Below are 141,162 nucleotides of genomic sequence, written 5' to 3'. Positions count from 1 at the left end.
TGGCGCCGAGAAGCCTGGAGGAGACCTAGACATTTTGGGGTAACCGGGAGGCCCGAGGGTGTGGTAAATCCCAGGGACAGAGAAAAGAGCGCCCGTCTGGGAGTGCAAGGGTGAAAAATTGACAAGCTAAGCAGAATCCCAGTTTGGGGTGAGAACTAGAATATTATTTCTGCAGTAGATCTTTTGTTTCTGCCTGCCCAGCACCTCCTGTCTCCACTTCTGGCCACAGAAATTGGTTATTTATTTGGAGAACTGTATTAATTACATCTTTTTATTATGCAGATCTGATGCTGTGACGTTTGGAGAGACTCTAACCTTCACAGGAAATCAGTCCTGAATATTCATTGGAAGCACTGAAGCTGAAGCTGAAACTCCAATACTTTGGCCACCTGATGCGAAGAGCCGACTCATTGGGAAAGACCCTGATGCTGGGAAAATTTGAAGCCAGGAGAAGGGGGCAACAGAGGATGAGATGGTTAGATGGCATCACTGACTCAATGGCATGAGTTTGAGCGGGCTCTGGGAGATGGTGAAAGACAGGGAGGACTGGCATGCCGCAGTCCATGGGGTCGTGAAGAGTCGGACACAACTGAGTGACTGAGCAACAACAACCTTCCCGGGTGGAGCTAGTGGTAAAGAATCCGCCTGCCAATGCAGGAGATGGAAGAGACTCAGGTTCTATCCCTGGGTAGGGAAGATGCCCTGGAGGAGGAAATGGCAACCCACTCTAGTAGTCTTGCCTGGAGAATCCATGGACAAAGGAACCTGGTGGGCTATGGTCCATGGGGTGGTAGAGAGTTGGACCCTCTTGAAATGACTTAGCACAAACACTCCTCTCACAGTCAGTCAGTTCCTAAAGATGATGGTAAATTTCTTGCCTGGATCTTGCTTTTTATATGCAAACCAAGCAATTCAGAGCCACAGCCTCATCACCTCCTCTGTTGGTTTGGTACTCACAGTCCAGCTGCCCCAATCACTCCAGACCCAGGGGCCAAGCAACTAGGGGAGCCCCTCTGCCCCAGAGCCCACTGAAAGTATTCAAACTAGCCAGTCTTGAGGCTACTTACCCTGTTCCCTTGTTCCCACTCATGGAAACCACAAGGAAGTCTGCTGTCTCCCTCACTCTGACCAACCCTAGTGCTTCCCCTTGTAGCTGCCCCATGGTACACCCCTACCTCGTAGAATCTGCGGGTATAAAGCCATCTTTTCTTTTTTAAAAATAGTTATTTATTTTGCTGGGCTGAGTCTTAGTTGCCACATGCAGGATCTTAAGTTGAGGCATGTGGGATCGAGTTCCCTGACCAGGGATCGAACCCCAGGCCCCCTGCACTGGGATCTCATAGTCATAGCCACCGAACCACCAGCCAAGTCTCTAAAACCATCTTTTCAATGGCAGCCGTCTCCTGAGCTCTTAGCCTCACCCTTCCTGAGTATATAGACAAACCCTGCATTTTTTAAACAAAAACAACCTCTCCCCGAAGCGCAGTCCATGGGACTGGATGCAGCTTACCCTACCGCTAGCCCCATTTCAGGGGTGGGTATGTGACCCAGATCTGGCCAATCAGAGTATCCTATCCCTGCTTGCCATCGTTAAATGTCCAATGAGAGTCCGTCTTGAGATTTTAGCTAGACCAATCGGGAAAGAGTGGCTGAGAGGCTAGCTCATCTCTACTTTGCTCCTCTGGCTCAGTTTTCAAGCAGGCTCTCCCCAGTGGGAAACCCAAGGACCCATTGGACTGAACAGCAACACTTGTCACCATGGTAGTGTTTTCTCCTGCTACGTTGAGCTGCAGTGCAGGAGTAGACCAGAAGGCTGGATTCAACGACGGCTGGGATTTTTCCAATAGAATATGTAACACAGCATAGGGGCAAGAGTGTGGAGTATGTTAGAAAGTGATAGCAGCAATGGACAACAGAATCTAAAATGGTTTGGAGGGGAATTAAAATACGGGAGGGAGGAGCCAGGGAGTGAAAAGAGAAGGTTGCAGGATCATGGATTTATAAACCTTGGCGGGCCAAGGCATTGCTGGAATTGAGGCACTAGAGGAAATGAGTTGAAAGGCGAGGAACAGAGTGGAGCCAGGCTTCGGGGCCCTGATGCTTATTAGGGAATCTCTTAAGTGTGATATGAGAAATAGTCCCCCCTGCAATATGTTACATTATAGTCAAAAAGGATTTTTGTGGTTGTAAATAATATACCTAATCATTTGAGATCATCAAAAGGAAGATTATCTTTGGTGAGCCTCACCTAATCAGGGGAGCTCTTTCAAAGGTATCTAGATGTCTGAAACAAAAGCCAGAGGAATGTGTTCCTCCTGGCCTGGAGAAAAGCAAGTAGCCAGGTCCTGAACTGCTTCTGGGGGCCACATGGCAGGGAACTACGGGGCAGCTTCTAGAAGCAGATTGGAAGATTCTGCTGACAGCAGGGAGAAGACAGGGGCCTCAGTCCTAGAGCAGAATACAAAATGAGGGCAGATGAATTCACACCCTAATTGCTTGGATTTGACAACTCATAAGGGCCAGTGGATTTGACCTCACCCTTTCTTTCCTTTCAACTTCAATCTATTTGCACCTTCAGCTTCAAGGAATCTTTGGACGTTAATTTGTCCCAGAGACTATTGTAAAGACTTTCTATTTGAATGCAAGGCAATATACTGTTGGCTTGTATTATGGGAATATATATATATATGTATATATGCAATCTATATGCACCTCTGATAAGCTATATTGTATAACAATGTTGTGGTTTAGATGCTAAGTCATGTCCAACTCTTTTGCAACCCCGTGGACTGTAGCCCGCCAGGCTCCTCTGTCCATGGGATTTCCCAGGCAAGAATACTGGAGTGGGTTGCCATTTCCTTCTCTGGGGGATCTTCCCAAGCCAGGGATTGAACCCCACATCTTGCGTCTTGGACATCAGCAGGCAGATTCTTTACCACTGAGCCACTTGGGAAGCCCATTGGATTACAAAGTCAGACATAATTTGAGATGGGAAAAGAACAGAGTTCATTTTGAGTGGAGAGTACTGGGTAGGCTTGTGTTGATTCAAAGAAAGAGTTTTTCCCAACCCCCTCCTGAGTCATTGTTCTACGCGGATCCACAAGGAGCACTGGCTGAAATTGGGGTTCAAGAAGGCAGGCCCAGGACTGGATTGAAAGATTGCAATCCCGCCATGGGGACAGCCCACCCCCGGTTGCCCACAGGCTTCACTGTTAGGTTTTAGAGTCAGAAGAACCAAAGGTGGGAGGACGTGGGAGCAGGATGCCTGTTCCCCATTCCCCCCGTTTCCCTGTGTCAGTGGGTCTCAACCCTGGCTGCCGGTGGGAATCAGCTGGGCTCACAGGCTTGCCAGGTCCCACAGATAAAAACCCAAGACGTCTCAGTTCACTTTGTATTTCAGATCAGCCCATTAGGTGCTCAGTAGCTCAGCCATATCCAGCGTTTTGCGGCTCCACGGACTGAAGCCTGCCAAGCTGCTCTGTCCATGGAATTCTCCAGGCGGGGATAGTGGAGTAGCGCTTCCCTGGTGGCTCAGTGGTAAAGAATCCACCTGCCGATGTAGGAGATACTGGTTCGTTCCCTGGTCCGGGAAGATCCCCTCATGCCACCAAGCATCTAAGCCGGGGCACCACAACTGCTGAGCCTGTGCTCTAGAGCCCAGGAGTCGCAACTACTGAGCACACGCGCTGCAACTGCAGAAGCCCGCACGCCCTCGAGCCCGTGGGAAGGAGAAGCCAGCACAGTGAGACGCTTGTGCACGCACCTGGAGAGCCGCGCCCGCTCCCCACAACTAGAGAAAAGCCTGTGCAGCAGCAGGGACCAAGCACAGCCAGGAAAACTAATTAATTAATTAAAAAAAAAAAAGAATACTGGAGTGAGTTGCCATTTATTTCCTTCTCCAGGGGACCTTTCCAACCCAGGGATCAAACCTGAGTGTCTTGCATCCCCTCCATTGGCAGGTAGGTTCTTTACCACTAGCACCACCTGGGAAGCCCCTCAGATAACAAATACATTTGTTATGTATTAATCAGTGTGTCCATGGAATCTTTGAGACGTCACTTGAATTGAAAAGTTATATTTGTCATTTAGCTGAAATACAAGGTTAATTAGGCTTCCTGTAGTTTATCAGATGACGCTGGGAGGTGGAGTTTAAAAAAATACGGAGGCCTGACCCCATCAACCCCGTCAACCCTGGCTTCCCTCACCCTCACCCACCCTCAGCCTCAGGGAGGATGAATGATTGCTACAGCTGATGAACTGGGGGAAGAGAAGTGGGCATATATGCTTTGTCCCCTCCTGGCCCTTTTCTGAGACTGGCAGGTGTGGGAGGGGTACTCTGAGCAGCAGGGCACCTTTGTCCCTTGCGCAGAGCCTACCCACCGGCACCCTAAGTGCATGCTGGGGGTTGGGGAGGAGGCGGGGACGGTGTATTAGCAAGGCTGGCTGAACCTAAGCACAGGCTCCAAGTAGCTCTTCTGTTATCAAGGTAGAATTTTCACTTTCATCTCCCTAAATCCCAGGGCTCTTTCTCACTTGGTTGTGAACCTTCCTAGGGAGGAAAAGGATGTCAAGAATTGACACACACACCCCCAAAACTCTGACATCTGCCCCCTCCTCTCCTCCTTCAGGGCTTGGCTAATTCATACAGTCTTCACCTATTAGCTAAAAAGAAGCTTTGCTCCAAGAAGCCTTCCCCAGACCAAGGCAGATCCCCTGGCTGTGTGATTTCACAAACCCCTCTGAATTTTCTTTCTCTTGGAAGTGAAGTGAAAGTCACTCAGTCGTGTCCGACTCTTTGTGACCCCATGGACTTTACAATCCATGGAATTCTCCAGGCCAGAATACTGGAGTGGGTAGCCTTTCCCTTCTCCAGGGCATCTTCTAAACCCAGGGACCAAACCCAGGTCTCCCGCATTGCCGGTGGATTCTTTACCAGCTGAACCACAAGGGAAGCCCAAGAATACTGGAGTGGGTAGCCTATCCCTTTTCCAGTGGATCTTCCCGACCTGGAATTGAACTGGGGTCTCCTGCATTGCAGCCTTCTCTCTGGCGCATATCAAAATTGTCATTGACTGAAGTGGGATTTCTTGACCTCGACACAACTGAAATTTAGGGTCACAGAAATCTTTGTTGTGTCTCTCCTGTGGATCTTAGGATGTTTAACAACATCCTTGCCCTGCACTCACTAGAAGCTGGTGACCTACTTCCCTGCCCATCCCCAGGGGGACAACAAAATGTCTCCAGACATTGCCAAATATCCCACATGTGCTTTAATGTTCTGCTGTTTCCATCATAATATTCTTCATAGCGTCATAATATTCTTAATAGCGTCTAAACAAGGGGCCCTGCAAATTGTGTGGCTGGGTTCTGTTTGTGTACCTCATTTTAGGATTTTTTTTTTAATGTGGACCATTTTTAAAGTCTTTATTGAATTTGTTACAATTTTGCTTCTGTTTTGTGTTTTGGTTTCTGGAACACAATGTATATGGGATCCTAGCTTCCCAACCATGGATCAAACTTGCCCTCCTTGCAGTGGAAGCTTTAACCACTGGACCACCAGGGAAGTCCTTACCTATTTTTTTTTAAAATGCTTCTCTCAACACTGAGCAACTAACACTTTCACAAGACTGGCTTTGGGAGCAAAGAATGCGTCTACCTTATTTACTGCGGCACCCTCTGTGCCAGCACAGAGAAAGTGCTTGAAAAATATATGCAAATAAGGATCAAGGAAGAAGCTGAATCCAGGCCCTGGGGCTGCCATCCCCACCCCCGCCCTCCACCTCTCCCCCTGCTGAGGAACAGAAGGAAATATAACCTCAGCCGACCTGCCTAAGTCGCTCTATTCAATAGCCTGCTTTCCCCAGTCTGCCAGAACATTCTTCCAAACTCCTCAAGCGTGTCAAGCGGCAAATGTACCCTGTGTGGTCTGTGGGCCTTTCTCGAAGGCTCCATATGCCGTGTCAGCTGGACAGAGTGGTAATCCCCAGATGTAAGCAGATAAGGGCTGGGGGAGAGCCTTCTCACTGAATTTCCGAGCTCCACCCATTCAGGGCAGGCCTTCGTTTTGCATTAATTCTGGCCAATTTAGCTTGCGCTCGCTTCCACGAAACGGAGTCCAGTCGACCCGCTGGGAAATCTTAAAGCCAGCTGAGCTGAGGACAGCAGGCCCTGGGAGGCCAATATAACCCGCTCTAAAATAGGCAAGTCTACTTAAAATGGGGACCCAGGTTTCAGAACACAACAGTGAAGGGGAGATTTCTCAGAGTTAATAGTATCACTGGAGCTTTATCTTGAAAAATGAAAGTAAAATTGATTTAAAAATTAGCCTATATTTGCAGCAGCTTTCTTCATAATAGCCCCAGACTGGAAATCATTCTGATCAATGATTAAATACCATGCCATGCAATCCACACCAGGACATTACTCAGCAACAGAAAAGAACTACTGAAACACTCAGGCAACAATTTGGATAGACCTGTATCAGATTCCTAGGATGGCTGTAACCTTGAATTGACTGGCTTAGAAACGCAGAAGTTTGGAAGACTTCCCTGGTGGTCCACTGTTTGAAGACTCTGTGCTCCCAATGCCGCGGTCCTGGGTTGGATCCCTCATCAGAGAACTAGATGCCCTATGCTGCACCTAAAGACCTCGTATGACTCGACAAAGATCAAAGATCCCCCAGGCAACAACTAGGACCTGACGCAGCCAAATAAAAGAATAAATGTTTTTAAAAAATTCAACCAAGGAAAAACAGTTCGCGTGAAATGCTTACTTCCAGATCAGGAAACTCAAGTGTGAAACTGTATCCTAAATATGTACAGAGAATCTTAAATGAAGCAATTTTGAAAAAGGAATTCATAGGGCCTGGACTCCATCTTAGGCCTGTTCATGCTGATCACACTCGGCCGCCTCTCTATTGGACTCTGAACTCTGTGCTTAGTGCCTGTGGAAACGACAATAGAAGGATAAGACCCCCTCCCGGCGGGGGAACCTTGAAGATCGTATCCAGGTTACTCATCGCCTAAGAGAAAACAGACACTAATCACCCCTGTCTCTGGACAGGCTGTAAATTTTTCTGTACCTATCAGAGTGTAACCTCAAGCTTATTGATTATTGGCCAGTAGTTTAACTGTTTGAACACATAACACCTAAATGATGAGATTATTATGATTGTATTTACCCTTCCTTTGTTTATGTAAGTCTCAAGGAATTTGGGGTGGTGAGTTTGGACACGTACACATGGGGTATAAAAGATTTTCACAAATGCTGGTCGGGGTCCTTGTCTAAGAGGAGACTCTGCCTTGGGCCCGCTGGTGTAATAAACTGCACTCCATTACCTGCGTTGTCCTTCTGAGTGAGTTTGTTTCCCAAAACGCGTGGCTATAACGTTTGGTGCATTGGCCGGGAAACTCCTCACTTTGAGGAGACAAGTCCCATTTGGGACTACTCCGAGGCTTTGCGGCTTGAATCTTCTAGAGAGGGGAAGGTGCCTCGGCCTTCTAGAAGGATTCTGCTTCTCAACGCCCAGACTTTTCACGTTAGCAGGTAGTGGACGGCAGCAGGGGAACTGAGCGCTCAGGTGAGGAGGAACCCACCTGGCAGGGTGGAAGAGGGGTCCTGATCACCCCCCTGGGAGGGATTAGAAGGAGCAAGGACCCACGGGAGCCTGAAATAGACGGCGACTGCTTGGTACACAGGTTGACGAGCGTGTTAGGGCTTAAGAAGGGAATTTGTGATGGTCATTTAGGAGGTGTGTCCATGCCGTCTCAGGGGAAATTATTACCAAGCGATCGCTGGGGGATTTTTAGGATAAAAAAACTGGTCCTTGTATGCTCTTATTTTGCCCTCCCCCAGGAGGTGTCCTGTCTGCTGTGAAATTCTTGACCCCCTCGGAATTGTCAGGCTAGAAGGAGGGGGATACATAAGTAAACATGAATTGGCTTTTCCAGAGATGGCCTGGGACATGGGATATTTAACCCATCTGTGTTTTCATCTGCACCTGATCAAGCCCACCAAGGCTACTCTCTATACGAAATTGTGTATGGGAGGCCCCCCTCCCATAATAAAACAAGTGTCAACAAATTTGCCTCAGGTAAGGGGAGATGGGATTTCACAGCAGATGGAACTAGGTAAGGTAATAAATCAAGTAACTAAATTTGTACAAAAAAGGGTGCCTTTCCCCCTTGGGGAACAAATTCATAAGTTTATGCTTGGTAACCAAGTATGGGTCAAAGATTGGAAACATGATTTACTAGCCCCTTGGTAGAAGGGCCCTTATATTATTCTAACTATCCCTACTGCAGTTAAAGTTACAGGTATTGCCCCTTGGATCCATCACACCAGAGCAAAAAAGGCATACCACGCTGACCCGGAAGACACCGAGTGGACCACCCAAAAGGACCCCACTGACCCACGGGAAACCAAGATCATTCTGAAGAGGAAGAAGAAAACGAGGTCCCAGACGAGCCCTCTCTAGGATGGAGCTGGATAAACGACTCCTGCTACTCGGCCTCACCAACGCGGTTCTGAACCTGACCACTGTTCCTGCACAGGACAGCGTCTTCATCTCATGGGCACATTCCTATGCGGACTTCCACAACTCCTCCGACTGTTGGGTACGTGGGGCTATGCCCCTGTTAGTTATGGACGGACTCCCCTGGTGGGTGTTGCCACTTCGTTATGGAGACTTTATACCACTGTGCTCCTTCTTGGAACAACAAAAGGGAACTTTCCTTTCTCTCACCAATCATAACCTTTCTTTGCTCTCCTGGTGTAAGAAAAAGCCATCAATGGGCCAGGGACATGGGGTTACATTTAATATGAACACTAGTCTTACGGAGGTAACAAGAGCTTATACCTCATATATAAAAAATAAAAAAAGAAAAGGGCTCCCTTACAAAAGGGGGACAGTCCTCCCGGTACCTTGAGCAATACTACCAGGTCTGGGATGAATATTTCTGGATGACTCCTAAGAAAGGACAGTTGATTGCTCCCGCTACTATTTGCTGGGAACAAAAAAACCCACAAAGTTGGATTTGGAGACCACCACCTAGACCCAAAAGAATTAAAATATATGGGTTATTTGTCTCCTGAACAATGTAAACAAATCATAGAAGTTACCTATCACCCCAATCAGTCGGTTCAGTGGCCCGGTTCCGACTGGAAATATAATCCTGGAATCTGTTGGGTAGCCCCCAACGGGACCCAGTGGCTCTGTGGGCTTAACTTATGGCTGTGGTTACCAATTGGCTGGGTAGTGCGTTGCACACTGGGATTTGCTTTCGCCCATGGCAATATTAAGCCTAGCCTACACCAACCTCCAGTAAACCTGCCCTATCTGCTCGCAAGATGGACAAGATCTGTGTTCCAATGGTATGACTATCTTGCTGCCTTGTTTGTACCCTCTGTAGGGACAACGGATATCATGATTAAGGTGGAGGCCTTAACTAATTTCACTAAGCAGGCCCTCTTAGACAGTACAAAAGCCATTCAAGCCTTGATCAAAGAACAAATTCAGATGAAGAAGGCAGTAATTCAAAATAAGATGGCATTAGACATACTCACAGCAGCCCAGGGAGGGACTTGCGCCATAATTAAACTCGAATGTTGTGTATACATCCCTGACCTGTCTAAAAATGTATCTACTGCCTTGGAAGATATGCAAAATCAAGTGAAAGCCATGTCTGATGAAAATATTCCCCTTTGGACTTCGGTCCTGTCCTGGGTAAAGGGAGATTGGTGGAAAACTATTGTTACTGTTGTCATAATAGTTCTAATCATACTGCTCTGTGGGCCCTGCTTCTTACAATGTCTTGTGAACTTTGTAACCCAGAGGTTGATAGCGTTCTCTCATGTGGGTGGCCAGAGGGCTAAAGTACAATATATCTCAATGAATGATGCTCGTTACGAAAACTAGGAGCATCAAGAGGGGGGAATGAAAAAGGAATTCATGGGGCCTGGACTCCATCTCAGGCCTGTTCGTGCTGATCACGCTTGGCCACCTCTCTAATGGACTCTGAACTCTGTGCTTAGTGCCTGTGAAAACGACAATAGAAGGATAAGACCCCCTCCCGACAGGGGAACCTTGAAGATCAAACATACACTAATCACCCCTGTCTCTGGACAGGCCGTAAATTTTTTTGTACCTATCGGAGTGTAACCTCGGGCTTATTGATTATTGGCCAATAGTTTAACTGTTTGAACACATAACACCTAAATGATGAGATTATTGTGATTGTATTTACCCTTCCTTTGTTTATGTAAGTCTCAAGGAATTTGGGGTGGTGAGTTCGGACACGTACACATGGGGTATAAAAGATTTTCACAAATGCTGGTCGGGGTCCTTGTCTAAGAGGAGACTCTGCCTTGGGCCCGCCGGTGTAATAAACTGCACTCCATTACCTGCGTTGTCCTTCTGAGTGAGTTTGTTTCCCAAAACGCATGGCTATAACAACTCCAGACATATAGTCTGAAAAGAAGACCAAAGTCTGTGCCGAAGTGAGTCTGACCAACAGTGGACAAACAGGAGACAGGCTTCCCAGCGGCCATTCGTCACACTCACCACGTCCCACTACGGCTCCAAGTTTGATGATGATGAAGACACGTGAAATACTTGGGAAGAGCTGAAAAATTCATCCAGTCTCCAAGAGAAACTTTGCTAAAAGGCTACACAGGGACAAGAGAGCCTGATCTCGTTAGTGACAGGATTCCACTTTGAGAACCCGGCTCCCTGCCAACTATGTTATTTCAGGGTAATCTGTTCACCTCAATGGACATGAGTTTGAGCAAACTCCGGGAGACAGTGAAGGACAGGGAAGCCTGGTGCGCTGCCGTCCATGGGGTCAAAAGAGTCGAACCCAACTAAGCGAGTGAACAACGACAATCTATTGTTGGTAAAAACATACAAGCGAGTCTATGATCTCCGAGTTGTTGAAGGATTAAATGAAACACTGTAGGTGGGGAAGTGCTCTGTAAGCCAATTACACGTATGTAGTGGACACATGAATGCCTGGAAGGCAAGTCCCACATCCTCACTATCTAGTATCCCCAGAGCCTGGCCAATGCCTGGTACACAGTAGACTTTCAGTAAGTGTCTGTAGAAGGAATAAATTCAAAACTCTTGCTAACAAATACAGATTTTTTTCCCCTAAGCAGTCTTTCTTTTTCTTCTTCTTCTGGTTTTTTTTGTGTGTGTGTGTGGCCACGAGGCATATGGGATCTTAGTTCTGCAATCAGGGATCAAACTAATGCCTCTTGCACTGGAAGTGCAGAGTCTTAACTACTGGATCACCAGGGAAGTCCCCCTAAATGGTCTTTTCTTAACTGTATACATCAATAAGAACACAGCTTTCTTTTGAAAAAAATAAGGGAAGAATAAACAGAATTTTTTTGTTAGAGAAGACTTTAAAACACATGAAAAACTGCTCAAACTTATTAATAATAAAAAATCTAAAATAACACAATAAGATTTTTAAAAGCTATTAGATTGACAAAGACCTAAATGTTCAAAAAGACTACACTGGCAAGGATGCTGGGAAACAGCCTTTCCTAAACATACTGGTATGTGTTAATGCAGCCCCTTGGAAAGGGAATTTGGTGCTGCCTACCTAGCATTAGAACTAGGTATACTTTTTGCCACAATTCTATTTTGAGGGTGGAGCACAGGTTTGATTCCTGGCCAGAGAACTAAGATCCCTCATGCCATGCGGTATGGCCAAGAAATTTAATAAATAAAACGTTGAAGCTGATCCTTGTGAAGTGAGAGGAACTGAAACAGTGGACAACATACACTACTTTAAAAAAATGAAGTAAATGAATGGTGTAAATATAATTTATCTTAAAAAGATATATCTACAAAAAGCACTTCTCTGAGGCTGGCAACACAGACTGTCCTTAGGGAGGGAACTGAAAGGATGGGAGTTAGTAGTGGGGAGGAAGACTCGCACTTTCTTTACACACTGCTTTCTGTTTTGCTTTTACAGAATTTTAAAGTGCAGCGTTAGTAAACCGAGTTCCTGTGTACTGTTCACCCAGTCTCTCCTAAAGTTAATATCATGCGTGTCCCTGATGCATGTGTCAAAACTAAGAAATTAACTATTGATTTTACTAAAATTTCTCCAGTCTTTCCACGGACACCCTTTTTCTGCTCCAGGATTCAATCCAGGATCCCATACTACATTTAGTATGTATCCCTTTAAGCCGGTCAAATTTTACCATGACCATGAATTACTTTACAAAAACCAAGCATTTTTTAAAATGAAATATATGATCATAACAGTCATGTGATATTGATGCGTTGATGGCATAGTGTGTCTTTAAATTACAAACAAATGTTTTCAAGGATAATAAAACCTCTTTTTCAGATAATCATTGTGAATCATTTCTCTCAGTAATGTTTTTAAACAAAAACTCTTTCTTGCTATTGTTAGAAGTTCATTCATGGGTCTCATTCAGTCCCAAACATTACAGGTGCAGTTTCTAAGTATTAAGGGCAAACTCTCATTTCCATCACTCTTCCACTCTTCACACTCTTCCACCTTCACTCTGACTGTTTGTCGTTATTCAGTCGCTCAGTCGTGTCTGACTCTTTGTGACCCCATGGACTGCAGCACGCCAGGCTTCCCTGTCCTGCACTATCTCCTGGAGTTTGCTCAAACTCATGTCCACTGAGTCGATGATGCCATCCAACTATCTCATCCTCTGGCATCCCCTTTATGCAGCTATATTTTTCTAAATAATTACACTCAATCACCAATTCACCAAAATAGCAGGAAAAACAAAAGATATTGACTACTAGTGCGTGCAGCTCCCCAATTCCAATTTTTCAGCCTTTGGAAAAACGTCACACTCAACTTACTTTACATATTAATTTACATGACATTAAAATGAGTGAAAACTGTACTTCCCTTCAAAACTTTAACCATCTAAGATGATTAGCTTCTAAATACGAAAACAATGTAAAAGGTAAAATACAGATGTCAACAAATTATTAAAACTGCTTTAGGCTTCTCCCATCACTCAGTAACCTCCATGGCCACCAAATTAAATAAGATAAATCATGTGTTTCTGGGGTTTTTGTTTGTCGGTTCATTTGGTTTTTCCTATTTAAGCCTAAAGGCTCTATCCAGCCTCCTATGGGTATATTTCAACGGCAAAAGAGTTTTGGAATTTTAAAATTTGTTTTCAACATTTTAAATTAGCAGATTTCACAGAAAACTCCAAATGTTTAGGTTTTCTTTAAAAACAATTTTTTTTTGTAAATTTGTGGTCACACTGGGTCTTTGCTGTTGCGCAGGCTTTCCTCTGGTTACCGAGAGCAGTGGATACTCTTCCTGGCTGTGCTGGGGTCTGATGTCTCGGTGGCTTCTTTTGGCGCTGAGCACAGGCTCTAGGCTCGGCTCAGGGGTTCACTAGTCGCGGCACAGGGGCTTGTAGGTTGTGGCTCATGGGCCCTAGAGCTCCTGTTGTTGTGGCGGTTGTTGTGGCTGGCGGGCTTAGTTGTTCCATGGCATGTGAAATCTCCCTGGATCAGGGATCGAACCCGTGTCCCCTGCATTGGCAGGCAGATTCTTATCCACTGGGCCACCAGGGAAGCCCTCAGATTTTGTTAAAACACTGAAGACTCACCCACACTGTACCCACATTCCTGCCTGGCAGGGTGAGCTAGCTGTGTGGTGGCTTTCAAGCAGCTGTTGCTACTTCACCAGGGAACCTGGCTGACCACCTTTGCTCATTTCTTTACTTGCCTAGCCCCTGGCATTATTGAGTTGGCAAATCCCTTTGAGCTCCGTGCTAAATAGATAAGGCTTCTTCATTATGTCATTAAGAGAAAGGTGATCTAAAAGTCCTGTTTTAGTATATTAATGCACATATATGGAATTTAGAAAGATGGTAATGACGACCCTATATGCAAGACAGCAAAAGAGACACAGATGTAAAGAACAGATTTTTGGACTAGGTGGGAGGTGAGGGTGGGATGATTTGAGAGAATACCACTGAAACATGTATATTTCCATAGGTAAAACAGATGACCAGTCCAAGTTCAATGCATGAAGCAGGGCATCCAAAGCCAATGCTCTGGGACAACCCAGAGGGGTGGTGGGGAGGGGGGTGGGAAGGGGTTCAGGATGGGGGGCCACATGTGCATCCATGGCTGATTCATGTCGATGCATGGCAAAAGCCTCCACAATATTGTTAAGTAATTAGCCTCCAATTAAAATAAATAAATTTTTTTAAAGTCCTGTTTTCCTTCACAGGTCTCCAGACCACCAGGAGGACATTCATAAGGCTGATAGCCTCTGCTGTCCACAGGCACCTCTTCTGTTATCTTAAGATCTAAGATCAAGACTTGGTTCTTGATACTCCATGACTGATAGTGTGTGTTCCTAAAAAGTGATACATTTGATGGAAAGAGGCTCGATTGGGGTGGCAGCACTGAAGACAGAAAACTGTATTTGATGGAAAAAATTGTTTAGAAGTGCAGGTTCTTCCAAAATCACAGGGGAGGCTGGGAAAGGAGCCTGACATTTTCAGCACTGCCAGCAAGAAAGATGGTGGGAGTGGGGAGGCTTTTGGGTAGACAACTGAGTTTACCCCAGACGACTAAGTCGAGATTGTAAAAGCGCTGCTTCCCTTGGCTCTTACTAAATAAGCAAGGCTTGCTTGGGAGATTTCTTCTACTTGAGAGTCAACTGTTTCAACTCACCTGAACTTTGGTCTGTTAAATTCCAATTGGTTTCAGGGCTCCCTAATCAGGAACCACTGAGTAAGGAAAATACTGCTAATTAAAAAAAACGCCCCAAACATCTTCCATCAATGTCACCCTACTCTGGCACCTTCTTAATCAAGGTGCCACCAAGAAGGGAAATTTTAAGATATAAGCCTTTTCTTTATTTATCTTCAGCAAGCTATCCAACAATTGGCATTAAGTGTCAGGAACAAAACACCTGAATAAGTCAATTTTTTTTTTCAATTCTGAATAATTAGACTAAAAATTAGAAACAAGAATCAGTGTCAATATGTAGGACCTCACAGTTGGCAGTGGTGGTGTTGTTCAGTCACTAAGTTGTGCCTGACTCTCTGCGACCCCATGGACTGCAGCACGCCAGGCTCCCCTGTCCTTCACTATCTCCCAGAATTTGCTCAAATTCATGTCCATTAGTCGGTGATGTTATCTAACCATCTCATCTTCTGCCGCCCCATTCTTTTGCCTTCAATCTTTTCCAGGATCGGGGTCTTTTCCAATGAGTTGGTTTCATAGTAAATTACAGTAAACTGTATACATACTACTTATCACCCAAATTCTGGGATGATTTAATTAGCTTTCTCCCACATCCTGAGTGCTCTGGAAACTATACTTCATCAAAGGTATGATTAACCCCCTTTACCATTTTTATTTGCAAATTACTTTCCCACTCCTGCACCATGGTAGTTTTCCTAATAGTCCCAACTGACTCCAAAATTATCTGAACCTCAAGGCAGGTGCATAATTTCAAGTGATGAGATTTTACTCTTACCTGGACAGGGTTACCTCATGTTATATATGGAACCCTTGGAAAATACAACCTGTGAAAGTAAAGAAATTTTCTCCTGACCAAACTGGGCCACATACCTGACCCCAGGCTCTGAGGGGACCCTACTGCGGGAGGGAGCAGCTAATTAAAATCAAACAAGCTTAAAAAACAAAACACCTCCTCTTCCGTGGGAACACTCTCAGGGGACTTACTGCCCTGTTTTGACCCCTCTCTTTGGAAACCGTTTCATTTACCGGCTGTGACTTCTACTTTGAGACTGTATTTCTCTCTCCCCGACCGAAGTGGCTCCTTCATACCAAAGGATGCAATGCAATTGTGGCCACTGTGTAGGTGACACATCAATATCAGAGGCTCCCAGGGATCTTGCTCTGTAGTTCCTTCCCCAGAGAGGTCTGCAGACCAAGGGCAGCAGAGTACAATCCTGCTGCATCTGAAACATAAGCTCTTTTCCTTCCCTGATGATCAGGGCATAGACTGCTTTTCAAAACTGAAAACATACGCAATTACACGGCAGAGCACAGCATACTGCTTAGGGCACAGGCTCTCTGCTCACACCATCTGGGTTCAAATCCCAAGTTGCCAGTAAGTGCTCACCAAATGTTAGTTGTTATTTTACTTTGAATAAAAACCTCCTATTATGGTCCACAACCTACAGATGTTCCCTATCTCCCTAAACTTCTCCCCAGCTGTTCACAACCCAACCTGCTTCTTCAGTTCCTCCAGCATTATAAGTATATTTGTCTCAGGGTCTTCCCACTTGTTTTTCTTATAGTATGAGCTATTGTACCAGGTCTAATCAGCTTCTTCTCACCACTCAGCTTTTGGGTTTCATATCAACCCCTCTCTCTATCTATTCAAAATAGCTCCTTCTTCCCCAACCTAAAACATCACTGTTTCATTTCTTTTATGACACTTATCACTGACCTGGACAGGGTTACCTCATGTTACTTTCTGACTAGTCTCTCCCCGCCCCCATTTAAATATAAGCTCCATAGCAATAGGAAATCTCTTGGTCTTTGTTTTTTAGATCTTTGTTCTCCAACCAGGGATTGAACCCAGGCCCTAGCAGTAAAAGCTCTGAGTCCTAACCATGGACCGCTAGGCAATTTGCTCTTGTTCATCCTTACCCCAGAGCTCAGGGATTCACTGAGCTGGTTCACTTGATGTTAAATGAAAAGGGAAAAAGTTATCTAGTTCAAATCCCATCTGACTGTAAAAACCTAGCTACAAGAGAAAAGTGAATTTCGAAGAATAAAAAGATCTGAGTCCTGTAATGGCATGGGTGGACACCTGTCATATTCTCAACAGCCTATCTACTGAAAAACCTTTCCTTAATTTGAAAAAAAACCCAGGTTAAGAGTTCTGCCTCCCTGCTGTAGACGCCAGAATTCAAAATCCCAGTGGCTCTTGCAACTAGGATAAAGGCATGTGAGCAGGCTTTGCTCACCAGATACACCCTCATAAGACTGACTCAGAAAAGAGCCAGTGCCAGAACCAAGTCACTTCCGTCGTGTCTCTTTGCAACCCTATGGACTGTAGATCACTTCTGTCCATGGGATTCTCCAGGCAGAATACTGGAATGGATTGCCATGCCCTCCTCCAGAAGGTCTTCCTACCCAGGGATCGAATCTACACCTCTTCAGTTCAGTTCAGTCGCTTAGTCGTGTCCGACTCTGCGACCCTATGGACTGCAGCACGCCAGGCCTCCCTGTCCATCATCAACTCCCAGAGTTTACGCAAACTCATGTCCATTGAGTCGGTGATGCCATCCAACCATCTCATCCTGTCGTCCTGAGGACGAGATGTCGTCCTCATCTCGTCCATCTCGTCTTATGTCTCCTGAATTGGCGGGCAGGTTCTTTATCACTAGCACCACCTGGGAAGAGTGATGTAAAGCAACTTTGTTTTCTGGCCCCTGAGCTGTGGCTGAGAAAAACATCTTACTTCTGCTTTATTGACTACGCCAAAGCCTTTGACTGTGTGGATCACAACAAACAGTGGAAAATTCTTAAAGAGATGGGAATACCAGATCATCTTCCCTGCCTCCTGAGAAATCGGTATGCAGGTCAAGAAGCAAGTTAGAACCAGACATGGGAACAACAGACTGGTTCCAAGTTGGGAAAGAGGTATGTCAAGGTTGTATATTGTCACACTGCTTATTTAACTTATATGCAGAGTATATCATGAGAAATGCCAGGCTGGATGAAACACAAGCTGGAATTCAGATTGCCCAGAGAAATATCAATATCCTCAGATATGCAGAAACCACCACCCTCATGGCTGAAAGTGAAGAGGAACTAAAGAGCCTCTTGATGGAAGTGAAAGAGGAGAGTGAAAAATTGGCTTAAAACTCAACATTCAGAAAACTAACATCATGGCATCTGGTCCCATCTCTTCATGGCAGATAGACGCGGAAATAATGGTAACAGCGAAAGACTTGATTTTCTTGGGCTCCAAAATCACTGCAGATGGTGACTGCAGCCATTAAACCAAGATGCTTGCTCCTTGGAAGAAAAGCTATGACAAATCTAGACAGCGTATTAAAAAGCAGACATTACTTTGCCAACAAAGATCTGTCTAATCAAAGCTATGGTTTTTCCAGTAGTCATGTATGGATGTCGCGAGTTGGACCATAAAGCAAGCTGAGCGCCAAAGAATTGATGCTTTTGAACTGTGATGTTGGAAGAGACTCTTGAGAGTCCTTTGGACTGCAATATCTTTTTTACAATTAATAAGTGATTTTTGGCTGTGCTGGAGCGCCTCATCCTGGTGGCTTCTCTTGTTGTGGAGCATGTGCTCTAGGGAGCACAGGCTCTGTAGATGTGATGCCTAAGCTTATCTGCCCCCAGGCACATGGAATCTTCCCAGACCAGGGATCGAACTTGTGTCCCCTGAATTGGCAGGCAGATTTTTAACCACCAGACCACCAGGGAAGTCCTGGCCCACAATGCTTTGAAACTTTAAAACTCAGAGATGCAAACATTTTACATTTGTATGTGTGATTTCTGACAATTATAAGCTTGCATAAAACAATCAGCTGGAGAAGAGAGGCTCCCTTCGGATATTTGGATTGTCTCTAATATATACTCAAATGCCACATGTTCGCTTTTAATTTCGTTGTATATGTTGGAAGTTGGACTACCTGCCATTTCATGAAAATGCTGTCACCTAAGAAAACAAACAAAATGCTGGACTAGATTTAAAAATAGAAAAGGTAAATTAAAGGGGAGTGATGGGGAGATGCTCTGTAGGCGTCAAGTCTCAGTCATGCAGGATGGGGGCTTCTGGAATCTGGTGCCAGCACGTGTATGTAGCTGACAATACTGTTCTGTACACACGGAGACTGTCAGGAGGGTGAGCTTTATGTGTTTGTTTGCTACAATTAAGAAAGGAATTCACAATGTTAACAGAAGAGAAAACACACGTAAGAATGCAGAAAAAGCATCTGATGAATTCATGAAAACTCTTAGCAAACTATAAGTAGAAATTTAATCTGAAAGGTTATTTAACTACAGTAAAGCAATAACAGGTAATATTGATCAAATATTCAAAGTTTTTCACCTGAAACTGCAAAGGAGAGAATAAATGTTTATTATTTCACTTTAATTCAATATTGTATTTGGCATCCTGGCCACGCAGTAAAGCCAAAAATAAAAATAACAGGTTGAACATGGAAACAAGGACATGGGAGGGCAGAAAGTTGGGACTTGGACCTGAAGATTTCAAAGCAAGCCACGCAACACAGTTTAGAAATTTCTATTTGCACAACAGAAGGTGGAACCTGAAGCTAAACCTAGAAAACAAATCAGTGATTTATAAAAGAAACTGACAAAGATGGTTTCTATCTTGCTAGACTGTATCTTGACTATTAATTTGAAACACTTAATAAAATGACCACGTCCCAGGTAATTTTCATTTTAATGTTTAAATAATTCACATTTTAAATATTGATTTCTCTATAAAAGGGGTCCTGGAACCCAAGTCCTGGTTGGTGGCTTGTTAGGTACCAGAGTGCAAAGTGGAGAGGTGGGTGATGGAAACCGAAATTATCTGCTCCCTCCCCACCTCAAACATGTCTTCCATGAATCAGTCCCTGGTGCCACAATGGTTGGGGACCACTGCTCTAGAACATGTTTTAGCATTTGAAGTAGAAATAACACCCAAAAAATGTCTTAGTAAACAATAAACTGATGTTAACTATTTTATCTGTAGTCAATTAAGTTTACTACACCTTTCCAAGCATTAAAATGTACAATTTAAAGAGCAAGTAAACTTGGGAGATTGCTTGGAGGTTCTATCCGGGAAGCACAGCTACTCCTAGGCCCTTTACTGAAGACCCGTCCTCCTCCATTAGGGATGGCTGTCCGATTTCACTGAGGGCATGGGAGTGGTGAAGGAGGAGACACCCGCCTAGCTAGCCAGGTCAGTCGAATCAACCCTGGCGATCAAAGGGGCAACAGGTGTTACAACCAGATCGCCCTCACATCCTGACAAGCTTTTTATTTTGGCGGGGGGAGGGGCGCAGGACAGGCCAATGACCTGAATTCAAAATACACCACTTGCAGCAAGTGCCGTAAACATATGACAGGTCACAGGAACAACGTTATATCCCCTTAATAACTACATCATTCGATACATTACAATTTAAAAGATCCTTATAAAAAGAAGTCCACCTAATAAGTACTGTAGAATACCAGGCTCTTCCATACATTACTGGAAAAAAACAAATGCAAATAAATAAAAGCCAAAAAACTTTAGGTAACATGACAACCCACACCCTTCGCTGGTCAGACTCCATCGGCTACCTCAGTACTGCGGGAATGTTCCATCGATTTTGGCAGCCCAGGCCATGAGGCCCCCCACAACGTCCTTAACTGTTAAAGAGTCTAAGTCTGTCCAGGACTGCAAGATCTTCACGGCTTTCTGAGAGTCGTTGCCCAGTTTGCAAATCACATAAATGGGGACAGACGCCCCTTCCTGTGCGCCCTGCTTCCCTTCCCGGATGGCTTCTCCCAAGACCTTCAGGCTCTCCGCATCCCTCCGTTCCAAACGTTTCAAAGGGATATGCAAGGCGTGAGGCAGACGACAGATGTCCACCTCCACTTGAGGCCTGACGTCCAGCAACAGGTGGGGTGACCCGGAATCCAAAAGTCGCTTATAGTCCATGACGGAAATCCGCTCCTCCGGGCTCAGCAACCGGAGGGAGCGGCACTTATCCGTGGCCGAGGAGCCGCAGAAGCTTTCGTAGTCCTGCAGGTCGGTCACGGTGGGCCGCTCCCCGCAGGCGGCACAGTCGGGCCTGCGCCTCCGCAGCCGGATACAGCGGAAATCGCCTCGGAGAGCGTCAAACAGCAACAGGCGGCCGCTGTAAGAGGGGCCCAGGCCCGCAGCGGTCTTCAGCACTTCCAGCGCCTGCAGGCAGCCCAGGACCCCGGTAACCGCGCCGAGTACCCCGCCATCCGCGCAGCTGGTCACCGTCTCCGCTGGGGGTGGCCGGGGGAACACGCAGCGATAGCAAGGCCCCCCGCCGTAGTGGTAGACCGTGAGCTGGCCCTCGAAGCGCAGCGCGCTGGCGGACACGAGGGGCCGGCCGGCGAGCACACAGGCGTCGCTCACCAGGTAGCGGGTGGGCGCATTGTCGGAGCAGTCGGCCACCACGTCGTAGCGGCGGACGAGGTCCAGCGCCGTGGCCGGCGTCAGCGCCTGCGCGTAGGGCACGCACTCCACCGCCGAATTGAGGCGTCGCAGGGCGGCGGCCGCCGAAAAGACCTTGGCCTGGCCGGCCAGGGCCTCGCCGTGCAGCACCTGGCGGGCCAAGTTGCTCGCTTCGACCACGTCATAGTCCACGAGGCCCAGGCGGCCGACGCCGGCCGCGGCTAGGTACTGCGCCAGCGGGCAGCCGAGCCCCCCGCAGCCCACGACGAGCACGGCCGCGGCCGCCAGGCGCAGCTGCCCCTGCACGCCGAGCTCCGGCAGCACGAGCTGCCGGCTGTAACGCCGGATCTCCTCTCGGGACAGGGCGGCCCTGGGAGGCAGGGGCGACACCGGAACCGAGCGCGCTGACTTCTGCCCCGCCGAAAGGGCCGCCGCCAGCCTTTGCTTCAGGGAACTGAGCTCCTCCTCACGCTGCGCGACTTCGGCCTGCAGGGCCACCACTTCCTCGCCAGCCGCCATGCCTGGCCTCTTTTCAGAAGTCGTCGTGAAAGGCATTTCCGCTTCCGGCTTTTCTTCGTCGCGAGGCCGGAGTAAACCAAAACAAAAACTTTATGGAGCTTGAGCAAAGGTGATAAATTTAGATCTGCATTTCTTGCGCCACCCTCAGACTCAGTTTAAAATATTCACAATTTCTGACTATTTCCAAAGGAACTGCGAAGCGAACCTTAGGGGGACTAGAACTCGGCCGCATAGATCACCCCCCCTTCTCAGGATTTGGTCCGGTCCAACCCGTCGCCTTCCGCCCCCGCGTGACGTGTTTCCGCTTCCGGCCTGTCGCGCAGTTCCGCCATGGCTGCCGAGGAAGCGAGTCGAAGCTCTCCTAGGTCTCGGCGGGAGCCGAAGGGGCGCGCCCCGCGGCAAGACAAGTATTCGGTGCTTTTGCCCACGTACAACGAGCGCGAGAACCTACCGCTCATCGTCTGGCTGTTGGTGAAGAGCTTCTCCGAGAGGTAGCGCGCCGGCCCGCCCTCCCCGAGGAATGAGATGAGCTGGCTTTCCGGGCCTGGGTGTCGGCCGTTGGCGGCTGCGCGAGGCGGCCCTGCCCGGCCTCTCTTCGGCCCCCACGGGAGACCCTGGGGAGGACGCCGCCCTGCGGGGAAAGCAGAGGCGGATACCTTTGCGTTTCTCTTCGTGTCTCGGATTCTTAGTCCCGCCCTTGGGTTTGCTGAAGCACTTCTTTATTGTACACTCCCTGACAGCCCCCTGCCCGCCTTTTCTTAGAAGGGCTGGCCACCCTTTTTAATGCCTGCGGGTCCGAAAACCTGACCTCGCTTCTCCCTCCGCTAGACGACCGGACGCTGCGGCCGGAGCCGGGACTCTTGGGCGAGCCCGCGGTCTCCCGCCCGCGTGCCGAGGGCTTATGTAAGTGGGAGGTTTGGGCCCTGTGGGCTAGGGAGCTGCTGCTGGGCTGGGCAACCCTTCTGGAGAAGGCGGAACGGCACACTCGCAGGTGGATGTTTGATGTGATTGTTAAACTGGGAGATATTGAGTTTGAAACGTTAAACTTTTTTTTTTTTGTATCTTCAGAAAACCCTGGTATCAGTACGAATTAACCTTGTTTGGGGGATCATGTATAAATCTTTGACTGATCTTTAGGTATCAGCACATACAAACTTCTTAAATTACAGTGCTTTGAAAATTAGATAATATGTATCTTTTATTTTTTCCAACCGGGTGCCCTCAATCGAGTACGAGTTATTTCCAGACTTTTTATTTTTCCTCTTTTGACTTTTGTTTTACAAATGAGAACGGAGACTTTGTTCACGACGTATTTGTAGTAAGTGCTCCTTACACAATTCTTTCTTTTACTAGTATACCGGAGATACAGTCTTCGGGGTGGAATTGCTGAGTCGACAGAGATGTGCTTAAGATTGGTAGTTAATGCCAAATTGCTGGCAAAAAAAATTGTACCAGCTTAGAACTCTGCAACGTTCATCAGAGGGAACCAACCAGCTTTATTAAACCTACATTGTGGGAAATGCTGATTAGTGAAAAACACTGCTGTTTGATTATAATTATTTGAATCTATAATTATTTGAATCGAATCAAATAATTATCTTCACATTCATGGCTTTTCGAAGTTTTTATTCATGGCTTTTAACTTTTTTTAAAAGTTATACTTCGATTTCTCAAACTCTTCCAAGTTAGAGAAATTGTCACGTAGCTGATCTTGTTCTGGCTTGTTTTATGATTATACGATATTTTCTTTGTTCTTTCTTGTAGTGCAGTTTATCTTTAGTGACTTCTGGGTGGAGAATGAAGTTTAATAGGGAACAACTATTTACTTTTCAAGTGGCACTCAAATTACCCAAAGTCCGCCCAGCTTGATTCCTTTAAGCTACCTCTTCCTCAGGTGGTCTTGGTGCTTTGAAGTGTAGAGGGGAATAATTTTGCTTATGAATGACTCTATTTGTTTACGAAGTATCTCAGCACCACAAATAGAATCAACATCTTAACTTGTTTTGACTTGTAAAGCACATGCCCAGATTTAGTGCCCTGTGGAGAACTGAAGTGGTCTTTGCTGTTGGAGAATACATAGGATGGGTTTTGCTTTCTTCCAAGTGTGCTGGGGGCTGAGTTTTTTTTTTTTTAAGCCTTATAACAGTGGAATGTATTTTCTGGTGGTTTTCCTTGCATTTGTTTCTTAAAGCAGGACCAGAGGAAACATAATGTTGTGTTATGGGGGTTTATCTGTACCTCATTCTCTTTCCCCATTAAGTTCCCCAGTAAAGTTAACAAAATGTCTTCTTTAAGGGGGTGGGGGAAGATGTGATGGTGAGCACAGGTACAGCCAAGTATTAGGCTGACTTGTTCTTTGAATGCTAACTAGCACGTGCAGTTAATGAGAACAATAGAAAGACCTTAATTTAGAAGCCCTGGCATCTTTGGTAGTTCTTTGCTTTTGATTTGATAGTGTGGGGTAATGGGTACAATTATTTGAAATAGTGGTATCAAAGACTGTCACCATCCTCAAGTGGGGTTTTTTAAGGGTGAAATAAAATCATATTCCTGATTATGTTACTTAAATCTGTTGGGTTAAGTTAAAAAGAATAATCATCCAGAGCTACTCAACTGACTTGATACCTTTTAAATGTATTTTTGAAATAAAATTCCCCAAGTAGATAAGTAAAATTTCGTATGATATTCTATCATACATAAATACATGATCACGATATTTTTTTTTTAACGAAAGGATATGTTTTATATGAGAATTTTAACATCTCAGGACTGTATAGTAGCATTTTCCAGCAACCGGGCCCAGCAATAGGCAAGACTTGCTCTTGTTGGGCCCGGGGCACCCAGTGGGCTTCCCTTGTGGCTCAGCTGGTAAAGAGTCCGCCTGCAGTGCGGGAGGCCTGGGTTTGATCCCTGGGTTGGGAAGATCCCCTGGAGAAGGGAAAGGCTACTCACTCCAGTATTCTGGCCTGGAGAATCCCATGGACTAGTCCATGGGGTCTCAAAGACTGGGACATGAGTGAGGGACTTTCACTTACGTAGTTTGGAAGTGATATACTGAATATTTGACATTTATTTCAATTGATAATGGAAGTTTTCCTTGGTAATTAACAGGGCAATAGATTTCCACTTATACTAGGGAGGAGTTAGTGACTTTTAAATTCTTTTTTCATTTGAGACAACTGTCTCCTCCAAGCAATATGAACTTAATTTTTTTTTATTTTAGTGGCTTGAACTATGAAATTATAATCATAGATGATGGAAGCCCAGATGGAACAAGGGACGTTGCTGAACAGTTGGAGAAGATCTATGGGTCAGACAGAATTGTGAGTCATTTTTCTACCGTATCCGTTACGTTTATACGGGGGAAAGGTGATGAATGCACAGTGCGCAGAGTCCGTCTGTCTGGAAACTGAAAAGGCGAAGAGCACTATGTATGCTTGGGGTTTAGATGCGTTTTCATTGCGCCTGGGGTTTTACATACCTTTGGTATTTTGAGTCATTGGTAGAATGATAGCAGAACAGCGGGCCTTTGAATGAACTCTTTATGTCTGACTCTGCAAATCAGTTTCCTTGAAGAGCAGAATTAAAACATGATACTGAATTCAGAAGTATTATAGAACTAAGCACTTCCCTGCTGATTCACTGGTAAAGAATCCTCCTGCCAGTGCAGGAAGACTTGGGTTTGATCCTTGCATCGGGAAGGTCCCCTGGAGAAGGAAATGGCAAGCCGCTCCAGTATTCTTGTCTGGAAAATCCCACGGACAGAGGAGCCTCGTGAGCTGCAGCCATGGGGTCTCGAAAGAGTTGGACACAACTCAGCAACTAAACAACAATTTTTAAAACTAGGCTGTAGTTAGTAATGTGTGCCTTGATATTTCTTGCTCACTTTCTCTAGGTATTCTCGTACTTTCAGTAGAGAATGCTGTGTGCAGCTAAAAGCTTGTAGCTGGGAAAGGTAACTAATTGTTTTCATGTGAAACATGGTTTTTCAAAGAACTTGGCAGTTTTATTTTTATCTGTAGGATAGTTTTGTGGAAATAGACTGACTTTCTGAGTCTTAAACTTCCTCACTATACCTTAAAGCCTGTTTGTTCTTCTACGGGAGTAACTTGGGCATTTTTATTTTTGACCACTGGTTTGGCTTTATCAATGCTAGAGCAGATTTTTTAGTTTACTTCAGCTAATTCATGGGCCAAAAACAGTTAAATCCCGATTTAATTAGAAAGTACATTTTTAGACACTGAGTATTTTGTAATTTGCATAGACCAGAATTTCTCAATCTTGGCACTACTGACTTTGGGACCTGAGGGGTCTTTGCTGTGAGGGACTGTCCTGTATGTTACAGGATGTTCAGCATCAGCCCTGGACTCTACGCACAAAATGCAGCAGCAACCCCCCTCCCGAGTGCAGTAACCAAAAATACCTCTGGGCATCGTCAAACGTCCCTTTGAGGGCAAAATTATCCCCTTGTGCTAAAGAGAGCCCATTGGTATAGGCATAAAGAGGTCTACATCATAAAAAAAAGACTCTGAGTCCACATATTCTTGATTAATCCCAATAATGAAATAATTTCTATGCTGTCAGAGGAGATCTTAGTTAATGAGAAGACTTTAAAGGAAATGTGTTGCACTCTCTTTTTTTTTAATTTATTTGGCTGTGACAGATCTTAGTTGTGGCATGCAGGTTCTAGTTCCCAGACCAAGGACTGAACCTGGGCCCCATGCATTGGAAGCTCAGAGTCCTAGCCACTGGACCATCAGCGAAGTCCCAGGAAAGGTGTTATGCTTATGTACAGTGTAAATCTATCCTGTGCTGGGGCTTCCTTCCATCTCACAGACTCAGTTCACACAACTGTCCCACCTCAGTCCTCTCTGAATCTTTCCAGATGTACAAGCTTACAGAGGAGATAAAAACTTAGATTTGCAGTGACTTTTGATAACGGTTGATTCATATTTTTGGCCAACAGTTCCTCAGTTTTTCTTTTATAGGTTCTGGGCCAACTGCACTGATTCACATAATGCGTAGAATAGTCTCATTATGTACTTCCATTTAACTTGGAAACATCAGCCTGACAGTGTTTTGAGTACTTTTATCTTAGAACCTCAACCTTGAGATGTGATTGATTGTGCCTGCTGAATTGACCTCAAATTCTAAAACAATATGGTCTTCAAAGAATTCCACTTTCCTCATCAATCTAATAAAATTTAAAATGATGAGGGAAAAAATAGCATATACTGTCACGATTTCCTTGTGGTACCAGGGAAATTATTATTATTATATCATTATTTTATCACATTTAGTTCATTTAAGAAAATAACTGAGTGTGTGTGTATGTGTGTGCCAATAAGAAGCTATGCCAAAGATGATACTTGCTTGCTTTTTGGGTCCCATAAGTATATTTAGTTGGGGGCAGGGGAATTGAAGAAAAATTAGGAACCACCTTACAAAATCTCAGATAAAATATTCATAGATGCTTTGTTAGCTAGCCTTTCAAACTGGCTGGAAGGAATATTTCAGGAGGAAAAAAAAGATGGAGCTATTTAATATAAACCTTTGAAAGTCTGAAAATTATAAATAATAAAATTATTATTTGAAAAGTTTTTTTTTTAAGCTAAAACACAGGGTTATAGAAAATCTAAGATAAACTTTAAAGAATTTGAGTTTTCAGTGCAAATACGAGATGAGGTCAGTATTTTGACGGTAGCCGTCAAGCACAGAATCGGATAAAACCTGACACATCGTTTGATTTTGTTTAGTGAATTGTAATTATCATAGATTATTGATTGAATGTCTAGTTCTCCTGTATATAAGAGCTCATCAGGTAGGAATGTATTTTATTTACCTTTGTTCCTCCTTTAGACCTACAGCAGCTTGCATGTAGCTAAAAAGTATAACCTGTTTGAATTAAATTGAAAATACTTTGTTTGGAGAAGGAAATGGCAACCCACTCCAGTGTTCTTGCCTGGAGAATCCCAGGGATGGCGGAGCCTGGTGGGCTGCCGTCTATGGGGTCGCACAGAGTCGGACACGACTGAAGCGACTTAGCAGCAGCAGTCTGAGGAAGTCTGCCTACATACTGCCCAGTGCAGGGGGTGGTGCATAGGAAATGCTCAGTGGGGAGTCTTCATCCCCCTACCTCAGAAACTTGGTGACAAACATTGGCATTCTACTTTTCCAGAAATTTAGAGAAAAAAGGAAAAAACTAAGTAAGTCACGGTTTATATGTGAACCAGAAACTGTGGAAAGACTGACAAACAATAAGGAGAGAGAAAGACAATCTTTTAGGAATATAACCTGAAATCACGTGAGTGGACCAATAGAGAATGAGATATGGTCATCTAAGCATAAAATCAAGACAAGTTGATGGAATATCAACATTTAAAATCAGAGAGGGAATTGAGAAAACAAGTATGGTTATCAAATATTCCAAAAAGGTATAAGTGAGTTAAATCCTCAGTTTTCTTAGGAATGAATCAATAGATACTGCTTAAAATGATAAATCAAGTAATAGACAAAAAATACATTGTTTTTTGGTGGATAGAGGAGTGGAGTTTAAGATTTTGTCGGTGGGGGGTTTGGGTAAAAATGTTACTTTTCATTAAAAGCTGTTAAATTACTTAATTTGTTACTAAATGCATTTTTTATTAGGAAAAAATGTTAGGCATATTCTGCTTTAAGTTCTAATAAATGCAGCTGTATTTCTGTTAAAATGAGTGAGCACTTATTTAAAAAGTTTTTATTAGATTTTCAATTATCTGTGTTAAAATGCCATTTCTTATCCTTACAGCTTCTAAGGCCACGGGAGAAAAAGCTGGGACTAGGTAAGCAGAACCTCTTGCCCACCCACCACCACCCCCATACCTGCTCCTTACCTTGGTAAGATGTCCCATGTGTAGTTTCCCAGTTTGGAACAGGGCCAAAATACAGTGACCGCCTGGGATGGTTTTTAATGATCTTAATGACATTTAGTTGGTTTAACTTGAATTGCCTGTATCAACCAAGGCCCACTTAGGAAAACCAACTATTGTAAGTCTTTCAATATAAGGAATTTAATATAGAGAATCTGGTTACACCAGTGAAGGAATTTCTGAAAAGCCAAATGGAAGAGTGAGGCTACTGGAGATTAGTAGCTGCTGGAGGTCACTGCTACTCCCCCAGGGCTGGAGCAGCGATGGAGGAGCTGGTGTTTTTAGAGCCGGGAACCCAGGCTGCATGCCCGGAAGAGCTAGAATGGTAGAGTCACGGATACCTGGTGGAAGCAGGAGCCATGGAGAGAATCTGGTCCATGCTGAGAGGCAGAGTAAGAGGGAGGACTCTTGGACTTTTCCCCTTCTGCTTGAAATCTCCCTTCTTCCTGTGCTTCCTAAAGCTGTTTGGAAATCAGTTGACAAGAGAACAAATATAGTACCCTGTGATATATTTAGAACAGAGAAGGGAACTAAGGGCAAACATTTGGACCAGCACACTGCCTTAGCTGTAAGTCCTTGAACATTTAAGTTTAACGTTTTTAAAAGGTGTTTTGTTTTTTTTTTTAAAGCTGTTCTGTCTTTACAATGTAAGAGGTTATAGAAAATCTCAAATGAGCTCAGTCTCATTCTGAGATAAAAATCTTGAATGCCTTTATTTCTGTTGTCGGTCACGGTTGTTTTATGTTGAAGTGTTATTACTGAAAAATTGGGGGAGCATGGAGGAGACACAGTACTTGGAAATGGAGTATCTGCTGTCCTGAAGATCCTTGATTTCATGACATGATCAAATATTCTGAATATTTGAATCCAGAAGGTCATTCGGGATTGAAGTAATCTTGAAACTGCCCTGAAAGCCACCAAGAATTATTAACCAGTCAGTGGCAATCCCAAAACCTATAGATAGTCACTTCTTAACAGAAGTCAGAAGAGTTCAACCTTGCTAATAAGATACTGTGTTGGATTGGGGCTAGAGAACGCAGGAATTCCTGACTAGTTACCCTTACCTGCCCAGTCCCTGAGGAACTTTTAGGCATGAACATGGCTAAGTAATTGCTAGTTGCACCTTTGGCCCCAGATACAGGGCTCTTGTGTACCAGGCTTACAGTATGGAAGACACTCCCTGGATAGCTTTTGTGGGGCAGCAGTGATGGGAAGAGCAGAAGGAGAGAGACAGGTTAGGTGGGGGGTCCAGGCATCACAAGATGGTGCCCAGGACTAAAGTGAGATTATAGTTGAGTGTCAGCTTCAGAGGACTAATGGATGCTTTTCAGAGATGCTTAGCAGTTTCTTCCCTGTTTAGATGTAGACCTCAGCATTTCTGGTGACTTCCTTTAATGGATACAGGTGTTTTCATTTTTAGGAACTGCATATATTCATGGGATGAAACATGCCACAGGCAACTACATAATCATTATGGATGCTGATCTCTCACACCATGTGAGTGGTATGTGTCTTTATTAGCTATTTATTATCATCTTAGCCTATTTTACTGACCTACTGTTTATTCTTAATTTCAGCCAAAATTTATTCCTGAATTCATTAGGTAGGTATTTCTAATATTTGAAAGAATTATGATTCAAGTCATTTATCTTATATTGATTTTTGACTTTACTTCATTTTTCATTCATTAAAATGCTCATGCTATTTTAAGTTTGCTATGAAAAATAAAACCAATGTATAAGTTTGAGGCATGTGAATAGTTACATGAATAAATGAAGTATTTTAGGGGCTCTGAGAGGACTAACCAAAAAATAATCCCTTGATTACCTAATTCTATAAACTATAGTTAATTTCTATAAACGCAGTAGAAAAAGATGAAAAATACCTTACCTGTTAAATGGAATTAAACCCTGCATCAAAAGGGTAAAACCTATGAATAGATGGAGTTTATTTTAGGAATGAATGCCAAAATCAGGAATCTGTCAAAATAATTCATTTATCACATTAACAAAGAAGGCAGTCTGATTAAGTCTATAGGTGCTAAAGGGTATGTCATAAAATTCACCATCCATTTCTTCTTAAAATTTTAATGTAGAAATAGAAGGAAACCACTTAAGCATACTGAAAACAACCTAGTCCTAAGTCGGAGGTGTCTTACCTTTTTATTTTTTGCTGCACTGCCCGTCTTGGCAACCCATTCCAGTATTCTTGCCTGGAGGATCCCACGGACAGAGGAGCCTGGCAAGCTGCAGTCAGTCCATGGGGTCGCAAGAGTCTGACACGACTTAGTGACTAAGCCACCACGACTTGTGGGATCCTAGTTCCCTGACCAGGGATTGAACCTGGGCCCTCAGCAGTGAAAGCAGGAATCCTAACCACCAGTGGATTTCCCCATGAAACTCTTACCAAATGGTGAAACGTTGAATTAATTTTCAGTAAACTCATCAGTGACTGTAGGTGTACCAGGTATCATTAAACATGGAAATTTTAAGTAATGTTGTAATATAAGAACTTAGCATATATTGGTAAAGGGTACAAAATTATATTTATTTACAGGTAATGTAATTAGAAGATCCAAGAGACCATGACACCTTTCAGAAAAAGAACTTGTAAACTGTTCTGAACGTAAACTAAATAGAAAAACAGAGTCAGATCGTATCACTCAACTATTTAGAACACTTCCATGAGTTCCTGTGAACACAGGGAAAATCCACATTCCTTTACTTGCCACTCAGACTTGACTTCACTCTGTAAGTGGCCCCTGCCTTTGAATCTGAACTCATCCTCTGCCCCTCCCCTTTGTCTGAAGTGCTCTGTCACAGCTCCTTAATGCCAACTACTTCTCCTTTGATCTCTGCATAAAATCACCTCAAAAATACCTTCTCTGCTTAGATCGCCAGTACCCAAAAACTCCTTTGACCTGATAAGGCAGTGGAACCAGTGGACTAGAAAATGGGTGAAAGATGCAAACAGGCCATATGTAGAAGAAATCCAAATGGCTAATAAACCTAAGAGAAGATACTCACCCTGGGATGTAGTCAGGAAAATGCAATTAAAATAACCACGTGTTTCTATTTACTACCCATTAGTTTTTCAAAATTAAAAACCTATAAAGCAGTACATCCAGCACCAATAAGATGGTAGAAATGGACACAAATGTTGCAGGAAGAAGTATGAGTTACTGCAGCCTTTTCAGAAAGTAATTTCTCGTGATATCTGTTAGAATTAAAAATACGTACAAGCTTTGCTTTAGCAATTTTGTTGAAAGCTCAGCGGCTTTTTTAAATTGACAGCTAGTTTATTTTTTCTACAGGAAGCAAAAGGAGGGTAATTTTGACATTGTCTCCGGAACTCGCTACAAAGGAAATGGCGGTGTATATGGCTGGGATTTGAAAAGAAAAATAATCAGGTATATACGTATAGAATATGTGCTTATGATTTCTCTTTTAGTGTAACTATTAGAAATAATGTTTTTAACAAGTGTTTGGATTAAATCACCGTGTGGGGTTTGTGAAATCAGATTGTGACTTCCAAACACTATCCCCAAGTAGTTTCTTACCTACAGTCTTTCCTATGTTAAGAGTATTTTGGATGCTTTTACTTGGGGAAAATCTGCATAAACCTTTGAACCTTTCATAGAAATGATCTAATTCAGCAAAATTTATTTTGTGTGAACCTTCAGCTCTAAGTGAATTATTCATCTATTTTTGGACTAAATATATAACTTTTCAATATATATTTTTCTAATAATTTAAGATAGATCATGATTTCAGCTTTTACTAAGAAACAGAGTGGTGAAGCTTTGGAGGCAGACCTGGGTTAAAATCCTGATTCTGTCATTTAAATTACCTGTGTCCCCTTGCATATCTTACCTTTTCTAAGCTTCATTTTCCTTATGATAAAATAGAAGTAAAACAAGCGGTTTCCATTTTATTATTTCTCTAAATTCTTTTGTTTGGCTACTGGTTCCTCTGGTGACTTCCCCTGGCTCACTTATGCGGTTTCGTTCAGCTTGAGGGTCAGCTGTGCTGGTAGCTCCACGATGGCCTCGTTTACATGTTTAGCACGTGGTACTGGTTGGTGACCCGGCCCACCTCAGTTCTCCTACATGGAGCCGCTCGCCTGGAAAGCTGGGTCAGCTGCTTTACATGGCCTCCTAAGGGCAACACCTAGAAGTTCCACAGCTACAGCTGCAGGCACTCTTGAGTCCTAAGCTCTGGGGCTAACACCACTTTAATTCTTGGTCAGAGCAAGCTCATAATCAAGGGATGGGAAAATAGAATCCCCCTCTTGATGGGAAGACCCACAAAGAATTTTTGACCACATTTAGTCTATGTCACTTAGGTTGTTGGAGAGAGATGTTTCTATCTCTAAAAGATCTACCTAGCTGATTGCTTTTTGTGTAACAACATAACAACTTTATATAAATTCTTACTAATTGTACTTTTTATCACTCACTTCATTCCTATCAAAGGTTCTGTTAGGTTCAGTTTTGCCTCTTAACTGTGAAACTTAAAACATGTAAAAGCCTCAATCTTCAGTGAAATGAAGGGGTTAGATAAATGAGCAGTTTTCATTCCTTCTGAGGATTAGAATCATGTAGGAGGAAATTATACACATCTGCTCCCTATTCATCCTCCCTTCCCTTTCTTGTGCATACACATATTGGAGACAATTTGAATGGATCTCCAGAGATGGTGCGAAAGCCTCAGTATTTTTCACAGGTTCCCAGATGATTCTGTTGTGCAGCAATGGTTGAGACCAACAAGTCAGTGATCTCTCAGGCTTCTCTGAATTTGGTCGTTAAAACTACTATTTAAAATCAGGGAGTCCCAATGAGAGACCGTTTGCAACTTCTGGTTGGATCATTTAGTTATATTGAGTTGTATCTCTCATGACTTCTTAATGTCTGCATTGACTTTATAGTAAAAACTGCTGAGAAAGATTATGTATCACTTGCTCAAGGTCTCATTTTTTATGGTCCAGAAACGGAATTTGAACCCAAGTCTGTGACTATGCGTTTTGGTGGTTGTTGTTCAGTTGCTCAGTCATGTCTGACTTTTTGGGACCCCATGGACTGTAGCACTTTGGTTAAAGACCCCAATTTTAAAATGCATTACCTTCAATAGATGTATAAATATATACATAGACATGCACACATACACATAAATACATATACTCTCACATTCCTTGGGTCAAACTCATTTTGTGGAATAAACTATGTCTTGGAATTTTTTTGTAACTATCAGAAGCAAACTGAAGCGAGGGGAGTATGTTTTTGTTAGCCATTATCCCAATTATATCCCTAGCCGTGTGTTTTGTAGGAGCACCTTGATGGTTCCCCTGGCGTTGGAGACTTTTTTCCACACTGCTTCGCTGCCACCTTCCCTCCCTCCAGAACAACTAGTTTTCTGAATCTGAGCACACTAAAACAGCTGCAGTACCAAAGTCATTTTTTCCCAAGTGTACTTTACATCTTTTTGAGATATTAGTAATAGCTATGAGTCAGTAATAGCTTACAATTGATTGATACTTAGTTGTGCTTGAAGCACAGACCCTAAAGTCATTGTTATGGGCTGAATGTTTCCGAATTCATGTGTGCCTTACCCTGGGAGTGTTGGTGTTTGGAAATGGAGTTTAGGGGAGGTAATTAGGTTTAGATGAGGTAATTAGGCTTAGATGAGGTCCTGAATGTGGGGCACTATTGGTGGAATTAGTGCCCTTTCAAGAAGAAACCAGGAAAGCTTGGCCTTTCCCTACCTCCACCCTGAGCTCCTATACCCTCCATGTGAGCACACACCAGGAAGGCACCATTTGGAGGCTAGGAGCAGGATCCTCACCAGGAACCAAGTTTACATCACCTTTATGTTGGACTTTTCAGCCTCCAGAACTGTGAGAATTGAGTATCCATCGTTTAAGTCACCCAGTCTGTGGTATTTTGTTACAGAAGTCCAAGCAGAGTGGACAGTCTCCGAGTGGAACTTGTGGTCAGTTTGCAGAGATAGCCAAAAACCAAAACCCTTTCCTACCTTCACCCTCAAAAAAAAAAAAAACCGTTTTAATGCAAACTGAGGTTGGAAACAGCCCTCCCTTGGTGATTTGAATCTGAAAAAGCAGCTCGAAATCCCTGATAGATCACTTTTCCTTGTCATGACAGATGTTTGTAATTCTAAGTTACGACTATTGGCAAATATACGAGTGGAGTTAAAAATCTATTACCATTCTTACCTAGTGTTTGGAAAATATTGTTATATAGGTCATCTCCACATGTCACATTCAAAGAATAAAAAAATACTTATTTTCTGAAAAAATGAGAACTGTCAGATCTCCTTTCACTGACAAATCCTTTCTTTGTTCCATTGAGTTAACATTTTTGTTGCATTTATGAAGTTAGTATAGCATTTTTAGCACTCTGCACTTGGCTGTATTTCTTTCGTGTAGAAATTGTATTTTATAAAGAAAATCTTTTCTTTGACAGCCGTGTGGCCAATTTTATAACTCAGATTTTGCTGCGACCAGGAGCATCTGATTTAACAGGAAGTTTCAGGTACAGTGAAAACTTGTAACTGTATTTTCTACTCTTTACAATTTCTTGCCTAAATCTCTTGCTTTATAATGACTTATTTTTAAAGAAACCCTTTTCATTCCTACCTCATTTTTGTCCTGGAACACTAAAAAAGGCAGATTGAAGAGCATGAAAGACAGGTTAGTGTGCTTAAAGTTAGTATCACTGCTCAGACCCTGCTGCTGCTGCTGCTAAGTCGCCCCAGTCGTGTCCGACTCTGTGCAACCCTATAGACGGCAGCCCACCAGGCTCCTCCGTCCCTGGGATTTTCCAGGCAGGAACACTGGAGTGGGTTGCCATTCCCTTCTCCAATGCATGCATGCATGCTAAGTTGCTTCAGTCGTGTCTGACTCTGTGGGCCATAGCCCACCAGGCTCCTCTGTCCACAGGATTCTCTAGGCAAGAATACTGGAGTGGGTTGCCATTTCCTTCTCCAGCTCAGCCCCTGAGGTGACCACTAACTGCTCATTCAGAACGTAACTTCTTGTTTAGATGGCACAAAGCCTCCTGCTAAGTCCTTGGGATTTTTTTATTTTTGCTTGTTTCTTGGTGTGAGTGTAATTTTAGACTTGATACAGTAGGCTACTTTGTTTGACCATGCCAAATGACTGCCAGATTTTGTTTAATCTCTGAAACTAAAATGTCTCTTCGTCTACTTTAAGGTCCAGACTCCGTGCATTAGTTAATACATTCTATTACCTGGTATATGCTTCCATCCGTTAAATAATGTTGATTCTTTTGACCTTTGATAGCATGTTAAGTCGTTTCAGTCGTTTCACCCCATGGACTGTAGCCCACCAGGCTCCTCTGTCCACGGGATTCTCTAGGCAAGAATACTGGAGTGGGTTGCCATGCCCTCCTCCAGGTATCTTCCCAACCCAGGGATCAAACCCGCAGGTCCTACATCTCCTGCTTTGGGCAGCTGGTTCTTTCCCATTAGCGCCACCTGGGAAGCCCTTGTTAGAACACACATATACAGAAGGTAGGAGCCCGCTGTCGAAGGTAATGAGTACTTCTAATGCTGCTGCAAGTCTTTTGGATAGCGGTTCAGAGACAGTAAGAGAGAGTCAGAGGTGAAGAGAGGAGCCATCACAAATTAGAGGTCACATAATGAAAATGAAACCTCTCTAGAATTAAAATGTAAGTTCTTTTGAAAGCACAATCTGGTGTATGAAAGATAGGTACGGACCCATCCATACATCCTTCAGTTCCACACTTTGAGGCAAATGAATATATGAAGCCCACATGTGTTATAATGATTTTGAATGAAGACCCAAGGTAGCTTCATCGGTTGTGGAGATGGGGACTTTGCTTTGGGGCCTAGTTCCCCTAGTTACTTCATCACCTAGCTCCTTCTCTCATAGCTTTCTCAAAAACTTCAAGAAAAAAGGTAGAAATTGCTGCCTTTATATACACTGAGGCTCAGGGGGAATTGTTTTTTAACCTCAGTGACTCTGAAAACAGAGCTCCCGAGGAACAAGATTGAGTTCACCCATAGGACTTCCCAGCTCCTGTCTTTCTTTGTAAACCTGATGAGCTTTGCCTTTGGCCTGCAGTCCATCTAAAGTTAGGATGTGCATTCACCCATTTTAATTGTCTGACTGTGACCTCAGTTACTGACAGCTGATTCCCGCCAGTATTGCCTCCATCCTGTGATCCCTACTTCCTGTGTTTAACTTAACCAGGCTCAACCTAGAGGGACTTAGTTTATCTCAGGAATTTATTTAGATCTCAGGAAATAGAAACTTCATAGATACATATGAGGAAACACCTGATAATTACTTCTTTCTTGTTATGGAGTTTATATTGTGCTTCATCATCTATCAACTCTTGTCCCAGTATTTGAAACAGTTTCTTCTTTTTCAACTTTAAAAGTAAATTTTAAGAAAAATTTTGAAACTACAAACAATGGGTGGTTTTGCTCCACATGATTCACTTTACCATATTTTAATAATTTCTAATAGTGTGATAGGAAGATAACTCTTTAAAAGATACTAAGGATTCATTTTCACAATTGTCCTAAATTATTTACCAAATATTTTTCTGGCCTTTCAAATTCAGGACAAATGTATCATGATCATCAACTGTGAGAACTTTTCTGTATACAAATGGCCAGTGAAAGTTAAGTTTTTATAAATACCAGTGAGCTTTTGGAAAGGTCAGGATACATGTAGGCATGTATATTTATCCAGGTGTTCATATACATTTTAATTTCTTATAGGTTGTACAGAAAAGAAGTTTTACAGAAATTAATAGGAAAATGTATTTCTAAAGGCTACGTCTTCCAGATGGAGATGATAGTTCGAGCAAGACAGCTGAATTATACTATTGGTGAGGTATGTAAATAGTGTCAATTCCTCATAAAGAAACAAGGTTTAGACTTTTTATAATAAAAGGTTAATTTTCATAAACTACTAAATAAATGTGGAAGGTTTCCAGATGTCCATGCAAAAGAGTGAAAATTCACATTCTTTTAAAATTAATATAATTGACGTACCAAGATCTAAAGCTTAACAGAAGGCGGTATTCCGGTATCTTCATCCTTGCCTTTTCTTCTGACCACTCAGCATTATGGGATGAGTCTGTCTTCTACTTTTCCCCTTGTCTCGGCCATCAGCCACCCTACTTAAGTTAAAAATGAATGGTGAGGGACTTCCCTGGTGGTCCAGTGGCTAAGACTCCCTATTTCCACTGCAGGGTGCACAAGTTTGATCTCTGGTAGGGGTACTAAGATCCCACGTGCCATGTGGCCAAAATTAATTTTTGTAAAAAAATGCATGGTGAATCCCTTTTGCCCATGGTCTATGAGTAAATGAAAAGGGCAGGAATTGGAGGAGCAGTTTAACACTCTTATTCAGAGCAAGAAAATAGCTAGGAATGCTACTGCTCTTGTGGAAGTTGTGAGATGTTTAGCTTAGTGCTAAAATAGCAACAGCTAAACTTGATGGTGGAGAAGGGGGATGGCAACCCACTCTAATATTCTTGCCTGGGAAATCCCATGGACAGAAGAGTGTGGTGGGCTAGAGTCCATGGGGCTGCAAAGAGTCGGACACGACTGAGTAACTAACACTAAACTTGATGGACTACTGGAAAAAATTCAGGCCGTTTTACTTTTGGAGGATAATTTTTCCTTGAAGCTTGAGTAAACCAACTTAATATTCAGGATCAATGCCTTTCAAAACAGTTGATTTGGTTCATATGACCTATTTTAAGATAATAAAATGCATGTTTAATTTTGAAGACTTGGAGGTGCAGGTGGTTACTGTAAGAATCCCATAATTTGCACTTGCCTTGAAGGAATTGCTAGCAGAGGAACAATCTTGTTTCTGTTGTATGAGTAATTGTTGTACACCTGCTACACTTCTTTTCTCATATTTTTGAAGACTCACTTAACATATATTTTTTTAACTAGGTTCCAATATCATTTGTGGATCGTGTTTATGGTGAATCCAAGTTGGGAGGAAATGAAATAGTCTCTTTCTTGAAAGGATTACTGACTCTTTTTGCTACTACATAAAGGAAAGTTATTCATTTATACTTAATCATGTTCAATTCAATTTAAACATGGAAAAAGGCTGGTTGCTGATTTTTATAAAATGTACTCGTAGAACATAAATCATAAGGTAAGGCAAGTCTATTTTCTGGAGAAACTCCATTTTATATGTCAAATTAAATTAGAAAAATGAGCGGTGTTCTCAGTTTTCATTTACATTTTGCTGTATTAAGACCTATAAATAAAGGTATATGGAATTTCTGCATAAAAATACTGCTGCTTTCATTAAAGTATACAGATGCAGGATTTCTTACCTGGGGAAGATTTTGAAAAAGACTGGATTCATACCTAATACATTTCAGAAGTAAGATGGGTGCTAATTATATTCATGAAATATATATATGGCTGTTGCTATATGAACTGGAAAATACACATGTTTGCTCGCTCTTTTAAAGTGTACCCCAAAATTCTTAAACCAGATAATACATTTAGAGCACAGTTTAAATTTGGGTCTTTGCAGCTGTTGACTTGATAAAGCATTTCACCTGTCAGAGCAAGTCTGTTTAAAATACATATCGTGAATTGGAAGCAACAACATTTTATTGCATAGTTGTTTTTTTCTCTTCTGGGCAATAACTTCTTTCACTAAAGAAAAACATTGATGACATTAAGGTATAAATCTAGCCGCTGTAACAATTTTTATTTTTTGGCCTGGCTATGAGGCCTGTGGTACCCTACTTCCCCAACTAAGGGCTTGAACTGGAGTCACTGGCAGTGAAAGCCCCACGTCCTAACCACTGGACCACCAGGGAATTCCCACCTGTAGTAATTTTTAAACAACTGTTTTTTCCCCTCAAAATAATATGTTTCCATGTTATTTCAGGACCCTTAACAAAGCATACATCTTTAGTAATGAGTAAATCCCCTAGATGTCTTCTGTTGCGGAAACTGTTCTGCAAGATAAAAGGTTGTTCAGTAAAGCCAGCACAGATACTCTGTTTACCCATTATGATCTTATTGCAAATAAGATCAATTTCCAATTATAACATAGCTTTTAGATCATGTAGTATCTTTTAAAATTTTGAATGAGGCATACTTTGAGCAAATAAGCTTAAAATCAAGTTGACTTTTCCTTTACAAGTAAAAGGAAGAGGTATCTCTAAATGAAATAAACATATTTAGGGGACAGTATTTCTATTACTACATTTTCCTAGTTTAGTTTGGCTGCTAAAGCAATTTAAAATCTGATTTTTCCATTTGCATTCCTAACAGATCTTACCAGAAGTGAATACCAGAGTATACAACCTTTGGTGTCATTTTGAACATTACGTATTCCCGTAGTTGAATTCACAGGTCATGTTCTAATAAGGGCCAGTACTATTCTGCTTCTGTTTTGTGCAGAGCTGAATAGCTGGCCCACCATAGACCCCTCTCCTTGGGGAAATGACTTATCACTGATAACAACTAGAAAATTTATCATCACTGATGTAAACTTAGTTTTAAGCTAACATAATAGAAATAATTTTTTGCATGTTTTCTTTTTCATCTAAACCCAGAGTTAAATCTTTATTGTTAGCTATGTGGAGCAGAGATTAAATAACCACCTCAGAGATCTCTCTACTAAAGTATTGCCTTCTCAGACATCAGTGGAGTAGGTTAGGTACCTTTTGCCTTTTTTAGTCTTTTGATTCTTATTCCCAGAATCATTACAACAGTATCACTGTTGGAATTTACAGTAAAGTATTTGGGCAGTGAAAACTTTGACCATTTGGAAGTTATTAGAAAAGAATCTGGACTATTTAGATGCATTTTTGTAGTAAGTCTGGTGACTTAAACACTTTAAAATCTTTTTAAACATTTACATGTGAATCCAGCATCCCTTTTTACTTCGTAAATGGGGCCAAGGATGAAATCCAGATGTTCTCCCTGTGTATTGGTATTATCTCTGTATGAATCTAAGTATGGTATCTAAAAAAACCTAAAAATTATTTTGCCTATTTCATATTAGTTGTTGCTAGTGTCTTCTGCAACATGTAATTATATTGTTCATCTTTGTCTAAAAATGTTTTCAGTGTCTCCTCCCCCCCCTTTTTTTTTACAACTTTTTCCAGCTATTGTTTCCCTTTGAAGTACTGATTTGGCTTTTAAAGATATATTTTATCACAATTTCAGAAATTAATGGAATACTGAGTTGTATGAAACAGCTTGCTAAACCTGCTAACTGAAGCCTTAGACAGTAAGCTCTATGTAACCATAATTTGTACTATTTTCAATTAAGTCAGCTTCTTTGGGGATGTTACCTGTTGTTTGAAACTTAACTTGAAATTTAGAGAAACAGCAAAGTAAGTGTAAGATGTACAGAGCACATCTTAACAGGTTTGGTTAATTCTTCACAATAGACATTATTGTTCAGTATGTTCAGCCAATGATAGACAATCATAGGCACTCAACTATAAAAGATGGGTTTAAGAATGTTGAGATGATGTGTTGGCTGGGGTTGACCTAATTCTTCAAAGGCCTCCGTTACGTCCTGTGCTATCCAAATTGTGGGAGCACTTAAAGTGACTGTCTTTTGGACTAGTCTGTGGTTTTCAAGGATCTTGTGGAGGCCCATTGGCAACATTTCTCATCCTTGGGCTCACTAGTCCAATGGCCTCAAAAAACTAGGGATCCCATTTGTTTTCTTCAGGCCAAAGAGAAGAGCCCATCACTGATTCTGAAGAATGCCCTGTCCCCGGGCAACAGCCGGCCTTCTGTAAAACGCAGGCCTGTCCACTGAATAGTCCACCCCACCCGCAAGGGGTCAAGCATCCATGAGTTGGGCCACATCTCAGGTCGGTGTGTGAAGCTCGAGGCCCTCACGCCTCCTCTAAGGCAGGAAGTGTCGGGCATGGCCGGCCAGGTGTCCTGGGCTTCCTTCTGCTGAGCCCGGGAGCGCGGGCTTCCCAGCACGTGGAGCCGCGGGGCTGCCCACACGCCCCTCCCGCCAGATGTAGTCCAGGCCCAGCCGGGCCCGCGCAGGGATCCCCGGCACGGCCACCTGACTGAGTGCAGGGCGTGCTGCGGCCCGCTGCTTGCGCCTCCGCCGTCGGCGCTGTGACCAGAGGAAGGCGCCCGCCGTGCACAAGGGCCATGGAAGCGCACTGCGGCCATTATCCGCGGCGCCTCCTAGTGGGTCAATGGCAAATCCTTTTGGTTCTCGCGAGAGCTCACCCTCAGTGGGGATTATATAATTTCCCTTAAGCGGGGATAGGAGTGCAGATGCCACCCTCCCTCAGAAAAAGTTACGTGCAAGCACATATGGAAGTGAGAGTTGTCTTTGGGGGGCATGGGGGTAAGGGGTACTGGCCCCCATTGCCCCCCCCACTTAGCTGGACAATGAGTCCTCTTATGCTAATGAGGTACTTACGTCACTTCCGCTCTTTCTCGGCCGCCATTTTGGCTAGGGCAGGTTCGGGGAGTCGCTCCGAGGCGCTTGTATTGTCTGCCGAGGGGAGACGCGGGATCAGCCCCCTCCCCCGCCCGTTGCCGCCGCCGCCTCCGCCGGCCCGGTCTCCCCTCCGCCGCCCGCCGGGATCCATGAACTGAACTCCCGCCCCCCCCGGCCGCCGCCATCTTGTGCCCCCTCCCCCTCCCGCAGGCAGCGCTAAGGGGGATTTTGGCGTCTCCTCAGATACAGCTCCCTCTCTCGGTCCCCGCTGCTGAGGAGCGAGAGGAGCGCGGCCGCCGCCGCCGCCCGCCTGCCCGCGCCGGTGAAGCCGCCTCTCCCACACCCTCCGTCTCCTCCCTCCGCCCCTCCTTTGTCTGCACCGCTCGACGACGCTGCCGCCGCCGCCGCCCGCGCGGGGACTGGAGGGATCCGCTCGCGCCGCCGCCGCCGCCCGCCGCTCTGCTGCGCCCGCCGCGCCCCCCGGCAGCAGCCGCGGTCGCGGCGCGAGCCGGAGCCCGCCGAGGCCGCCGAGCCGGAGCGCGACGAGGCCCCGGGCGCGCCCTCGCCGCCGCCAGCGCCGTGCCGCCGCCGTCCGCCCGCCGCCGCCGCCGCCGCCCGGCCCCCGAGCACGCCGGCCCTGCGCGCGCCTCGAGGCCGAGTCAAGGTAAGCCCGGCGGCCGCCGCGCGCGGACCCGCGGCCGCCCCCGACCTTCGGCCCGCGCGGCTCCCTCCCGCCGAACCCGCGGGCGCATTGTTGTTGGGACCGCACGCGCTCCCTCTGCGCACTCCGGTGCCGACGGAGCGCCCGCCCCGGCGCGGACCGCTACTCGGGCTCTGCTCCGGGGTCCGGGCGCCTTCTGCAGCCCGACCCCCCTTCCCCGCCCCGCGAGCTCGCGGAGGCCGGCAGCCGCCCGGCCGCCAGAGCTTTTGCCGCTAGTGGTATCTCTCTCCACCCCGCCCCCAGCGAGAACCGAGCTGCTCCCATCCTTGGAACCAATCCCTCTCTCCCGCCCCCCGCCCCAAGCGAGCCCCCCACGCACACCCCCAATCCCTGGGACTAGCCTTCTGCCGGGTCTCCCCACCTTGAGCGGGGGGGGGCAGGTTGGGGGGGCGGGGAGCATGCAGGGCACGAAGTGAAAGTCTTTGCCTCCCCTGTGCGGTCCTTTCTCCCTAATATGCCAGCTCCCTTCTATCCTGACCACGGAGTCCTCCACCACCCCCTTTTCTCAATCGCAGCTGCCTGGTCAGCACGATCTCTTGCGAGCATTCTGAGCCCCAACTTTGCAATAAGATGGTAAAAAATGGAAATCCAGAAAGCTGCGAGTTTGGTTTGGGTTTTTTGTTTTTTTTTAGTGCAATGAATGGGGAGTAGTTCTTTGATCACCCATTTATTCACATCTTCTTTTCCTCTGGACTGCCTCCCTGCCCTCCCCTCCCCCCGAAATCTGGATGCCTGTCTGCTGGAAAAGGCGCGATTACCTCTCTTCCTCTTCTGCCCAAGTCCAGGCGCTAAGACCTAATATTCTTTTCAGCCACACACATACCACACTAAGTCTTCTTGATGTTCTTGCATTCCCCCGTTCCTCTGGACAGTTCTTGCCATAACCCCATTTCTCAGACAAAGGCTTAGGAGGGAAAAAGAACCAAACTGTTTTCCTGTGTTTGCCATTTTAATGTTGTCCATCCCTACAGACCCAAACCCTTTCCCTGATGCTTCTCGTGCCAGTGTCTTGAACCTTCAAAATGAAAGGGAAAAAAAAACATCTCCTGGGTAGCTTGATAGACTTTCTTTATAAATCTGCATTGTTGCTTCTGGTTTATGGCCATGAAGAAAATACCAGCCCCCACCCAAAATGCACCGCAGCCAAGTCGGCTAAAGGCGATGAGCGTTGGAGTCAGTAGGGGGCGCATTCCCTGCACTGGGTAAGGCTGCAGAGGGGGGAAGGGCCCCAGAGCTAGAACAGGATGTGCTTCACAGCGCCTTCTACAGACCATGGGAAAATGGACCCAGCAAGACACTCTGACACTCTTAGTTGGTGAGCTAACAGCAACATGGTGAAGGATCAAGTGAGTCAAGAGCAGTGATTGTATTTCTGTTAAAGAATCCACCCTGCACTTTACAAGTTTTCTCTTTTGACTTTTTCAACGTGTTGACCCTTAGACAATCCACATTTGTTCTTGACGAATCACCTTGGCACATCCTTGGTACACAGATTTCCCCTTCTCTGGAATTCTTCCGCCTTAAGCTTTGAATGTGTCACCATATCTTTCCAAGGTCAGATGGTAAAGGGAAAAGTTCAAAACCTGAGAGTAACAGGTTTGGGGGAGTAGTGTTGATTTCATTCCTTCTTCATGGCCCCATGTCTTTTCAACTCTTTGAGAGTTCAAAATCCTTGAGGGATGTTAGATTTTAGTGGGGGAGTAATTTTCATAAGCATGTAGATGGGTGTCATGATTTGCAAAGCCTTGTTGGTAAACATCAAGCCCATGTTGAGTTCTCCACTGTTAAACTCAACTGAGTTGATTGTAAAATATTTCTTCTTTCCAACTTTGGACTTGAAATTGCCATTCATTATCCCAGTAGCCAACCACCTTTGCAAAAGTGTTGACACCAGTCTTCTGTGAGCACCCACCTTCTTAGGGTGTGTTGATTTCTGTAGATTTTACTCCTCTTGTTATTTCCATAGGTGTGAGATGCACAATGCGAAACCTAGGCCCCAGCTTTTGCACCATGATGCACAGGGTTGTACTTTTTGTACTGAACTGATAGGTGGCCTAGTGGTTATGCCCTGTACTACCATTTTGAGGATCTGGACTCCGTTCCTGCCTTGCTCTTTGGACCACATTGTCAATTCACACCGGTGGGTATATTCATTTTGGAGGGTGGGAACTGCAGCAACAGGGAAGCCAGAGATTTCTTCCTTTTTGGTCACCACCAAAGCCAACACTTCCAAAATTTCAGCCTAGCCACATTCCTCAAGGAACCGGTTAGAGCTGGTTGGTTAGAACTGGTTGCGGACGTGGGTTCTGAACAGAGAAATGACTTGTGGCTTGTTTAAGAGAAAATTTTAAAGTTGCTAATATTGTTTTAATCATTTGCATTCTGCACTCTTGTGTATAATACCTTAAGTATTCAATTACTGTTATTTTGATGACCCAATCTCAAGAGTTGCTAAGCTTTTAGAAACCGTAAAGATTCTCTGATCAGAACAGGCCTTTCCATGTACTTGCTACCAAAGATTGACAGTGTTTATTGACACTTGGGTACTTTTAAGACCTTGATGCAAGTATTTTATAAAGATTCACCAAGATAAATCTTTGGGAAAATAAATGTTGTAGTCTTTGAAACATAGTTAACCAGTTGATGCTTAAGGGAGAATTTGCATTGGACATTTGCTACCACGTAACATTTTGGTGAGTGAAAAGGAGGCAACTTGGTTCAGGTATTCTATTAGAGACTTAACTATAATTGCTTTTACAATTTGTTTACTAATTAGAAGAATCAGATATATAATCTAAATGGTATTACTTGTAATTTTTAAACACTGTTTAGTATTTGTTAAGTAGATAAAATTTTGACCTGAATTTGTGTTTGATATAGAGTTGTACAACTTTTTAAATGACTAATTGGAATAAAGTTTCTTCTTGGAGGGTTATGTTGGAGGCGAAGTTTGTGAAGGTGTTTTTGTTTGATTTAGCAAATTACACATAAGATACAATGTTAACTGATGTCCTTAGTGGTAATAGCCATTTTCCCCCTACAGGAAAACTTGCTGTGAGCTCTTAAAAAGCATAAATTCTGCAATTTCAAAGGTTTCCTGATTTTGGCGTTCAAAAAAAAAGGTGAAACAGTTGGCCTTGAAGGGCTGAAATTTAGGTAAACTGTGAGGGTTTATTAAAAAGCCTCAATTAACTAGAGGGTGGGGAATGGGTAGTCTATTTAATTGAACTTTTAAGTAGATATTCCTTTGTCTTTGGCCCTTTTTGAAAATTTCCTAACACTGCCTTACTAGAGACTGCTATACTTTGAACTAACTATATCTTTGGTTTTTGGTTCTTGTAGTCTCTGTGTAGGAAATAGAGGAAGTTGGACTGTGAATCTCTAAAGATCCTTGGTCCTGCTTATTCTGAAAGTCATTGGTTTTAATCATGCCTGTTACGAGTTTGTTTTACTTCAGTTTGTCTTTTTTCCCTTACACCGGAGTGCAGGAAAAGCCATAATACTATTCATATTAAAAATAACGTGTCACCATGTGGAATAGACTAAATGTCAGCTAAGTTCTAGATTATTGTTATTTTGATGACCCAGTTTCAAGAGTTGCTAAGCTTCTAAAAACCTGAAACATTCTCTGATCAGAACAAACCTTTCCATGAATGTGTACTTGTTCGCAAATAATCAATAGGCTTTTATCAAATAAAAATGGCTTTTGATTTTTATTAGTGACATATACTCCTACATGTATTTTTATTTATATTTGATTGCTAGAAGTATAATTATATTAGGTGCATTATATATTGAAGTGTAACTACTGGTAAGTTTTAGAAAATATTAAAAGTAGTTTTTAGTATTATGAAATTTAAAGTAGCAATCTGGTTAATGTACACATTCTGACTGCACATTTAATTGTGAAAAATACAGTTTAATAAGGAAGATAGGGCTGTTCTGTTGTAAAGAAGCAAGTAGGGATCCCTCCTTGGGTAGGGAAAAAATAAAAGGAAAACTTGAGAATTTATTCTGAAAGTAGTATTTTTTCTTTTGAGAACCATGCATAAATAACAAATTGCATAAGTTGTAGTAGACCTTGGCAGATTGATTTTCTTAATGGGTGGATATATATATACACATTATACTTTTTTAGTGTTGAAATGGCATATACAAATAAAAGGTCCAAATATCAGAAGTAACATTTAAAAACGATACATTTAAGTGCACGGGGGGAAAAATCAATTAAATGTCAGGTGTTTTTTTTTTTTAATGTGAAAAAACAAAAATTTAATTCTTATTTTAGAAGATTAGAACCTGATTCGTAGCTTACATCAAGATGCCCACGTACTGTTGTGTAATAAAGTACTTGTTCAACCTAGACTTCCAAAGGACTTTCACTTTTAAAAAATGTCATAGAGTCTGTTATATCTTCCAGAAGGTGAAATATTTTCCATGAGAGAGTAATTTTCATTTATTTGCCTAAGAAGCATGAACATTAAGAGAAATGTTACTCACTATGTATTATAGTTAAATTCACAGAGCTTGATGGGTTGCTAGCATCACGTAAACTTACAAAAGTTTTCCTCCCCTACTTCTATAAGAACTTGTGGTGTTAAGTCTGGAGCAAATGCCAGATTTTGCAGATTTTGCTGGTGCATCTCTGTTAGTTACACATTTTATGTTGTTAGTTTGGAAACTTGGTGTTTGAAACTGGTATGAGCCAAACCCTGCACTAATTAAGTGAATTGGTATTTTGAATGTAGAGGCAGCTTCTTGTTTACACATTGGCACCTTCCACCTTGGTTGCTGAGACACTTTATAAGAGCAGGCACCCGTGTTTTGCCCAGCATGAGTGGCCACAGTTGCATGTGACTGTGTATTTGTTTGTTTGTTTGCCTGATTCAGTCCATTGGAAAGTGAAGGGATGGATGATTGGGTTCCCTCAGTCTCTTAGGGTCTCAGTACCCCTTATACCTTTGTTTTGATCACAACCTGTCTTTGATAATCCGCCAGTTGAGGGGTCGGTGGAAATGAGAATTCATCCCCTGCTTCACTGAAGGACGCGCTCTGCATATTAGCAGGCTTCTCAAATTGGGAGATATATGTATCTGTCTCTCAACTTGATTGTGTGGGGATATGCTTGTATACAGGAAGTCACAGGTAAAATTTGAGCCAGCTGTGTAAAGTGATTTTTGATGAGGGGTGCACGTTTTTGTTCTAATAAGTGTAAAATGCAGAATTCTTTGCACTGTTACAGTCCTTGGTTACAGTTTCTCTCCATGTATGTGTTCCTCTCCTCTGTCTTTAGATGCAGTCACAGGCCTCCTTGGTTTTATTGATCCCTAGTTGGAGAAGGCAGTGACACCCCACTCCAGTGTTCTTGCCTGGAAAATCCCATGGACGGAGGAGCCTGGTAGGCTACAGTCCATGGGGTCGCTAAGAGTCGAACACGACTGAGCGACTTCACTTTCACTTTTCCCTTTCATGCACTGGAGAAGGAAATGGCAACCCACCCCAGTATTCTTGCCTGGAGAATCCCAGGGACGGGGGAGCCTGGTGGGCTGCCGTCTATGGGGTCGCACAGAGTCGGACACGACTGAAGCGACGCAGCAGCAGTAGCAGCAGCTTAGTTCCAAGACAGCAGCTAGAGAAATCCTGATATCTCAAGAATTTTAGCAGTGTTCCAGAAATAAAGGCTTGAAAATTAAAGAGAAGAGCATAAAAGACTTTGAATAGAAAATTACCAGGGCAAGACGGCCCTGAACATACGCCACAGTTTAAGAATGACTTGTAGCTGGAAAACATGCACATAAACTGTAAGAGACTCCTACATGGAACATCTCTTAGAATTAAAAAAAAGCCTTCCACATCCTAATTCCTTCTCCAGTAAGGGTGTAGATTTGTAATTGAGACTCTTAGCTTTGAGTTGTTTGTATGTCATTTCACATATGATTTGGTCGAAGCCTTTAATATTGGTGTCATTTTCTTAGCACTTTATAAACCATTCTCAATCCTCTCAGGAGTGTCCTTGTTTCACAAGTAGGGAAATCAAGGCACTGCGGTGTGCAGCAGTGAAGTGAGCTTTGGAGTATGTCTGGCCTGGCTCCCAGGCCTGTGTTTGGAACACAAGCTTTTTTGGTGCCCCTGTGAGCTGTTTGGCTAATGAGGGCCCAAATGAGTGCTTCATAGCTTCATAGTGATGTTTTGTGTTTGGATGTCAGCTAACACCCAAGGATCCAAAGTCGGCTGTGCAGTTAAAGCATCTAGCTACACTAGCTTCTTTATGGGTGAGAGTTGTGCTAGTTGAAGAAGTAGCAACTGTGTAAGGTTTGAAGTTGCCTGTATAAGGATCTAAAAAGAAAGTTTGTTTATAGTCTATTGCTTTTCCCAGTGTTTTGTTTTCGGGCAGTCTTGTTCCTTCTCTCCTCTGAGCAGTAATTTTTGCTTAGACAGATAATTGCTGGCTTTTGCCCTTCTGCCTTTTCTGTCTTTTTCTGAACCCTCTGTGCTCCCATTTAAGAGCTTATGGAAACTTGAGCTTCCCTTGAAAATTTGTAAGGCTTTCCTTTTCTGGTGCGAGCTGGCAACAATTGAAGACCTGTATGAGTGGTCTCTTGAAACTTAATGTATCTGAAGAAACCTCTATTTGGTGGAAATGTGGTGGAATTTATTAAAATTTTACATATTGTACGTTTCAAGTCAGCAATTAAGAATTCTTGCTCTGGTGAAAAAGATGAAGTGAGAGTTGGTGTGTTCTAATGCAGGGAGTGCTTAAGAATCCTGGTTTGAGATCAGAAAAATAAAACTTTTGTCGAAAGTGTAAGGATTGAGTCATCAAGTGGCAAAACCTGCTGTAAGAATAATCCTTTTGCTAAGCCTTGACTAGCTTAGAAAAACATGAGAAGGAAATTCAAGTAAATTATGTATTCTGTTATTCAAGAATAGTGAGAGAAACATTTCCCATTACTATGGGAAAATTATTTTGACTAGTTTTGATAGAGCATGGAAAACTTATTAAGGAATTGAAAATAACTTACTTTTTATCTTAGGCCATTTAGATGGGCTTCTGGAATGCTTATAAATGAACATATCTGGATGTCCTCTTAGGCCTGCCTGTGAATTCATTTGATTTCCCTCTGTCACATCTTTTAAACCTGGTTGTCCATTGACAGCAAGCAGTTCTGAGGCTGTGGAGTTCCCTGTAGGCGGCATAGGGCTGGAGTCACTCACCACAGTGTGTCCCTGCCTTGCTGGGGTGCCTATTAAAATGGAGTAAATGTGGAAATGCTTCCCATCTCACATCCTCCCTGAAGCTAGATTGGGACGTAAGACATGTTTTCAGTCATTTTCTTTTTTAAGCAATGAGGTATCATTCCCCATTTCAAATAAAATTTTATGTGAACTCTAGTATTTAAAATTGATAAAGGGTCAGCTTTTCTGTTGTCCATCAAATGTCATTTTTCCCTCCAGCTGTGTATATCTCTCAGTACACTGAGAAGTACACCCTGAAAGCTTTTGGTTCCATTAGAGTCCTAATGGTTACAGCTAGGGTTCTTGTCTGGAATCTGAATACTCAGAAGTGACGGTTTTAGTTGTAGGCACTAGTCTTTTTGCCTGAAAGCCTTTTAACAGAGGAGTAACCCAAATTTTGTATTAGAAGTACACATGTATTTTATAAGCAAATTCTAGATCACACCTTTGTATTTCTAAGTCACCTAGATTTATTTTGGGTACTTGTGGATACTCTGTTGCATAACTATTATAAGTGCCACAGAGCTTGTGAAGTTAATACGCTAACTCTAACATGAATGGCTCACAGTGAAGTATAAAAACACTATTCTGTAAAAGTATAAATACACATTATAATGCATTCAGGAACATGTATGGCAACCACATCTGATTCTCAGTAATAACAATAGTCTGTGCTTTTTAAAAAACTATATCCTGGTGTGAACCCATAATTTGCAAAGTTATTGTTCCAGCTTCTGGTCTGGTTTAAGGTAATAACTGCTCTAAGCGTTAATTGGCTTCATCTTAACTTGATTCTTCTGACATTTGAACAGTGGAATGGTGTTATACTGGTTATGTCCTAGGAAACAGACCTCCAGAGGTTAAGTAACATTTTTAGAGTCACAAACCTAGTAAGCAGCAGAGCAAGCATTTAAACAGATGTGTCGGGCTCTAGAGCTGTATTTTTCACTACATTGTGCCATCTTTTCTAGCAGGGCAAAATTTCACTGTACTGTGTCACCCTACTTATATTACAGGATTTTTAAGGTATGAGGGGGAGAGATTTCTTACACGTGGCTGATAAGGAAGCTGAGTTTTTGTCCATAAAATCAATATTGTCTTGCTGGAAAACATAAATTTTGATGTCGGCTGTAGTTTTGTGCTTCAACTTTTTACCTCTGTCCTTCTGCTATCACTTCTGTATCTTGTTATCTTACACCTGAGGCTTTGGCTGTTTTGCAGACTGTCCAGATTGAGTAGGCAGGTCTGCAGTGTGTGTGAGCTCCCTCACATCTCAGAAGCTCAATAGAGCAGCCATGCAATGAATGCAGGTTTTTCTCTGAACACCGTGGCCACAGTGCAATAGCTTCTTCCACCTTCTCCTGACCACCCCTGCCGAGAATGAACTGTCCCTCTTACAGAGCCTCAGAACGTTTAATCTGTGACGCATCTGAACACATTTCTTCTCTCCATATATGTGTGTATGTATGCATATAGGGAGTCACCTCTGTAAGCCCTTTGTAGGCAGGGCCTGTTCGTTCATTCTACACTTACTGAGTACGTGCCATGTGCCAGCCACTGACTAACATGTTAGAGATACGGCAGAGGAAAAGAAACATCTAAAAATGTTTTAATGGACATGCTTGGCTTTGAATAGTGAGGTGACATCCTTGTCCTCTTGCCTATTTTAATTTTTCTGTTTAGCCTATCCGTTGAGATCAGGGAAATTGATCTCTGCTGAAAAATGATTCATAGTGATTATAATTTAAAGACATAAAAATCTTTTTATCAGTTACATGAATTACACTTTCAGGTCATGTTTTACTAAATCTCGAGATCACCTGTGATGAGGATTTAAAATAAAACTTTAAGTCACAATGTGATTATAATTTTGGTGACTGATGATGTGGTGAGCTAGGTCGTTTATTTCCATTAGATTCTTGGTTTGATACTAGTGAACCACACCAACATTAAAGAAAACAATACTTGTTTAAGCTGTTAAAAAAATTGAAATTTTCAGTATTCTGTTATCTTTGGAAAGGCTTCCCGTTTTGTTTTTCCTAGGGCCTCTCCTTTTGTACATTTCTATCCTGTAACTGAAAAAAACTTAAGGTGATTTGGAAGTTTAATACATGAAAATTATGTGAAAATTATTTCTGTACTGCTGCTACCTGCTGTAGAATCATTTCAGTTTTTTGCAAAATTAAAAAATAATTGAACTTCTCATTAAAGAAACCCTAACTGGGTTAAACTGTTAGTTAAGGCAGAGTGAATTTGGGTCTTTGACACTGACAAAAGTGATGTATTCCTCTGTTCCTGACCTCTTGGAGTGAAGCAGTTTTGCTAGGAAAGTGAACTCTCTACTAAGATTTTTCTTTTTAAGTACTTAACAGTTTGGAGGCCATTCATATATTACCAGAGAGGCACTTGTTTAGTATAGTCCAAAATGATCTAGAAATGGGTAAAGACCTTCAGAGTTCTTTTATTACATCCAAGACTTGCTGTAAAGGCTCTGTCCTGTTCAAAGGACGCTTTAAACAGTCGGAACAGACACTAGTAACAGCCGTGTCTGCCTCCGTCTTCACTGTTTGTCTTCTATTTCTGGTAGCCACTTTTTTTTTTTTTTTACTTGAATTGTGGTAAAATATACATGACATAAAATTAATGCATCACGTTAACCAGCCACTTTTAAGTGTACAGTTCTGTGCCATTGAGTACATTCAGATTATTGTGCAACAATTACCACCATCCATCTCCAGAACTTTTTTCATCTTGCATAGTGCAAACTCTGTCCCCGTTAAACAGTAAATCCACATTCTCCCCTCCCTGCCGGTCCTTGGCAGCCACCCTTCTACTTTCTGTCTCTGTGAATTTCACTACTCTTAGTGTCTCGAGTGAAATCATGTAATATTTGTCTTTTGTGACTGGTTTATTTTGCTTAGCGTAATATCTTTGAGGTTTATCCATGTTTCTAATAGCTACTTTTTAAAAAATAGAAAGTGAAATTAATAATTTTCAATCCAGTATATCCAAAGTATTGTCATTTCAACATGCAGTCTATTTTGGGAAGGTTATTTATGAGATACTTCGCATTTTTCTCATACTAAGCATTGGAAATGTCAAATACATTTTATGCTTAAAAGTAAATCTAGATGGGTAAAGAAGATATATTAATTGCCCAAAAGTGCATGGAAAGATGCTCAACATCACTAATCTTTAGGGAAAAGCAGATTTAAATTATGAAAATAATAACCTCACACCCATTAAGATGCTTGCTATCAAAAAAAGAGAAAAAAAACTGTTGGTGAGGAGGTGAAGAAATTGCAACCTGTACACTTGGGAGTGTAAATGGCAGAGCCACAGGGTTACCATGTGATGTAGCAAGTGTCTGAGAGAGCTGCTTGTACACCCATGTTCACGGCAGTGTTATTCTCAGTAGCTGAAAGATAGAACAAATGTCCATCAACAGGTGAATGGATAAATGTGATATATACATAGCATGGAATATTATTCAGCCTGAAAGGGAAAGAAAATCTGAATGACGCTACAGCTGGATAAACCTTACAGGCATTTATGCTAAGTAAAATCAGTTCAGTTCAGTCGCTCAGTCGTGTCCGACTCTTTGCCGACCCCATGAAATGCAGCACGCCAGGCCTCCCTGTCCATCACCAACTCTCGGAGTTTACCCAAACCCATGTCCATTGAGTCGGTGATGCCATCCAACCATCTCATCCTCTGTCGTCCCCTTCTCCTCCTGCCCCCAAGGACAGGTATTTATGATTCCACTTATGTGAAGTACTTAAGAGTAGTCAGACTCATAGAGGCCAGCAGAGTGGTGGTTGCCAGGTGCATATGGGAGGGGAGAAATGGAGAGTTATTGTTTGATGCAGATGGAGTTTCGGTTTTGCAAGGTGAAAGAGTTGTGGAGATGGATGGTGGTGATGGTAGAAGTTTAAAGCATCTCAGTTCAGTTCAGACTAGCCTCATTTTAAGTACATAGTAGCCATGTGTGGCTAGTATCTGCCGTATTGGAACACATAATTCTTAAAAATTAATTTAGAAAATTTTCAAGCAGTATGGGTTTTCTTGCTGTGTGAGTAAATGCTGAATGAAATACATTGATTTCCCCCCCCCCCTTTTTTTTTTTTAAGAAAAAATATGCATGCATAAAATCTGGAAGGATAAGTATACCCCAGTATTTACTGTTGTCTTGTCTTTGGGTAAATTATTTGTGTTCTTTGCCTTATCTACATTTTGTGATCTGATGCTAGGCCTGTTAACAGCTTAAAGTAATTTTCATATTTCAAACAGTTCAACCCATTTCAAGTATATGATTCAGTGTTTTCTAATATATTCAGAGTTGTGCAGCTATCGCCACAATTAATTTTAAAATATTTTCTTCACCCCACGAAGAACCTAGTTAGTACCCATTAACAGGCACCTTCTATTTCCTCTCCGCCCCCGCAACTCCTCCAGCCTTTGGCAACTTTGATCTTTCTATCTCTGAGATTTGCCTTTTCTGGATACTTTGTATAAATGGAATCATACAGTATGTGGCCTTTTGTGACTGACTTTTCATTTGGCGTAGTATTTTCAAGGTTCATCATGTTGCGCATATCAGTGTTTCACTCCTTTTTATGGCTAAATCATATCCCATTGTATCGATAATACCACATTTTACTTAACCATTTATCAGTTGATGGAGATTTGGGTTGATTTTCCTTCTTGGATATTACGAATAATGCGGAGAACATGCGTGTACAAGTTTTTGTCTGGGCATATGTTTTCATTTCTCAATTGCCTTTGTAACAGTCATGAACAGAATTTGACAGGGGAAAGGACCTAAACTTTAGAGGTGGTCGAGAGCAGACTAGTCCCCTGCCTACCCTTGCCCTTTAGAAAAAAATAGATTGCCAAAGTGTCTGCTTTTTCTAGGCAGTTCTCAGAAGAACATTCTTTGAGTATGATAATGGTTAACTGGTTCATTATCATAGGGGAGACCTAGAACATACATCTGGCTTTTTAAAAGCTATTGTTTTATTTAAGGATGCTAAGATCGTGGTTCTCATTTTGCAAGATACTGCCATTACAACTTGGATAGAAAGCTCTCTCTCAGATGTGACCATCTAGTAACTGTCGGCATCCATGGTGATGCTTAAAGCGCTTCAGTGCAAGTGGTCTCAGTCAGAGCTGAGCTCATGTGTCACTGCTTTGAAGGTAATGGGACCATCTGATCTGAGATATATGTATGCATTCTTAATCTTGTATCTCTGTTTGAGCTGCTTTGACTGAATTATTTATGGTTATTTCAACCTTGGGTATTAAAGTCTTGACACTTTCAGACATGTGCATGTCATATGCATTGTTTACTTTTAATTAATGTCAGTGATCAGAGCTTCATCTGCATGGATAATAGGAAGAACACTGCATCCTAGATCTGGAGATGACCTTGAGACCCAGCTCTGTGAGTGACACGCTCATTGCCCTTAAGCCAGTTGCTTCTCAGCTGCTTCTCTGTAAAACAAGAAGAGTTTAGGTAAAACCCTGATTGTTTTCAGTGATTCAAAGTGCTGCATTTTCATAATTGATTTTAGTTGATACTATGATTTGAAATACGAATCTCAATCTTTTGTCCTTCTTAAGGCCTGTATGTCCACGCCCCTTCAGTGAGAAGATGCCTAAAGATTGTTGATAGTTATTTCTTTTCTAACCAGACATGTATTCAGAATAGAGTATCTTTTTCTCATCAGCTAAACCAGCTAATGCTGAAAAAGGTGGCACATAATGTCAAAATTAAAAAGATTGTAGTCATACGTGTGAAGTGGGCCCAACCAATACAAATGCACCTTTTAGAAACATTTGTTTAAAAATCATATTGAAAACTAGAGAAGCATTGTCCTGCTTGGCCTGATCACGTCACGCCTGAAGTAACCACGTTTTAACAGGGCACCAAAGAGATTGACCAACTGGAGCCCATTTGTTGGAGATTGGCTTAGGTGACAACCGAAGGAATTGCGAGAAGCCTGGAGAAGGGGACCTCTTGAGAGGGAAAGAGGAAGTGTCTTAAAAACTTGAAAGGCTGTTAGGTAGCTACGTATGTAGACTTACGTAGCTGAACTGAGAGTTGTGGGCATCTTTCACAGCGTTGTAGAGTAAGCTTGTGAACAGAACTGTCCCAGGTGGGACAAGCTACCTGGTGGGGTTTGTGCTTCGCTCACACTAAGCGGTCAGGCAGACGGTCTCTTAGAGCAGAGCTGTTTGTGGAAGAGAGTCACACATTGTTTATAGAAAGGGGACAAAAGTATCACTGCGATAAAACATTTTTGTACAGGATGCTCTATCTAGAGAATACAGTCATTTTGCCTTGCATAAATACAGTCTACCTACCAAAGAAATAGTTATGAAAACTTAATTATAAGGGATTTAATAACTGATTTGGTTAAAAACTTGCAAATCTTTTTTCCTGAAGTGGAGGCAGTTTCGTATTTGTCACTTCGCTTGATTAATTGGGTTTCTTTTATTATCAAACTGAAAGAATAGTGAAAAAAATTCAGTTAGTAGTTAAGAACAGAAGAAAAGTTAGTTACGTTCCCTGCTTGCTTCTTGTCTTTGTTAGCAGTGTTCTAATGTGATTATTCTAAGCAGCGTAATTGGTGTTCAGTATTTCAGTCTACCTTTGGTACAGGTGTATCTTCATTGGCGAAGTAGTTTCTTTTTCTAATCCCTCTGGGCTTTCCAAACTCTTCAGCACTACTGAACATTTTCTGGTGAGAAGGAAAACGAAACTTCTGTTGTGCTGCACAGTTTACCCGCTAATCCAGAGTAGTGTTCTATTCCTGGATAGTCAGTTACTTACTGTGTGGTGTTTGGGATTGAGGAAGAGAGGAAAAGGAGGAGACCCAGCTGCCTTTTATGTGAAGGGCCTGTGGCATCTGGAAGGTCTTTTGCCCACAGTTATAGGAAATTGAAAGATAAGCTGCTTCTGTTCGGGACTGTGTTTTAGGAAAAGATTGAGTAGGGTGATTGCTTCCAGACTGAATGTAGGCTCTAGGATCCCAATGTGTTTACTCATCAGAGGGTTGTTAGAAAGGCTTTACAAGGTTCATTTTCTTAAAATACAAGTATTTTACATCTGGTTTAACTTATGTAAGGCTAGTGACATCCTGAAAAGCATGTAAGGTGTCTGTGTTCACCACTTCGGATCCCAGAATAGTCAGGAAAGATAAACACTGAATTGGTTATAAAAAGAAAGTGTTTTATAGTGACCACACTTTTACTCAGTGAGTGATATTTACAGTATTAAATATGTTGCTGAGGGGTGACAGAAATACGGGAATGAACTTGTCCTTCTGCCGGAGTAGTTTCTTTAAGTGCCATCATGGGTGGCAGTGGAATAACTGGTGCTTTAATTCTCTTCCTGTGACTCTTCAAATGCCTGCTCCTCGTAGGAAATAGCGTAACTTAATATTTTTAGTTAGATCAGTGGTTTAAAGACATTTCAAATACTGACTTAAAACACCAGTGTGGGTTATGTAAATACTTGCACCAACATTAAGTGGAATATTGTTTTAAGTATTTAGGATCTGAATTTCTTATATATTAATTTGGGTTGATGATGTACCAGAACTGAAATTGTTTATATTGTGGTATATTTGAATGTAGTATATATTGTAGTATGTATTTGAATGTCTTCCTGATTTTTTTATTAACTTAGAATATATCACTGCCTTTTTTTCTTCACTAGTAATGGCATCATTTCTGGCCTTTGATTCTCCCCCACTCCCTACCAAAAAGATGTTTCCAGAGAGGTGGTTTTTTGTTTGTTTGTTTTTACAGCTTTAATGTAGAAATGTTTAAAAAACAGAAGAGTATAAATGGTGTCCTAATTCTTAGGCTTACTGTGGGCTTCCTATAACCATATTCTGATAAGACTCTAATTTTATTCAGGGGAGATTTTCGGTAAACCATTGAAATTCTGCTCTAGCCATCAGATTTAATGCTTTGGGTGACCTTGGCATAAATTTGCATTTTGAGCTTAGTTTAGACAAGTAACTATTTCAAGGAGAGACTTGGAGAAGTTTTCCTTCTTCCCCTTTCCATCAACCTGAGCCCCTCTCTCCACTTTTTATCCTTTTCATATTTCAACTAAGATTTCTTTAAAAACACGGATTTCACCCCTTTAAGGTCAGGCGGGGGCAGTGGAAACCACTGGCTTAGACTAGGCAACTTATGTTCAGGTTTTATGAAAAACCTGGTCTGGTCTGCCTCTCAATACAGTGTTACAAATGTTTTTTTCCATAAAAATTGTAGATTTGCATTCACTAGTATAACTGATACAGTAGTTGTCATTTTAGTATACGTTCAGATTTCAGTTCCCACATATAAAGTAACAGAGTTATGCCTGCAGGTACTGGAAACCAGAACACACTACTGTATTTACTTCTGTATTTTCTGGCCTGTTAAATTAGCACCATATATTTTTATTAGCAACTTGAAACATGTAAGAATGCACATAAAGATATGAAGAATTTGTATACTGGAAAATGCTGTACTAGATCCATACTTGCAGTTATTTAAACTATAATCTGTAGAAGTTTGATTTGGAGGCTTTTTTTTTTTTTTCTTTCCTGACTCGATTATGTATGCCTAGTCAGAGGTTTAACATTGGGTTTTATGGGAGTTCTTTTTGTTGTTTTTACTTTGATGGTGCAATTATCAGTGCTTTTCTCCTAAAAACAGGGAGTAAATGATGCTATCCTTGATACGGTGTCTTTGCTGAGGGACTGCAATATACAGACAAGCCCTGTTGACTGTTGGTGCGTTAGGTCCTGCAAATCTTGCCTTCAGCCTCCTGAACTAGTACTGTCATCTGTTGGGTTCCTCTCCATGTTCTTGACCCAGATGAGCCTGAGTCCAGCACATGACAAGATTTAAGCCTTTTGGCAGAGCACGTTTCTGAAATGATTATTATTATGTTTGTCAGTTAATGACCTCTTTGCCTAAATAAAGGTCACAGTCATTGATGTATCATCACCCTTCTGTCAAGATCTGACCTTTAGGTATCTCCTCATGAGACAGGCTCCTCCTGCTCTTACTTGTCTCTCTGTAGTTGGTGTAAAGGAGTAGTTTTGCTTTTGAGATAAGAGGTTCATGCATTTGATCAGTCTTATGTATAGTTGTAATTCATATGGTTTCAAGTCATCTGTACCCTATGGCTGCACATCTCACATTTTCATTTCAATCATCTGACTCCTGCTTTCTGAGGAAGGAATTACTTTCTGAGTGAGAATTTGGCCAGGATTATTAGTAAAACTTGAGTGTTTTGGCCCTAATCAGTAGATGTGGGTATATTTTGCAGAGATTGATAAGGCGGAGTATGGCTGAATTATTCAATAGTGAATTTAAATCATTCTCAAAAATTGAAGATTTAAGTGTAGTTCATCAGATGGCATATGCTTAACCAAAATTTGCTTAACTTCAGTTAATAAAACACTTAGAAATGTTAACTCCATTATTAATGGGTTTGAGCCTTTCCCAAAATCTTTCAGAATTTACAAAGTGTTTCACTCTTCCCATAAAGTGTTTTTGTTTTTAATTTAAACTAGGGGCCGATGCCTCTTTCAGAATAATTGTATCTTCCTGACAAATCCCTGTTTTTCCTACTACTCCCAACTCACAAATGTAATTATTATGCATAAAATGCCCAATCTTCCCTCTTACTTACTCACTTCCTCTTCTATTTCCCACTACCAGGACTTTTGGTTGCAAGCAGCACGAACCAAAACTTAAGCAAAAGTGATGGTGTGCTTATTCTTGTTTATGAAAAGTTTGGGGGAGGAATGGTGACATCAAGAGGGCTGTCTTTCAGGCACAGCTGGGTTGAGTAGCAGCAGCAGCAGCAGGAGAATTTTCTGTTCTGTGCTTTTCTCATGCTCACTGTTAGCCCTGTTCGGGGCACATGTCGAAGTCGGTACTCATCAGAGTCTACAGAGAGAGCACTAATTGGTTAACCAGAGTCACATACTCTCTGCTCTGATGGTTCCAAGAGGAAGTTGGGCAGAGAGGGGAGCGAGTCTCTCCTTTACTCCAGTGACCCAGTGCCTGCTGTATACCCGAGAAGCCATATTGAAGGGGAAGAACTGTATCCTGTTCATCTTTCGATTTTTAGCACATTCATGGGTAAACTGCTCCCAAAATGATTGATGAACAGATGAACAGTGGTTTCATTCTATTAAATTGGATATTTCCCCCATTTTTATGCTGTGAGCCCAGAAGTTTATGGTTTGGCTAAAGGAAGCTTTCCTTGGTGTTAGGGTAATGGTGCTGACCTGAGGAAGGTGGCCATCCTGATAAGCAAGGAGGCTGATGCGAACGGTTAGCCACCTGGGGACAGATGGAAAGCAAGCCCATCCCTCTGCATTCCTCTCAGTGTCCACTTCTAGACAGTTTTTGATGTTATTGTAAGACATCTTCCTGCCTAAGAGTAATGATGGTAAATGTTTTCAGCTCTATTCAGAAGTGAGAGTACCCCTTAACCTCAGGCAGTCAACTACCTATTTACTCTGTCCTCCTCCCTTCCCAGTTAAGAACAGAATAAATAGGAAGGTGTGGGCCCTTTAATTCAGTTTCTAATTCAAAAGGCTTTTAAGGGGTGAAGAAGAGGCCAGTGTCTTTTAAATGTTTTTAAACAAGAATGAAATAGATAACATCAGTGAACCCCAAAGGAAGCTGTTGATTTGAAGTTGTTTCTTAACATCAAGCAGTGAGCTGGAAAAAAAATAAAAAACATAGGGCCCTTGAGTTCTTTTTCTAATCACCCATAATAATTCTAACATTAGCTGATAGAGGTTGTTGGAGACTTTCTTTCAAAGACTCTTTGGCTTGTTGTCAGCATAGAAAAAATGAAGAAATATACACAGGAAATGGAGGAACGAGCCTTCTTTAATTATTGTATTTCTATACCATATACCTGCTTTTATTGTGTTTTGTTCAGTAAGTGAAAAGCTAGAGGAAGTTTTGATTGTTTTTGAGGATGCTAACACATATGGATGTGTTATTCTAGCTCCAGATGGACAAAATTTTGGAGATGGTCTCCGTGAAGGGTACCTTCATCCAGGGAAAGGGGCAGGTGGTAGAATTCCCAAGATGATCAGAAATGTCAGAAATCTGCTAATGAAGACAGTTACAATCTTAACCTAGAATAGTCTTCATCTTTCAATGTAAACTTTAACTTGGATTCCTCCTAGCTAATTGTAGAATAACCATTTTCTGTACAGCATTTTCCAGTAAGCAGTGCCACTATTTATAATAGACTGTTTAATTCAACTCAAGTAAACTGAAGAAATTTATCTTATGGCTGAAATAATCATCTTTTATATGTAAGATTTTGTAGCTAAGCTCCCTTATGAGCATATTCTAACTTTCACAGCTGTAGGTAGATAACATTGAGTACCATGAAGCAGTGAGGTGTGCCTTACTTGGAAGTCTTAAAACAACTTGTTAGCTATTGTGGGGCAGGCACTTAGAACACTGGTGTTCTCCGTAAGAAATGGGGTTTTCTTTTATCCTGAGCTGCAGTTTGACTCCCCAGGATGTTTTCTGTATGTGGTGACATTTCCAGATCTTTCTGTATTTGTTTTACTGAGATGTTGAGCTGCTTTTCCAGGATGCAGGGAGAACTAGAAAGGGCTGTCTTTGGGTCACGTCTCTGCTCTGAAGTGGAATGGGATTAACATGGAAGTTCCAAAAGAACTGGATTTGGGCCCATGGAGAGTTTATGAAATGAATGGAGAAACAAGATGTCTCTTCTCAGAATTCATTGTGATGCTTGGTCTCTTCAGAATTAGCCTAGAACACCTCCTTTATTTCTGAAACACTTTTCTTTCAGGTGGTTCTCTCTAAATGACCTAGTTTGTGGGAACCTAGTTTTTTTTCTTTTTAATCAGTTTATTAAGCAACAGATTTTTTAAATCAAAAAGATGGTTCAAAACAATTTAGCAATACAGTTCCCATAAGGGATAGTGAATTTGGCCTTAATGCACATCAATTTGTACCAGAACTGACTTCTCAGTCTATTGGCTAAATAATGTGCAGAATGAGATGGCACAGTGTGCAGAGGACACCATAGTCGTGCTTTATAACTAGGAGTTCCATCTTGAGGATGTTAGTTTCAGTGAACTACATTCTTCTTTTGGCCTCAAGTATACTAAGTTCTGGAGAAGGCACTGGCGACCCACTCTGGTGCTCTTGCCTAGAAAATCCCATGGAGGAGCCTGGTAGGCTGCAGTCCATGGGGTCGCTAAGACACGACTGAGCGACTTCACTTTCACTTTTCACTTTCCTGCATTGGAGAAGGAAATGGCAACCACTTTAGTGTTCTTGCCTGGAGAATCCCAGGGTCGGGGGAGCCTGGTGGGCTGCCGTCTATGGGGTCGCGCAGAGTCGGACACGACTGACATGACTCAGCAGCAGCAGCAGCATACTAAGTTCTGGTAATATATCCACATTTAGGATTTCTAGAAGTTGCTGGGGGTTCTGGTAAGATTCCTTCCCCCCCAGTTTTCATAGTTAATATTGATTTTTAGAATAGGAGGTGCAGTAACTTGTCTTACTGCAGTTGAATTAGTTGACTTTGTGATCATGGTTTACAAATGGCAGTGGTATTACTGAGTGACGGCCTTTATTAATTAGAAAGCCAGATTTGCATGTACTGAATTTTAAATCCTGATGTATCAGCTTTTGTTTCTGCCTGGTTTTGGTCTTTAGAGCTACTTTATAGCCTGTAAATTTTACTTAGATTATTAAGTCAATGATAAATTTTTACCCTGCTGTGTAGGAAACATTCATGGTCACTTTGGAAGCCATACAAATGATCAGTTGCCCAAGTTTTATTTTATTTTCTTAACCATTGTTTTTAAGGAACTTGGAAAAGTGGATCTAAATTTCTACTTTAATGTATTGGGTCATTTAAATAATTTTTCAGTTCCCTCATACACACAGAAGCTTTTCCTTTTTCAAAGGGCTGCCCTGATACCTGTCAGTTATCGTTTGCTCTGACGCCTAGTGCTAGGCTTTCCCCATCTCAGCACTTACTCCACGGCACGAGAGAGTGCCTTTGTCCAGGAGTGGTGCTGACTGTGGGGCAGGATACACAGCCGTTCGTGTCTAGTCTGGGTAGTGTGCAGTAACTCCCGATACCATCACAGTCTGCAGGATAGTTCCCAGGCAACACAAACTTACTTCCTCTGGCACTCAAGATTATGTGGTAATGATGCTGAAATGGTGAACATTTTTCTGTTTTCAGAGGTTCGACATCACAAGGAGGAAAACATTCACATTTGATTTTAAAGTAATCCGTTGGGATATAGTCCTGATTCTCAACTTTAAATAAGTTCATCCCAAACTAGTTTTTTAAAGGTCTAATCAGAATTGTGCCACACTGGATTCATGTTATCTATAACATAAAATGTCCTGTTAAAAATAGAAAAGATCAGGGAGTACTTCCTTTTAAGTATTCAGAACATACTGGATAAGGATATCTACTCACTTTTTTTGTCATACTGGGCCAGGGTTTGTGATCCTACCATCAGTGGAATTAGTAAATATTGCAAGTTGTTCGTGTTTTGACTTGACTTAAATTTTTTTTTCCAATAGAAACTATGTTCCAACTTCCTGTCAACAATCTTGGCAGTTTAAGAAAAGCCCGGAAAACTGTGAAAAAAATACTTAGTGACATTGGGTTGGAATACTGTAAAGAACACATAGAAGTAAGTAGCATGTCATTTTTTAATTTTCACACAACTCAGCTTCTGCTCCATTACTTTGTGTCAGTGGCCAGGATCGTTAATTTTTAGATGCGATTCTGAAATTTAACTGCAGCACTAGCTTTGCTAGAACTTTCTCATTTAGCCTAACTTGTTCCCTTCTCCCTAAAGTGGGCTTTTTCATCTTTGCATCCTGAAGCAAAATCAGTTACCACTGAGAACGTACCATGTCGGACGTTTTCTGCTAGGTGCTTTAAAATGGTCTCTAAATTCAAATCCTTTAAAACAGCCCCTAGGGGGATATAGGAATTCTTATCTCAAATATACAGACGAAGAACCAGTAAAGAACTAGGTCCACCTCACAGCTGGACATGTGGCAGGTCTGTCTGTGGGACTCCAGAGCCTGTTCTCATTCTGATATGCCTGAACGTTTTGGTTGACCTTCTGATTGTTGAGGCGTAGTAGTTGGGGTGCTTGTTGTCTTTTTCCTTGGGATTTGAGCGTTTGTTGGCCCTTTTGACCCATCATAGACTATTGTCTTTCCCTCGGTAACAGTTTGGACTTTACAAACTGTTTTTCTCGCCTTTTATTCTGTGAACTTTCTACCAGCCCTGTGGGATAACCAGTGCAGTGGTCTCCTCTTCTAGATCTCATTACTATGATCTTGTGGTTAGTGGATCAGAAACCTCTGATTGGAAAGAAATGTTTAAAGCTGTTTTTCCCACTAGCCTTTTAAGTTCCAGCTGGTCAGGGACTGTAACTACCTTGTCCATCTGTGTGTCCTCAGCACCTAGCACAGTGCTGGGCACATAACAGGCACTTGGTAAATGTTTGGAAGAAATTGAAAATAAAAAAGCAGTTTCCTTCATGCGACAGGTTTTCTTTTCCTGGTTCCCTTACCTGCTCTAGGGGCGTATCATGAGGACCAAAGCTTCTCAGAGTTGGATTCTCTAGCTATGTCATCCCCGGTGTGGGAGTTCACTCCACACCCGCTCCAGTACTTCATGTGCAGGTAGATCTACCTGAGGAGATAGTCCATTTACTTCCCATGCAGTGGGGTGATCTTCACAAGAATAAATAGTGTAAATATTAAAGGTACTTTTCCTATCCTACATTTGATTTGTTCATCCCTATTACACCCACTACGTACTCTGGAATATATTTATGGATACTTGATATTCCACACTGAACTGTGAACCTTTTGGGAACAAGAGGAATTTTACCATAAAACTTTTTATATTCCTATCTCAAGGTTGGGGGTGGGGCATCAAATTTTTACGCAAGAGTAATTTAACATAATACCACATGCTTTCTCTGAGTAGCTGTTCTCCTTTTGGGGTTCAGAAATCCTGAGTTTTCCTTCTAGTCCAATCCCACCCCACCCCCATCTCCATAGAACATTTTTCTTGCACAGAACCAGAATAGCACATCTGTAGTACTGAGACTGAGTGAATGTTGCTGTCTTACACTCTGTTCTAATATTACAGCTGATGAGTTACAACTCTTAAGAAGAGTGCTTTGGTATCAATACATGGCTTAATTTTTTACTTAACTAGAACTTGCAGTGGTTTCTTTGGAAGCCTGGTGGCCACGAGGGGCATGTGTAGTCGATACACAATGTTCACTATCACAGCCACGTGCCCTTTTGTATTTCCTAAGAACCGTACGACTCCTAGTCTAGTTCTGGGTGGGGTTGACTTTCCTGTGCATCTCCCCAACCCTAGTAAGAGACAGGGCTTATATATCAAGTTGGGCTAGAATTAATACCATGTTTTTGAAACTTCTTTCACTGTTTTCTAGGACTTTAAACAGTTTGAACCTAATGACTTTTATTTGAAAAACACTACATGGGAGGATGTAGGACTGTGGGACCCTTCGCTTACAAAAAACCAGGTAAGTTGCAAGGAGACTTGCCCAAAAGGCAGCATTTTCCCTTTTCAGTTCTAGATCTTTCATAGTGTTGCATTATTTGTAGACAACCTAATGTGAAAAGTGTTAAAAATTTATTATTTCATATTTTCCTAAGAGAGAAAAATATGAAGAACTTTGGTCTGTTTTTTTTCATTGTCCTAAAACTCTATGTAAGAGGAATAGGAAAGTTTGTTACTTAAAAGTTGTGATGCGCAGTGTATACCAGAATTCCCCTCTCCTCCCCTAACCCTGCCAGAAGTATTCTGTTTTTTCTGATTGTAAAATGTTCATTCCAGTGTTCAGTTTATCGGGTATCCATCATTTTTCTGTGTTGCAGTCTTTGTTTTTTCTGTAGAGGGGAAGATGGGACTCTTTCTTGCATTTAAGTTTTCTTACTCGTCTGTATCGTCACCCCGCCTCTGCAGGGTAGTCTGAGCCGGCACTTGGGGTGTGGGGTAGGTGGTTCTGTAGGATGGGAGAGCTGGGTGGCTTAATTGTTACTGATTGGAGTTAAAAGCAGTATTAGGGACTCAAAGGCGGCAGCAGCGCCAACAGGTAACAATAGGTGACGTTACGACACAGGTCGGGCCGTGGGCGGCATGCCCTTTCCCACGGGAGGGGTGGCTGTCCAGGCAAACTGGACCATTATTGATGTATCTGTTCATCCGCTGGAACTTCCGTAGCAGGGAGTCAGTACTTTTAAACTCCACCTCAGAAACGGGATGTCACCTGGTTCTTTTCTTATTAATAACCCGGGAGAGGGTATTAACCAGCAGCCTTAAAATAGGAGAGCCTTCCAGTAGGACACATCACTTAGTTAATTCAGTTTTACCAATACTAAAGAAGGAAAAGCACAGTGTTTCATGTTCGTTGTGACCAGTGTCTGAAACAAGGTAGATTTTTTATGAGGAAGAAAGATCACCTCTCACCGAACTTGTGTTTCCCCTGTCATCAGAGGACCGACTGCACAGATGTTAATGAACTTGTTTCTGTAAGTTGCTCTTTGATACTAGTAAATTCTGAAGTGCTTATTGGCTTTTTAACGTTCTGCATTCCTCACATTCTGTAGGAATTTTTATTTAATTTCTTAATTTGAATCAGAGCAGCTGTCACTTCATTACTTCTTTTGAAGCTGCTCTTGCTTGAGAAGAAGGAACAGCATGGCTTACAGAAGAAAGCTGACTTTTCAGATCAGTGGTTTTTTTGATCTCAGTGAAATCCGAATACTACACTCTACTTAGATCAGAGGGGGGGAATGTTTGAGATTTTTGAAAATGTGCCCTTTTTTTTCTGTGAAAATTTTTCCATGATGGAAAGGATCAAAGGTGTGTCTTTATGTCGTATTGCCTAATTGCACTAGAACACTCTGGGCCCTGAGTTTTAGTGTATAGTGAATCTGAAACCTTCGGCAACTTAACAGCTGTACTTACAGAGTAATTGTAGTGATTTCACCTAGCTTATTCTTTGTCCTTTCTAACTATAAAATGTTCATCTTGAAGCCATTTGTCTTTGGGTTTCTCTAAACCAGTGAGCAAATGTGATTCTTCTTTTCTAAAAACACTGAGGAAGAATTCTGAATGGGGTTTTTATTTGTAACACCAAAATAAGTGTTTATTAGTTTACAACAGCTTTTTCATTTGAGTTTATATTAGGTTGCTACAAAAGTAATTGCGGTTTTTGCATTGTTGAAATTTACCTGTGCTATTGGAATACACTGAAATAAATATAGTTAAATGTATAACATAATACATTTTAATGCACGTGTCTCACTTGATGTTTTTTGTGAATGACTTATTACTTGCTGTTTATATTTATTTTAGACTATGGAAATGATGTTAGACAAAAAGCAGATTCGAGTGATTCTCTTATCCGTGTTCAAAGTGGGTTGTAAAGCAGCGGAAACAGCTAGCAGCGCAGTGCGTCTGGCCCAGGAGCCGCTGATGAACGTGCGTGTGGTGGCGGTTCAAGGAGCTCTGCAAAGGAGACGAGAGCCTTGATGAGGAATGTAGGGTCCCTCATCAGAAGTGGACAATGACCGAGTGAGAGCCATCATCGCAGCTGATCTTACTACATGAGAAGTCGCCAAAGAACTGAACGTTGCCTATTCTACCCTTGTTCGGCGTTTGAAGCAAATTGAAAAAGTGAAAAAACGCGCTAAGCGGGTGTCTCATAATAAGCTAACCGAAAATTTTAAAAAAAAGTCGTTTTGAAGTGTCTTCTCTTATTCTACGAAGCAACAATGACCCATGTCTCTCTGGGACTGTGACATGAACAAGAAGTGGGTTTTATATGACAAACGGCGACACCCAGCTCAGTGGTTAGACCGAGAGGAGGCTCCAGAGCATTCCCCAGAGCCGTACTGGCACTGAAAAGGGACATGGTCACACTTGGCGGGCTGCTGCTTGTCTGAGCCACTGTAGCTCTCTCAATCCTGATGAAACCACTACATCTGAGAAGTATACTCAGCAAATCGATGAGACGCAGCAAAAGCTCGCCTGCCTGCAGCCGCGTTGGTCAACAGAAAGGGCCCCGTCCTCATGCACAACCGCACCCAGCCGCGTGCGGCACAGCCAGCGGCTCGGAAGCGAAGCACGTCAGGAGTGTCGCCTCATCCGCCACCTTCACCTGAACTCCTGCCAGCCAAGTACCACTTCTTCAAGCATCTTGACAGCTTTTTGCAGGGAAAACGCTTCCACAACCAGCAGGAGGCAGAAATTGCTTTCCAAGAGTTTGTTGAATCCTGAGCACAGATTTTTACCATGCTACAGGAATAAACAAACTTATTTCTCATTGGCAAAAATGTGTTGATTGTCATGGTTCCTATTTTGATTTATAAAAATGTGTTTGAGCCTAGTTATAATGATTTAAAATTCAGTCCAAAACCGCAATTACCTTTGCACCAACCTAATGTTTTATAAATTATGCATTTTGCAAAAGGAAGTTTTACTCAGATCAATGTATTACAGTTTCAGTTCTAAAAATAGCAGCGTCTCTTCAAGACTATCTTGGGGGAAAAAATCTAGAACCTGTTAATGCTTATCTGAAATGGCATTCTGATTCCAGTTTTTGTCTTTTCTTTAGGACTATCGGACAAAACCTTTTTGCTGCAGCGCTTGCCCGTTTTCTTCAAAATTTTTCTCTGCCTACAAAAGTCATTTCCGGAATGTCCATAGTGAAGACTTTGAAAATAGGATTCTCCTTAATTGCCCCTACTGTACGTTCAATGCAGACAAAAAGACTTTGGAAACACACATTAAAATATTTCATGCTCCAAACGCCAGCGCACCAAGTAGCAGCCTCAGCACTTTCAAAGATAAAAGCAAAAGTGATGGCCTTAAACCTAAGCAGGCTGACAGTGTAGAGCAAGCTGTTTATTACTGTAAGAAGTGCACTTACCGAGATCCTCTTTATGAAATAGTTAGGAAGCACATTTACAGGGAACATTTTCAGCATGTGGCAGCACCTTACATAGCAAAGGCAGGAGAAAAATCACTCAATGGTGCAGTCCCCTTAGGCACAAATGCCCGGGAGGAAAGTAGTATTCACTGCAAGCGATGCCTTTTTATGCCAAAGTCTTACGAAGCTTTGGTACAACATGTCATTGAAGACCACGAACGCATTGGCTATCAGGTCACTGCCATGATTGGTCACACAAATGTGGTGGTTCCCCGATCCAAACCCTTGATGCTAATTGCTCCCAAACCTCAAGAGAAGAAGGGCATGGGACTCCAATCAAGAATTGGTTCCCTTGCTTCTGGAAACGTACGGTCTTTGCCATCACAGCAGATGGTGAATCGACTCTCAATACCAAAGCCTAACTTAAATTCCACAGGTGTCAACATGATGTCCAGTGTTCACCTACAGCAGAACAACTATGGAGTCAAATCTGTAGGCCAGGGCTATGGCGTTGGTCAGTCAGTGAGACTGGGGCTAGGTGGTAACGCACCGGTTTCCATCCCTCAACAGTCTCAGTCTGTGAAGCAGTTACTTCCAAGTGGAAATGGAAGATCTTATGGTCTTGGGTCAGAGCAGAGGACCCAGGCGCCAGCAAGATATTCACTGCAGTCTCCAAATGCCCCGTCTCTCTCTTCAGGCCAGTTAAAGTCTCCTTCCCTCTCCCAATCACAGGCATCCAGAGTATTAGGTCAGTCCAGCTCCAAGCCAACTGCAGCTGCCACTGGCCCTCCACCACCCAATACTTCCTCAACTCAGAAGTGGAAAATATGTACAATCTGTAACGAGCTTTTTCCTGAAAATGTATATAGTGTGCACTTCGAAAAAGAACATAAAGCTGAGAAAGTCCCAGCAGTTGCCAACTACATTATGAAAATACACAATTTCACTAGCAAATGCCTCTACTGTAATCGCTATTTGCCCACAGACACTCTGCTCAACCATATGCTAATTCATGGTCTGTCGTGTCCGTATTGCCGGTCAACCTTCAATGACGTGGAAAAGATGGCGGCTCACATGCGGATGGTTCATGTGGACGAAGAGATGGGACCTAAAACAGATTCTACTCTGAGTTTTGATTTGACATTGCAGCAGGGTAGTCACACTAACATCCATCTCCTTGTAACCACGTATAACCTGAGGGATGCTCCCGCTGAGTCTGTTGCTTACCATGCCCAAAATAACCCACCCATCCCTCCAAAGCCACAGCCAAAAGTGCAAGAAAAGGCAGATATACCTGTTAAAAGCTCACCTCAAGCTGCAGTGCCCTATAAAAAAGATGTCGGGAAAACCCTTTGCCCTCTTTGCTTTTCAATCCTCAAAGGACCCATATCCGACGCGCTTGCACATCACTTACGAGAGAGGCACCAGGTGATCCAGACGGTCCATCCGGTGGAGAAAAAGCTCACCTACAAGTGCATCCACTGCCTTGGCGTGTATACCAGCAACATGACCGCCTCGACCATCACGCTGCATCTGGTCCACTGCAGGGGCGTCGGAAAGACCCAGAACGGCCAAGACAAGACAAACGCACCCTCGCGGCTTAACCAGTCTCCAGGCCTGGCACCCGTGAAACGCACTTACGAGCAAATGGAGTTTCCCATGCTGAAGAAGCGAAAGTTAGATGAAGATAGTGATTCACCCGGCTTCTTTGAAGAGAAGCCTGAGGAGCCTGTTGTTTTAGCTTTAGACCCTAAGGGTCATGAAGATGATTCCTATGAAGCCAGGAAAAGCTTCCTAACAAAATATTTCAACAAACAACCCTATCCCACCAGGAGAGAAATTGAGAAGCTGGCGGCAAGCTTATGGTTGTGGAAGAGTGACATTGCTTCCCATTTTAGTAACAAGAGGAAGAAGTGTGTCCGAGACTGTGAAAAGTACAAGCCTGGTGTGTTGCTGGGCTTCAACATGAAAGAGTTAAACAAAGTTAAGCACGAGATGGATTTTGATGCTGAGTGGCTATTTGAAAATCATGATGAGAAGGATTCCAGAGTCAACGCTAGTAAAACAGCGGACAAAAAGCTCAATCTTGGAAAGGAAGATGACAGTTCCTCAGACAGTTTTGAAAATTTGGAGGAAGAATCCAATGGAAGTGATAGCCCCTTTGATCCTGTTTTTGAAGTTGAGCCTAAAATCCCTAATGATAACCCAGAGGAACACATACCGAAGGTAATTTCTGAAGATGCTTTAGAATCTGAGAAGCTAGACCAAAAAGAAGAGGATGGTTCAAAATATGAAACTGTTCATTTGACTGAGGAGCCAGCCAAGCTAATGCCTGATGCCTCTGATAGTGAGGTTGACCAAGATGATGTTGTCGAGTGGAAAGATGGTGCTTCTCCGTCTGAGAGCGGCCCTGGTTCCCAACAAGTGTCAGACTTTGAGGACAACACGTGTGAGATGAAAACAGGAACCTGGTCCGATGAGTCTTCCCAGAGTGAAGATGCAAGGAGCAGTAAGCCAGCTGCCAAAAAAAAGGCTACCATGCAAGGTGACAGAGAGCAGTTGAAGTGGAAGAATAGTTCCTATGGAAAAGTTGAAGGGTTTTGGTCCAAGGACCAGTCACAGTGGAAGAATGCAACTGAGAATGATGAGCGCTTATCCAGCCCACAGATTGAGTGGCAGAATAGCACAATTGACAGTGAGGACGGGGAGCAGTTTGACAACATGACTGATGGGGTGGCTGAACCCATGCACGGCAGCTTGACGGGGGTTAAACTGAGCAGCCAGCAGGCTTAAGGGCCGGCCTCTCTGGCCTTGGGGACAGATGCCTGCAGCCTGAGACTCTGTTCTCCTTTCGGTTACGACTGCAAAGCTGTGTTCTGACTGGTACTGCCTTTTGAGTGCCGGCTCATCAGGCGGTGGGGACATGTGGCCACTCCAGTCCCAGTGGTTATTTCTAAGTCTGTGACACATGATTGGCTGATCTTTAGAATGCTCTGTGACAGACACAGTAACTAAATGTGAAAAACCAATAAGCTGGTGGCTCATGAACGCACACGAGAAAAAGCAGAGGTTTGTTTTATCTGCCTTCTCAACCTTTCTTTCCCTCTGTAGAACAATGTCTGGTTGGACGTCCTTGAGGAGCGTTCTCCTGATTAAAATGGTAGTATAGGGCCAACACACACGCTACCAGTCCAATGTGTACAGTAGACTTCGGGGAAATCAATTTTTTTTCATGTATTCATTCTGAATAGTTGAAATGTATATTTGTACAGTCTTTTAGACCTATTCAAGTGATGCTTACGATATTGTTATTGTGTACCCATCATAGACGCGTTTCTTTTTTTAGTGTTGCCCTTGCTGTGTAATAAACGCTGTATCTAGTTGACCTAGCAAAAGCCTGAAACTACGCTAGTGTGGACTTCGGGACAGACTTAGTTTTTGCACATAACCTTGTACAATCTCGCGACAGAGGCCAGCCACATAAGATATATATCTGGACTCTCTTGTATTATAGAATTTTTCTTGTTCTGAATATCCTTGACATTACAGCTGACAAAAACAAAAACTGGTATTTCAGATGTTTTCTGAAATCTTTTAAGCTGAAAATCACAGGCAAGAATTGACTTTGCAGCTACTAATTTTGACACCTCTTAGATCTGTATGGAAGAGTGTTGTGTTGAAACAGCAGACCAATGAGAGCTGCCCTTTGGATATTTAGTTTTATCTTGAGTTAAACGCCACCCTGGTGTATTCATTTACACCATCTAATATATGACACACCATTGTAGTATGTATGATTTTGTGATCTTTATTTCCCTTTGTATTCATTTTAAGCATCTAAATAAATTGCTGTATTGTGCTTAATGTAAATACTTACTTGCTTTATTACCCCTTATAGTCCTGTGTGTCCATTATGTCTTGTACCAGTTGATGCCATGGCTTCCTCATCAGAGATGGAGCCATAGCCACTGAGGAAACTTGTGGAAGACCAAGAATGGCATAGAGAAGGCTTTCTTTCAAGGCTCCTGTTGCAAATTCTTTGGTTGGGTTTGGTTTTTGTCTTTTACCTTTTTAATCACTAGAATAAACATCCTTGAATTTTTTCAGTTCCCCTGTTGTTAAGGATCAGAACCTGCTTAGATATGTAAATGTCTCAATGATAAAAGATGTAAACATAAATAAGCATTGATTGCAAGCAGAATCTTAATACCCTGGTGTTCTTTCTTCTGAGTGAAGTCCGTATTAGTTTTCACCTTATAATGGGAACAGTTGTACTAACCAGGCAACTACTCTCTGCTTTTAACTCTGGACCATCTTGCTATTAAGAGAAAGGCTTTGCAGAGCACACGTTCTGGGAGCTGTAAAGATGCAGGAGCTGGTAGGGTGCGAGCGACCCCGTACCGAAGAACAGGAAGTTACAAGGTGGCAGAAGTAGTCCACTGTGTTTGGTGGTGATAACGTGGTGGGATGGATGCTCTTTTAGTCCATGCAGAGGCTGGTCAGTCACCTCTCAGGGACGTTGGCCTAGAGAGTTCTGAAGTGAGGCTAGTTTCCATGATTTCTAAGACTCCAGAAAGTTCATCTTAACACTTCTGTTACCTGAGAACCAAAGCTTGACCAGCCTCCCCCCACAATGTAAAGTCGTGCCTCTCAGAATGATACAGGAGAAAGCACAAGAATGGACTAGAACCTTTAGGGTGCTTGGGGCTGGCACGGAGCTTTTTTTTTTTTTGAGCTATTTTAAATCTGTAACACACATAGATGATAAATTCTGTGGACACCCAATATGCTACAGATTACCTAATCAGAAAAGGTGGCAGTGAGAACATTGTCTTACCTGAGGATAGTAATACCAGCTGCATTTAAGCCATCTCACATTTGCTTTGAAATTACTCTGCCTAATAGGTAGGAAGAATGTAGCCTGGTCTTGTGAGTCCTACATGAAGTACTAGTGAGACTTGTGCAAAATAGTGGGGTGAGGGTGGGGAGGTGCGCTCCGGGTTGGACATTTGAGCAGAGAGATGAGGACGCTTCCTTGGTACGGTGGTGTGAGTGGGCCTTGTCAGCATGGGGAAAAGAGTTTAGCCACCTAAGAACTGGAAATAAAGTTTCCCCAGTAAGAACTGTTGGAGAAGTCCTGAAAGTGTCTCAATAAAAGCCATTTTAAAACAATGCTGTTGCTACTGTTTGCTTTTGGAATAATCTGGAAAGAGAAGCTGGCTTTCTGCCATCTTCTAATTAGAGAAAGTCTATAACTGTAGACTGACTGAATAATCCTGTCGATTTTCTTTTGAACAAAGAAAAACAAAATTCCAGAGCACTTTTTGCCCTTCAGATTTCCTTGTGGCCAGAAGTTCCAGACTCAAACTGAGGAAGCACTGTGGTTTCTCTCCCGTTTCAGCATGTGGAAGCATTTTCTTGCCCCATCTTTGGTTCCTTACCATCAAGTAGTACGAGGGTCTTCAGCAAACAGCTCTGTTCCCTCTCAAATTCCAAGCAGAAAAGGAAATGCCCCCTCCTCCCCCTCCCAACGCCAATGGCTGTGTCTGTCTAGCCCAAATACCTACCCACTTGTAAAGACGCACACTTCAGAAGGGAGCAAAGCAGGTTTAGATGATAGATTTGAAAATGATCTGCATAAAAGACCGAGGAACGCCCCACCTGAAACACCTCCAGGGGCCGTTCAGCTTGCTTTTGCCGAAGGAGGACCGCCATATAGAGGGGTGTTTCCCTCTGCGGACTAAACCTTGAGGTGGGCCTCCCAGATCATCTCGCCACTACAGCTTGAGAGCCACTTAGCTTGAGTGATGGAAAGATCTGATTTTTACCAAGAGGTTAGATAGAGCACTCCGAATCTGGATTCCACAGAGCACCTGGTCAGCCTTCTGCCTCCCTTAGGCAATGATCTTTAAAACCCATTTGACCCTGATTTCTAACCCACCCAGTAGCTTATTGCTTATTGGCCTGGCACCAGTGCAGGCATGTTTCACCAAAGTGTCATGTAGGAATGTAACTCCTAAACCCCTAGAGGACTGAAAATAAAGGCAAGAGACTGCTCTCACCAAACTGAGATGCATTCCAACTTACCAGTTATTAAAGGGCTACCTTGACATGATCTAGAAAAAGACAAGCTAGACAGGCAAGTTAAAAGATAAAAAGGTGATTTTCTACCAAGTGCTACTAGAAGGTTAGCTCAAAAATGGATCAAAACTTGAACAAAAGGAAGACTGCTATTTGGCAATTCTTTGCATCCTGCTACTTCCATCAGCAAACTCCACTTTAAAAAATTAATATTCACTAGAACGTGAATCCTAGTGGGATTACAACTTAGTGGAGTTGTATTCCAAAATCTGCATGTAAGGCATAGCTGCAGATACCCTGAAAATCCTCGAGTCATATTTTCAAAGGGCTTTAGCTAAGAGGATACAGGAGGGAAGGTCCCCAGTCATTCCCAGGACACATGCTCTGCACCACGTAAATGAGGTCGTTGTGGCTGTGTTTTTTTTTCAGCATATGTACAATGCGCAACTGTGATGCAAACCAACCTCCACCCTGGCACCAGGACACCATCGGTACCCCTTAGAAAGATGTAAGGCCATTCAAACCTAAACTGGTTTTTGCAAAAATTTGGCTGTACCTTTATTAATGTTTTCTTACTACCAAGTGAAACAAAATGGATATCCTGATAAGCAAATTGTTCACCTTTTGGAAGGTGATCAAGAGGCTAGAAATAAAAGGGCTTTTTCCCATGCATGCATGAGATATAAGTGTCGCCATCTAGCCTGAAGCAGAATGCAACAGCTGTGTAAAGGGGACAGCCATCTGGGAATCAAAACTTTTAAGACCCTGCATTGAGGATGGCAGGTGAAAAGATGGCTGCATCTGCTGGGCTGGCTCTATTGGCTTCCCCCGGGAGAGGACTCCAGAGGCTTAAATACAGAGTCCTCCAAGGAGGGAACCTCCAAGCCAGGGGCGAGATTCTACCTTTCCCAGGAGTTTGACACTGTTCATAAAATTGCCCCGAGCTCAGCACACATCCTGACCACATATCGACTCAAGAACTTTCCAAACATCGCAGAAATGTTTAGGACCAGTTGTAGGGCACTAGATTCCAAGATAATTTGAATCCTCAAAACAGTCCTGCCCCAATTCCCTAAATCCACCCCCACCCCCTCAAAAAAAGTTTTGAAAAAGGAGTGTTAGTAGTAGGTTTCAAGACACGATGCTTGACCGAAGCCAACTTGTCCCAGGCCTCCAGCTGGCAGAGGGAAGATGCTCACTTGGACCCAGCATATCTGAGTCCACAGCCTCTGGGTTCCCAGCCACACCTTTCAGCCCTGATCTTGGCTGAAGACTACCCTCTCGAGAAAGGCTTTCCCTGCTGTGAACACAAGGACACGTGAGCCCCGGGTTTTAAACCAACACATCCTACTCTCCCCAGCACAGTATCTCCCAAACAACTCTCATTCACACTGCCATTTTCGTCATTTTTGCCACATCTGCCTAACAGCTGCTTTACATACTTAGTATGTTTCAACTCCCCTTTTTAAAAAGGAAAACTATTTTTGCAAGAAAATTCAACCAGCATGATTTGCTGTTTAATGGAGGCACCCCTAAAAACACAAAGCAAAACGTTAAGACTAAAACTGTTCCACTTGCCATTGCTTGTCGAGGGCTGTGAGCCCTAGACTTGCTTTGTTGGTTAAAAAGGAAAATCTGAGGGGTCCAGGGCAGACGAGCACTGAGATGGGCCCTTTTCCTTGGCCCAGGCGAGACTGGGAAAATTGGATGTGTCTCTGTGGACTCGTGTTACCTCACGCATGCCACAGGGCACCAAACCAATTTGTCAACAGAAGGCTTTGGTTCAGAGTGTTTCCCAGGGAAGTCTTTGCCCATCAGTGATTACCCAACTCTTCTTACCTGGTTTTAGACTCCTTTTTATGACATAGGACTCTCACTGGCAGTAATGGGAACTCCAACTCAGACTGGGCTTTTAATGAAGGAAAACGCAAGCAGCAGTAGTGCCCAAAGAAGGCGGGTTGCTCAGTGATGTGAGCAGGGTCTCAGGGCCTCTTGTCTTTTGGTCCTGCCACCCACACGGTCACCTTCATTCTAAGCAGGCACTCTGGCATTCCTGTTGCTTCCCATTCACCTGCCCTGAGAGAGTGTATCACCTCCCTGGCTACTGAGCAGGAGTCCTGAACTTGGGGCCAATTGGACCATTCCAGAACCAGTTTCCATGCTGGTAGACTTAAGACGGGCTTCCCTGGTGGCTCAGTGGTAAAAAAACTTGGGTTCAATCCATGGGTCAGAAAGATCCCCTGGAGAAGGAAATAGCAACCCACTCCAGTATTTCTGCCTGGGAAATCCCATGGCCAGAGGAGCCTGGCAGGTTACAGTCCATGTCAGGCACGACTTAGTGACTAAACACCACCAAACAAGGCTTAGACCAGGCAGTACCCATCTCTGAAGCTGGGGTGGAATCAGTTCAACTCAAACCAGAAATCAACTCAAACCCAATTCCATGCATTACACTCGGGAAGATGTGAAACGGATGTTGAGGTCTCGACACTCTTCAAAGGAAACCTCTTTGAAATTTTTCTTAACAGCTCTTCCTGGAAAACGTGTCCCAGAACCGCTGCGTCTCCAAATCACCTGGGGAGTTTGAACACTTAGAGATCCTGAGGACCCTCCCCCAGAGATTCGGACGCAGTTGGTTGGTCACAGGCTGTGGCCCAGCGGACTCCAAAAGACAGCTGGAGAACCACCATTCTTTCCTTTTTCCTTCGGTCGCGCCTTCTGGCATGTGGGATCTTAGTTCCCTGACCAGGGATCAAACCTGTGCCCTCCTGCAGTGGAAGCGTGAAATCCTAACCACTGGAGCACCAGGGGAGCCCCTTTTTAAAATTAACTATTTTAAATTTTTTCCCACCATTCTAAAGACACGAGCGAATGATGCTACAATGTGAGCCTTCCCAGTTCATCTGTTTGCTGCCAGTGGTCTCCTGGGTCAGACCATTGATTCTATTTCTCTCCATTCAACAAACATACCGTCACCCGACAGCCTAAGAACCCCCATCTCTACACCCAGAGGTGCGGTTTGTGTGCAGAAAGCAGCACGTGAGCAAGCTGATGCCCTGATGTCTCTGCAGTTCCCTGGGAGCCATAAGGAGACCATGGGCGTTCACAGGGCACCCTTACCCCAGGAGGGGTCACCGCTGCAGCCACCTCAGCCCTGATGCCCACAGAAGAAAAGCACAGTCCTCACTGTCCAGGGCGCTCCTCCAGGTCTCCTTTGCCCGCTCCTCGGGCATGTCTCCCCCCAGAAGAGCCTTGCTGGTGAAACACTGACCGTTAGCATGTATGATGGTGCTGCTCCCTGGATGACCCCATGAGGAAGTCCTTCCGGTTGAGGGGCCGACCTCCAGCAGTCACGCTTGGCTTGACTTGGTGTTTTGAGGGAATCTTGTCATTCTCCTGACAGACTACACCTGCCCCCAGCGGCCATCTCTCTACCTCCGTCTTCAAAATCGCCGACGGCAAAGCACAGTCATCAGAAGTCCCAGTAAAGAAGGCAGAAGCAAGCCTCCAGCCACCAGCCCTGCCCAGCTACTTGCAAGGCTAAAATGCATCCAGATGGTGCTTCCTGATAAGAAGAATTTTGATGCTTTTACGTCTACAGCGAGCACACAGGGCTCAGAGAGGAAATTCTGTGACAGCTGCTCATAGTCATAACTGCTTTGAATTCTTTCAGACCCAAAGAGACAAAGCACTAAGTGGAATTTTGCTTTAAGTTGGAGAGGGAGATGCCTGAGGCCTCCAGGTGCCTCGGTCAACAGGTCATCTTGAGAGAACTGATAATCCTGGAAACAGACCCCTTTGGGGGTGTCTGCCCGGCTTCTCACCTCTTCTCTGGAACTCCCCTTTTGACCCCAAGAAGGAACGCTTTTATGATGAATGGACATTGAGTTTTGTCAAATGCTTTTTCATGCATCTATGGAGATGATCATGTGGGGTTTTTTTTTTTACTTTATTAATCCAAGTGTGTTGCACTGATTGATTTTAAGGTGTTAAACCCACCTTGCATCCCTTGGAGATACCCCACTTGGTCATGGTGTAGAAGCCTCTTTATATGTTTCTGGATTCAGTCTGCTAATAATTTGTTGAGGACTTCTGCAAATGCAAATACTGGTGAGTCCAGGCATGTAAAGAAATTCATGAGATAATTTGGATACAAGAGAAACATGGAGAGTGAGGCCCTTCTAAAAGGACTCAGCTTTATTGTCTGGCAAGAATATGAGCCCAGTACTGCCATATTTTAGTTTTTGAGTAGAAGCTGGAAATCCAGTTCTATATGAGAAATGTCCTGATTTTTAATTGCTAGCATCTTATTTTAATTGAATTTTTTGAATAGGGAAACACCAAAATATCAAAAAGTATAAAATAAAATGGAAAGTCCACATCTCACTGAAAACAGAATGTTCACCATTTTCAAATATTTATCCTCCCAGAGAACTTTAGTGCTTTCTTTTCTTACACAGATGATAGCATTTCGTGTCCTTCTTCTTCCACTTTGGTTTTGGGGATTCTCCACATCAAGTCGTGAAGAACTCCTAATCTACTTTTACATCTTCATAGGATTCCACCCATCCATGCACGTACGGAGGTACTCTAACTGAGCCAATCCCTAGTTGATGGACACTTAGATTCTGTCCAATCTCTTGATATTTCAACGTGCAGTGAATAAATTTTTGCATTTATCATTTCTCTTGTGTGGTATATTGGGAGGCTAGATCTCTAGGGATGGAACTGGGTATGCACATTATCTAAGGGCACATACATTTCTAACTTTGATAGGCACTGCCTATGGACCTCCATGAGAATCGTGTCCCACCACCAATGTATAAGAATGCACCTTTCTTCAAAATTTCACCTATAGTGTCGTCAAAAACATTTTATTTTTGCCAGTGTGATAAATGAAAACTGAGTATTCAACATTCTTTCATACTTACAGATTGAGGTTAATATCTTTTCATATTTTGGAAATGCCTTTTGCATAGTCTTTTCTGTGAAATCCTTATTCATATTCTTTGCTATTCTGGGGGATTTCTTTCCTCTTATTTATTGGTAGGAGATGTTTATATATTAGGGAGATTATCCCTTTGTAGTACAAGCTTCAAATATATTTTCTTAGTTTGTCATTTGGCTTTTGGGTCATTTGGCTTTTGCATCTGGTTAGAAAATTTTGTTGTTTTGTTTTCATATTTTTTTGGTTGAATTTTCTGCTTGTTTTTGCCATGCAGAGGATTTAAAATTTTTAAATATCAACATTTTCTTTTATGGCTCCTAGATTTTTTATGATTCTCCAATGTTTCCGCCTCCTTATTCTATAAATTCATTTTACACATTGAACTCCTCCTTAATCCATTCGGAATTTTGGAACTGTTCCTGGTGTACAGAGTGAGGTATGGAACTCACTTTATTTTTTCCAGATGGTAACTGTGTTGTCTCAACATGAAAACAATTTTGAAATAGTTCAGGGCAAACCACACAGTTCTCCCAACCTGTGGGCCACCATTCTGAAACCTGTTGCTTTGGACAGATGTGAAGTTCACATCCATGGGGAACGTGGGAATGATCAATCAAAGGACCTAGCTCTTCCGAAGACTAACGATGGCCTAGGTTCCGGCACTCCTGTCCGAAAACAGCCACCAAAGAAAGAAAAAGACAAAGACCACCCTTTCCCTGGCTGCAAAGTGACCCTTGCCGTGGGCTTTGGGTTTGACCCTCCAAGGGGTTTGACCCTTGGTGGGTTTGACCCACCAAGGCTTTCGTCGACTTGTTACGAGACATCCGACACTTGCTCCAAAGATGATGCCCATCAGGGTACCTGGCCCCAGGCCAGCACATCAGCCGCTCAGAGGACAGAGGTCAGCGATTCCTGGCAGGCCCTGTGCCCTGGCTCGCCCTCCTGCTCAGTGTCTCCAAGCATCCCTAAAATTTCATTATTTGGCACTGCAACTCCAGGAAACTTGGGAAAACCAATTCAAGCTCATGAGTCACCATTTCCCCATAGATGCTGTCAAGGAACCGCACCCCTCCTCACTGCCCTGGGGGTGAGGGGTGACCCCCCAAAGAGTCCCTGGACAGCAGAGCCGGCAGCTCTCACTCTCTGCTGCCCCGTTCTTACTCTGAAAGGTAGGGCCATTCCCAAGGCCCGGGCCCTTGGGTGCCAAGAGCCGACTGAGGACCACAGGCCGGTCAGCCCTCCCCCCACCCAGCCCCGTCAACTGTCACAGCCGCCTGCTGCCCAGTGCCCATCACCAGGCCCCGACGCAGGTCATCGCTCCCTCATTGCACCCCCAGAGGCAGGCGCCCTTATTCTCTGCCTCTTACTGGGGAGGAGGCTGGGCTCAGAGAGGGTACAGGAGGTGATGGCTCTGAGCCCCGGGCCTGCGGGTCTCTACTTTAGGACACCTCGCAGCTGTGGCTTGATCATTTGACACTGCGGCCCCCCCCCCGCACCCCCCCACCCCCCACCGCCTCTCCTGGGCCCTCAGTCCAGGCTTTGGAAGGAGAAAGAAGCGTGGGCGTCTCCAGCCATCAACATATGCCTGGTTTTCCAGAAACGTGTGCCCTCGCCGCTTGTCTGAAAAATGAACTTCCCATCGAATCTCTGCTCTCTCTCAGCAGACCGCGGCACGGGGAAGGGTCTAAGCTTCTCTCTTCGTTGAAAACAGTCCTGATCAATACAACGCAGCCACAGGGACGCTGCCCACAGACTCGGCGGTGGCCAGGGGAGAAGGCACAAAGCTGCCACGCTGAGCCTGCACACGCCAGTCTGCCTCCAGGGACCGAACAGAAGCCCAGACAGCAGCCCTGTGTGCACTACGGGATGTCAGGGTGCTGTTAGCTCCGGGGGGCGGGGAGGTTGGAAGGGAGGGGCTTCTGAGGAGTGCGTGCTTCTAGATGGGGTGAGGGTCAGGCAGATGTGTTCAGTGTGCGAAAGTTCAGTGACCTCAACACTGGATTTATACTTCAATAATAGATAATAAAGTCTCAACGTTTTAAAATAAGTTTACAAAAATTATCTGTATACAAAAACACTGGCTTTACTTGAAACGAGGTCTTCACTTAATATCTTTTAATTTAAAATAGTATCCTAAAATTGACAAGGCTCAACTTTTTTTTTTGTTGCCTTGCTACTACTGCTCTCTTGCCTGATTCATGATGTCAGATTTCCTTGAAATCTGAATGCAGGTCTGCAGAACAGAGTGTGTATGTGCGTGTGTGTGTGTGTGTGTGTGTGTGTTGAAATCTGAATGCAGGTCTGTAGTAGAGGGTGTGTGTGTGTGTCCTTAGCTCTGGGAAAGATTCCAGAAACTAGAAATAGCCAAAGTGAGGAACCCAGCATTTTGGGACGATAGCTCAAAACCCATCTACATGAGGAGAAATTAAAGCAAACACCCCTTGGGAGACCTCAGGAAATCCTAACAGTCTCGGCGTTCTGCTGGGCATCTGAAGGCCAGAGCTGCGCACTCCCCTCAGGTGAGGGGCTTGAGAATAAGCAGCTTCTGAGGCTCCGGCTTGACTCGGTGGCGGGAGCACCCATCAAGGAAACATTTACCCCAGGTGACCTCTTGACACTTTATTGAGATGGTTCACAGGGCCAGTGGGCACTGGGGTTCAGAGAAACCAGCCAACAAAGAGAGACCTGGAGCCATGCACCCTGGTGACACCTCCCAAGACCCCCACAATTCCTGTGCAAAGATATCCGTGTCCCCACAGCCAGTCACCTGGGGTGTCCAGCTATCCCCAGGGGTGACCACCTCGTCCAGACCACCAGGCCTCCTCAGGCCTTCCCAGCTCATCACTGAGGCACTGCCCACCCCCTGGGTCCCAAGCGCTTCTCCAAACCCCAGGGGCCCCCGTGAAGCAAGGGGGAAAACTCAGAAAACGAATCCACAACAATAAAAGAAAAGAAGAAAACCACATCGCTCTGCACAGGTCTCACTTCCCGGCGGCCCGAATGGCAGGAACGAAGCGCTCACAGACGCCTTTGGCAGCTGGGGGCTCGGGGCATCACCTCTCCCACGTCCACGGGGAAGTAGTCCTCGGTTCTGTACAACGCGGGCAGCTCGAACGTCGGGGCCACCGGTGCCCACCGCTTCTGGAAGGACAGAAAACCAGGTGCCCCGTCAGTCACGTGAAGCCACTTGTTCTGAGACCCAAGAACTCCAGTAGCAGGAGTTCACCCCGCAGGGAGGGTGGGTGGTCCAGGTGAGCAGAGTCCATGATTCTTCACCAAGAATCATGGTGAAGAATGAAGAATGAATGTCATGCTGCCTGCAACAGCCAAAGCCAGCCCGTCTGACACTGATGGAGAGCGAAGCCGGCATGGCTAGGCCATGTGCCCAGAGCCCTCCGCAGTGCTTGAGAGAACAGGCGGAACAAGGCTCTGGGAGGACGGCTGAGAACACAGCTGCACCTCGGGCCACCGAGCGCCAGGAACGGGCACTTAGACCCGCAGCGGTGGGGTCTAGATCGCGCCTCGGGCCACCGCTGGGGTCCGCGATGGTTCTGTGTGGGCCCGTATGTGCTCCTGAAGCCTGGGCCATATGCGTGTGTTACTTTTTTTTAATTGAATCATTTTAAGAAGTGCTTACTTATGTCTGGTGTGGGTTGTTGTGGCAGGGAGGTTGGGGAGGGGAGATTTTCCATCAAGCAATGGTCTCCAAGCTCTCCTAACCCTACAGGTTACATAGGCATCTCTGAGTCAAACCGGTTTCACAGAGGACCGCCTCAAACAGTGCTTCTCAAGCGCGGCTGCATAGGGGACGCCCTGCGAGAGCCGTGGATGCTTATGCCCAGGCCCCGCCCCCAGAGCCTGACGTCGTTGGTCTGGGGTGTGGTCTGGGCACTTAGGTATTTCAAAGCTCTCAGGTGATTCTCAGAGCCGGACCTGATCCCATGACCTGCTCGAGGAGGGAAGGTCTGCAAGGCTCCCAGGCGGATCTGGCAGGCAAATACGGGCAGTAATGTGGGGGTCTAGGGGGCAGAGGGAGGAGGCTCTGCACGTCTCCACCTGCGGTCCCTCTGACCACCTTCTGGTCCTCCCACCCCCACCCGCAGCTCCTTCTGCTGTGTGATCTACAGGCCACCTCCGCCCCCGGGCCCCAGCTCTGCCCCCAGGGCCCCAGCTCCGACTCCCGGGCCCCCGCTACACCCTCCGGCTCCCGCTCCGCCCCCCGGGCCCTGCGCTCCGCCCCTGGGCCCCAGCTCTGACCCCAGGGCCCCAGCTCCGCTCTCAGGCCCTAGCTCCGCCCCCGGGCTCCAGCTCCGCCCCCGGGGCCCTAGCTCCGCCCCCGGGGCCCAGCTCCGCCCCGGGGCCCTAGCTCCGCCCCCGGGGCCCCACCTCTGCCCCCGGGCCCTAGCTCCGCCGGACCCCCAGGCTCCTGCTCTGTCCCGGGGCCCTAGCTCCGCCCCAGGGCCCCAGCTCTGCTCCCCAGGGCCCCAGCTCCGACTCGCAGGCCCCCCGCTCCACCCTCGGGTCCCCGCTCCGCCCCCCTGGCCCCGCGCTCCACCCCTGAGCCCCAGCTCTACCCCCCAGGCTCCACCTCTGCCCCCAGGGCCCCACCTCCGACCCCTGGGCCCCAGCTCCGCCCTCAGGCCCTGGCTCTGCCCCCCAGCTCCACCTCTGCCCCTGGGCCCCAGCTCCGTCCCAGCCTTCAGCCGCCGTCACAGGTGCCAGCGCGTGGTGTGGGGCTCCAGCCCACAGTTAATAACAGCTCCCCCAAAGCTCAGCCCCCCACGAGCCCCGCACTGCCCTGCGTGTGTCACCTGCCCCATGCTTGTCCCCGCAGCAACACCCAGACCGCCCTCTCACTGTGGCGGGGAGCGGGGGGGTGTCCAAGCCCAGGAAGGTGCCTTACACCCCCCCACAACTCGGAGGACCTGTCCCCTCAACTCCTGCCTTGCACGTGCTTGCACCCGGCCAAGGGCACCTCTGTGAACAGGACGCAGCCCCAGTCATCAGGGGCTCCCTTTTTGCAAAGGACCCACTGGGAGCACATCCCCAACGTGTGACGGGGGATATGGGGGGCGGCACCGGGGCCCTCGGAGCCCAGGAGGGGCCCAGCTCCTGGAGGGGTCAGAGGTTCCCAGGGGCTGAGGACCTAGGAGGGGCTGTGGGGGGGGGGGCGGCGGGAAGGGCGGTGGCCAGGCAGCAGACACCCCCTGTGACCGTGCGGACAGTGCTGGGGGATGTTCTGGGCCACGGGCACCGGAGTGGGTCTGTCTGGAGTCGGGCCGGGTCAGCGTGTGGACAGGAAGTTGTAAACTAGGACCAGATGATGTGGGCTCTTGGAGGTCTTACTAAACTTTATCCTGAGATCAGGAGAGAGACAGACAGAGAGGGAGCCAGAGGGGGCAGGGAGTGTGTGTAATGAGAAAAGTGTTTCAGAAAAAGCAGAGACCAGACTGGAGGGGAAAGAGGGGACCACAGCGGAAGCCGTTGCAGGCAAGTGTCCCTTCAAGGTGACAGTGGCCGGATTTGGGGTGAGAACAGACTCTAATGTCTGAGCCCTGAATTCCCCACTCCCCACCAGAGCTTGTCTCTGCTGCAAAAGAAACCACCAAAGAATACCTTATTTCAGATAAGGTAGAATGCACCCAGGATCCAGGGACCGCATACTTCCCTGAGTCACCACCACCCACATCTGGAAAGCTGGGACGAGCAAGCAAGTCACCTTGGCCAAGGGTCTGCCTCACAAAAGGGAACATTTAACCAGCGAACACCGGTCAGCTGCTCTGGGCTCAGCCGCATGGCGGGGGCGGGGGCGGGGGTATTTGGGACACACCCACCTCCTTCTCCCAGCATCTTCCTAGGCTGCCCCCTACCCCTGCGACTGGACTCAAGTCCGCCCATAGCACCGCAACCAAAACACAGCTGGGAAAGGAGCCCCAAGATGGTCTCACAGCCTCAAGGATGCTGCCCGTGGATAAGCCATCGTTTTAGATAATCCTCACCCTCTTTCTCCTGAGATCTGACCACTGTAGTATCTAGAAAATGCAACAGGCTAATAATGACAGTTCAAAGACCAGCTCCCTTGTCCTGACACATGGCGTGGGGGCTAAAGTGCACCTTCCTCTCCTGATCCAGGCAAAGGGGCCAGGCCAGAGCTGGTGTCCCTGTCCTGGGGATGCCAGGCCTCTTCACCCTCTGTTCTTTTTGTATTTTTAAGAATATGTATTTATTGTATGTATCTGGCTGCGCTGGGCCTTAGTTGCAGCACGCGAGATCTTCAGTTGTAGCCTGTGAACTCTTAGTTGTGGCATGTGGGATCTAGTTCCCTGACCAGGGATCGAACCCCAGCCCTCTTGCACTGGGAGCTTGGAGTCTTAGGCACTGGACCACCAGGGAAGTCCCTCCGTGTTCTTTCTGAAATGGTTCTCCCAACAGGAACTTCTGCCTCCTCTCTCAAGGAGACAGGCTCCCAGACGAAGGAGAAAATCCATATAAGGATGAAGGAACCAAGGAGGAGTCCTGAGAGACCCCGAGCAGCTTTAGATAAAATCGTATCTTTAGTTCCAGCAAGGTCTAGTGCAAAAAAAGGTGGTGGCACTTTTGCTGGTGATGGAGCAGAACCGTCCTTCCTGCGTTCAGATGCAAGGGGGAGGGGAACTCCCGGAGAGGTGAGCCTTCTGCTGGCAGCGTGGATTATTAGAGAGTGGCCGTGTGTGCGCTCGAAAGAGGAAGCCCCTCACCCGGACCCCACAGGGGCTCATGAGGATGAGACATTCCAGATGAGCTTGCTCCCCTTTTCTGTGGGGGCCCCCAGCCTGGGAGATGGCGAGAGACACCCCGGAGGCTGGTTCGCCCCTCCACGCTGGCCCTGGGCCCAGCCCCTGACAACTTCTTGAGGCACGTGGGAAATTTGTGGGAAAGTGACTCACAGCTCGTTGGAGCTCTGGGCCTGCAGTCAGCTGCGGGGAAGGGGGTGCCCCGAGCTGAGCCAGGGGCTCCGAATGTGGCCGCTTCAGCCCTCGATGCTGCTCTTGGAGAGCGGGTGGGCATGGGAAGGCAGGAGAGGCCATCTCAGCCTGTCCAGCCTCCACATCCTGCGGGTATCAGCGCCTTGATGGTCGTGAGGGGTCACTGGTGTCAGCTCCCATCCCCGCTGCCCTCCTCAGCCCCCCAGCTGAAGGAGGGGTGAGTGGAGGCCTGACCCACCCGGGCCGTGACTGGTCCAGGGGTGAGCAGGTGACCCAGGCTCATCTAGTTGAGAAACAGGCTTGGGGCTCTGGCTCCTGGGAGAGGAATGCTTTCTGCCCCCATCGGCCCTTCCCAGGTTCCCGCGAGGGCGGGCCATGAGCCTGGCGGTCACTTCTGCCACCACGCCGGGGGGCCTGCCCGGGAAAGAAGCCAACACAGGGGCGCAGAGCTGGGAGGCGAAGCGACACAGAATCCCGACAGCATCATCTGAGCACCTGAGTCACATTCTGCCCGAGGTTAGTGTTAACTAGCCAGTGTTGGGCTCCCCAGGGGGCCCAGACAGTAAAGAATCTGTCCGCAATGCAGGAGACCAGGGTTCGATCTCTGGGTCGGGAAGATCCCCTGGAGAAGGGAATGGCAGCCCACTCCAGTATTCTCGCCTGGAGAGTACTGGACAGAGGAGCCTGGTGGGCTACAGTCCATGGGGTCGCAAAGAGTCAGACGTGACTGAGCGACCAACACACACTTAGGGTTACCTTGGGACTTTTTCTCTTCGTGAGACCACGGGATTCTCTTCTTTTCTTAAGCCAGGTTGACCTGTCACTTGCAACCAAGCATCCTGCCTAAAGCAAATAATAAATCCCCAGGAGTGTGGGCAAGCGCCTGGAAACCAGCGGAGAAAGCAGCAGGTAAGGGCTGGTGCACGAAGCTGAAAACAGCCGGGTACCCCAGATGCCGTCCCGGTGAGCAGGACCACACCCTGGAGGCCAGGCCCCAGTCCCGGGCCCCCCAGGATGCCAAGGAAACCCAGCTCTCTCACGCCCATGCTTTCTTAGATTCTCAGGACGACCTGCCACAGGAGGGGCAGTCCCCAACTCAGAGGTCATATGAGCCACAGAGCTGGGGTCCATTCAGGCCTCTCTGGCTCTAGGTCACCCCTGCCCACTGCCCCACAAGGCTCCGGCCTCAAACCCAAATCCTGGAGAATCTCGGAGGGGACTTCCGAGAGCATCCCTGCCCATCCCTGGCCTGCAGCTGATACTAAGATTCTTATCCAGGGGCGGCCAGGTTCCCAAGGAGGACTGTTCACCTCCCTGAAGCTTCGTCCCCCGCCCCCCAGCCTGCGGGCGGGCGGGAAGTTTCCACCAGTGGGGAACAGGATGGGAGGAAACCCGAAACCTCAGGTCCAGGGCTCTGCCACCCTCCCCCAGGCCCCCACCCCGACCAGGCCCCCAGCTGGAGGAGGGCCTCTGGAGCCGCCTGGCAGGCCCTCCCGGGTCTGCCCAGCCTCCCACGTCTTCCTCATTTCCACCCCAGACCCCCGAGTTCCCAAGCCCGCAGCCCACACACCAGACGTGTGTGTGTGTGTGTGTGTGTGTATGTATGTGTGTGTGCTTGGTTGCTGCATGATTTTTAAAAACTGGAATTAATTTCAAACATGGTGAAAAAAATCAGGAGATTTCTCAGAAAAACCAGCCTGCCAGCTAGCTTCTCTTGGAAAATCAGATGATCTGGAAGCTCCCGGTGGCTGGGCTGAGGCACTCCTTGCGGGCGGCCCCAGGCCCCTGGCGGCTACGTCGCCTTTCCAGAACCTGCTGCTTCTGGTGGTGGATGCTTCGGGGTTGGCCCCCCTGGGTGGGCTGCACCACCAACCAGCTCCTCTTCTGACAAAGCCCCCACAAGGCTGCTGCAGCACGTGGTAAAGGAAAGCCTCAGGCCAGCCTGGGTTCGGGGCCTCTCCTCTGAAGTACCCCCCACCCCGCCCCAGTCAGAGCACCGTCTGCTGAAGCCAGGCCCACCCGCCTCAGGGCTTCATCTGCCCAGTCCTATTCCAAGAAATCCCCCACGGCCCCCCGTGAGTCCGGGCCCCCCTGTGTCTCCCTCTTGGAAGCCCCAGCCGCATATTCCCGAGCCTGGGCTGCTTTCTGTGCAGGCCAGGGTCAGCACATTTGTTCTGCAAAGGGCCAGACAGTAAGTGTTTGCAAGCCCCATGGTCTGGGTCACAGCTACTCAGCTCTGCCCTTCCAGCACCAAAGCAGCCATAGACGATGGTAAAGTAACGGCATGGCTGTGTGCCAATAAAACTTTATTTACAAAGATGGGGGCAGGCCCCATGGACTTCCCTGGTGGCCCAGGGGTAAGACTCCACGCTTCCAATGCAGGGGGTCCTGGGTTCGGTCCCTGGTCAGGGAGTTAGATCCCACATGCCGCAACTAAGAAGTTCGCACGCCACAACTAAAAGATTCCGTGTGCCGCAACTGAGACCCAGCGCAGCCAAAACAGAAGATGGGGGCAGGCCAGGTCTGGTATTTTCAGTCTGCCCCTAAATTAAATGTCTTCCTAAATAGAACAGGCATAACAAACCCATCCCTGTATCTCCCATGCAAGCGGGCACTAAGTAAGAGGTCCCCAGACACAGGCTGCAGGGTTTAGGGCCGGGTCCACCTTGCTGACTGTCCCCAGGCCACAGTGTTGCTTGGTCGGCTGCTCTTGAGACGTCACTGCAACTCCATCCTGTCCCAATTCACTAAGCATCCTCCACTTCAAAACAAACACCGCACCGCCATCCCACACGTGGGCCGGGTTCTGAGGCTCCAAGGTGTGGTCGACCTCTGGGAGGCAGAGGCCTCAGAGACCACGGATGCAAGCTCAGGTAGCCAGAGACTCACCATCACCTGCCAAGTTACCAGGCACCTCCAGCCCAGGGGACTTGGAAGAGGCCCAACCTACTGGGTAAACAACAACCTCACCTCCTGTGACCCAGGTTCAATACGCTTATCTCTAACCCTCACAGCCCTCCTTCAAGATAGAGGTTTCCCATCCTCTCTGTCAAATGAGGATAATACCATCGACTTCATGGATCCCTGCCTGGAGAACAGCAGTGATTCTGGAGGTGCTGCAGCCACCTTGGCACTGTGAGGACAAAAGCCACAGGCTTAAGCTCACAGTGCACTAGCTCGGAGAATCAATTGGCCGTTCAGGACTTCTTGTCACACAAGGAAGAAACACAAACCCTACTTGGTTAAACCACTTCAGTCAGGTGTCCGTTGTGCAGCCTGACGGACGCATGCTATTACCCTCACTGTCACTCCAGCTAACAGCGAGCTGCCCAAGGTCACGCAGCTAGTAAATGGGTGGAGCTGGGACTCAACCCAGGTCGTTCATATGATGAACAGAATGATTGCCAAAACAGTGAAAACTTCTGGATCTCAAAATTGTTCCAAAAGGTAAAATGGAATTCCAAATAACTGATGAATGCGCTGCCCTCTCCAGAAGCCCCACTCCCCTTGCGTGGGGGCCGCATGTGGTGACTTGCTTCCACAGAATAGAGCAGGGGAGAGAGGGGCGTGGAAATAGCTGCCCAGTAGAGACACCTGGCAAACACTGCTCGACCAGATAGTCAAGGTCAACATCATCCGTGCTACGTCACGTTGGGAGCAGGGGCCCCGGATCTGATGTGACGAGAAGGGCACTTCACCTCTGTGGTCTCTCCGCCAAAACCCACAACCCCAATCTAACCACGAGAAAAACATCAGATCAGCCTAATTGAGGGACGGTGTACAAAATACCTAACCAATAATCCTCAAAACTGTCACGGTCATCAAAAACAACGAGAGTCTGAGAAGCTGTCATAAACCAGAGGTGGCTAAGGACACACAACGACTATATAACACAGAACAGAAAAGGACACTAGGGAAAACCAGCGAAATCCGAATAAAACTTCGGAGGTTAGACAGTTCCCCCTTCAGCTGTGACGATGCACCAGAGTCAAGCAAGACGCTTGGAGGAACTGGGTGAGCGGTATATGAGAACTCTGCATTATCACAGCAACTTGTCTCTAATTCTAAGGTACAAAATTGTACTGGGTGGAGGCAGGGTGAAGCAGGCAGACAGAAGAAGCGTCTCGGTCCATCAGGACAGACCAAGCCCCCAGTCTTTCTCATCTCAACCACAGTGACTGAGTAATAAGCACTTGCTGAGTGCCCAGCCCACAGCAGGACCTGCAGGACCTACAGGCCCACGGCCCGTTCACGCCCAGCTGCTGAGAGAGACAGGTGTCCCCACTCCCATTTTCCAGAAGAGGAAACTTAGGCTCACAGACACACCAGCCCAGGATCACCCCACTGGGAACTGGCAGGGAGCGGAATTTGAACCCAGGCCCGGCCTGGCCTAGCACAGCTGGGACCCAGGGGCCCAGGGGCTGAGTGGGGCAGGGAGCTGTGCTCTGACCCAGGACTTGAGACGTCCCTCCAGGATCTGCTTTCCAACCTTGGACCCTCAGGCACGCCCCTCTAGCCTATTCAGAGACAGCAAACCAGTGGCCTTTGGGTAGCGTCTGGTCCATGCACTTGACAGGATCAGTTCAGTTCAGTTCAGTTGCTCAGTTGTGTCCGACTCACTGCGACCCCATGGACTGCAGCACGCCAGGCCTCCCTGTCCATCACCAACTCCCGGAGTTTACTTAAACTCATGTCCATTGAGTCGGTGATGCCATCCAACCATCTCAACCTCTGCCGTCCCCTTCTCCTCCTGCCTTCAATCTTTCCCAGCATCAGGGTCTTTTCAAATAAGTCAGCTCTTCACATCAGGTGGCCGAAGTATTGGAGTTTCAGCTTCAACATCAGTCCTTCCAATGAACTCCCAGGACTGACTTCCTTTAGGATGGACTGGTTGGATCTCCTTGCAGTCCAAGGGACTCTCAAGAGTCTCTTCCAACACCACAGTTCAAAAGCATCAATTCTTCGGCACTTAGCTTTCTTTATAGTCCCAAATCTCACATCCATATATGACCGTTGGAAAAACCATAGCCTTGACTAGACGGACCTTTGTTGGCAAAGTAATGTCTCTGCTTCCGAATATGCTGTCTAGGTGGGTCATAACTTTTCTTCAAAGGAGTAAGCGTCTTTTTATTTCATGGCTGCAGTCACCATCTGCAGTGATTTTGGAGCCCAAGAAAATAAAGTCTGCCACTTGACAAGATGGGCTGGTGCAAATTGTAAAACGCGTTACCTGCCACCGTGGAGGCACCAGGATGGTTCAAGTAAACACCGCGTTACTGTTTCTTCTGAACAATGCAGCCACCTGGCTGCGCTGGGCCCGTTTTCCTGTGGGCTCTGGCGAGTCAGACCCCCTAGATGGGGCATGGGCCATCCGGTCTGCCACTGGCCTGACTCACTCGCCCTCAGGAATCGCCAAGGCCGTGGGCATCTGGGCCGGCAGTGGCTCCGGGCTCACATCACCCTGGGGCCGTGGATGCTTCCAGTTCTGTGGCCTGGTCCCCTGGGAGTGGGGGGAACGGCCAGCCTGGGCCGCTGCTGGGACCAGCGGCTGTGCCCTCAACTCAGGGGCCTCCCAAGGCCGTGCCAGTGCCCAGAGTCAGGTGCGGCCCCAGGGCTGTTCTGTGGGGGAGAAGGCCGGCAGGGAGAGGGCAGGGCAGGGCATGTGCCCGGGGTCACACAGCCTCTAAACGGCAGAGCCGAGCACCAAACGGGCTCTCCTGAGCTCCTGGCAGCGGTCTCCACCTCAGCCAGCCAGCAAGCCCTTCACCCTCGAGCCCAGCCTCCCTTCTCAGCCCCCGTCAAGGCCTCCTCAGGCCCCGCCCGCCTGTCCTGCCAGCCACGCCTGTGTCTGCTGCAGGGCCCCCAGCCTTCCAGAACGCTCTGACAGCTGTGAGCAGAGCCCCTCCCATCCCTCTCGAGCAGCCCCTGCGTGTCCAATCCTGCCCACAGGGAGGGCTGGCCGGCCCCACGGTGGCCGCACAGAGCACCACCCCTGCCCCTGAGCCCTCCCGCCCGGCCCGGCCCCCAGCCCCACCAGCCCACTCAGCACAGCTGCTGGCGGTGGCAGAGGCTGCTGCAGCCCCGGTGATGGGGACAGGGCTGGGGGCCCCCAGGTGGGACAGCTCCGGTGCAGGGCGGACCCCAGAAGCAGGGACAAGCTGGTGCGGGCTCCTTAGAGGTGACGCTGACCCTGGCAGCTTCCAGAGCCCTCTGCATTCTGCTTTTAGCTGGAGGAAAAGCGTTAACATGGAAACCAGCAGAGGAAGAGCCCCCGGAAGTTCTGCCAAGACACTGGCAACCAACTCCAAACTCACAAGGGGTCTGGGAGGCAACGCAGGACACCGGGTAGACGGAGTTACGGCATGGCCCCCTCCAGAGCTGGGTCCCTGGGGGCTCCCTGACACCTCCAGCTGTGGCCCCTCTGCCCTCCCGGGGTCGTCTCCTGGAGCAGCGGGGTGTCTGACCTGGGCTTTGCTTCTCATCACACGGCCACTGAGGCTAACTGTCTAACTACCGTGCATTTATATGTATATATTTTAACTGGGCACCTGCTACATTTCAGAGACTGAAAGCTGCAGATCACAAAGGCCCTTCACACATGAGGAAACTGAGGCTTTCAAGAATCCCCTGGCAGTCCAGTGGCTAGGACTTGATGGTTTCACTGCGTAAGGCATAGGTTCAATCCCTGGTGGGGGAACTAAGATCCCACATGCTGTCTGGTACAGCCAAATAAATAACTAAAAGCTCAGTAAAAGCAACGCCTGGCTCTGGAGGGGAGCCAGGGACAGAGAACAGATGGAAGGAAAACTCTGGTAAAACCCAACGTTCAGTGAATACTGGACCAGTGCGGGGGGTCTTGGCTTTGACAACTGTCCTAGGTGGCTGTCAACCCACCTGTCACGTGAGGTGACGGGAGACGGGGACACGGAACGAGGGGAGTGCGGAAGCTCTCGGGAACCGTCTTTATAGGTTTTCTGAAAATCTAGCATTACACAAAATAAAAAGGTCATTTCAAAATAAACACATAAAGTGTATTCCCGGCAGCACACGTGAAGGGCTGAATGGCACAGCACAGGTGACGAGCTATTAAACAATCATACTAATGTCCTAATAATGCCGATGATGAAGATTGCAGCTAGACCTTCCTTTATCTCAGTCACTGCTCAGGACAGTCCTGGACAGGGGCTAGGACTGTGTATCAGCCCCATCTTACTGAGATTCTGCAAGCTTAGGCTCCACGCAAAGCATGACACCTGCAAGTGACAGGCAGGGCCGGCCAAACGGCTTGCTCTGAGGCTCTGCTATCACGGTCTTGAAATTCTCAGTAAGTTTAGCATTTTAGAAAACTTTCATTCACTTATTTCTGGCTGCGCTGGGTGCTCCTTGCTGCGCTCGGCCTGCTCACCGTGGTGGCTCCTCTTGCTGGGGGGCTCAGGCTCCGGGGCGCGTGGGCTTCAGTTGTTGCTGCACGTGGGCTCACAGCTGTGGCTCCTGGTTGCTCTGTGGCATGTGGATCCCTCCTCCCAGACCAGGGACCAAACTCGTGACTCCAGCATTGGTAGGCGGACTCTTTACCACTGAGCCACCAAGGGGAAGCCCCTCTCAGTAAATGTTGACAAAGGGGCCCTGGGTTTTCATCTTGCATGGCCCCTGCCAATTCTGTAGCGGGCTGTGGTGACAGAGCCGGATTACAAACAGGGATCTGCGTTCTCCATCCTTAGGATGGTCACACGCGGGCAGCTCCGTGCACAGTGTGGGCCCAGCGCTCCTGGTTGAGAAGACCTCATGGGGCCAAGGGTGGCTTGTGGAGCAGCGGTCGAGTTTGGGGAGGACCTCAGCAGATGGATTTGGTTGCAGCTGGGGCTGTCCCAGGACAGATCAGGTAAAAGAAGATCCTTTTCCAGGCCAGGTCACCAAACCAGCTGCCCATGGCCAGCGGCCTCCCTGTCCCACTGGGGTTCTCCATGTCCATGTCCGTGAGCCCAAACCAACAGCTGGCCAGGGCCCAGCAGCTGGCGACGGTCTCATCAGAGCCATCCTTATTTCACTCTGATACTGACTTTCAACAGAATCCTCCAGGTTCCGTTGGCCGACCTTGAAGGTGGTTGACCCCATGAAAGGATGTTGGAAACAGCACCAATTACCTCTGGGAAGCAGAAAGCAAACACAGACACAATCGACCGTTTTGCTGGCATCCGCACGTGGGCAGCCGCTCTCCATTAAACAAGCCGTCAGGGCAAAAACAGAGGCAGCCACTAGGATGAGTGGGCACCAGGCAGCTGCCCACGGGCCCACCTCGCACCCCTGCTCCTCGCCCAGGACTGCAGGAACCTGCTGCAAGGCCGCCCCAGGCTGGCCCTGGGCTCCCGCCGCCCGGCTCCAGGCGGGTGGGTGGCCGCAGGGGCCTCTCCTCCCTCAGACCCCGGTGCTCTCGCAGCTCCGGCCTCGTCTCAGCTCCAGCCTGTCCTTTGCCACCTGGTGGCCTGGGAGCCTCTGACAGTCACTGTCACCACACCGATCCCATCCCCGTGGCCCCGGAGGCCCAGACACGGATCTCACCAGGCCCTTTTACAAGACCTCAGCTCGCACACTGTCCTGGTCGGATTAGGACATTTTATCCTTTGGGCTCTCTGAGCGTAAAAAAGGACGTTTTCCAAAGTCTGGGACTTAACATTTGAGAGTAAGAGAAAGGAAAAGAGGGAGAGACAGAGCTTGGTGGAAACAGAGATGAAGATAATTAGAGATAGGGGCTTCCCTGGTGGTTCAGATGGTAAAGAATCCCACAGTGTGGGAGACGGGGGTCAGGAAGATTCTCTGGAGGAGGGCATGGCAACTCACTCCAGTGTTCTTGCCAGGAAAACCCCATAGACAGAGGAGCCTGGCGGGCTACAGTCCATGTGGTTGAAAACGGTCGGACACGACTGAGCGGCTAAGCACAGCGCACAGCACAGAGACGGAGACTCGGACAAAGGGAGGCAGAGACAGAAACGAACAAGAAACAAAGGAGAGAAAAATGTGAGAGAGAGAGAGAGCGCCAAAACGAGAGAGAGAAGATGCGGCGGCAGGTACAGGAGGGTTCAGAGAGAGAACTCGATGGGAAGGAGGCCGGAGAAGATGGGGGCGATGAGACAACGAGAGGGAGGAGGAGAGGGAAGGGAGGTGGGGCGGGGGGGCGGGCTTGGGTGAGGACCAGGGAGCAGACCTGATGGAAGCTGGGGAGTCGGTCCTGGGATTCGGGGCCTCTCCAATCCTAAACCCAGGCGGTGTGCCCCGCAGGGACACGAGAAACTCCCCAAGTCATCCCACCTTAAACCCCGTCCCTTTGTCCAAGAAATAATAGTATTCTGAAAGGACAAAGGCCAGTGCAGAAGACAGGGCGGTCTGGGTGCAGCGGCCTCCATCTGGCCTGAGGAACAGCACCTGGCTCTTCTCTCATCTGACTCAGGACCCGGGAGAAACCTCTGGTCTCCCCCTTCCACCTAGGGGCGGTGCCCCGTCCTCCACTGCAAAGCCAGAAAGAGGAAGAGAGATTCGGGGCCGCCCCCCGCCCCCCAGGGCCAGCCCAGACCTCCAGCCCCGCATCAGCCCAGCGCCCCTCGCAGGGGCATCTTCCTTCTCCTCTCGTCCATGACTGCATTCACTGTGCCCAGAAGCGCCTGGTCCACGGCAGATGCCTAATTGGTAAGTGCTCGCTCTGCCTCCGGGCTAAGGCCTCAGGCTCCTGTTGGACCCCTCCAGCCCTGAACCCCACCCTCGCATCTCCAACCCTGGCTCCGCCTGCCAGCGCACCCCGAGGGACCCCCGACTCACACGGCCCCTTGGATGAATCTCTGGGGAATTATGCTGAGCAAGAAAAGCAAGTCCCCAAAGGTGACACACTGTATGATTCCGTTTATAGAACACTTCTGAAATAGCAAAAATTTTGAAATGGAGGACAGGCTGGTGGCTGCCAGGAGTTGGGGAGGGGATTGGGGAGCAAAGGTGAAGGTGGTCACAGGAGGACGTGAGAAACCCCTTTGGGGCTGTGACTGTTCAGCCAGTCCTGTGGCGGAGGAGACAGGAACCTCAGAACAGAACTATACAGAACAGATCCAACTGTACAGAACTTAAAACACATACAAGCGAGTACAGGTGAAACGGGGGAAACCCAAGGGACTTCCCTGGCTTCCAGTGGTTAAGACTCCCTCTAAGGCAGGCGGGGGCGCCGGGTTTGGGGCTTCCCAGGTGGTGCTAGTGGTAAAGAACCCGCCTGCCAACTCAGGAAACAAGAGATGCGGGCTCCATCCCTGGGCTGGGAAGATCCCCTGGAGGAGGGCATGGCGACCCATTCCAGTATTCTTGCCTGGAGAGTCTCATAGACAGAGGAGCCCGGTGGGCTGCAGTCCACGGGGTCACAAAGAGGCTCAGTCGCAGCGACTGAGCACAAACGCAGGGAACTAGAATCCCACATCATGTGATGTAGCCAAAAAAAAACCCCCAAAACCCAGGGAGATTCAAGAGCAGCAACAGACTGTATCAAGGTCTAAATCTCACTTGTGATGTTGTACCACAGTTTTGGAAAATGTTACCACTGGGGAAAACTGGGCAAAGTGTACAAGGGCGCTTTCTATTCTATTCTTTTTTATAACTGCATGTGAATCTCTGTGTCAATGAGGAACTTCAATCAAACACACACACGTTTCCCCACCTCCACGCTGGCCCCCAGTCCAGGCCCCCAGTGTCTCCCTCTGGACCACCCCAGCAGTTCCAACCTTCTGACCTCCAGCCTTGCCCTTTCAGCATCTCCCTCTGTATTCGACACCCTCCAGGGCCCCGTCCTTGCATGGAGCCCACAACCTGCTGCACCCACTCCTCCCACCTTCACCTCCGGCTCCAACACACCGCGCACCAGGCCTCGCCTCCCCGCTCCTGCCTGAGACAACTGCACATCCCCTCCTTACCTCCTCCGGGACCTTGTGGTGCTCCACGTCTCCTTCTCAGGGAGCCTTCTCTGACCACCTCCTGCCCCCAGACCCACGTCAGCCCCCGCCCTCACCTCCTGCTTCCCCAGGAGGCACTTCCTACGCTCCACTAGACTATCGGCTGCTGGAGGGCGGGACCGTTCTCTGCCCCCCCCCCCCAGGTCCAAGGACCTGAAACAGCATCTGGCTCACAGAGGTGGTGGATGATAAGTATTTGTTGAATGAATGAATGAAAAGGGAGGTGGTGGGCGGAGAGCTGGCATCAAAGGAGTCAAGCCCGGCCCAGGGGCTACGGAAGAATGGGGTCAAGGGCTGGGGTTGCCTACGTGGTGGCTCCTGGGGCAGCCAAGGCCTTCAGGGGAACAGAAGGGGAGACTTAAGGGGAGGAGGGGATGGGCGGGCTGGCCGCCAGGCACAAGCTCTCCAGGTCTCCGGGAGCAGAAGCCCAAGGCAGACGGGACAGCAGCCAGGCAATACCCTGCAGGCCGGGCCACGCTGTCCAGCCCACCCTACCCACACGCTCTGGAGAACGACAAACCGGGGTGGGCTGGAGGCCGAGCTCACCTTCTGGGGCCTCCTGGGGGGCTTGGGGCCAGGCCGTAAAAGCTTCCTATCACCTGCCCACTGCCTCTGAAGTAGCTCAAGCCGCCTGTGGGGACGGGGGTGGGAGTGAAGGCAGGGGTCACCGAGGACCTCCCACTGGCACTTTTTTTTGTAATTGAGGGATAATTACTTTACAATATTGTGATGGTTTTTGCCATCAACACAAACTGGCCATAGGTACACACGTCTCCTCCTCTTTGAATGCCCCTCCCACCTTGCTCCCCACCTCATCACTCTAGGTTGGCACAGAGCACCAGCTTTGGCCTCCTGCATCACACATCAAACTCCTACGGCCTGTTTCACCTCTGGTAACGCACACATTTCAATTCTATTCTCCCAGATCACCCCACCCTCTCCTCCCTCTGTGTCATGCTTGCGGTCCCACACAGGATCGTCAGCACTGTCTTTCTAGGTTCCATACATATGTACCAACATTCGGTATTTGTCTTTCTCTTTCTTACTTCACTCTGTATAATAGGCTCTAGGTTCATCCACCTCATTAGAACTGACTCAAGTAAGTGTTCCTTTTTATAGCCGAGTACTATTCCACTGTGTACATGTAACACAACTTCCTTATCCATTCATCTGTCGATGGACAGCTAGGATGCTTCCACGTCCAAGCTACTGCAAACAGTGCTGCAATGAGCACTGGGGTACATGTGTCTGTTTCAATTCTCGTTTCCTCAGGGTGTATGCCCAGTAGTGGCATTGCTGGGTCATATGACAGTTTTATTCCTAGTTTTTTAAGGGGTCTCCATACTGTTCTCCATAGTAGTGGCACCAATTTGCATGCCCACCAACAGTGTAAGACGGCTCCCTTTTCTCCACACCCTCTCCAGCACTTACTGTCTGTAGACTTTTTCCATGCTCTCAACATCCCCTCCAAAGCCCTCTTGGAGCTGCCCGTGCTGAGAGCAAGACCCCTCCCCCCACGCAGTGAATGGTGCCCCGTTCCAGGCTCCTCGGATGGCAGTAGTCCCTCTGTCCAGCTGTGTGACCTTGGCCAAGGTGCTTAACCTCTCTGTGCCTCATTCTTCTCATCTGCCAACAGGGCCAATAACAGTTTCTACCTCATAGCGTGTTTCACCCAAATACCCCCAAAGCACTTAGAAAACAGTAACTCCTCAATGAATGCTGGAGAATCTCATTATTTATTACTGCCCTCTGATTTTTTTTTTTCTTTTCAAATTGGACTATACTTGATTTTCAATGTTGTGTTAGTTTCTGCTGTACAGCAAAGTGAATCAGTTATACATACACCTATATCCACTTTTTTTGTTGTTTTGTTTTGTTCTTCTCCCATACAAGTCAATACAGAGTACTGAGTAGAGTTCCTTGTGGTATATAGCAGGTGCTTATTAGTTATCTGTTTTATATACAGCAGGGTGTATATGTCAGTCCCAATCTCCCAATTTACCCCTCCTCACCTTATGCCCTGGTAACCATAGATTTGTTTTCTATATCCTCGACTCTACTTCTGTTTTACAAATACATTCATTTGTACCTCCCTTATTTTTTAGATTCCACATATAAGTGATATAATGATGTGTCTCACTGATCTCACTCAGTATGACAGTTTCTAGGTCCATCCATCTTGCTGCAAATGTCAGACCCTTCAATTTTCTTAAATGATGTCATTAGCTTGTGAACAGCTCAGGTGTACAGTTTTACAACACTGTGTTTTTTTAAGTGTTAAATGAATTCTGTTTCAAAACATGAGTTCAGTTCAGTTCAGTTCAGTCGCTCAGTCGTGTCCGACTCTTTGCGACCCCATGAACCACAGCACGCCAGGCCTCCCTGTCCATCACCAACTCCCGGAGTTTACTCAAACTCATGTCCATCGAGTCAGTGATGCCATCCAACCATCTCATCCTCTGTCGTCCCCTTCTCCTCCTGCCCTCAATCTTTCCCAGCATCAGGGTCTTTTCCAATGAGTCAGCTCTTTGCATCAAGTGGCCAAAGTATTGGAGTTTCAGCTTCAGTATCAGTCCTTCCAGCGAACACCCAGGACTGATCTCCTTTAGGATGGACTGGTTGGATTCCTTGCAGTCCAAGGGACTCTCAAAAACATGAGTATTTAAACTAAATCACAATTGTGGAAGCCAGTTCTGATACTACTTTGATTTTTAACTCCCAACGATGCTCAAAAACTATCCAGCACGCTTCTCAGCCCCTAAAAGGCGTGGCTTATCATCACCCAGGTGACCAGGCTCAAAGGAGATGCTCAGGAACGCCTCCTGGGCAGACAGGGACAGATCTCTGGGGCCACACCGGGCACCGGCACTGAGACCAGCCCCCTGGCCCACGGCCTCCCTTTCCGCCCCCCCAGCAACGACTGCTGTCATCTGAGTCCCGCCTGCCCCCCGCCCCTCCTCATACACACTCCTGGGAGCGGTGCCCAGGGCCTCTCGAGCCAGGTCCAGCCAGCCAGGAGCCGCCAGACGCAGCAGGGGACAGGGCAGCGCTGGAGCCACAGTGCTGAGACCCCCGGCCCAGGTCACCAGGGGCTGCCTCCCACGTGGGGATCGGTTAGGGCCATCCCTGCACCGGCCCCCTCCCTGCTCTGACTCCTCACTCTTCGACCAAGTTTCCCAGGTTAGTTACTAGGACTCGCCAAGTAACAGGAGCTCTGGCCTTGACATTACAACGTGACAAGGTGTGATGGTATCAGCTGGAACAGGCACCTGGATGAATTTACTGCTTAATGAGACGTGGTTTATTTTCCGGGCAGAAAGCTGACCATGAATGGAGCCAAGTTCACGAACTCCTTAGGTATTAAAGGGATCACACTTTCTCCAGATGCCTCAATGCCAGCTACAGGCATCACACGGGTTCCTACACCAGGAGGGACCCTCCATCCATCACGTCACCTGCCACCTGCAGTTGCGGATGGGAGCTGCTGGTGCTCTGTCAGGGCCTGCCTCGCTCAGGACCGCCATGTCACCCAGTGCCAAGCTGATGCCACACATCGGGCACCGCCTCTTCCCACAGCCCCTTCCTAGCCCCTCTTCCCCCTTTCTGCCGCGCACAGGAGCCAGAAGCATGCACCCCACCCATAGTTATCTGCTGTAACGCCTGCCGCTGAGTTTACTCTCCAGGGTGAGCATGAGCTGGGGCAGGGGCCAGAGCCATCACTTCTGCATCCATTAGTGCCCAGCTCACCGCCGATATCACCAACAGCGCCCCCACCAGAGTCTCCTGCATGCTAAGCACATCTCTGCAGGACCCCCACCCCACCAACTGTGGTCCTGCTTATGTCCAACAAGGACCTCCGGGCTCTGAGAGAGGCAGGAGGTGTCCCTGGCGCTGCCCAGGCGGCAGGCGCAGACTGGACCCAGGCTGGCAGAGGAGCCTGGGGGTCCATGGTGTCACAAAGAGTCAGACACGACTAAGCGACTGAACACATGGAACAGGTGGACATGAAGATGAACCGAGCTAGGGCCGGTGAAGTGCTAGCTTAGGTCGACCCAAAGGAGAGACCAAGGAACACTCACCGCTGGCACCAACGTCGTCATAAATACTACTGTTAAGTCAAAGGGAAGGCAGTCCTTACCCTTGAGAAACTCTCAGTCTTGGGGAACGACAGGTGAAAACAGAGATGACTCCCCAAGGTGCTGTGCCGACAGGGGAAGGAACAGGGGATTGGGGAGCCCAGAGGAACGCTGCCTGGGGCAATCTAGATGGCTTCCCAGAGGTGGTGATGCTCAACTTAGCCTTGAATGACGAATAATCAGCGCCAAGCAGGGAGCAGGCAGGGTATTCCAGGCAGGGGACCAGCATGAGCAAAGACCAGAGACAGTGTCCACCAGGCCAAGGGATGGGCCACGAGGCAGCACCAGGCTCGGGGATGTTCACGGGTACGGCCTGATGGTGCTGGTGTTAGGAGACAGGGCGCTGTGCCCTGCCAACCATGGAGAAGTTGGGGTGCTCCCACGTGGGCCGCAACAGTGCCCCCTGCCCCAAATAAACACTCCTCTTTGTGGAAAGGAACTTCCTCCCCGCTCAAAAGCTAAACAAATATGTAACACTTAAAAAAAATCTGATTCCCAAAACAGCCGGCCAGCAGCCCTCTGTCCCTCCCTGGTACCCTTGCCACCAAATATCTGGACTCAAACAAGATCCGTTAAAGTGTGAGTGTTGAGGAACTCGGGGAAAGCGAGCCTGCTGAGGGGCTGGGGACCCAGCGCCCCTCGCCTCCATTGCTGCATTAATATCTGCCATCTGCTCGGGCTGCATTTTTCTCCCGGCAAGGGACAACGGGGCAGAGGAGGAGAGGCCGCTCCAGGACCCGGAGAAGGCGCCATGGGATCTCCTCCACATTCTCTGTGCGGCGGCCTCGCTGGGCCTCCAGCCCCGAGATAAAGGCCCAGCCAGGCCGGGCCTCCTTCCGGGAGTCACCCCTCCGGGGGAACTGGGCACAGCGAGAGGGCGGGGCAGAGCCTGCCTGCCTCCCAGGGCCGGGCGGGGAGGGGCGAGCTGGGGGCGGGGTGGGCGGACGGCAGGGGGGCGGGGCAGCGCCACGCCTGGCACCGAGGACGCCTGCAGGCGGGCCTGGGCGGGGCAGCTCCGGCCACAGCCTCCACCACCTCCAGGGAAGCACAGGAGGCGGCCCCAGGCCGCTGGGGAGACGGGCAGACGTGGGCCCTGTCCAGCCCAGCTCTCCACTGTCTGGGGACCACCCCCGCCCCGAGGGACCCGGGGGGAGGGGGCCTCCAAGGGCCATGGACGCCTTCAGAGCATCCGCTGATTAACGTTTATTAAACACCTACTAGGCGCTCGACCCAGTAGGAAACTCAAGTGCCAACAGGCAGGTAATGACAAAGGGTGACGTGGGCCAGATGGTGGATCAGCAGGGGTGCTGCTCGGGGCGGGAGGTGGGGGGGGCGACCTCTGCTTTCTCCTTTTTATATTTTATTTGGCTGCACCGGGTCTCAGTCATGGCATGTGGGATCTAGTCCCCTGACCAGGGATCAAACCTGGGCCCCCTGCATTGGGAGTGCAGAATCTTAGCCACCAGACCACCAGGGAAGTCCCCCTTCTGCTTTCTCAAGAGAAGCCAGAGGTCGACATTCTTATGTAAAATTGCCTTTTTTAGATGCTGGCAGCTAATTCAAATTAAACATGTACATATACCAAGCTGGCCAAAGAACACATGTTGGTGGGGCAGACTGGGCCCAGGGATCTCCAGTTTGCAACCTCCACCATCTAGGCTGTGGTTCCTGCACTTGGGAAGATCACAGAGAGAAGGGAGAGACCCTGAAAAAGGTCAAAGTTGGGTCAGATCTTGTCTCTGCTGCCTATGCTGTGTGACCCTGGGTGAGTGAATGGCCCTCTCTGAGCCTCAGGTCCCTTTACCTCTGGGACTGTTATGGGAAGGCACAGAGACAAGGAACAGAAAGTCCTTAATGAAAGTACTCAATGCGCTGTGCGTGCTTAGTCGCTCAGTTGTGTCTGACTCTGTGCGACCCCATGGACTGCAGTCCGCCAGGCTTCTCTGTGCATGGGACTCTCCAGTTGAGAATACTGGAGTGGGTTGCCATGCCCTCCTCCAGGGGATCTTCCCAACCCAGGGATCCAACCCAGGTTTCCCACATTGCAGGCGGATTCTTTACCAGCTGAGCTACCAGGGAAGCCTGAAAGTACGCAATACAACTACCATAGTTGGAGCCAGAGTGCTGCTGCTGCTAAGTCACTTCAGTCGTGTCCGACTCTGTGCGACCCCATAGACGGCAGCCCACCAGGCTCCGCCGTCCCTAGGATTCTCCAGGCAAGAATACTGGAGTGGGTTGCCATTTCCTTCTCCAGTGCATGAAAGGGAAAAGTGAAAGTGAAGTCGCTCAGTCGTGTCCGACTCTTCGCGACCCCGTGAACTGTAGCCTACCAGGCTCCTCCATCCATGGGATTTTCCAGGCAAGAGTACTGGAGTGGGGTGCCATTGCCTTCTCCGTGGAGCCAGAGTAGACGCCCAATAAAACGTTGCTCATCACACTGTTGCAGAAAGCTGAGGGCCCCTGCTGGGGCTGGTGCAAAGTGGAGGAAGACGCCACAGGCTTTCCCCTCTTCCCTGGTCCCAAATGCCTCTGAAGGGGGGGGGGCTCTGGGATACCAGCCATCAGCCCCAAATCCAGAGCTGGGGAGTGTGCTGGGGGTGACCCAAGGCATAACACATCCCCCCCCTCAAATATTTAACAGTGAGAAAAATTAGTTGCTGACTTTTAGACATTAGAAGATTCATATAAAACTCCACATGCCCAGTGTGCTCCCCCAAATAGGAAAATCTGGCCCTCCTTGACCCCGTTTCTCCAAAGACTGCTTCTGAAATTCACTACCCCTATCATTAGGGCAGGGGCTCTGCAATTTGCCACAGTCCGCACCACTCCCTACTGTTCACACCTGGCGGAACACACCCATTTGTGTTACCAGATCGCCCCGTGGGCAGGTGTGGGGTGAACAGGTGGGCCGGGCAGCCCCAAGTCGAGCCCAGGCCACCATCCACCCCGGCAGCCTGCTCTGTGCCGTGTCAGGACTTGGTCCCAAGTGGTTTTGCTCTTAGCCAGAGAGCCTTCCTTGGAAAACGCTATGCTGTTATCCATTGGGAAATTAATCAAAATGACACCTCGTGAACAAGATGTTTTGGTTTGGCGGAAAACAAACAGTGGCTTACAACAAATTAGCGAGGCTGTTCTGTGCCTCTGGGTGCAGGCCCCGAGCAGAGGGCCTGGCATGGTCGGGACACCCATGGCAGGCGCTCGGCCATCACCGGGACCTGGACCCGGGGGACATGGCGACCTCTGGCATGCCCTCCACGCCCCTCCAAGGCCACATGCCTGCAGCCCCGTCTCACTTTCACTCCCACATGTGCCTGAAACGATCTCCAGATGTGAGGGGCCCTGTGTATGCAGGCAGGGGGGCCGCCTCCTCAGGCAGGGTCTCCGGGACCAGACACACGCCGGGAGACCTGGGCGCCCCCTGAGAGCCCCTGTTCTCTCTCCAATCAGACAAAGGCCCCAAGACCCAGCAAGGCAAGGGTCTCAGGGAGCTCCAGGCACAGCATGCGGTGTTTCCAGGCCAAGGAAACGCAGTTCTAACAGCTGAACTCTGAAGCTTGAAGGGCACGCCCGCGCCCGGCTCGGCTCTCGTGGTCAAGTCTAAACAAGACAGCGCTGACCCCGAATGCCAGCCTGAGCTCAGGGTAGAGAAGAGCCCTGGAAACTCCCTAAAGCAGAGCACACTTACCAAGTCACTCCCTGGCTGTGAGCCCTCCCGTCTCCCTGCCGCCCTTAGACTAGTGGTCGGCCCCCGCTCTGTGGCTCGAGACCCCTGCTTTGTCCAGGCTGCCCCCCACCTCGTCTCCTACACCCTTTCCGGCTCCCCACACAGGACTCACTGCTGTTCCTCAGGACCCGAGCTCGTCCCACCCCAGGGCCTCTGTGCCTGCCATCCCCACTGCTGGGAACATCCCTGCTTTTGACTTCAGCCTGCTCTCCCTCACTGTCCGGGTCTCAGCTTATGTGGCCCTTCCTTAGAGGTCACCCCTGGCTCCCTCAGAGCAAGCCAGGCCCTCTTTAGAAATGTCCAGCTACTGAGTTTTCTGAGGATTTGGTCACTGCCTCTGTTCTCCTGGAGTAGGAGGTCACGGCTTTCTCCCAAGATAATGAGGGATAGAGTTAAGAATGTAGATTCCTATCCTGATGCTCAGCTGTGTGGCCCTGGCTAAGTGACTAAACCTCTCTGTGCCTCAGTTCCCTGGCCGGGATTAAAAATAGCACCTCCCTTGTGGGGTGCTGGGGTTGAGAACAGCAGCTGGCACTGCAGGGCGTGCTCTCTGTCACCAGCACCACAAAACCTGCTCACCCCAGACGGCTCATGCAGTCTGTCCTGAACCGTTATTTAAAGGAGCAGCTGACTTCGCAGACCCACCAATGCTCAGAACCCTCCATGTGAGAGTCCTGGACTCTTTTTCTTCTTTTTTGTTCCCACTGCTTTAGTGGAGGAGGCCCTCTTCATCGCACATCAAATCGAAACCAGGTTTGTAGCAGACAGACTGTTTCATGATCAAGCCCATGATAACGGACAGGTAAGCTATCTGAGGCCTGCAGAGGCTAAGAGACTCGCCCACGGTCACACAGCTAAAAAATGCCATAGCCAAAGAGAGGTGCGATTCCGAGTTAAAGGTTTGCAGCATTGTAAGAATCAACATAAAAGCATAATGGAAAACTTTCATGCCGCACAGCGTGGAAATATGAACTTTTGTACCATGAAAATATTCATATGTGCGTTAGTGTTAAAACTGAAGCCTGGAAGTGTGTACATTTTTATGTCTGGGCACAGAGGGCCCAGGGCGCCAGGCCAGCCCTCACCCCGGTCTGGGCACTGACCACGCGCTTCTCCAGCAGTTCAAGTCGGAGGCCAAAGGCTCAGCCTTCGAGGGGAGCGCGTGACAAGGAGGGACACTCAGCTGGCATCCCCAGGCTGGCCCAGGCCTCGGCCAGCACCGAGTCACACGGGCAGGGGGCAGTGGGGGCAGGGGGGTTTTCTGGCCCCATCCCTGGTGTGCTAGGAGACCCTGGCCCAGTGCCCTGCGCCCTTCCTGGCCTCCCCACTTTAGCTGCAAAGTGAGGGAGAGAAAAGGAGAAGAAAGGAGGCCAGGAGGGCAGGTGGCGCTGGCAGAGTTAGCAGAACCGCAGACCCAGGCTCTCCCCGTCCCTCTCCCTCCCCAGGAACGCCTGCGCCAGCAGATGGCCGAGCAGGGAGGGGGGCAACCCCCCCCAAAGGCCCCTGCCCAGCTCCAGGGGGTGAGGGCAGAGGGCCTCCTCCCTGGGCCCCAGGAGGGAGGCCCCCTCTGACTCCAGGAGGGCCTGGGGGCAGCGATGAGCAGCCCATTTCCTTTGAGGGGGTGGCCTTCCAAAGGAGTAGGGGTGGGACCCTCAGCCAAGAGCCCCTGACCCACCCCAGCCCCTCACTGCATGGGGCAAGGAGGGTGAGTCGCAGGAAGGCAGAATCCAGAGGGCTCCTCGCTGCCAGGGGGGGCCCGTGTGGTCTCCGAGGGTGAGGGCAGTGGTCAGTGAGGCATCCACCTTGGCAGGGATGGAGGGGAACCGACTGGACACAGCGTGGAACCCAGGCTGGGTGGGTTCTTCCAGACAGAAGAAATGGGGACCCATGTGGGGGCTCTTCAAGGACCCCCACCACAGACTGCAGCTGCAGCGGTCAGAACCGGGCCCAGAGAGACCCAGCAGGACCAGGCGCTGCAGAGCGCCAGCTCTACAGGTTCAAATTGCAGCTCCACCACGTTCTGGGTGGGCAAGCGGTTTGACCCTTCGGTGCCTCAGTTTCCTCATCTGATGACTAGCCCTCCCTCACCGGATGGGCTGCGGGATGCTGGCGGGTCTGGGCCCCAGGGCGAGCAGTGATGACTGTTATCTGGAAGAGCCCCCCCAGCTGGTGCCTGGGGTGCAGGCGCAGCCCTGGAAACCCTCGGGTTTGCACTCGTGCGTACGCACACTTGCCCGCATCCCCTGGACCACGTAAAGCCCTCCCGGGGCCAGGATCAACACACCGGGGTTGCTGAATGACTCACCAGTCCTGGCTGGGACGCGTTTCCTGGAACAAGTCACCACAGGTAGGGCTGGGGGGCCCCCCGAGTCTGGTAGAGATGAGAGGGTGCAGGTCCCAGCGTGCCCAGCCACACCCCGATGGGATCCTGCAGCAGGAGTGGGCAGGGGACCCCATTCCACAGCCCTGTGGGCCTGAGTTCCAGCCCCAGCACCAACCTTGGATGCCTGACTCTCCCCTCCAAGCCTTGCCACTAAAGGAAGACAATGGTGCCAGCCACAAAGGGCCAGCTGTGCAGGTTATAGAAAAAGACTGTAAAGTGCAGAGACCAAGGAGCCAGCAGGCCCCACCGTTAGGACACCTGCTGCAGACAGCAGGCAGCCAGGACCTCTGTCCTTCCTCCTCCATGGTGCTTCTGAGTCATCGGTGGGCAGAGCACCGTGTGACTGGGGGGCTCCTGGTCACCCTGCAATAGTCACCATGACTTGAGGGACAGGAGGACCAAGGAGGCTGCTCTCAACTTCACTGTCATTGGAAGGCACAAGAGAACGCATTTGTCTGAAGAGGGGGCAATCCCAGAGGGCTTCTCAGAGGAGGTGACATTAACTTTGGCTCTAAAGGATCAGTAAGAATTCTGAGACCATGAACTCTGATGCCACGATCCAGCTGCTACGGGCTTTGGGCCAGTCCCTTACCTGCAGGCAAGCAGCTAAGCAGCCCACAGCAGTTTTTCCACCAGTATAAAGGGCACAAGGACCCTCCCTTTTGCATAGGGAGGATTGCAAGGAAGTAGCAGTTTGGGAGGGAGAGGCCTTGGCCAGCTGTGGGCTCGCTGCCCCTCCCACTGTGCCCTGCCCTTCTGGTCTGCTGGAGGCTGACTTGTGCCCTGGGATGGGGAACCCCACCTGAATTCTGGAAATGGCCCTGAGCCTCAGATGCGGAGGGAAGGGACAGGAGCTGTTTCTAATCAGCACGGGAACTTCAGACAGAGCTGTGCTTGGCAAACAGCAGACACTTACTAAACGGTGGATGAGGGGGTGGGCAGCCATGGCACCACCGCTCAGGGCACACGGGGGCACCCAAAGGAGGGTCTGCGACGCCCCAGCCACCCAGCCAGGCCCCCACCAGCCAGCCAGACGCTGCTTCCTATCTGCAGAAGCCAGCCGTGCCCTTTGAACTCCCACTTCCAGTGCCTCTCTCCCGGCCCGCCCCGGGGTCTGGGAGGGGGTCGTGGGGTGGGGATACTCACGTTCCCGAGCGCGGGGAGCCCCGAGGAGCCCAGCCACTTCCGCAGGGCCTGCGAGAGGGCCCCATGGTCCCGCTCGGCCTGGAGCACGTGGGCCTCCAGGAAGGAGACGTGGTGTCTGACCATCTTGACAAAGGCCTGTCGGGGGAGTAGAGAGACGAGATGCCACGGCTGCCTCCCTCGGCGGCCAGCAGCCACTGCCTCCAGCCTCCCTCTCACCCGGCCCACAGGCGCCAGGCTCCGGAGACCTCAGGCTCACTGGTGCCTTGCTGGGAGCATCTTCAGAAACCCTGCCAGTAACAGTGACGCCCCCTCTTGGGGCCCCAGCCGGGCGAGCCTCCACTCCTCTCTTTTGCCCTTCTCCCCCGAGTGACCCTGTTTAGACTATTTTACAGAGGGGAGAAACCAATGGTCAGAGAGGTCGGACCACCTGCCCAAAGTCACACAGCCAGGCAGCAGCAGAGAAGGGGACTCAGGCTGCACGACCTTCTTTATGAAAAATGAAGTTTTTAGAAATCGGTCTCTTTTGTTTTTTTGGTCACACTGCGCAGCTTGCGGGCTCTTAGCTCCCTGACCAGAGATCAACCCTGTGCCCCCGGCAGTGGAAGCGTGGAGTCCTAATCCCTGGGCCACCAGGGAATTTCCAGAAATTGCTTGGTTTAGTATTTGATGGGTATTGGGGAGTCTCAAACTCAGAAACTGCCAAGGGGCAGGCAGGTGAGTATAGGCTGGGTGAGCTGGAATACCAGGTCCCTGGCCCCTGGGGGTCACTCAGTTTGCGGCTCTACTGCAAAACCTCCAATATTGAGAAGAGAAAAGAGAAGGCTGGGGTCAGACCCGCTGGACTAGAATCCAGGGTCTACCACTCACTGGTCGTATGCCTTTTGCCAGGTCACTTCATTTCTATTACCCCCAATTTTATTATCTGTGAAACAGGAATTATAACAATATCAACCCTGCTCAGCAGTTTAGTGCCCAGGGCATATTAAGAGCTCAATTAATGCCAGATAACGTCATTTAAAAAGAAAAAACAGGACATTTAGATTTCATGAAAAATGTCTAGTTTTTAACAATGTTAGCAATAAATCTAGAACGTTTAAAAACAGGCTGTGCAGGCCCACTGGTTTGCGACTTCTGCTGTGCCTGTGTGCTGGGCGCACGTGCATCAGCATCTGTACCTGCGTTTGTGTGCATGTGTTTGTGTGTGTTGTGTGTACGTGTGCATGTGTTTGCATGTGTCACCTGTGCGTGCACAGCTCATACACCCAGGAAGGCCGCCAAAGGTGGCGACTCCAGGTCCATCTCAGACAAGCCTCCCCTCTGTGGGCCTCTCTGTTCCGAAAGGAAAATGTAGAAGGTTTTCCTGCACCAGGAAGAGGCCGGAGACCCTCTCAGCGCCAGGCCCCATGGGGGAGCCTCCCTTCCGCAGATGGAAAGCCCCAGGCCCGCCCACCCAGCAAGGCCCAGCGCCGGCTCTGCCCTCTCCCTGTGTCCCACCCAAACCTCCCTCTGGTTCCTCAAAAACTAGCCTCACTCTCCTCAGGGCCTTTGCAGCAGCTCTCTCCATGCCCGGGCACCTCTCTCTTCTCCATGGGGTGCACCCTGCTTGTCTCCCAGGCCCTGGGTACGCTGTGCCCTCCACAGAAGGGCCTTCCCCGACCACCTAGGCTAACACAGCCCCACCACAGAGCTGCCCAGTCCCCGTCTTCTTAGCTCTCCTCTCCCTCTCAACTTCCTGTCTGCTGGTTCAGGGTCCATCTCCTTCCAGAACGTGAGTTCTGGAAGAGCAGGTGCTGAGTCAGTGCTGTTCACAAGGCCACGACCAGGGCCTGGTCAGATGGATGGCAGAGGCATGAATGCATGCATGCGTGAGTAAATGAATGCATGGATGCATGGATGAAGGCGTGCACACGTGAATGAAGGCACACATGAATAATGCATGCACGTATGAATGCATATATGCACGAATGCACACACAGGAATGAAGGCATAGATGCAAGAGTGAATGAATAAATGAATGACTGCATCCTTAGCAAAAAGACACTGGATGAACCCAGGATGGCAGCACTGTTGTGCGGCTCCAGCAAGGGCAGAGCTGAAAGGTTCTGAATAAGGCACATCGTGTGTGTGTCTGTGTGTGTGTGCTGGGTGGAGGGGGAGACGAGGAGCCCTGAGCCGGGCTGCTTCCCCTGGCCTCACCGGCTGGCACATCTGGCTATAAAGCACAGAAGAAAGTCCTGCAGTCCCTCCCTGCAGCCGATTCCAATTTTACGCTCCCTGCGTTAATGCCGCTGTGGTGGGGAGTGTGAGGGACGCTGAGGAATGTGAGCTCACGAGGTCTGATCCGCCTCCAAAACGCCTGCCAGGGAGGGCAGGCTGGCCAGGCCGCGGCCAGGGAGAGGCCGAACCTGGCCAGGAAAGCTGACGGGGGGAATGGGACGATCCTGACGGGCATCCACACGGAGATGGGAGGAGAGGGCACAGATGGAGGCGGCTGGGGACTGTGAGCACCCTTGGGAGCAGAGGTGACTTCCACATAATTGTCTCTACAGTAAAAACGAACCACTTTTATTATCAGAAGCACGGGAAGGAAGGAAAGAAGGGAAGGGGGGGTGAGAAAGAAGGGATAGTCACATCGTCTTAAAATACAGGTGTGAGTTCTGATGTGCCTGAATCCTTGCGACAAAGGCCCCTGGATTCAGAGCAGGCCCAGGTCCAGATAGGGTGCCAGCGCCCAGCACTGAGGAGGGGTCGGGAGCAGAGACTTCTGTAATCCCAGCTCCACCACTCCCCAGCTGTGTGACCCTGGGCAAATCACTTCACCTCTCTGTGCCTCAACTGCTCTATAAAACAGGAGCGATACCAGGACCTTGCTCTGCTGTGAAGGGTAAGCAAGTTCTTTCATCTAAAGCACTTAGAGTCCCTGGCTCACAGCAGTTGCTCAGTAACTTAGTTTTTTCTTGCCTGAGGTCACCCCCACGGTTCTCAAGCTTCCCCGCCCCCAGTGGGTCACAGTGATATGGGAGCAGAGTGGTCCTGGGCTCCCTGGAGCCCCCAGCTGACTGGGCAGAGTGATGAGCAGGCACTGGATCCCGGCTCTCAGCCTGTGGGCACCCCCACAGTGACAGCCTGTCCTCCCGGAGCACCTGCAGGATGCCAGGGGCCGGCCTCACACCCTCACAACGACACACCCCACCTAGAGGAGGAAGCTGACGGCGAGAGGGGAGTGAGTGGCCGGCAGCACAGATCCGGGACATCCCCGGTGGCCCGGTGGATAAGACTCTGCACTCCCAATGCAGTGGGCACAGCTCTGATCCCTGGTCAGGGCACTGAAATTCCGCATGGCGCAGTCAAAAAATTAAAAAAGAAACAAAACCCCAAACAAAAAACAGTCCCCAGGCGGTCTAGCTCTGGAATCCATCTGCCTCAGGGCAACCCTGGGTTCTGATCAGATCCTACGTCTTGTGTCGAACGTAGCTCAGCGGGAAATACGGAGTCTCCCATTTGCCTTGAAATTCATGATCCTCTTGGACCAACATAGTTTTTCTTCTTTCTAACTAGGGCCCAGTTGCAGAGAACTCGCTCTCTGCTCTAAGGGAAACAGCAGCCCAGGGGGCTGACAGGAGGCAAATGCCACTGGGCCTCGATGGTGGCAGACTCTAGGTCAGAGTGGGGACTGCGGCAGCCTGAACAGGCACACCCCATGGGAGGGGAGAGTTGCTTCTCAGCTCCGGCTGTTCCCAGAGGACAAGGAGGAGTGGCTTGGGGTTGATCTTCTAATTCCTGGGTGCCCAGGGCAGTCCTGGACCCTGCTGGCATCTCCCAGGATCCTGCGGCTCAATTTCTCCAGCCCCGCTCTGGTCATCACCCCCCTCACCCCTGTAACCTGGCCTTCCCAGATCCTTCTGGTTGTTTCTGATGGATCTTTCTGATCCATTATCTCCTTGGTGCCCAGAGCCTGGAGCCTCCCACCGCCGAGCCTCTACCCCGGCCGTGCCGCCCACCTGCCCCTCCCACCCAACACAGCTCCTTCTACTCACCCACCAGGGCCTGTAGCGTCCACTCCTCGGTCACTACTGCCCTCCAGAGCACGCACCTCTGAAGTCACCCTTGGTGAATATGGGCAGCAGAGTAATGACCCCACCCAAAGGTCCCCAGCCTCATTCCCAGAACCTGTGAACGTATCACCTTCCATGGCCAAAGGGACTCTGCAGGTGTGAAAAAGATCCTGAGCTGGGGAGACTGTCCTGGTAATCACGGGGGTCCTTATAAGACAGCATCAGGAGAGGCAGAGGAGGACAGAGCCTGGAAGATGCTGCGCAGGGGCTCTGAAGATGGAGGTAGGTGCCACGAGCTGAGAGATGCAAGCTGGCAAAGGCCAGGATGGGAATTCTCCCCCAGAGGGAGCCGGCCCTGCTGACTCCTGCTGCCACGGTTCAGACTGCTGACCTCTGGAGCTTTAAGATGCTTAATTCATGCTGTTTTAAGCCACTATGTTTGTGACAACTTGTCACAGCAGCCCCGGGAAACACAATGGTCACACTGTTGCTGTTTCTCCTGGCAGGAACCACAGCCTTGAACTCCGTCTTTCTCACTGTGAGGGCCCGCAGCGGCATCTAGTAGGTCCTCAGTAAGTGTTAGAAGACTGAATACTGAGGAGAAAACGGGTCTCGAGCATTGGGGCGGCCCAAGAAAGGCAAGAACCAGGGCTGCACATCTTTGCGTTTTTCTGTCCTCCTTCAAACGTGTGGAATAAAATTCAAATGAATCAGCTATTCCAAGGGCAAAGTTTTAATTATATTCCTGCCTCCTTCTCTGCTGACAAGAATGTTAATTCTCTGTGAACTCCAGGGCCCCGTGCTGGGCTCCCTTCCTGGGCAGACTGGAGGGGCTCATGTCCCCTCGGTCCAGGCCACCACTGTTACACTGCAGGCTCTTCCAGCCTCCCAGGCTTTCACTGCGCAAGGAGCCAGGAGCCTGACCCAAGGGCCCCAGTTTGAGTAAAAGCCTGGGCTCTCGTGGATGTGAACTGAAGCCCCCGCTTCGTGGAATCAGCCGTGTGATCCCTGGGAAGAGGCTGGCCTCTCGGAACTCGTGCTCCTCCTCTGGGAGGTGGGAAGCGGAGGGTGCGGACTCTCAGTGCAGCCGAGAGCAAATGAGATACCATGCACCTCAGCCCAGTGGCCGCACAGACAAAAGGCAGGTGAACTAAGTCAGCAGTGAGGCAATAGGGCCAGGTGGGGACTGTGGTGAAATATAGAGCACGTGCCCCATCTGAGGGGCAGCTGCGCCAGTTCTACCAGAACGCAGTCTAGGGGTTGGAAAGGTTCAGTTTCTCAATCGGGGTCAGCTTCATGTGGGGGTTTACGCATGCATGCTCAGTCGCTTCAGTCGTGTCTGACTCTTTGCAACCCCACAGACTGTAGCCCGCCAGTCTCCTCTGTCCATAGGATTCTCCAGGCAAGAATACCGGAGTGGGTTGCCATGCCCTCTGCCAGGGGATCTTCACAACCTAGGGATTGAACCTGCATCTCCTGTGACTCTTGCATTGCAGGCAGATTCTTTACCACTGAGCCACCGGGGAAGCCCCCATGGGGATTTATACACGTTAAAATTCACTGAATTGTACACTTAGGATGTGTACACTTTATGTATTTATACCTTAAAAAGTAAACAGATCAGACTATCTAAAGAAATATGGGCCCAGAGTTCTGAGAACTGCTCAATTTCCAAAAGCCGCTTAGGGATGTCTCTTGTGGTCCAGTGGTTAGGACTCCACACTTGAACAACCGGGGCCCAGGTTCAATCCCTGGTCGGGGAACTAAGCTCTCGCAAGCTGCGTGGCATGGCCAAAAATAAACAAATAACAAAAAGCAGCTTGAAAGCAGGTTTTTATAGAAAGTACCCCAATTTTAAAATGAGATTCTTTATATAAATTCATATTTGTTACATTAAAAAAATACCATGTAGGCCCCTTTTTGCCACCCACCCCCTCCACTGGGTCTAAGGCCTAACACTATCAACGCCAGATCAGCATCTTGGGAGAGAGGATGGAAGAACCAGAACAAGTCCACAGACTCACAAAGAAAGTTAATTACCCTGGACTCACCTCCAGCTGGTCCACTTTGGCGTAGATGCCACGCATTTCCACCACCTTGGCCTTAAGGAGGGGGATGTTTTCTTCCAAGATTTGTGAGGTGTCGCTCCTGATCTGCAGGGAACAGAACAGCTTGTGAGGCCCTCTGCCCTGGACCTTGCTTCCGCCTGCTCTGGGGGTGGCCAGGCTCTGTAGAGACCCTGCCAGTGGCCGAGACCCCGAATGCCATCCTGCCCAGGGACAGGCCCAGGAATGACCCAGAGTCCCAGGTGGGGACTGATGTCACTGCCCTTGGGGACCCAGACCCAACCACGTATGATTTACTGAGCTACAAATTAATTGGGCTTCCCTGGTGGCTCAGATAGTAAAGAATCTGTCTGCAATGCAGGAGACTCAGGTTCGATTTCTGGGTTGGGAAGATCCCCTGGAGAAGGGAATTAACTGTCCCCTGCAAACATCCAAAACAGCACCAGCTTCAAACTAAGTATCTTTATTTTATTAACCACTGAACTGGACCAAATGGAAAGAATCAAAATCTCTCCCCTAAATTAAAGTTGAGCAAAGTCAAGTTTTTGTTCCACTAAAACTAATACTGGAGTGGGTTGCCATTCCCTTTTCCAGGGGATATTCCTGACCCAGGGATCAAACTCAGGTCTCCTGCATTACAGGCAGATTCTTTACTGTCTGAGCCACTGGGAAAGCCTTAATGAGAAGAGTTAATAATAATCATTAACATTAACGGTGATCACCACAAATCTCATTGTCACGGTGCTTCCTATGTGTAGCCACTATGTGAAGTATTCTTGCACATCATGCATCTCATTTAAGTTTGTTCTGCTTGGAAGGGCCCCAAAAGTGACTGTGAAGTTTGGGAAGTTGTATCTTTCTCTTGATCCGTGAGATCGGACACTTAAGCCTCCATTTTCCTTCAGAGCAAAGAGGACCAAGCCTAATCCTTTAATGTGTGTGTGTGTGTGTGTTAGACAGAGAGAGAGATACAATTTCCATGTTACCATGTCCTCATCATTCAGAGAGGCAGTATACATATGACTCTCAGGTGCTAAGGAGGATCCAGATCCCCTGGAGGAAGCCTAATGCTGATTCCCACGCCCTTCCAAGTCTGGTCTAGCTTGTGTGGGGTCATCTGGCAACCTGTTTTCAGCCAAGCTCCAAGCCTATGCTGGAGCTCCCGCAGGCACCTGCATTTGTCAGCTGGAATAGGGAAAAGTGCTCAATATCCTCCCTTGTTCCCCAGGCTGAATGTCTAGAGAGAAGCCTGTCCCTCAACAGGGCTAGTTCAGTTCAGTTCAGTTGCTCAGTCGTGTCTGACTCTTTGCAACTCCATGGACTGCAGCACATCAGGCTTCCCTGTCCATCACCAACTCCTGGAGTTTATTCAAACTCACGTCCATTAAGTCGGTGATGCCATCCAACCATCTCATCCTCTGTCATCCCCTTCTCCTGCCCTCAAGCTTTCCCAGCATCAGAGTCTTTTCCAATGAGTTGGCTCTTTGCATCAGGTGGCCAAAGTATTGGACCTTCAGCTCAGCATCAGTCCTTCCAATGAATATTCAGGACTGATCTCCTTTAGGATGGACTGGTTGGATCTCCTTGCAGTCCAAGAGGCTCTCAAGAGTCTTCTCCAACACCACAGTTCAAAAGCATCAATTCTCTGGCACCCAGCTTTCTTTATGGTCCAACTCTCACATCCATACATGACCACTGGAAAAACCATAGCTTTGACTAGATGGACTTTTGTCAGCAAACAAGGCTAACCTCAGGAGAAATCGCTAAGATACAGTGAAGAACAGGAAACTCGTGTCAATCGGGAGCACCGGGATCAAAGGCAGATCTTTTTTTTCCTGCTGATTTCTAAAGAGGGGAAACACGTGAGCATCAGGAGGGACTGGTCCTAGCAACCCATGGGGTGAAGGGAACGTGGCAGAGAGGAGATGCAGGGACCACTCCCTGCCTTTCTCTGGATCTGCAGGAACTGGAGGGTTGAGGGTCTGTGGGTAGAGCAGGAAGGCCCGTCTCTGCAGAGGCCTCTCCACTGGCTGAGAATGGGGGCAGTGGGGAACTGTCCACTCCTGCCCGGAAGGCAGCCTGCAGGTCCTTGAGGGGAAAATGGAGGGCGTCTGAAATAACCCCAAGCCTTCCCCTGGGCTCCCAGTAAGCTGGGAACCAAAAGGCAAAAACCAGGGGGGGTGGGGCACCAACACCCAGGAGCATTCATCACTTGCTGGGATCAGACCCTGTGCGGCAGGAACTTTTGGCTCTTCAACCTCATTGCATAGGTGATGAAACTGAGAAAAACCACATCATCTGGGCAAGGTCACAAGGCTGCAAAGTGGGAGATGGTCGATTCTTTGGGTCTGAGGCCACCTGCGAAAACCAGAGGTCTCCAGATGTGTTCCAGCGGGCCCACACAGAGCCAGCCTGTGTCATGCTTAAAGCCCCAGAAGTACAACCAAGCTAGGTGCCAAGATCTAAAGTTACGGGCATTCCCCTTAGAAACTCAGATCTCTAGCTTCTTGTGAAAAACCAAAGGCCCCAGCCACACTGAGCCCATGTTCCATGTGGCAACCATCAGCTGGAGCTGGGTGACAATGGCCTCCTTGGGTTAACCACAGCCCCCACCACTCCCTAAAGTCTCCCCAACCTGGCATCTGTGGCCACGCCCTACACTGTTTCATCCTCTAGGGGAGTGGAAGGAAAGGAACACATTTCTTTTCTTACATCCAACCCACTTCACATCATCACATCACAGACATGTGAGTTCATGCTTGTGCCTCCTGCTCAGAAGAACAAAGATGGCAGGGAAGAATCAGTGCTTTCCGAGCCTCTGCTGGGATGAACCTCCAGCCAGGATTATGGACCAGCGAGCCTGTCATCTACACTCCCCAGAGCTGGTCTCCGGAGCCCAGAAGTCTGGGCAGCGGATGCAGGGGGTTATCACAGAGCAAACGCGGCTGTCCTGGACGACGCAGGGCCCAGAAAGGAGAGCCAAATGCACTTGACCTAAGAACACATGCCAATGCCAAATGCAACTGCTGGGCCGAGGCCAACAGGAAGTTTCCTCCACTTATGTGAGAGAGGGGAGAGTTCGCTCCCTACCAGAAGGTGGGCCCAAGTCCACTGGGGTTTTGGAGGGCCCAGACAAGCTGCCCAAGCCCCCAAGGGCACTGAGCTGAGCAGCCTCACAAATCTAGTTTCCGTGGATAAACTCATGGGTGGCATGACTACCCATGCTCTGCCATTTCCTTTGAAACTGACGACGCGAATGACCTCAGTAGCTACTATTCATGGGTCACTTAAGACATAGTAGGCACCGTGCTAAGAAATTATTATTAATTGAGTGCAAATGATATACAGTAAAGAGCCCAGGCCTTAGCCAACAGCTTGATGAGTTGGTACATGTGTTTACATCTGTGGAACCAGACCAATGCATGGAACATCCCTTGCTCTATAAGACTCCCTTTAGCCTCCTCCCAGTCATGACCACCCTCCCAAAGCTAACCTCTATCTGACTTCCATCACAAGGACTGGTTTTGCCAGTTTTTGAACTTCAGATTACAGAGCTCCACACAGGAAGTACTCCTGTGTCCAGCTTCTTTCTCTCAACAGCATGTCTGTGAGAATCACCCGTGTTGTTGTATATGGCTGGTCATTCTCTTCCATGTCTGTGCATCCCAGCATATGAATAAACAACAGCTTACTTACTCAATTCTTTTTATTTTTCAGCAATGCCACAAGGCTTGTGGGATCCTAGTTCCCTGACCAGAGGTTAAACCCGAGCCCTTGGCAGTGAGAGCATGGAGTCCTAACCTCTGGACTGTAGGGAATTCCCTATTTACCGGATTCTACTGCTGACCGGGGCTTCCCTGATGGCTCAGTGGTAAAGAATCCACCTGCCAATGCAGGACACGTGGGTTCCATCCCTGGGTCAGGAAGATCCCCTGGAGAAGGAAATGGCAACCCACTCCAGTATTCTTGCCTGGAAAATTCCACGGACAGAGTATCTGTGGGCTACAGTCCATGGAGTCACAAAAGACTCAAACGACTTAACAACTGCTGACAGATACTAGGGTTCTTTCCAGTTTGGAGTACAATGGACAAAGCTGCCATGAACATTTATCTGCAAGTCTCCGAACTCTTGTCTTCCTCTTTCTTGGGTTATTATCTAGGATTAGAACCGCAGGGATGCAGTATATGTCTGACTTTACAAGAAACGGCTATGTGTTTCATGGGACTGTCCCCTTGTGTATTTCCAGCAGCCAGTGAAGGGGAGTTTCAGCTTCCCCACACCCTCATCCTCACGTGCTACTGTCTTTGCATTCTGGTCATTCTAGCGGATGTAAAGGGCACACCCCTGCCTTGTTTATTCCTCATGATAACTCTTTGGAGATGGGTACCATTTGCAGTGGATGAACGATGGCCACACATCCCTTCCATGAAGAAGTGGGGTCCTTTCCCTTTGGATATGGGTAGGCTATGTGACTCCTTTGACCAAGGAGATATGACAGAAATGACTCCGTGGCAATTGCCATACCCAAGGCTTCAGAGACTTCTACATTCTGTTTGCTGGAATGCTGGCTCTGGGAGGCCAGACTGCCATGCTATGAGAAAGCCCAAGTGGCCATGAGGAGAGGCTGTATGGAAGAGACTTAGGCCAACTAGTCCCCAGCCACCCAGCCCTCCCAGCCGACATCAGACAAGTGAGGGAGGGAGCCACCCTGGACGTCCTCACCCCAGCAGGTGCCCATTGGCTCAGACCAACCATACCCTCTGTGCCCTGTCCTGGCCCACATAATAAACTGGTGGTTGTTTCACATCACTAAGTTTTGAGGCAGTTTGATGCGGCCATAGATACATAGAACCAACCACCATCTCCATTTTACAGAGGAGAAAATCAAGGTACAGAGAGGTGACATATTGTGAACAAGGCCTCACATTGGGAAGAGTCAGAGCTTGGGGTGATGGCAACAGGCATTATATCCGAGGTCAGAACAGGTCATGAGCACACAGTGTGAATGCTGGTTACTCAACAGTGATCCGAGACAGACTGGCAGAGGACTTAATACAACAGACTGGAAGATGGACTCTCATTTCCAATAGCCTGATTTCATCAGAAACTAAGTGTTTCTCTCTGGACTGTGCACCAAGGAGCCCAGCCTCTCTGGGGCCTCTAACCTGATCGGTGTTCACAAAGGCCAAAGCAGGGGGCAGCGCTCTGTGCTATGACATCGCCTGCCTCCCACAGGTCCCCATTCGTCCGTGGCTTGGATCAGAAGAAAAAAGGAGGTCCCAAGCCAGGGCCACTAGATGGACAGATCTCTCTCTGTACCGTGGAGTCCACGACACCTGAGCACAGACACACCGGATAAGCTAACCATCAGCTGGTGGGACTGAGAGGATTTCTATAATCTAAATGGCATCAGCGCAGAGCCTCCTCGTAGGGACTGCAAAATAAAAAAAAACGCCTCCAAGGGCCACAAAGGCATCATACTAGGTGTGTTCTATTATGATGTAGACGTGCTTATTTGCATATAAGCACAGGGAAATAGTCTTCACTTTCGAAGAAGTGCACGCTCTTCCATTTCTTAAAACACAGGACTCTCTTGGTCTGTTTGCTATGTGCCTGCTTTCAGTAGGGCCCGAAGTACAGAGAAATTTTCTCTACCACAAAAGACATACATGCAGGATGGATGCCGCAGGCGGCAGGGGAGTCAGGGAGGCTCCCACGGGGACGGTGACTAGCTGCAGAGCACGTGTGCTTTCCACAGGGGGCGGCCACTACCGTCTCTGGCTGATGCCGGCCAGGTGAGAAAAAGCACCCAAGGGGTGGCGGAATGCGAGTGGAAGACAGATCTTTGCTTTTCCAAGAGAAGCCGGAAATTCAGATTTTTTTTTTTGCATGACATTCTATAAATGTCAGCCGCTTAGTTCTCCTTTCTTTTTTCCCAGAAGCATCCAACATGTCTGCAGGCAGGATTGGGCCCATAGGTCATCCTGTGACCTCTGTATTTAAAATCTTTGCATCAATGCATCTCTAGACTTTGAGTTCAGAAAGGACCTTCTCCATACTGCATGCAACCTTGGGCCTCCTGGCAACACAAACCCAGGCTTCAGGAAGCCTTGGCGTTTTTAAGGCTAGTAAGGCCTGGGCCCCTCTCTGTCTATCCAAGCGGGCTTCCATCCAGAGCTCTCATCATGGGTGGAGAGTGGGTCTCTCTTCACAGGAGGAAGATGGGCTGGGATTTGAGATCAAAGATGTCCCAGGATCGCCCATCCCTACCACCTTCCCAATCCCCCTGCTGCTGGGGCCCACATGGTCCTGCTGCGCCCAGCACACCGCCCCCACAGACCCGTCCCTCTGCCTGGATGCCTGCCACCCCCACCCCCTACTCCCAGCAACTGAATTCTTCTCGTTCCTCTTTCAAACCCCAAATTAATCACCACCTGTTCTGCAAAGCCTCCCCAATTTTCCAGGCAGAATTCAACACCTCTGCTCCTCATTTTTTTTTTTTTAAAGCAAACTGAGTCTTGGGATTATGTGCCTGGTTCCTTCTAGAACCTCTTTCCCTTCACAAAGCCTCTCCTTTGCACCTGGTACACACCTCCAGGCCAGCGCTGATACACAGATCGGTTTCCCCGGCAACCTAGGGGCTGAGAGGGGCAAGGGGTGGGGGAGGGAGACAGATTTGTCTCTGCATTCTGAGGCTCTTCAAGGGACCAGTCGGAGAAGGTGCACAATGTTCCGATGAAGAGAGGACTATTCAGGCTGTTCAAAGTCAGTCTCGCTACCTGGCTCCCACCTGGACCCACATCTGAACTAAAAAGTCTGTTCTCAAGAGAAAAACACACAAAGGTCCTTGCGGGAACGTCTGTTGTCTTGTTCACTGCAGTGTCCCCGGGGGCTGGCACAGGGAGGCGCTCAGATGTCTGCTGAACGTCCGGGGATACAGTTGCACCCTTCATGGTAGGCTGCTCTGAGGTGAGACGGGAGGACACGGGAAGCACGCTCCGGACAGAGCCTGGCACAAAGTAGATGCTCAACAAACATGGCTCCCTGGGCTCTCACAACCGCGTCTCCAGACATGCGGAGCCATTCCACACGGCCGCGCCCAGCGGAGCTTCCGGGGCTCGGGGGAGAGGCAGGCCTGCTCCCAACGTGGAGCTCAACCCTTTGGGCCTCCAGGCAGAAGCCGCGAACCCTGGCTGCTGGTGTGCCTTTAATAACCTGGGAACTTCCAGAACATTCTGTCAGTGCTCCTCAGGGCCCCACATCGATCTGGCAACAATCCTGGAGACCCAAGGAGGAATGGAGACCTTGTCTTCCTGGCTGAGGGCACCATCTTCCCTCCAGCCAGGAGGATCCGTCTCCACACAACAGGGGAGGAGGCAACAGTGGAGCCAGCAAAGGATTCAGGAAGGCACTCCATGCCCGACCCCGCCAGGGCCAGGGCCCGGCCGGAAGGCTCCCCCTAGGCCTCCCAGGCCTGAAGCCATTTCCTGGCTGTCTCCTGGTGCACTGCGCCGAGAGAGGAAAGTTAAATATAGACTTAGCATCCCCGCCGGTCGGCGCCCCGCATCGGGGCCGAGGGCGCCACCTGGTGGCCCACTCCCGCCTCCTCCATGGAGTGAAAGCGTCTGGGGGGGAAGGGCGTTAACAAGATGGCCGCCTCAGGGAGCTTTGTGTGGAGAGAGAGAGAGGGAGGGAGAGAGAGGGTGGCAGTGTGGCCTCCCCAGGCCGGCCGCTGCCCACGCCTCCTGCTCGCTAAGCCACCACCAAGATGGCTCCCCAGGGAGGCCCAGGAGGGCCCTGAAGCCCGGCCTGGGCCTCGACCCACGCCTCCCAGGCAGGCCCTCACCATGTCTGTCAGGCACTCACCATGTCAGCCAGGCTGCAAAACTCTTCCAGCCTGAGGAGCAACCCCTCGATGGTCTCCTCCACCTCCTTCGCCTGAAAAGAGACAATGTCCTGGAGATTAGCAAGTGGTTTCCAGGGAGACAAACGCCCTTCATTTTCTTTTCTTTTTTTAAAGCAAACTAAATCTTAGGATTATCTGCCCAGTTCCCTCCAGACCTACTTTCCCTTTTCAAAACCTCTCTAGCCTCGTTTGAAACCTGGAAGTGCTGGTGGCAGTCTTGATGCCTGTGGACGCCTCTGTTTAACTGCTCTGGTTAAAGCCACTGTGCAGTCCTCAAAGGAGAGGAGATAAATAAATACTTACAGGAGATAACAAAGTGACTCTTATCATCGCCCCCCATGGTCCAGATAAGGAAACTGAGGCTCAGAGAAGTAAGGGAACCTGCTCAAGGTCACACAGCTAACAAGCGTCGGGGCCCACATTCTCAGGTAGGTTTGAGTCCCCAGCCTGAAAGCCTGCTCTTATCAACACCAAAAAATGCCTGCTGAGAAACACCATGGAGAGAAACAGTGAACTGCAAGAGAGGCAGAATGTAAAACTATCCTCGTATGAACACCGAGAAACATGCATGTTTCAACAGTGGATTTTCACTTCATCTCATTTCAACTAGAATGACATGTGCGTGCATGCTAAGTCAATTCAGTCGTGTCCGACTCTTTGCGACCCTATGGACTGTAGCCTGCCAGGCTCGTCTGTCCGTGGGATACTCCAGGCAAGAATGCTGGCGTGGGTTGCCATTTCCTTCTCCAGGGGATCTTCCTGACCCAAGGATCCAACCCAAGTCTCATTATGTCACCTGCATTGCAGGCAGGTTCTTTACCACAAGAGCCACCTGAATGACATGTACCAAACTGCAAATAGTTAGGGGGTTAGCCAATGCAGGAGACACCAGAGATGCAAGTTTGATCCCTGAGTCGGGAAGATCCCTTGGAATAGGAAATGGCAACCCACTCCAGCATTCTTGCCTGGAAAATCCCATGGACAGAGGACGCTGGTGGGCTACAGTCTATGGGGTCGCAAAGAGTCGGACACGACTGGGCACGCACATAAGGAAGCATACTTACACTGGACTTCCCTGGTGGCTCAGTGGTAAAGAACCCACCTGCCAATGCAGGAGACGTAGGTTCAATCCCTGGGTTGGGAAGATCCCCTAGAGAAGGAAATGGCTACCCACACGAGTATTCTTGCCTGGGAAATCCCATGGACAGAGGAGCCTGGTGGGCAACAGTCCATGGGGTCACAAAGAGTCAGACACAACTTAGAGACTAAACAACAATACTTACACTAAAAAAGTATTTGTTGTTTACCTGAAATTCATATTTAACAGGGGATCCTGTAGTTTATCTGGAGACCCTATTAATAGTGCTTATTTAGCTCTGGGGCGTAGGAACTGGAGAATATGGTCTGACATGGGAGCTTTGAATGTTTTATGTCATGTAAGGGTCCAAAACTCAAAAGTTACCAAGACCATGCAGTAAGGCAAATGAATGAAGCAGGCCACTGGGGCAGTGACTCGAGAAGCACTTGCCTATTTCGAGAGCAGCCAGCCACTCATAGAAATCAGGAAACATGAGGCCAAGGTTGCCAGAATCTTCCATTTTCAAGAGAAGCCAGAAATTCTAACTTTATAGATAATGTCCCAGTTTTTAAATAGTGGCATATATTTTTAAAAATATATTTTTCCTTTTTAATGCTTCGTGGGCCAAGCAAAACAACATGAAGGGTCTGCTTTAATCACTTGTGTAAAGGGGTAGTTTGAACCCTTTTCCCCTCAAGCAGTTACTATTTTCATGACGGATAAAATACCTGCTTTTTTGTCTTTTTTCCCTCCTAATAACCAGGCATCTTGGAAGAAAGTTCAACTGGAACATGAAGCACTTTTTCTGACTGACCAGGCCGAACTGTTCTGCTCCAGGGAGGTGTTCCCAGGCATTTCTGGGCAGGCCTGGCACTGCCCCCTCACCTGAAGGCTGCCCTCAGCGCCCACTTGTCCCCAGAGAAGTGTTTATACAGTGCAGGAGCTGCCGCCTGCAGCCTAGGCCGTCGCTACCACAACCAAATAAACGGCTGCGCAAAAAAACCTCTTTCCGGCTGGAGTATAAATAGTACGGAGCTGCAATTTTAAACTCTGGAGCCTTCATCTCACAGCTGGGACTATTTCTGTGCCTGACTGGGGGAGGCTTGACAGGGGAAGGGGACCACAGTGGAAGGAGGACTGGAAACACGCAGGAAGCTCCCCTTCCCACCCCCAAAAAACAAAAGCATGGTTTTAAGAAAATGTCCTTAATGCACTAAGGGAAAAAGAAGGAGCTGAAAGGCCACTGAGCTAGGCGGAGGGAGGTTGGTGGTTCCTCGGATCCAGAGGAAAGCACGAGAGACAGGAGGGGGCACAGATCCATGATGGAGCACAGTCTAGATGAGTCATGTCCGACTCTGCGATCCCAGGGACTGTAGCCCGCCAGGCTCCTCTGTCCATGGGATTCTCCAGGCAAGAATACTGGAGTGGGTTTGGGATCGAACCTGGGTCTCCTGCATTGCAGGCAGATTCTTTACCATCTGAGCCACCAGGGAAGCCCAAAAAGTGAAAGTGTTAGTCGCTCAGTCGTGTCCGACTCTTTGCGATCCCATGGACTGTAGCCCACCAGGCTCCTCTATCCATGGGATTCTCCAGGCAAGAATACTGGAGTGGATTGCCATTCCCTTCTCCAGGGGATCTTCCCAACCCAGGGATCAAACCCAAGTCTCCTGCATTGCAGGCAGATCCTTTAGTGTCTGAGCCACCAGGGAAGCCCCAAGATGATCTACACCCCCAGTCCAAACATGCCTGGGAAGACAGAACCCTGGAGGGACACGAAGGACCGCTGGCTGGGTGGCCTCTTCCGAAGACACACGTGCAGTTCTTTGCTCACAGGAAGAGCTCTGGACCTCTCCGAGCATGTTCAGGAAGGAAGTCCTGAGTTCAACCCATCTTCCTTCTGCCGGCCGTGGGACCTTAACCCAGTGGCTTCTGCTGGGCATCTGGGTTGGCTCACCCAGAACAAGAAGGGCCACACCCACTTGGCAGGGTTGCTAGGTTAACCTCATGCATGGCTAAGTCCTTTAACAGGGTGTGGGCACACAGTAAGCGTGAATAAATGGTAGCTTTATGGATCTCTCTCACTAGATAATAGAAGTGGCAAATCACTACATATGAATTATCTCCTTTGATTCTCACAAAAACTCTCTTCTGTAGGTGCCATAATTTCCCTCTTTCTATGAGCTGAGAAACAGAGGATCAGAGAGCTTAAGTCACCTGCTCAAGGTCACACAGCTAATAAATACGGAAGCCAACATCTGACCTCTCTGACTTCAGAAGTTGGTAAGGACCAAGGTGCTCTCTGGGGAGGGGGAAAGTGTGCCCGACTTACTGCTGCCTGTCAACTAAGGTCACCCTCTCCCCCCGCGACCTCCTCCTGGTACCCAGGGCGGTGACCCAAAGCAGCAGGAGGGGAGTGAAGAAATGATCTGCTGACTGCCTGGTCAGCTAAGCGAAGAACAGGTCCCAAGACGTTCCCAACCAACAGGGAAGGATTAGCCACCCCACCGTGTCCCACAAATCATTCACTGGACATTTTTCTCCCAGAAAGTGGCCCCAGAAATACGATTCCTGCAGGCTGCAACCCACTTGCCTTTTTAACCCAGCCCATAAGCAAAACGAATGCCCTCACCATCCTTTGCAACTCCCCAGGCAGAAATTGTCCCACTCTGAGGGGAGGGAAGCAACTGGTTCCTCTTTAAGTGACATTCAGGGCTTGACTGGTGGGGATGGCAGGTGGGCATTTTTTAATATGTGTGAATTATGGCATTTACTGCCTTCTTCCATACCCACTGATTTATCCCAAAGTGCCAAGCCAAGCTTCCCAGCCGGGTGTGTCAAAAACCAAAAAGGGGCTGGCCCTGTGCACCAGCGACTGACACAAGAAAACACAAAAAGACCCTCCACCATCCGTGGTCTTCTCCAGCTCAACAGATGGAAACTCCACGGTCCAGGTGCTCAGGCCACATACTCGGGAGGATCCTTGGCTCATCTTTCTTTCCCACCCCTCACCCTATCCATCCTCTATGCACACCCTCTCAGTTCTGCCTTCACAGTACATCCCAGATCCAACCACTCCTCACCACCACTCTGGTGCAAGGCACCACTCTCCCTTGCTGGGACCATTGCAGTAGCCTGTTACTCACTAGTCCCCTCCTTCCTCTTTTGCTCCCCTTCAATCTGTTCCTCAGAGATTCTGTTAAAACCAAAGCCCTCTTCAGCTCAGAATCTTCCACTCTACCATTCTCAGCCACTAGGATGACCACGATCACAAAAATGGCAAGTGACAAATGTTGGTGAGGATATGAAGCAGCCCTCATCCACTGCTGGTGAGACTGTGAAATTGTGCAGCTGTTTTGGAAACAAGCCTGGTTTGGAGACCAACCTCAAAAGGTTAGTTACCCTATGACTCAGCAATGTATCCAAAAGAACTGAAAACAGAGGTTCTCACAAAAAAATTTGTACATTATCCCTAATAGCCCACAAGAGGAAATAACTCGATGTTCATCAACTGATGGATGGACAAACAGAATGTGACATGTGCACAGGATGGAATACTATTCAGCCATAAAGAAGAATGGAGCTCTAATACATGCTACAATGTTGATAATCCTTGAAAATAATCCTTACATGATTCCTTTTATGTGAAATGTCCAGAGGAGGCAAATCCACAGAGACAGAAAGTGTGTTAGTGGTTGTCTCGCCCATGGAATCGGTGGAGGGGAGCAGGGAATAATTGCCAATGGTTATGAGATTTCTTTTTTGGGTGACAGAAATGTTCTGGAATTAGGCTGTGGTAATGTCTGCACAACATAGTGAATATACTAAAACCCACTGAATTGTATACTCTAAAATGGTAAATTTTATGTTGCATGGATTATATCTTAACTTTTACTGTATCTTCCACCTCAGTCAGCAAACACCTACTGGAGGCCTCCCCAGCCCCACACCATCCCAGCCCGCCACCTCTCTCTGACCTCATCACCGGCTGCTCACTCCCCACCAACTACACCAACCATGTCCTCACCCCAGGGCCTTTGCACTTGCTGTTCCCGTCACTGGTAAAACTCATCTCACACTTCCTTCCAGCCATTGCCCATGTGATTTTCCTTTGTGAGGCCTTCCCTGGTCTTGTGGCTTTCCTGCCATGCCCCATCTTACACCAATTTACCTCTCTCTTTGACCTGCATCACCATTTAACTTACTACATATTTTACTTATTTGTTGTCATCTTCCCTCAACAGAATGAAAGCTCCTGGTGAACAGGGGTTTTCGCTTCATTTGCCTTTGTGTCCCTAGGACCTAAAGTAATGCCTGGCACGTAGTAGGTACTTGTGTTTCCTAAGATAGCCTTCCAACTCTCTCCATGTCTTTTCGCAATATGACCTTGCTCCTCTGCCCGTGGGGAGGAGGCGTCATTCCTTTCCACCCCTGAACTAGCCTGGGACTTGCTTTGACCAATAAAATGTGGAAGCAATGCTCTGCTCCACGTTTGACTTCCGAGACTAGAGCCCCTGCAGCTTCTGACTCACCCTCTTGGAAGACAACGGCAGGCAGTTCTGGTCGTCTGAGAGGCCACAGGGCGAGAGCGGTCCCGGAGAGCGAGAGGCTGTGGGGGAGGACCGAGACGCCCGGCCGCCAGCACCAACTGCCCGACACGAGCGAGGCCGTAGGGGGCCTCCGGCTGCCGCGGACCCCCAGCCATCTGCAGCCCCGGGAGGCAGCCCACCCAACGCCACAGGAGAGAACAGCTCAGAGGAGCCCCGCCAACCCGCACAGTCATGCACTCTAAAACGGGGGTTGTTTTTATCCACTGAAGTTGGGGGTGGTTTGTTACCTGGCAATTGGTAACCAATACAATGAGTATGTGTTGTAAGAAAGAGGGCAGGGAGGAGAAAAGAAAAAGGCCAGAGGAAGGAGGAAACGTGCTCTCTTGGAAGAGGTACGGCCTGAGTTCCGCTGTCACATTCCTGCTGCGAGGTCCTGACGACGCCTCTGACCATCCCTGTGCCTCAGTTTCCCCATGTGAAAGGGTGTGTTGGGGGGAACTCCTCAGACTTTCTCTGTCTTGAGACAGAAGCTCAAGAGGGTCTGGTAAGTTCTTTCTCGAGGTTACTCTTGGCAAGATGCTCCACCCACACAGGGGAGGACTGTGAGCCACTAGGGTCTCCAAACTCAGAAAGACACGGAAGCCAGACAGGAAATGAATACTAGGGAAGGAAGCCAAGCTTAAGAGATATTTTCCTCACATTGCTTATTTCAGTTTCCCACTTTTGACAGAGCCTTTTTACTTTTCTCTAAGAAACAGTAGCATCAGCAGGATAATAAATGGCAGCTGACACTCAGGCAGGAAGACAAAAGGGAGGGGTGGAGACTGTGGCAAAGAGAAGGCCCCTGACCCCGTCTAAAGCGGACACCTGCCGCGTGGTGTGAGCAGATCATTCCAGCTGGGAATGCACTAAACTGGTTTTATTCAAGATGAACGGTGATAGAGGGCTTTATACAAACTCTCCCAATTTGAAAATGCTGAAAACTAACCTAAAAAGTTAAAAAACACTGTGACGGTCAAGCTCAGAGATGGTGAAGGACAGGGAAGCCTGGTGCGCTGCAGTTCAGGGCGTCTCAGCGAGTCGGACATGACCGAGCAACTGAACAACACTGACGCCAAACAAGCCTGACTGCAAGCCGGATGTGGCCTTCACCCCTCTGGCTGATCAGAGTCTTTAAAACACAAACACCTGTGAAATGTCCAGAACAGGTAAACCTTCAGAAACAGAAAGTCAGTTAGGGGATCCTCGGTGGTGTGAGAGTGAAGAGGGACAGGGTTTCTTCCGGGGGTAACAAGAGCGTTTTAACATTGAATGTGGTTGACGGTGTGCAACCCTGTGAATAACCCAAAAGCAGTGAAATTGCTAAAGCTTTTGACTGTGTGGATCACAACAAACTGTGGAAAATTCTTAAAGAGATGGGAATACCAGACCACCTGACCTGCCTCTCGAGAAATCTGTATGAAGGTCAAGAAGCAACAGTTAGAACTGGACATGGAACAACAGACTGGTTCCAAATCGGGAAAGGAGTACGTCAAGGCTGTATATTGTCACCCTGCTTACTTAACTTATATGCAGAGTACATCATGTAAACTGCTGGGCTGGATGAAGCACAAGCTGGAATCAAGATTGCCGGGAGAAATATCAATAACCTCAGATACGAAGATGACACCACCCTTATGGCAGAAAGTGAAGAAGAACTAAAGAGCCTCTTGATGAAAGTGAAAGAGGCAAGTGAAAAAGTTGCCTTAAAACTAAACATTCACAAAACTAAGATCATAGCATCCGGTCCCATCACTTCATAGCAAATAGATGGGGAAACAATGGAAACGGTGACAGATTATTTTCTTAGGCTCCCAAATCACTGCAGATGGTGACTGCAGCCATGAAATTAAAAGACGCTTGCTCCTTGGAAGAAAAGCTATGACAAACCTAGACAGTATATTAAAAAGCAGAGACATTACTTTGCTGACAAAAGTTCATCTAGTCAAAGCTATGGTTTTTCCACTAGTCATGTATGGATGTGAGAGTTGGACTATAAAGAAAGCTGAGCACCAAAGAATTGATGCTTTTGAACTGTGGTGTTGGAGAAGACTCTTGAGAGTCCCTTGGACTGCAAGGAGATCCAACCAGTCCATCCTAAAGGAGATCAGTCCTGGGTGTTCATTGGAAGGACTGATGTTGAAGCTGAAACTCTGATACTTTGCCCACCTGATGCGAAGAACTAACTCATTGGAAATGACCCTGATGCTGGGAAAGATTGAAGGCAGGAGGAGAAGGGGACAACAGAGGATGAGAAGGCTGGATGGCATCACCGACTCAATGGACATGGGTTTGGGTAAACTCTGGGAGTTGGTGATGGACAGGGAGGTCTGGCATGCTGCGGTTCATGGGGTCGCAAAGAGTTGGACACGACTGAGCCACTGAACTGAATGAAATTGTACACTTTAAATGGGTGGACTGCACATTATGTGAATTATATCACAATAACGCTGCTTACACACACACACACACACACACACACACACACTCTCTCTCTCTCTCTCTCTCTCTCTCTCTCTCTCTCTCTGGAAAATCCTTCTAGAAAACACAAGTTCCGCTCAGCCCAGGAACAAGGCCACTGAAGATCTACACCTTTTGTCACAACATTTTTAGAAAAGCCAGACATTAGGATTTTTATGTGAAAACTCCCACTTTTTTTAGGGTTGGCGTCTACTTAGCATTTTACAAATCAGATCACCGGGCCAACCAGAGGACACCCACGTGCAGCCAGATCAAGTTTGGAGCGGGGTGGGGGTGGGCTCAGCTTTGGCTTGACACTTGGTGCTTCGGCCTGACCTTCCTCCTCTGTCCCCCAGCCAGGCTGGGCCAGGGTCCATGAGTGCAGGATGGGGGTGAAAATGAACCCGGCCCAGGGACTGCGAGACCTGCCCACACCCAGGGCAGGCAAATTAGGAATGCCTCCTCTTCTCCAAAAGCACTCGTGGTGGCCCCTTCAGATGACAGTGAAAGTAAAGGTCTTTAGCAGAAGCAGTCTTGTCTCTGTGCACAGGATGAACAGGCTGGATTGATGTCAGAAAGACCCTGGGAGCTGGGGCAAGCCACGAATGAAGGCCTGGAAAGGAAGGAAATCTCCTTCCTTGAGCTGGAATCCCAAACCAAGAGGGGCCTGGCCCATCAGATGATAATCCACTTCCCAAAGAGGAGACACAGGAACTCCTTCCTCCCAGGCCCCCAAAGCAGGGCAAGTAAGCGTTCCCATCCCCGAAGGACCCTTGACCTTGAGCTCTAAATGTCCAGAAGGGCTGACTATTCTTGCCCTGACCCTGACAAGAAGGTTAATTTGGCAATAGCAACTAAAAAATTTTTTTTAATATTTATTTATTGATCTTTGACTGCACTGGGTCTTAGCTGTGGCACACGGCTCAGCTGCCCCGCAGCATGTAGGATCTTAGTTCCCTAACCAGGGATCCAACCCAAGTACCCTGCGTCAGAAGGCAGACTCTCCAACACTGGACCACCAAGGAAGTTCCCCTTAAATTTTAAAAGCATGTATCCTTGGACCCTGTAATTCCCCGGCAAGGTGTTTATCCTCCAAACATATTTGCACAAATGCAGATGATGTAGGTACAGAGATACTCATTGTAATAGACTTTGTGACAGCAAAAGGAGAGGAACGGTTACCTAAATTACCATTCAGACAGACAATGAGATTGTTTGGCAGCTAGAAACAATTGGCCAGCTTGCTGTGCACTCACATGTAAAGCTAAGACACAGTGAGTGAAAAAAGCGTGATGCCGATGGGGGAGGCGGCAGGTGGCCGGGGACGCAGGCAGGGCCCGCAGGCTGAGCACCACAGGGCAGGGTCTCACGCATCACTCCAGGGTCACAGGGACCTTTGGATTCTGTAACATGTGCACACATTTTTTATTTTTAAACAAAACCTATTTAAACAGAATCAACTCCAGGCTTCCCTAGTGGCTCAGTGGTAAAGAATTCACCTGCCAATGCAGGTGTGAAGTGAAAGTTGCTCAGTCGTGTCCGACTCTTTGTGACCCTATGGACTATACAGTCCATGGGATTCTCCAGGCCAGAATACTGGGGTGGGCAGCCTTTCCCTTCTCCAGGGGATCTTCCCCACCCAGGAATCAAACCCAGGTCTCCCGCCTCGCAGGCGGATTCTTTACCAGCTGAGCCACCAAGGAAGCCTGATCCAGGGAGATCCCACATGCCGTGGAGCAACAAAGCCCGCAACTATTGAGCCCGCGCTCTGGAGTCTGGGAGCCGCAACTACTGAAGCCCACGCAGCCTAGAATCCGTGATCTGCAACAGAGAAGCCACCGCAATGAGAAGCCCGCACACACAACCTGAGAGGAGCCTGTGCGGCAACGAAGACCCCACACAGCCAAAAATAAACAAAATTATTGAAAAATCAAATCAGCTCCAATCCACTTAGAGGAACCCACAGGCCGAACAGCCACCACATTTGCACCAAGGAATCAATTCGGATCCTGAAACACTTAAAGAGAACCGGGGGCTCATGTGGACCATGCAAGGAGCAACTATGTTTTGCAAACCAAAAACTGGGATCTATGGTTGGCCTCATGTACACAGATAAAGTTAACCCTGGACTTCCAGGCCTCCGGGAGGTCATGCTAGTGAGAAGAATTCACCATCTTCTGCACAAGTGGAGGGCTGAAATCGGGCCCCTGCAAACACTGAGTAGAAGTATCAGTGCATGTCCCGGCCCCTCTCCCACCTGTTCGGAGAGCCCTGTGGGTGGGAGTGCCTTCCCTGCACTCTTACTTCCAAGAACCTGGTTTGGGGGGGCGGTCCACACCCAGTACTGGTTCTAGAAACACCTACAGAATGAATAAATGGACAATCATAGCTAATGCCGTGGATCACTTACTGTGGGCCAGACTCCGAGCCAAGCATTATCCGTGCTCACCTCACCCAACCCCCCAGCTCGGGAGGAAGGGCAGAGGGGGCGCAGGGCCGAGATCCGAACACAGGCCCTGTGGCTCCAGAGCTGACCTCCCACCACTCAGCCTGACCAGGGCAGGGGCGCACATCTGCAGAGGATGCTGCTTCAATTGATATGCGAGGAGTCAGTAGCCGGTGCTGCAGACACGGCAGCAGGCAAGATTGAAGGGTTTTCTGCCCTCTGCGAGTGGCGGGGAGCCAGCACTCCAGGCCTGCGGCAGGTCCCGCTTGCAGGGAGGCGAGTTGTGAGCTACCTACCAGGCTGACCATCAGAATCTCCGGAGAGGGCTTACAAGCGCAGATCTCCAGGCCTGGGGTGCCTCCCGGGTGCCCCCAACAGTTAGTAGCCACGGGGACTTTCCAACAGACAAATCAGTCCTGGTCACCCCGGGATCTTCAATCCTTCTGGAAAGCTTTGGGCATTCCAGTGCCCAGGAGGTGCCCACACCAATGAAATGAGGGTACTGGGGGTAGGAGGCAGGCAGCAGTTCTTCTCGTCATTGGTAGAGATCACAGATGAGGCCAATGTGAGGTGAAGGGTGGGGACCATGCCCTACACCAGTGCTCACACCTTGGCAATACTCCACCCCACCCTCTAGAGACGGATCTATCTTAATCTCTTATTTATAGGTGCAAGAAATAAACGTTTTTTGCCCTTAAAGTTTTTATTTACACCACACACACCCCTGGGCATCTTCTTTTCTCCCCTGGCTCCAGAATGGCGTGTTCAGAGCAGACTCCTTCTGCAACCATGAGCTGTCCGCTACGCAGAAGCATCACTACGTGACCAGCCCACACGGGTGGGCTCCAGGGTTACTTCCCACCTTTAGGACCCTGTTTTAAAGCTTCTTGGTTAGTGCTGAGAGTCAGCAGACTGGGAGATTTTAGCCACGGTTCCAAGGTGACCCACCCCCAAAGCCCAGATGTCCTGTGATAAGAGACTGTTCAGAGTCGGGAATGGGTCCTTCCGCTGCAGGGCAGTTCTGCCCAGGGAAACGCGTTCTTCTGAGAAACACTACCCTTCTCCAAGCACCCACTTTGGCCTTGACTCTCACACCCCCAAAGGCTCTGAATCAGGGAGCCCAGCCAGCTCGGCCTACATCCACCTGGACGTCCACATCGGTGGTCCCCTTGCGGCCGCGCCAGCCCCTCCAACTCATTCTGGCACTGCACTAAGTCCACAGATCTGATCCTGTCTTTCTCCTGCTCACACCCAGCTCAGCCCTGCTCTCAGCTTCCACACATGACCCCCTAGAATCGAATTCCAGATTCCTCCCTTTGACTCCAGGCCCTGGTCTGGCCCTGCCCACTGTCTCCTTGATCACTGAGGTCCACCCACTCAGGCACCTCTTGGGTCGTCATCTTTCCTTGCTTCTAGCTGCACACATGATGCCAGCTCTCTCTGCCTGGTGGTTCCTTCCAGTCCTCCCTGTGTGTCTCCATCACAGCCCCCAGATGTCTCCTCCGGGGCATATACCACCGTTTGCTACCCTGTAGGATCATTCCCAGTCGGCTCATCTCCTGTGCTTGAGGGCAGGCACTGCATCTATCTTGCTGGCCTCTCCCCTGTGCCCGGCACACTGTCTGGCCCACAGCGGTTCCACCATAAGGATCAGAGGAATAAACTAACCCAGAACTATATATCGAGACCCAGTAGACTGTGCCCTGGAACCCGTCCACAGAGTTCTAATCTGAACATCTAAAATTTGAAAGCATAAAGGGGACCAGTGGGTCCAAAGAGTAAGACACATGCCAGGGTTCCCAGAGACACGTGGTGTCTGCAGGTTGGACCCAATAAATAGTCTTTGCTTCCACAAAGAAGCAGTCTGTTCTGCATTTTGTCTTGAGACCCAGTGGCATTTGGGGCTAACTCATGTCTTCCTATTTTAGTCCAGACTCCTGGTTTGGAGAAACAGTTTCCTCTCCTCTCATCATGACTATAGAAACATCACAGGTTCAAGCACAAAGGTAAGTGGTAAATGATACCAGCTTCAGTAGAGGGAGACAATAAGGAGGGGTGGGGACTGTGGCAAACAGGGGACCACGACTAGGAAACAGGGACCGAGGATTTCCAGACTGTCCATTATTTTAAACAAACAAGATTTTTTTTTTTTCATGAAAATTCTCCATTTAAGAACCCCTATGTGAAAAAAGGATTATACAACAACGACCAAAAAGAACCCCTACATGAAGTGAACCAATCATATCAGAGTGCTGGATTCAGCCCCTGGCCCAGCAGTTTGCAGCCCGGGACCTCATCCACGGGTTAACTCTCCCCCCTCATCTCTGCTCACTCAGGCAGAGCAAGTGTAAGCAAGTGAAGCCCTTTACTTCCTTCCAGGCAGGCCACGAACCCCTTCTGTGGGCCAAACCTGTCCTGCATCCCAGCACAGGAACCAAATGGAATTCTGAGTCTTGTCAGGAATTCCCCGCTGGGTGGGTATCAGGACTCAGCCATCCAGGAGGGCCCCCAAGAGGTAAACATCTCTTTCTCTCCCTACCATCTTGAAGCAGCTTCTGGAGACCCTGCCTGAAACTTCCCCCAAAAGAGGAAGTTCAAATCAGAAAGAAAGTAAAGCACAAAAAAGTTGGTTGGACAGAAAAACCCAAAGGCCCTAGAAAGAGAGAAGTGCTCCCCGGTCAACTGGTCAACATGCAGCCCTTCAGTGGCCCCTCCATCCAGGGAGGCAGCGCAAAGTCCTCTTTCTGGTCCTCTCACAGGCCCCCGCCCTCACTGCTCCCCCTTCTACCTGCCGCTCTTCTCCCCTCATGATTACCCTGCTTCATCCCACCCCAGGGCCTTTGCAAGTTCTGTTTCCTCTGCCTGGGACATTTTTCTCCTCCCTCTCAGCCTGGTCAACTCGTATTCATGCTTCAGAGCTCAGCCTAAACTGATGTCGCCTCAGGGAAACCCTCCCTGACCACTCCCAGACAAAGTGGGGGTCCCTCTGCTACTCAGCCTTCTGGATCTCTGTGCTCCCTCTTCCCTGCACCTTCCTCAGGGGTTTGGAGAGGGCTTCCCCACCCGAGTCTCCCAGACACTCTCGACCACATGACCCATTTTGCATTCTCCACGGCATTCATTACCACGTACAGGTTTGGTGTGTGACACGTTTAGTGTCTGACAGTGGGGCCGTGAGCGCAGGAGGCCCTTGTGTGGCTCACTCCCAGCACACAGCAGGGGCTCAAGGTGCTGAAGGACCCACCTGCCTAGGACTCCAGGACACCCCAGGACTCGAGTCTGAGACTCCAACCGCTCCATTTAAAAGCCCGAAGTGGCCTCAGGACGTGGGCTGCTACAGGAGGCTCCAGGCACCCAGGCCTGATCCCAAACTAGGCTTCCCTTTCACCGCTAATGAATTGAGCTTTAAGTAGACGCTGCAAGTGACTCCACCCAGGGAGTTTTTGCTTCTTTTGGTAAATAAACTTCAGCAAGAGCTTGAAGTGCCTTTATTGCTGCGTGGAGCTACGGGGAGTTCGGCTCTTCATTACAGCCCTTACAAATGAGCATGAGCCAGCTCGGTCTGAGTTAGAGCCCCGAGTGAGCAAATGAAGTGAGTGCATGCAGCTTCTCCTGGAGGCTGTCCCTAACGAGACAAAATGAGGATGAGCCCCTGGGCACAATGACATCTTGCTGCTGAGAGGAAGGTGGAGAAAGAACAAGAAAGACTCTCAGGTTACTTAAACCCTTAAGCAGGTTCACAGCCTAAATGCCCATGCCTGGGGGTGTGGTTCAGAAGTTATCAGACATCCATAGGATGCCGCGTATTTGATGAGGGCCTCAGGTTTCACAGTTATAAAGTTGACAGCAACATCCTAGCCACTGGGTCACTGCCAGGATGCGATGACATAGTCCACAAAGAGTGCAGCATGCCGCTGGCACATAGTATATGCTCAGAAAACAGGAGGGATTATTATGTAATGGTAGTCATGTACGGATGTGAGAGTTGGACCATAAAGAAGGCTGAATGCCAAAGAACTGATGTTTTCAAACTGTGGTGCTGGAGAAGACTCTTGGGAGTCTCTTGGACAGCAAGGAGACCAAACCAGTCAATCCTAAAGGAAATCAACCCTGAATACTAACTGGAAGGACTAATGAAGCTCCAATATTATGGCCACCCGATGCAAACAGTCAACTCACTGGAAAAGACCCTGATGCTGGGAGCGACTCAAGACAGATGGAAAAGAGGGCGACAAAGGATGAGATGGTTGGATGGCATCACTGACTCAATGGACATGAGTTTGAGCAAACTCTGGGAGATGGTGAGGGACAGGGAAGCCTGGCGTGCTGCAGTCGATGGGGCCACAAAGAGTTGGACACATCTTGCCAACTGAACAAACAACATTATGTAATGGCAGGACACTAGGAAGCTGAAGAATAATGAAGACCTACACTCTCCAGCATGGAAGCCGCCAGCCTCTTATGACTACTGAAAGTGAAAGACGCTCAGTCGTGTCCGACTCTTTGGGACACCATGGACTATACAGTCCATGGAATTCTCCAAGCCAGAGTACTGGAGTGGGTAGCCTTTCCCTTCTCCTGGGGATCTTCCCAACCCAGGGATCAAACCCAGGTCTCCCGCATTGCAGGTGGATTCATTACCAGCTGAGCCACAAGGGAAGCCCCTTAAGACTATTAAATGCTTAAAATGTGGCTGGTCCATACCTAGGTGTGTTGTAAGCTTAACATTCCAAGCCTGATTTTGAAAACTTAGTCCAAAAAAGAGAATGTAAAAATCTCATTGAATTCTTTTTACATTGATGACATGCTGAAAGGACTTTTGGACAGTTATTTTAAATATATGGAAACTTGCGCATCTTAATCTTATAGCATTGTATGTCAATCAGATCTCAATAACACTGGAAAAAATATATTGACAATTTCACCTGTTTCTTTTCCCTTTTTATATGGCTCCTAGAATATTTAAAATGTTAAAAAAAATAAAATTATTGGCTCATATTTGGCTCAAATTATATTTCTACTGGACAGCCCTTACATTCTGACATGGAAATATACCCATACTATTTTTTTAAATTGAGATAGAATTCACATAGTATAATCTAACCTTTTACAGTGTACAATTCTGTGGTTTTCAGTGAATTCACAAAGTTGTGCAACCATAAGCAGTAATTCCAGAACACTCTCATCACCCTGAAAAGAAGCCTTGTGCCTTACCATTAAGTCACTTCCCATTTGTCCGTGCTATTTTGAATAATGAAAAGCAAGCTGCAGAACAGTATTCTAGTATCAAGTGGATTTTTTTGTAAAAAATTATGTATAATTACCTACATTTGTAAACGCATTTTAATATGCTTGGCATGATGTACACCAAACTGTGAAAGACGGTTATTTCTGGGAACCAGGACTGGGGTGAGAGAGAAAGAGGAGAAGGTGCTTCCTCTTTATTTTAAATACTTGTGTACCACTTCTGAGATTTTAAGAGAGAATGGGTTGACTTTCTGGCCCTAAATAACTCCGGGTGAACTTGGGTAAATAACTTTTTTATGGCACTGCCAACATACTGGCTCAGCTGGAAGATAGAGAATCCAACGTTAGATCTACTTTTTATTCTATGCTTTTAAAACAGCAAGAACAGCCAGAGATGAGGCATTTTCCCTCCTAGCAACAGAAGCGGACCAAGGCGGGGTGCATCCTCACAGACGCAGCCTGCCTGCCTCCTGCGGGAATCTGGCGTCAGCTCAGAGCCGAGCAGGCCGAGCGCGCGGGCAGAGGCGGGACCGGGCTCGGCCTCCCCGAGGGCCCGGGTTTGCTAAGGGCATCAGCTTTGAGCGCGCCTCCCTCTGGCATCCCGGCGGATGCTGGTGGGGGGGCGGGTCTGGGAGAGGGGGTGCTCAGGTAAGGATGGGAGGCGAGTCTCGGCCCCCGAGAGCCGTGTTGGCTGGAGGACGGAGCGGGAGCGACCTGACGCGCATCTCTGGGTGACCCTGGGCAGCCACCGCGCCGCCGAGGAAGGGCCCCGGGGCCCCCCGTACGCCCCCGGGGCCCCAGCGCCAGGTACGAGGGAAAGCTGCGGGGAAGCCGAGGGTCCGGGCCCAGCGCTCAGGGGTACCCCCACCCCTATTCGTCCACTCCCCACCTGGGGCGCGCGGGCCCTGGACCCCCAGCCCCGAGACCCGCCTCCCCCACTTCCAGCCGCGTCCCCTACCTCGGCCCCGGGCTCGGGGGTCAGGAAGACCGCAAGCTCGCGCGCCCCGCCGCGCACGGGCTCCGGACGATCGGCGTCCACGAGCAGCATCACGAGCGCGGCAGGGTCCGGCCGGCGGAGGCTGCCCGGGAGCCCGACGCCGCGTCCCGGTCTCGGAGCCCCGCCCCCGGCCCGCTGCACGCCCCGCGGCCCGCCTGGCGGAGGCGGGGCCGGGCGCGCGCCGAGCGGAGCGCCGGGCCGAGTGGGCAGCGCCGCCTAGTGGTGCGCCGCGCTCCCTGCGCCCAGCCCCCGCACCACCTGGCAAACCAGTCTCAAACCTGCCTTCAGATGGCGATAGTCGGGGGCGCCTTTAAAACGCCCCAAGTCCAGGCCACACACAGTCTCTAGGGTTAGAACCTGGGCATCTGCATGGTTTAATGCTCGCCAGGTGATTCTAACACACCGCTGAGTTTGAGAACCATGGGTACAGACTACCCCGTTGCATTGAAATCCGGTGGAGCAGCGCGTCCCAGCTCCCCTAGCACTTCAGCGTGGCCCGGGGAGTTTGTTGAAGGAAGGAGAAGGGGACGTCAGAGGATGAGACGGTTGGAGGGCATCACCGATTCCATGGACATGAGTCTGAGCAAGCTCTGGGAGTTGGTGATGGACAGGGAGGCCTGGCGTGCTGCAGTCCATGGGGTCGCAGAGAGTCAGACACGACTGAGCGACTGAACTGAACTGGGGAGTTTCTAAAAGCCCGGAAGTCAGACCTCACCCCAGGCCTATTCAGCCAGAATCTCTGGAGGTGGAGCTTGGGCATCAGTAGTTTGTAAAGCTCCCCGGGTGGTTCCAGCGTGCTTTCAGGATAGAGAACAGCTATCTTAGAGGAGCCTTTCATTTAAAGATCAC

The 141,162-nt window shown here is 47.9% G+C and overlaps 4 protein-coding genes and 2 long non-coding RNA genes across 18 annotated transcripts; 3 read left to right on the top strand and 3 right to left on the bottom strand.

Annotated features, from left to right (window-relative positions):
* Nucleotides 1-18,999: 18,999 nt before the first annotated feature.
* MOCS3 (molybdenum cofactor synthesis 3) lies at nucleotides 19,000-21,732 on the bottom strand. Its single transcript, XM_081560314.1, has one exon. The coding sequence runs from the start codon at nucleotides 21,705-21,707 to the stop codon at nucleotides 20,340-20,342; it is 1,368 nt and encodes a 455-aa protein (XP_081416440.1). The 5' UTR covers nucleotides 21,708-21,732; the 3' UTR covers nucleotides 19,000-20,339.
* On the top strand, nucleotides 21,416-63,802 carry DPM1 (dolichyl-phosphate mannosyltransferase subunit 1, catalytic). Of its 4 annotated transcripts, XM_081560316.1 has the most exons (11): nucleotides 21,416-21,816; nucleotides 21,897-22,198; nucleotides 24,931-25,030; nucleotides 28,495-28,528; nucleotides 30,036-30,112; nucleotides 30,193-30,218; nucleotides 31,929-32,024; nucleotides 35,094-35,162; nucleotides 37,402-37,516; nucleotides 38,593-38,703; nucleotides 63,693-63,802. In XM_081560316.1, exons 2-10 carry the CDS (start codon nucleotides 22,038-22,040, stop codon nucleotides 38,695-38,697), a joined length of 783 nt encoding a protein of 260 aa, XP_081416442.1. In that variant the 5' UTR covers nucleotides 21,416-21,816; nucleotides 21,897-22,037; the 3' UTR covers nucleotides 38,698-38,703; nucleotides 63,693-63,802. The 4 variants fall into 4 exon arrangements, with proteins under 4 accessions (XP_081416442.1, XP_081416441.1, XP_081416443.1 ...); XM_081560315.1 differs by lacking the exon at nucleotides 63,693-63,802 and having other exon boundaries at nucleotides 38,593-38,944; XM_081560317.1 differs by lacking the exon at nucleotides 38,593-38,703 and having other exon boundaries at nucleotides 21,416-22,198.
* ADNP (activity dependent neuroprotector homeobox) lies at nucleotides 22,011-72,979 on the top strand. Of its 5 annotated transcripts, XM_081560309.1 has the most exons (11): nucleotides 22,011-22,198; nucleotides 24,931-25,030; nucleotides 28,495-28,528; nucleotides 30,036-30,112; nucleotides 30,193-30,218; nucleotides 31,929-32,024; nucleotides 35,094-35,162; nucleotides 37,402-37,516; nucleotides 63,693-63,805; nucleotides 65,603-65,695; nucleotides 68,795-72,979. In XM_081560309.1, the coding sequence occupies exons 9-11, from the start codon at nucleotides 63,698-63,700 to the stop codon at nucleotides 71,900-71,902; spliced, it is 3,309 nt and encodes a 1,102-aa protein (XP_081416435.1). In that variant the 5' UTR covers nucleotides 22,011-22,198; nucleotides 24,931-25,030; nucleotides 28,495-28,528; nucleotides 30,036-30,112; nucleotides 30,193-30,218; nucleotides 31,929-32,024; nucleotides 35,094-35,162; nucleotides 37,402-37,516; nucleotides 63,693-63,697; the 3' UTR covers nucleotides 71,903-72,979. The 5 variants fall into 5 exon arrangements, with proteins under 5 accessions (XP_081416435.1, XP_081416436.1, XP_081416438.1 ...); XM_081560310.1 differs by lacking the exons at nucleotides 22,011-22,198; nucleotides 30,036-30,112 and having other exon boundaries at nucleotides 24,950-25,030; XM_081560312.1 differs by lacking the exons at nucleotides 22,011-22,198; nucleotides 24,931-25,030; nucleotides 28,495-28,528; ... (3 more) ...; nucleotides 35,094-35,162; nucleotides 37,402-37,516 and adding exons at nucleotides 42,114-42,215; nucleotides 42,679-42,767.
* Nucleotides 37,364-42,885, bottom strand: LOC145533246 (uncharacterized). Its single transcript, XR_014073938.1, has 3 exons — nucleotides 42,484-42,885; nucleotides 42,083-42,157; nucleotides 37,364-37,805 (listed from the first exon to the last, which is right to left on the bottom strand). It is a non-coding gene; the product is annotated as an uncharacterized LOC145533246 (long non-coding RNA).
* A 9,763-nt stretch (nucleotides 72,980-82,742) lies between the features above and the next one.
* Nucleotides 82,743-140,428, bottom strand: BCAS4 (breast carcinoma amplified sequence 4). 6 transcript variants are annotated; one of them, XM_081560321.1, is made up of 6 exons: nucleotides 140,275-140,428; nucleotides 123,460-123,531; nucleotides 115,578-115,679; nucleotides 109,472-109,606; nucleotides 108,248-108,313; nucleotides 82,743-83,279 (listed from the first exon to the last, which is right to left on the bottom strand). In XM_081560321.1, the coding sequence occupies exons 1-5, from the start codon at nucleotides 140,362-140,364 to the stop codon at nucleotides 108,281-108,283; spliced, it is 432 nt and encodes a 143-aa protein (XP_081416447.1). In that variant the 5' UTR covers nucleotides 140,365-140,428; the 3' UTR covers nucleotides 82,743-83,279; nucleotides 108,248-108,280. The 6 variants fall into 6 exon arrangements, with proteins under 6 accessions (XP_081416447.1, XP_081416445.1, XP_081416446.1 ...); XM_081560322.1 differs by lacking the exon at nucleotides 82,743-83,279 and adding an exon at nucleotides 94,052-95,249; XM_081560323.1 differs by lacking the exon at nucleotides 82,743-83,279 and adding an exon at nucleotides 99,796-100,727.
* LOC145533245 (uncharacterized) lies at nucleotides 122,241-139,065 on the top strand. The gene is made up of 7 exons (XR_014073937.1): nucleotides 122,241-122,562; nucleotides 123,683-123,927; nucleotides 125,341-125,604; nucleotides 126,732-126,857; nucleotides 127,825-127,967; nucleotides 135,998-136,075; nucleotides 136,619-139,065. It is a non-coding gene; the product is annotated as an uncharacterized LOC145533245 (long non-coding RNA).
* Nucleotides 140,429-141,162: the final 734 nt, after the last annotated feature.

This window comes from Giraffa tippelskirchi, chromosome 13 (assembly GCF_054371585.1).
Source record: "Giraffa tippelskirchi isolate mGirTip1 chromosome 13, T2T-mGirTip1v1.2.pri, whole genome shotgun sequence".
Taxonomy (NCBI): domain Eukaryota; kingdom Metazoa; phylum Chordata; class Mammalia; order Artiodactyla; family Giraffidae; genus Giraffa; species Giraffa tippelskirchi.
Note: the sequence above shows the minus strand (reverse complement) of the source record. Positions and strands in the feature narration are given on the sequence as shown.

Coding starts and splice junctions, on each gene's coding strand:
- ADNP (XM_081560309.1), top strand. CDS start 63,698: ATGTTCCAACTTCCTGTCAACAATCTTGGCAGTTTAAGAAAAGCCCGG. Junction 63,806..65,602: donor ACTGTAAAGAACACATAGAA/GTAAGTAGCATG, acceptor ACTGTTTTCTAG/GACTTTAAACAGTTTGAACC. Junction 65,696..68,794: donor CTTCGCTTACAAAAAACCAG/GTAAGTTGCAAG, acceptor TCTTTTCTTTAG/GACTATCGGACAAAACCTTT.
- DPM1 (XM_081560316.1), top strand. CDS start 22,038: ATGGCTGCCGAGGAAGCGAGTCGAAGCTCTCCTAGGTCTCGGCGGGAG. Junction 25,031..28,494: donor TCTATGGGTCAGACAGAATT/GTGAGTCATTTT, acceptor TTATCCTTACAG/CTTCTAAGGCCACGGGAGAA. Junction 28,529..30,035: donor GGAGAAAAAGCTGGGACTAG/GTAAGCAGAACC, acceptor TTTCATTTTTAG/GAACTGCATATATTCATGGG.
- MOCS3 (XM_081560314.1), bottom strand. CDS start 21,707: ATGGCGGCTGGCGAGGAAGTGGTGGCCCTGCAGGCCGAAGTCGCGCAG.
- BCAS4 (XM_081560319.1), bottom strand. CDS start 140,364: ATGCTGCTCGTGGACGCCGATCGTCCGGAGCCCGTGCGCGGCGGGGCG. Junction 115,680..123,459: donor TTTGCAGCCTGGCTGACATG/GTGAGTGCCTGA, acceptor TGTTCCCTGCAG/ATCAGGAGCGACACCTCACA. Junction 83,280..109,471: donor GGCTCCCCGCGCTCGGGAAC/GTGAGTATCCCC, acceptor CTGTCCTTCCAG/AAGCGGTGGGCACCGGTGGC.